Below are 144,179 nucleotides of genomic sequence, written 5' to 3' on the forward strand. Positions count from 1 at the left end.
GCATCATCAATGCATATGGCTGAAAGATGTATTTATGAGCATCGACCGATGGGTCTCTCTCTCACACACACACACACAAACACACACACACACACGCACAAGTGGGACCCGTTGAATTATTTCTTCGCTTGTGACAACTTTTAATTAGGTTCCACTGTACTCTAACTTTTTTCTTAAGTTATTAATTGAGCTCAGTGACTTCAAAAAGTTGTACAGAAGCCTTGTTTGGGCCTTTCCGGCGTCGCTGAATGTGGGCTGAGTAGCCATGTAAGGTTGTACTGTACTACACAGGCCTTTTTTCAACATCAGCAATGCACTGGGCCGACAGTTGTACATAATCCGGGTCAACTTGTTATTCCCCGCCCCGCTGGGCTGCAAATCTTTCCTAGGAGGGATGCATTAGGCTTAACAAGAAAATGGGCTTTAAGAAATAATAAATGGGATGTAATTATAAAAACTGGGCAGTAACTATAAAAAAAATGCACCAAACACGTAATTAGTTTATAAAATATTACTTTTGGATTTTGAAAATTTTAATTACATTAATTGTTGCGCGCGCAATGTTTCGTTGGATTTTTACGTAAAACTCCTTGTGTTCCTAAATATAGGGTGTATAATTTTTGGCACAGAAATTAAAGAACACACGTGGAGGGAAAATTTCACAAGTTTTGGGCGAGATTACACCTGACTAATTGACATGAGTAAATAGAGGAGCTTGCCTGGTATAAGAAAATGTAATCAAATCCCTAAAAAAATAATCCAAAGGAGTGGTCCAACGTAATACACCTTATATTTCGGATTTTTTCTCAAAAATATGTACACCTTATATCAAGGAACGGAGGGAGTACAAATTTATATTGAAATTGTATTTAATCTTACTAGAAATTTCGGGAAAAAAATATTTAGGATCCTATCAAAATGTGGGAAATTTTGTTGAATTCTGTTTTGAATGGTTGGTTGAAATTATTAATCGTTCTCCTAGCTAGAAAATGGGATGTACTTTTAACAAACTGTAGATGGGCTGTAGTAAATTCCATTAGAATTAAAAAATGGGTTGTACATTCTTACAAATCGCAAATGGGCTATAAGTTCTTTGCCACACACTTGTGGGCCTACTAAGTTGATGCGTATGCAAGGCTTTGTCAACTTATAGTCAACACACGGTTCTAGCAGCAGTGTCCGTTGGATGTCCGTCGTGCTTCTTCTTCAATCTCGGATATTCTAGCTTCAGCCGCCCAAAAAATGATTCCTCCCCCTGACATCTGGGGCGCACCATTTCTGAGGCTGACCTGTGGGCCTACTAAGTTGTCGCGTACCAAGGGCTTTGTTAACTTAGTCCATATAAACGATTCTAACTGCAGTGACCATACAATGTCCATCCAACGGCCGTCGTGATTCTTCAACCTCCGATCTTCTTGCTCCAGCCGCCCAAAGCAGCGCCGGTCCTGCCGCCTGCTCCTGCCTCTCGTGGCCGGCTGTGCTGCCATGGAGGCCTCACCGCCCCCTACCACTCCCACCACTGGCCAGGCCCTGCGGCGACGACATCCTCACACCGTAGCCGAACCAGTGAACCCTTGTACTCCTCTCCGCATAGGCATCCACTGCCACGTCTTCCCCGGTTCCGCGTCTTCCCCGTCTCCACGTCGTCCCCTTCCTAGGCCTCGCCATTGTCCACTGCCTTGGTGCTCTCGGCGCGGCGTGGTCAATGTGGTCAACGACCGACTTCCATCGGAAGAGTACTGTACGTGGAGAGGCTGACATCTGGGTCCACGGCCGCAGCAAGGAAGTGCCTCCTTATTACGCGGAAAATAATTATTCCTCCACCTGACAGCAGGGACCCACCAGACGGGCCACCGTATTTCACGAAAAAATGTTTCCCCCTGACTGATGGGACCCAGCAGCTACATCTTCGCACGCAAGGAAGTGCGTCCATATTACGGGCAAAAAAAATTGATTCGCCCCCTAACTGCTGGGACCCACCAGCTACATCTTCGCATGCAAGGAAGTGCCTGACAGTCGGGACCCACCCGGTCGAAGCATACGTAGCATTGTCATTCTGGTCGTGAACGTATACGTACATATGATCGGTCTGTCTGCAGGCTGCAGCGCTGAACCGTGGCCGTGTAAGGAAGGGCACGTGTCATAGTAGAGGCGCGCACGTAGCATGTACACATACGTACAGCGGCCAGGGTGCAAGAAAGTAAATACGGCCACGTACGTACATATGGGCGGGGTCTCGAACGTCTACTCGCGCATACGTACGGCCAGGGCTCGTGTACATGGCTGGGTCGGAATGGAGAAACTGCGTCGTCGTCGTGTTCATGGGGAGGCAACGGAATGCGTCGTGTTCATCGGGAGGCAACAGAACGCGTGCTATTCATCGGGAGCCAACCGGCTTGTACGGAACAGCCGATGGAAACGAGGCCTGGTGTACCGCAGAACGGAGGAAACGGCCTTGTGTTCGACCGACCACGGTGGAAACGGGATCCTGCTCATCAGGAGGGGTCTGGCGTACCGCAAAACGGAGGAAACAGACCACCTACGGTCGAAACGGGGTCCTGTTGATCGGAAGGGGTGTGGCGTACCACAAAACGGAGGAAACGGACTTGTGTTGGAGCGCTACGGTAGAAACGGGGGTCCTGTTCATCTCCACCATCGACTGCCTCCACGGGCTACTGTTCATCCACCGTCGACTGCCTCCACGGAATCCTGTTCATCCACCGTCGACCTCCTCCAGCCTCCACCTGCAAATGTTCATCCACGGGCTCCTGTTCATCCAGCCTCCACCGCTCCTCCACCGGCTACTATTCAACCAGCCCTCTCCACGGGGTCCTGTTCAACCACCCCTCCACGAGCTACTGTTCATCCAGCCCTCCACCGGCTACTGTTCAACCAGCCCTCCACCGGCTACTGTTCAACCAGCCTCCACGGGGTCCTTTTCATCCAGCCCTCCACGGGGTCCTGTTCATCCACCGACTCGATCGATCAGGACTGTTCATCCAGCGGCAACGGCCTCTACTACCACGGGGTCCTGTTCATCCAACCCCCCACCGGGAACTGTTCATCCGACCCCCCCCCAACAACGCTCACTGTTCATCCAGAGGCAGCATCGATCGGCTTCAGTTAGTAGCAGTTGCAAAGGAATCACTCCGGTTCAGTTAATAGCAAGGGATCGATCGGGGTTCAGTAACATAGCTAGTGCAATCGCTCGGGTTCAGTTAGAGCCCAACGCCTCGCTCGGGTTTAGTTAGAGCGCAACGCCTCACACACACGCGCGTACGTACGAGAGAAACGCGCATCGCTCAGCCCCGACCACCCATCGTAACTGGGAACTAACCGATATTTTCCTCGCCCTCCCTTCTACCATGGTTTTTTCCATCATGGACGGCCCAAAGAATGTCATGCAGCTGCGTCTCCGGCCAGCCCAAGACGAAAAGGCAAGTCCACATACTCAACCATCATATAGTATTCTATGATTGCTAACACTCACCACGTACACATGAGCAAAACGTTTCAACCGGACACATAGAAAGATAGGGGCTTATGGTTTCGCCTCCCAACATACTCACCTCAAGGGTGATGTCAACAATAATAACTCATGCTATCTATATTCAACTGGACATATGTGCCTAGATCTTTCCTCACCACATGATGCTTGCCATAGAAGAAAAATAAAAAGGACTAGAAGGAAAACTTTGACTCTTTGCATAACAGTAAATACATAAAATTAAAAGATAGGCCCTTCGCAGAGGGAAGCAGAGGTTGCCATGCGCTTATTTGTTTGTATGATCGACCCCTTAGTGCAAAAGAATGTCACGTTGCATTGCCCCTTGTGATAGTGACCTTTATTATGCAGTCTGTCGCTTTTATTCTTCACCATCACAAGTTCGTGCAACGCTCAATTTTATCTTACACTAAATGATCTCACATTTTTAGAAGCAATTTTTATTGCCTTTTTGCACCGATGACAACTTACTTGAGCGATCTTGCTCAATCCCTAGGTAGGTATGGTGGACACTTGAAAATAAGATTTGGATTTAAGGGTTTTTGGATGCACAAGTAGTATCTCTACTTAGTGCAGAATTTTTGGCTAGCAAAGATAGGGGCAAGCACCACATGTTGAAGGATCTATGACAATATGACTTCTATGTGAATATAAACAAACATAAACCATTAAGTTGTCTTCCTTGTCCAACGTCAACAATTTTGGCATATAATATTTTGATGAGCGCTCACAATCACAAAAGATTTCTAGGATAGTGTATTTATATGTGAATCTTCTCTTCCCTTATTATTTCTTTCATGAGTTGTATCATTGACTAATACTATGTTTGTCAATCTCTAATAAAATTTTCTACTTATACTTTTCCTTATGTGGTGCCATCACCTACCATAGGATTAGTATATGATCTTATTGATTTATTTCCTTTCTCTTTTTACTTCTTTATTTGCAACATGAAAGTAAAGAAAGCAAAAACTCAAACTAAACTTTATTATATAACTTGCACACGATTACAAGGATAGATCACTAAGCAAACTCTTAAAGAAGAAATGGTCGAACTAACTTTTATTCATCTAGTGCAAAAGATCGAACTTAAAATAAGTAAAGGCAAAAAAGGATAGTGGGATGATACGATACCGGGGCACCTCCCCCAAGCTTGGCGGAAGCCAAGGGGAGTGCCCATACCTGATACTCAGTTTTCCTTTGGTGGTGAAGAAGATGATGGTGGTGATGAAGAAGAGATCTTGTCCTCGGATTTCCATGGCAGTGGTCCACCATCATAAGATGAAGAGTGAGTCTCACGGGTCCTGCAACTAGCAGCCAAACTCATACCTTTAAACCTCGCCTCATATTCAAAGACTTGGTTTTGGAGATCGTAGATCTGGCTTTGGAGGAAGTTGATTTGCTCGTTGAGAGTGAAGACGATGTCCTTCATGGACTTGCCATCCACTTTGAGATCACGGGAAAGATCCGTTATCATGAGGTGATTGGCATTGAGCCCACGCTCCACCATCCCCTTGCACCGGAAGACTTCCTGCTCCATGGCTTCATGCCTAGCCTCCATGGTTCCCGTGCCCTTGGGACCTTGCTCATCGCGGATGTACAGCACCCCCTCATGCATCTGGATGGTTTGAGGGTCCTGCACCACCTCCCGCAGATATGGGTTGATGACGTTCTTGAAAAACTTATCTGTGGTGGAGCTTGAAGAGGCCATGGTAGATTGGATCTGACAGAAAACAGCAAGGAAAAAGAGAACAGAGGAGTTCTTCGTGATAGGTGATTCACAGGTTCGGGAAGTATATATAGATTTTCTTTATCTTGGAGGACAAGCATACAGAAGAAAAAAAGAGTACGGAAGGTGTCCCAGGTGGGCACAACCCACCTCGGCGCGCCAGGCAAGCCTAGCGTGCCCTGGTGTCTTGTGCCCACAACGGGACGCTTCCTGGAAGTTTCTTTATTTCCAAATTCTTAAATATTCCAAAACTGATAAAAAATATTTTTGCGGATTTTTCAGAGTCCGTTTACTTAACGTATCATGTACCTCCTTATTTTCATGATTCTGGAGTGTTCCGGAAGGACTCTTTTATGTGTTCTTCCAGTGTTAAAGTTTGGATAATATTACTTTCAATGTTAATGGGCGTACCTGAGATATATGTTTTATTCGCTTCCCATTGACAACCTTCGGGCTAGTACCTTCGGGATTATTTATTTTGATGGCTCCAGACCGATAAACCTCCTCGATGACATATGGGCCTTCCCATTTTGAGAGGAGTTTTCCTGCAAAGAATCTGAAACGAGAGTTGTACAAAAGAACATATTCTCCAACTTTAAACTCACGCTTTTGGATTCTTTTGTCATGCCATCTTTTAACTTTTTCTTTGAATAATTATGCATTTTCATAAGCTTGGGTTCTCTATTCGTCTAGAGAGCTAATATCAAACAACCTCTTTTCACCAGCAAGTTTGAAATCATAGTTGAGCTCTTTGACTAACCAATATGCTTTATGTTCTAACTCAAGAGGCAAATGACAAGCTTTTCCATAAATCATTTATATGGAGACATACCCATATGATTTTTTATATGTTGTTCTATATGCCCAAAGAGCATCATCTAATTTCTTAGACCAATTCTTCCTGGACCTATTAACAGTCTTTTGCAAAATGAATTTTATTTCTCTATTGCTAAGTTCAACTTGACCACTTGACCGAGGTTGGTAAGGTGATGCAATTCTATGGTTAACATCATACTTGGCAAGCATTTGAAAGAAAGCACCATGAATAAAATGTGAACCACCATCAGTCATTAAATATCTAGGGACTCCAAACCTTGGGAAAATAACTTCCTTAAGCATTTTAATAGAGGTGTTGTGATCAGCACTACTGGTTGGAATAGCTTCTACCCATTTAGTAACATAATCAACAGCAACGAAAATATGTGTATACCCATTGGAGGAAGGAAAAGGTCCCATGTAATCAAATTCCCAAACATCAAATGGTTCAACAGCAAGTGAATAATTCATAGGCATTTCTTGACGCTTACCGATATTACCTATTCTTTGACATTCATCACAAGATACGACGAACTTACGGGCATCCTTGAAGAGAGTAGGCCAATAAAATCCAGACTGCAATACCTTATGAGCAGTTCTATCTCCAGCATGATGCCCTCCATAAGCTTCGGAGTGACATTTCTGTAGGATTTGTCCCGGTTCATGCTCAGGTACACAAAGTCTAATAATACCATCTACTCCTTCTTTATAGAGATATGGGTCATCCCAAAAGTAATGTCTTAAATCATTGAAGAATCTTTTCTTTTGTTGGTATGTAAAGCTAGGTGGTAAATATTTAGCAACAATGTAATTAGAATAATCGGCATACCAAGGAGTACTATGAGAAACATTTATTGCAGCTAACTGCTCATAAGGAAAACTATCATCAATGGGTAGTGGGTCCCAAGCACATTTTCAAGCCTAGACAAATTATCAGCTACGGGGTTCTCAGCTCCTTTCTGTCAATGATATGTAAATCAAATTCTTGTAACAAGAGAACCCATCGAATAAGTCTAGGTTTGGAATCTTTCTTTTCCATAAGATATTTAATAACAACATGGTCTGTGTGAACAGTTACTTTGGAATCAACAATATAAGGTCTAAATTTATCACAACCAAACACCAATCCTAAGAATTCTTTTTCAGTAGTACCATAGTTTCTTTGAGCACTGTCTAGAGTTTTACTAGCATAATGAATAACATTCAGTTTCTTGTCAACTCTTTGTCCTAGAACAGCACCAACAACGTAATCACTAGCATCACACATAATTTCAAAAGGCAAGTTCCAATCAGGTGGTTGAACAATAGGTGTAGATATTAAGGCTTTCTTGAGTGTTTCAAAGGCTTCTAAACAATCATCATCAAAACCAAAAGGAATATCCTTTTGCAAGAGACTAGTGAGAGGCCTAGAAATTTTAGAGAAGTCTTTGATGAATCTCCTATAGAAACCAGCATGACCTAGGAAACTACGAATACCTTTTATATCTTTAGGACACGGCATTTTCTCAATTGCATCAACCTTACCTTGGTCCAGTTCAATACCTCTTTCAGAAATTTTATGACCCAAGACAATGCCTTCATTAACCATAAAGTGGCACTTCTCCCAATCCAATCCAATCCAATCCAAGATTTGTTTGTTCAGATCTCTGCAAAACTCGCTCAAGATTGCTTAAACAATCATCAAAAGACTTCCCATAAACAGAAAAGTCATCAATGAAAACCTCAACAATCTTTTCACAGAAGTCAGAGAATATAGCAGTCATACATCTTTGAAAGGTATCAGGTGCATTACGTAAACCAAAAGGCATACGTCTATAAGCATAGGTTCCAAAGGGACAAGTAAAAGTGGTCTTTTCTTGATCAGGTTGAGAAACAGGTATTTGTGAAAAGCCAGAATATCCATCAAGGAAGCAAAAGTGTGTGTGCTTAGACAATCTTTCAAGCATTTGATCGATAAAAGGCAAAGGGTAATTATCTTTTCTAGTTGCTTTGTTTAATTTTCTAAAATCAATTACCATTCTATAGCCTGTAACAATTCTTTGTGGAATAAGTTCATTCTTATCATTAGGAACAACAGTTATACCTCCTTTCTTAGGAACACAATGAACAGGACTTACCCATCTACTATCAGCTATACGATAGATTATACCTGTTTCCAGAAGTTTTAATATTTCCATTCTTACCACTTCTTTCATCTTCGGATTTAACCGACGTTCGTGATCAACAACGGGATTAGCATCAGGTTCCATATTAATTTTGTGCTGACATAGAGTGGGTCTAATGCCCTTTAAATCATCAAGAGTATATCCAATAGCAGCTCGGTGCTTCCTTAGAACTTTCAATAATCTTTCTTCTTCATGTTCTGAAAGGTTAGCACTAATAATAACAAGATATATCTCCTTTTCATCAAGATAAGCATATTTCAAAGTGTCTGGCAATTGTTTTATTTCAAACACAGGATCACCTTTATGTGGAGGAGGACCTCCTAGAGTTTCAATAGGAAAATTGTGTTTAAGTAGAGGACGTTGTTCAAAGAAAATCTTATCTATTTCATTTCTTTTCGTGCATATGTAAATCATTTTCATGGTCTAGCAAATATTGTTCTAAAGGATCAGTAGGTGGTATAGCAATAGAAGCAAGAACAATTAATTCATCCTTACTAGGCAATTCTTTTTCATGAAGCTTTCTACTAAACTTGGAAAAATTAAACTCATGAGACTCATCACCAAAACTAACACTGACAGTTTGTTTCTCTCAATCTATCTTAGTATTAACGGTGTTCAAGAAGGGTCTACCAAAGATAATGGGACAAAAGTCATCTTGTGGGGAACCAAGAACAAGGAAATCAGTAGGGTATTTTATTTTCCCACACAAGACTTCAACATCTCTAACAATCCCAATTGGAGATATGGTGTCTCTATTAGCAACTTTAATAGTAACAACTGTGTCTTCTATATCTGCATGTGCTATGTCATTCATAATTTCTTGATATCAGGTGTAAGGAATAGCACTCACACTAGCACCTATGTTACATAAACCATGATAACAGTGATCTCCTACACTACAAAAAAATACACTTCGGTGATGATACGTGTTTGTCATAGTAGGTCACGTCTTCTGTCATGCATGTACATCCATGATGATTTTACGACAGAATCAAGATAGTCATACCTTTGCTGTCGTAGAAGTGTTCCATGACATTACCAAAATTATCATCACGGAAGTGTCCACCTCCATGACGATAAATCGCGCGTCATAGAAGTGCTTTCGTCAAGGGTGACAGACATGTGGCATCCACCATAACGGGTCGCCGTTAAGCTCTCAGGTCTGGTTTTGGATCCGATAACCCGTTAACAGCCCGGGCCAATGGAGATTTTCCATGTGTAAAGTTCTCATTGGCCGAAGGAAACACGTGTCGGCTCATCGTTGGGACAGATGTCATCCACTCATTGGACACGAGGCGCCTACGATACGTCGACACCTGGCACGGCCCAACAGAGGCCCATTCCGCTGAAAAGGCCGACCCGTTTGACTTGGTCAAAAGATAGCAGGCCAGCCCACGGAAAGCATGTTAACGGCCTGTTCGCACATAGCCCATTTATAGCCCGCTAACCCAAGGCTCGGTACTGCCTATCAGAATTAGGCCCAGAGTGACATCTGGGCCGTCCAATATGATTCCAGCACGTTGTAACTTCTGGCCCATGTCTGGCCCATGATGTCTTTCGGCACATATGAGGCACTTTGTAACTCTTGGACCATTAACGACCCGTGGTGAAACTGCCCGTAATGAACAGTATATCACTTTATACCCATTAACGGCCCAATATTTCATTGGGCCCTTTCAAGCCCATGTTATCTTTCGGCCTTCTCAGGGCCCATTTCTTCTTGGGCTCATTTCCAGCATTCGGTTACTTACGGCCTGTTACTGACCTTTCCTGATTGTGGGCCAAATTCAGCCTGTGGTTACAGTCGGCCCGTTTGTGGCCCGTTAATCCATTAGGACATTTTCATAGCATCATCAAATACAGACGATTAACGACGGCCTGTTATGGTCGGCCCATGAACGGACGTTTCCAACTCTAGCCCGTTCAAGGCCCATAATGCGGTCCGTTGTTGGCCCATGTTTGGGCGATCGATCATATGACTCGTAGAAGGCACATTGATGCTACGGACCGTAGAAGGCCCATTGTTTCTACGGCCCTTGTAAGGCCCATTGTTTCTACGACCCGTAGGAGGCCCATGGTAAGGACAGTAAATATGTAGCCCATGGTTATTGTGGCCTAGTTTAAAAAAATAGGTTATTGCGGCCACTAGCAAACCGCGGAAAAAGAACTGCACTGGCTACAAGCAAACAAGTTAACAAGACAACAAGGAAATAAAGCAAGCAACTTACGCTAGGCTATCATGGCTATTACACATATTACATCCACTGGGCATCGAAGTTCACCACTAGTGCAAATATAGGGCACAAAGCAGCATAGCATATACACTGGTTGTCAAAGTTGGCGACCAGTGCAAAAAATGCCGCAGCAAAACAAGTCCAGAACTGAAACGACTCCAGAAGAGCTCAAGAAATAATATCCTGGGTACGCATAATGCTGGCAAGATGCTTAGCAAGCTTATTAACTTTCTCTTGTTTGGCGCTTAAATCCTCCAGCACTTGCTTTTGCACAAGAAAGTATGCATCTGAATTCTGCAGGGACTTTCTCACTCCTTCGGCTTCTTGCCGCAGCACAGATGACTGATGCCTTTCAGCTTGTAGCTGAGACTGAAGAAGCCGAAGTGATTCAGGCAGCGAGTTCGAAGAGCTTGTGCCAACAGTACTGGTCAGTAACTCGAACACTACATCAACGCAGGACTGTGGGGTTTTCTCACTGTCTACAAGATCGTTTTTATCACCTATCTTGGAGACCGACAGGGCTGTGTCACTATCTTGAACCTTATCTGCATTACTTTCTCTACAATTGCATAGTGGGGTGCTCTTCTCCAATATTATATTCGCATACTACAAGAGAAACAAGAAGACACATCACAGGTTTAGCATGTAGTATACGAGACTCATTTTGGTAAACCGGTTCAGTAGTAAGGTGGACAGGATAATAGCATGAAACAAACATATATCTATGTACAATGGTCACCGTATTATCCATATCATTCTAGTTTATGTTGCCAAATCAAGATAGAGACACAGTTCAACTCATATATTTTTAAGACACAGCAGGATAGACAGAATATAAGTGTGAGAAACTACACAGCATTGGCAACACTTGTAATGTGCAGCACATGAGAACATAACTGTTTATACAACTGAAACTGAAATCAACATAGAGCAAGAAGTTAGAACAACAATCCAGTTAAAGAAATAGGTTTAAAACATACCTGTTGCACCATTGGAGTTTCAATTGGATCCTTCAAATTCGGAAGTAGTTGGTATGAGTACATACAGTGATGCAACAACAAAGGAGTATGGACCATAGCTACGGAATCTGACCTGAGAACAATTTCTCTTCTTCTTTAAACGTGGATTTTGGGTTCGCTGTGGTGGTCTTCGTGCTTTGGGCACTGTAGTTGCATTACAAACTGCTCGTGTGGGGGTACTCTGTGGTGGACATGGTGCTTTGTCAACTAGAAGTGGGTTACTATCCGTTGGAATTGGGGTTAGATGGCTTGTAGCTGGTTCTCTGCCAACGGTGTAAGTGTGCAATCTGGAAGAGTCTCAATTATGTGTGGTGGGGCTAGTTTGTGGACCAGTACAACCATGGTTCTATCTGCATCGACGGGTAGCACTATCTTTTGTGATGAACGGGTTTTTGCTCCCTTAGATACTGCCATCACCCTCTCCAATTCAAATGGCTGATAAACAAGAAAAGAAATTGAACGTACAGACATTGTATGATAGACAGATGTGGTAATTCACATATATGGTGTCTAACCAAACATGACAACATGACACAATTTCACATATATGATGCCTAACTAAACAGGATAGCATGACACGGTTTCAGATATATGATGGATAACTTAACAGGATATAATGGCATAATTCAACATATGATGAGTATCTAAACAGGATGACATGACAAAACTATATGATGTCTTTCTAAAATAGGTTGGGATGAAATAATTCACATAAATGTTGTGTAAGTATACATGATGGCATGATATAATTGACATAATTGATTCGTATACTAAGCAGCTGGCACTCGCATGTATGATCTCTAAACTAAGCAGATGGAATTCAATATTGTGCATATGATGTCTAAACTAAGCAATGCAAGACACCATATGCATGATATGAGAAATATAAACATTGCAATTTGAGCATAGACCTCAGGTGGGATATAGGACTGGTCATCTGTCTTTGAATCCTCCTCTGAGGAGCTCCGTGTAACCATCGAGGTATATGCTTCAACAGGTACCATTGCCTGCTCTGAAGACCTTGTTTTCACTCCTGGTTTTTCCATAACCGGCTCAAATGGCTGATGCACATGAAGAGTAGTTCAATATACACAGATTGTCGACAAATGGAATACGTAATGAAAAAAAGATGGCATGAGATAATTCGCATATATGATGCCTGCCTACATGGCGGTGCATAATTCACATATATGATAATTGGCTGAAAAACATGACATTGCATAATTCACATGTCTGATATAGAAAGCAAACTGGAGGCATTCACACAAAGCATGTCTAATCTAAGCAGATGGCATGGCAATGCAAGACACCACATGCATGATATGAGCAATATAACCCTGCCAAGTTAGAGCATGCACCTCGGGGGGGGGGGGATACGACTGGTCATCTGTCTCTGAATCCTCCTCCTCTGAGGAGGTATCTGTAACCAACAAGAAATCTGCATCGACAGGTAGCACTGACTGCTCTGAAGACCTTGTTTTCACTCCAGATTTTCCCATGACCGACTCAAATGGCTGATGCACAGGAAGAGTAGATGAGTGTATAAACATTGTTGGCAAATGGAATGCATTATAAAAAAATATGGCATGATACAATTCACATATATGATAACTGACTAAACAGGATGACATTGCATGATTCACGTACATGATGCCTGGCTAAAGAAGATGGCATTGCATAATTTCCATATACTCCCTCCGTTCCTAAATGTTTGTCTTTTTAGAGGTTTCAAATGGACTACCACATACGGATGTATATAGACATATTTTAGAGTGTAGATTCACTCATTTTGCTTCGTATGTAGTCACTTGTTGAAATCTCAAAAAAGACAAATATTTAGGAACGGTGGGAGTATGATATAGAAACCAAACAGGTGGCATTCACACAAAGCAAATCTAAACTAAGCTGATGACATATAAGATGTATAATGTAAGCAATGCGAGGCGCCATATGCATGATATGAGGAACATCAGCATGCCAGGTTAGAGCAAACACCTCAGGTGGTAAATGGGAGTGGTCAGCTCCCTCTGAATCCCCATCTAAACAGTTATCTTCCTCTAAATACAATCTTGAATGGCGGGAGGGGAGGCTCACTTCGCGCACCATGGAGCGGCGTCTGCATGACATTATATTCCCACCCAACCATCTTCTCTTTTTCTCTACATGTTCAGTATGATTGTGTACAATAACTGACATGCATAATAAAAAAATTAGATAGATTTTGTAAGGCCTAAGGGGTGCATGCAGAAATCAAGACTGATGGTATTAAACGAGAGGATAGATCCAAAACTAATGATAACAGGTAGATTATAGCTTTAGTTTAAAAAGATAGACAATGGATCATCTACTGTTTGTTGCCGACCCTACATGAACCAGATAGAAGACCCCTGATGAACCAGATAGTAGACAGATACTATTCGTTGCTACCTCGATATGAGAACCACGGGCATTTTAAAACTCAAGTTTGAACGATAAAGTAGCAGGTAACAATAAATGATGTATAACGTAAGCAAACAAGAACAACGGCGACCTCTCTTCCGGAACTGTGTAGTCCTTAGGTTCATCTACTCAGTCGATGATGGTAATGCAGTTGGCGTGGCTACCGGCAACAGGGAAGATGATCTAAGGTGGCGAAAGAAAGTCTACAGGGGGAATATCTGCTATAGTGAATGCTTCTGTCGATAGTGCACCTTAGGTGGGGTGGATGACGGCACAACAGGAGCAGGACATAACACACAAAGTTTTCTTTGACACCTATCTGAAAATGAAGTAAATCTGTTAGGGCTCCTTAGAATTGGAGGATTCTATAAACGCAGGGACAGGAAAAACACAGGAATAGGATAGGAATGCACATGCAAAATAAAGCATTTGGAAACATAGGATTTCTGTGAACCTGGGTGTTTGGTTCACATGAATTGGAAGAACACAGGAATGGAGAAACATGGTCAAATTAAAGTCAAACCACGTGAAAATGAAAAAAATAAGAATCTTATTATGCCAGTAATGCAATTAGTCATGTTCTTCATGCACATTAATTTGAAAAGGACGTCCAACTGGATATTAAAATTCCTACGTTTTTTCTTTGAATGAGACACCAAAGGAAAACAAATCCTCCAGTTTTGCTTTGCTCCACTGCTAACCAAATGCACGAATAGTAGTACCATAGCAAAGGATCCCTGAGGGATCGCATGAATGCAGAGTAACAAAGTGATGCAACGAGTGTACAACCTCTTTGGCATAGCCTTGTCGACCTCAGCATCATTGGGTTGGACATGGAGGATGGTGATGCTGGTGTGACTATCGGAGGCGGCGAAGAAGATCTGAGGCCTCTGGAAACGGCACCGAGGGTACTGCTCCGCTGTGATGGATGGTTCCGTCGTTGGAGCAGCTCCGGTGAGGTGTACGGTGGCGAGGCTGAAGCAGGACAAGACAGACAACGTTAATCTGAAGTGGGACATTAATATCATCTGCAATAGATGATGTAAAATACATCACCACAAAGTGCTAGATGTAAAACGAATCAGCCACGCCATGGCCGCTCCCACAGATGCTGTATATACTGTTTACTCTGAACTTAACTGAAGAAACTGAACTTTATAGTGGAAACGGAATTTTACTGTCGAAATTGATTGAACTAGTAGAAGAGCATTGCAAAATATGTTTAGGGTGTTCGAGCACTAGTAGCAGAGAAGCAATGATCTAAATCGACAGATGCTCGAGCAGGGAACGCACTAGCAGAGAGCAAGTCGTGCAGTAGAACCGCGAGCGAGTGCTAAAGCAGCAACTCCTGCAGCTGCCGGAGGTCGTGCAGCAGCAACAGCGCGAGCAAGAGCAAGAGCAGAGCAGCAGCAGGAATGAGAGCAAGAGCGGAGCATCAACGTGACTGACAGTAATAGCAGAGCAGAGCAGCAGCACGAACGAAAGCAAGAGCAGTGCAGCAGCACGACCGACAGCAAGAATAGAGCCGCAGCGCGAGCGAGAACCGGAGCAGCAGCAGCAGAAGCGCAAGCGAGAGCCAGAGCAGCTGCTACTAGTGCCTGTGTAGAAGTCGTCGCCAAGGAAGCAACGACATGGGGGAGAGACACCATGGATGAAGTGGCCGGCGACGGCGCCATGGACGGAGACCCGCCATGGCTGCTCGGTATCAAGCACTAGCAGCCCCATGAGATCGAATAAAAGATAAAATGCAGTGGTGAGTGCAGAACCTCCTTGGTGGCAGCGAGTTGGCCTCAGCTTCATCGGAGGAATTGGTGAGGGTGCTGCAGTTCCGGTGGGGCAGGTCAAGACGACGCTGTGGGGATGGAGGTGGCGCGATAGACGAGGCAAACATCGGGGCAGCTCCTTGGAGGTGGAGGACGGGGCGGCTGATCCGGCGGGACGACGAGATCGACGACGGATCCTCATTCGGTGCGGAGGATGTGGGACGGCGAGCTGTTGCGGTAGACGACATCGTCGGGGAAGATTCTCCGGCTGGGCGGCGGTGGGAGGCCGACCGAGGAGCGTGGGGTTTCGTGGGTTTTCGCGGCCTCGGTGTACGAATGGGGGGATGAAGTGGAAGGTAGGGGGAGCCATGGCTTAGGGACACGCTTGTCCTAAATGTAGGGTAAGTTACCAGCGTACCCCCACCGGTTTTGACACCGCGAGGTCGAACCGGTATTTCCGGCTGAGGGGTAGAAGGGGGATTTCACGTGTCTGGGCTGCGGGACCGATTTTGGATGAAGAGGGAGTTTTTGCGCGCGCCAAAATTTCGGGATAACAAGGCGCAGCGCGGGTTGAAGAGGCAGGAGTTTCAAAGCATATGAGGCAAAAGATGCCCGAGCTTGAAAATTTCGGGTTAACAAGGCGTGGATTCCTTGTTCAGCAGAACAAACTTAACGTGTACAAAAAAACAATTCCTACAAGACACAAGCGAGTCATGTCCCCTTTTTTACTACCAAGCTATAAATGTCATTGATAAAACTACAAGAAAAATGAAAAAATCAGGAGAACAAGATTACCCTGTACAGTACCAAATCGACTTGCACTTCCCTCAACAACAACAAAAAACAAATCAATTCCCACCAAAATAAAGAGTCATGTCCCTTTTTATACGATTACAAATGCCAGGATCTCGAATTTCAATTTTTGAATCCCCGTTATGTTGAATTCAAATATATCGTTAGGTGACCTTGCGGTTTATAATGGATGTAGTCCTACATTTTGATCTTCCATCATATATGAACATTTTACTCCACCCTATGAACATATATATTGTCGTCTACCATATCGACTGAATTTGAATCAATTTTCCTTATTTGAATACGATTGTTGTCAAGTTATACAATCATTTAAATATTATCTTGATGACAAAAAACATGCATATAGCAGTAATCATATTTCACTATGAACTACATGTAACATACGATCTCCAATTCAAATATTTGTGTCCATTTTATGTTGAATTCAAATCAGAGTACATTGGTCTAGGTGGCGACATGTTCGGGATAATCTAAACCCTATTTTCATATGTATAATTTTTGGCTGAATTGGGACAAGTTTTGGTATAAGCTTCTTGTAAAACCGGAGATTCTCTTAACAAGCCTCGTGGTTCCGAGAGGGAACGTGTCACCTTTGTGTGCGGAACAATATACGCTGCCTCCCCCCTGATTTTCTTTACAGAGGAAACATAGAATTATATGAGTGCCCTGTTAAATTTTGGAATTATTCCGGGTTCGTTTGGCCTTTTTATACATTAATTGAGTTTCTGGTCATTTAATGTGCATAATTCAAATTTGAATTACAAGCACATGCTCCCGTGCACCAAAGTTGGTTGAAAAATCACTTGTGTGTCCTCGGGTGAATTTCTAGGTCCCATGCAAGAAATGGGAATGAAATTCAAACATCTGGGCATCATGGCTCGGCCGAGAACATTGAGAAACTTGGTTTTAAAATTCCTGTAAATCTAAAACAGGCCTGAAAATCAAGAAACTTGGCATGGTGTCATGTCATGGTACTACCATGCTGTGGTAAAAAACTTGGCCGAATAGGAACAAGTTTTGGTATAAGCTTCTTGCAAACCGGAGCTTCTCTCAAGAAGGCTCGTGGTTCTGAGAGGGAACATGTCACCTTTGAGTGTGAAACGATATACGCTGCCCCCTTGAGTTTCTTTAGAGAGGCAACATAGAACTACACGAGTGCCCTATTAAATTTTGCAATTATTCTGTGTTCGTTTAGCCTTCTTATATATTAATTGAGTTTCTGGTCATCTAATGTGCATAATTCAAACTTGAACTACAAGCACATGCTCCCGTGCACCAAAGTTGGTTGAAAAATCACATGTGTCATCGGGTGAATTTCTAGGTCCCATGCAAGAAATGGGAATGAAATTCAAACATCTAGGCATCGTGGCTCGGCTGAGAACATTGAGAAACTTGGTTTTAAAATTCTTGTAAATCCAAAACACGCCTGAAAATCATGAAACTTGGCATGGTGTCATGTCATGGTACTACCATGTTGTGGTAAAAAAACTGGCCGAATAGGAACAAGTTTTGGTATAAGTTTCTTGCAAACCGGAGCATCTCTCAAGAAGGCTCGTGGTTCTGAGAGGGAACGTGTCACCTTTGTGTGCATAATTCAAATTTGAAATACAAGCACATGCTCCAGTGCACCAAAGTTGGTTGAAAAATCACATGTGTGTGCTCGCGTAAGTTTCTAGGTCCCATGCAAGAAATGGGAATGAAATTCAAACATCTGGGCGTCGTGGCTCGGCTGGAAACATTGAGAAACTTGGTTTTTTAATTCCTGTATATCCAAAACACACATGAAAATCATGAAACTTGGCTTGGTGTCATGACATGGCACCAACATGCTGTGGTAATTTTGCTGTCCGATTTGCGAATGCGCACCCATAAACAATCAAAAGTCATTTTGGAACAAGTGATGTCACGTTACAATCGGAAACACAAGTATTATTGAAACCGTGGATGTTCTATTTACCATTTACTTGCCGCCACGTGTCCCCTTTTTTTATTAGCTAGGAGGCGCTGTGCAGGGTAGCTATTTGAGTACGGGAGGCGTGCGATCAGACCCCTGTGCGTGCTTATCAGGAGGAGAGCCCTTTGACCTCCACCTGCAATCCACCTCTCTCCCAAGGTATCCATTAATGGCGCCCGAGCCTCTGTTTAATCGTGTGGCTATGTCTCACTCGACTGAGATTTAAGAGAGAAAAAGAAACTCTATAAAGAAAATTTTGCACGGATCTTGATGTAAGATCCGACAGATCTATATAGCATCTACTGCGACTTATAGCAACACTGATGAATATATAAGTACGACGACAGTGGATAATAATTGTCTTACATAATTAGGAAGACAATTAAAAAATCCACATGCGGCTATGCCCTAAATACACAAGGGCAAAAGAAGAAGGAAGACAACGATCTGGCTCGCTGATCTCTCCTTTCTTGATGCGTTGCTGCAGGCCGCGGGAACTAGTCTTCGCGGCGAGCCGCGATGAGCTTAGTCGTGTCCTCAAGACGCTGCTTCAGAGCATCCACGGATTCCTCCACCAGCCTTTGGTGCTCGATGCGGAGCATGTCATTCTCGTCCATATGTTTCTTGACGATGACGCCAGTCCTCTTCAATAAGGCACTGGTCTCCTCCTGCTGCTCTGCACTTCAAACGATCTTCGCCCTCAGCAGGTCACGCTCGGCCCGGAGCCTCTCATTGCCCTCCCTTAGTTGCCGGATGACGCCGGTAGCCTGTTCAAACGAGGCTTTCATGTCGTCCTGCAACCTCGCCCAACCGGAGATCTGATCCATCAGGCTATGGATGATCGCATGCATACGCCTGTAAAATTCGACGCCTACCCACGAGACATTTTCCCAGGCCACCGCGATGCGGCGGGACATCTCTGTGGCATTCGCGGCGCGGCGGGACATCTCTGCTACTTCCGCGGCATGGCCGGACTAGTCTGCTGCATCGACGGCATGACGTGACCTCCGTGCTGATTCGGTGGCGCGGCAGGACCTCTGTGCTGCTACTTCCGGGCGACGGGACATGTCAACTGCTTTCGCGGCGAGGCGGAACATCTCTCGTGATTCCGCTTCCATGCTCGCCTCTCCCTGGTGGTAATCTCTCGACCCAGAACTCACACTGGGCATGGCAGACGCAAGGGAAGGATGCTGAATGACTTGTTTGTTTTTGTGGATGAGGTGTTGAGGAATGTGCAGTCATCTTGGCATAGTAGTATTTATAACCGAGTATTAATACGCTCCTAAGTGGGAAACCGTTTAGGTTGTGATCGGTGTGAATAGGTTTGCAACTAAATATAGCGTGGTAGTAGTAATTTGGAATGTGATGAGACGCAAGCTCAAAATTTATTGACGGTTCTAGTTTTGAACTGTTCCCGGATGACGTAACGTGGGCAGTGTTAACCCTCAGTGATGGCAAGCCGTACAGAAATTAGGATCGGAGGGAGTACTACTAGTACTACTTTGATGTGTCGCGTCAACTCGCACAAGTATGCAACACTTCGTGAACAAACAAGCATATAAGTTGTTATACTTCTTACCCAAAGGATCTTTATATCCAACAGACACAAAATATCCGTTCGACTATTGGAAATTACTTTCACTACTGATCTGATGTCGAAGAAATTGCTGCATCGCCACCAAAACCCACCATCTCTTAAGCTAAAGTAGACCAAGCTAACCCCTATATTAGCATATTACTAAGATAAACAGAAGGCAATGTACAATCATTTAGGACGCGAGCTTGTCAATCTGACTGTGGAGGGACACCAGCTTAGCCCCAGCCAGCAGCTTGGGCGGAACAGTGAAGAAGGTCAGCTCCTACACGGCGACGTCACCGGGATCCTTGCTTCTTGTCACCTCCATTTCCACCTTGACGGCGTCAGTCCTGCCTTTGGGCTCCCCCGGTGGGCCGTTTGCCCATAGCTTCGCCACGTAGTGCGGCAGTGGGGATGACCCCGCTCTGATGCAGACGACCGACACGGCGATAGGCGTGCCAATGTCGAGCACGCCACCAACCAAAAAAACGCGCGGCCGTCCTCCTCCGCGAACAACAAGAGTCATGGCTCCGATAGTGGCACTTGCAGCTGGAGCACCTTGCCGTACAGGATCCTGTGCACTTGCAGCTGGAGCACCTTACCGTCACATATTCATACTACTTCAAGGTGCATTAAATTAACACATGCAAGTATCAAAAGGAGAGTCACGACATCCATGCATTGAAATTAATGCATCGGTAAACGCAAATTATTGAAATATAATGACTGAAGTGTTTTGATGTGTCGCGTCAACTCCTACAAGACCGAGAAGTTTGATTACTACAAGGCCCTCTCCCTCACGGACTGTGCTCTGGTGCCTTAACCGCACCTGCCTTTGGCTACATGACAGGTGGGCCACCCACCTGTTGGGCCCACCTGTCATACACGCAAAGGCAGGAGCAGTCAGTCAATGAAGCTACGTCCCTCCCTCGCGCATGAGGGTGGTGGCTGGCAGGACTAGGAGAAGCTTTTGTTTGCTACACGCTCTCCCTCCCGCACGCAGTGGACATGCAGCAGTTCAATCGGTGTTAGATGGCCAGAAGCATACCGTAGTACTCCTCCACTGCAGTAGTACTACATCATTGTTCAACTTCCCGAAGAGGCGAAGAGCCAAGCGCAGCCCGGACGCTATGTTTAGAGTAGTCTAGGATAGCGTGTACCATGCCTATAAGGTTAGAATCGTTGGGGTCGGCTCCATGCTTTTTTTCTTGATTAAAATAGTCTTTTGCCCCTACCTGTCATCCTACTGATTGTAGTTTGCACGCTCATCTGGTCAAGGCAGGAATATATATTTTAATTTGTGGTGGGGTAAATGTTAGAGGTTGCAGCAAATACATTGTACACTGCGGGTCTTTCAGCCAAGTTTAGAGGCAACCATGTGGGGCCAGTGCTATGATGTGTCGCATCAACTCGTACAATGAGGAGAAGCTTGATTGTACTACTACACGCCTTCTCCCTCGCCCATGCGCGTGGTGGCTCGTAGATGAGGACAGGCTTTTGCTTATAGTACTACAACAAGCTATCCCTCCCGCTCCCGGTGGACGCACATGCAGTAGTGGATTCGATACTATAGAAGCAGTAGTAGTAACAACATTGTTCGTCTTCTCGAAGAGGCGAAGAGCCAAGCGCAACCCGAACGTGGCAGTTGCGAACCTTGGAGCACACATATAGCCAAGCTCTGGCATGAGAGAAAATTGCTATGTGAGCCCACTATTGTAGTACTTGCTAGTATAGCCCTGTAAACCAGAAAGGAGTATTTGCCTTTCTAGAGATTTCAACAAGTGACCAGACTACACCAGGCGGAGTACATATGGAGAAAAATGAGTGAATCTACTACCTCCGTCCTGGTTTATTGGTCCCCATTGTATATTGTGTCCAATTTTGACTATAGGTTGAACTATCAAAATGTTCATGCGTGTTACCAAAAATTATATCATTGAAAACTAAGTTGAAATACGAATCCAACGATATAATTTTTGTTGACATGCATTAACATTTTGTTAGCTAAATATTTGGTCAAAATTTGGCACGAACTACAAAGGTCACCTATAAACCAGGACGAAGGTAGTACACCGTAAATAAATATGTAGTTCTCTCATTCTCCTCTCCGCCTTGGTCGCGGAGCACAATATTGAGTATACTAGTACTGACTAGTCTCTTTTTGACACGCATTTACATTTTTTTAACACAGTACAGACACAAGCGCTCATATACATGCGCATACACTCACCCCTATGAACGCACACATGCACACCCCTACCCCTATGAGCACCACCGAAAGACTGAACCGGCATACTCCCTCCTTTCCAGTTTATAGGGCTTATCTAAAAATTTTAGTTTTCCCATTTCATAAGTCTCAATTTGGTTGTTCCTAGTCACATGTTAAAATTTCAAGGTGCAATAAATCATTGCATGCAAGTATTAAGAGAAAATTGACCAATGCATGTACTTTATGCATGCATGCATTGCAATTAATGCATTGGTAAACACAATTTTTGAGGAAAACAAGCGCATTAATTGAGTGGTTTTGCAAACTACAAAAATTGTTCCACCACTCACCATCTACCTTGGTTGGTGAGATTTTTGAATTGAGTCCTATAAACCGGAAAAGAGGTAGTACTATCATCTTGAAATTTACGAAGTCACCATAGGCACCTCGTCGTCGGAACGTCTCCTGACACGCGATAGACGCGAGCGGCAGTCGCCTCCATAGGTGCTTGAATGCCAAGTAGGGGAGAGGGTAGCGGTTCCCGAGACGTTGAATGGTCAATGATGCATCCTCAATTACATGCAGAGGGAATTAATTGGAGAAGCAGAATAGAGCCAGCACGATGTGAATGCAACAGAGTTTGGACTCTCATATAAAGGCGCCCCACCACTCCAATCCATCTACTCCTAGTCTCTGCGCAACACTGCTCACTCCAATCCAAGACCAAGTGACCAGAAGCCACAAGCACCTATGGAGGTGATGGACGCGAGCGGCGGTCGGCAGTGCCAAATCATCTAAGGCGCCGGCATGCGGCCCCGCACCGCGCAGTGTTTCAAGACGGTGCTGGCGACCACTGGCGTCGTAGGCCTCACCGACGCCGGCTTCGCCTCTCGCATGGACGACATGATGGTCAACTCCATCCGGGAAGTTCACTGCCATCAAGAAGCGCGCGGATGACCTTGCCGTACTGCCCCAGCCCGCGCGCCCAGGCTCCTCATTGCCTGCCACCTCATCGGCCTCCATTGTGACAAACTCTTTCAAGCCCTGGTGGCCCTTGTCGGTGTCAAAACCGGCGGATCTCGGGTAGGGGGTCCCGAACTGTGCGTCTAAGGCGGATGGTAACAGGAGGTGGGGGACACAATGTTTACCCAGGTTCGGGCCCTCTCGATGGTGGTAATACCCTACTTCCTGCTTGATTGATCTTGATGATATGAGTATTACAAGAGTTGATCTACCAGGAGATGGTAGAGGCTAAACCCTAGAAGCTAGCCTATGATTATGATTGTTGTTGTCTACGGACTAAACCCTCCGGTTTATATAGACACCGGAGGGGGCTAGGGTTACATAGAGTCGGTTACAAGGGAGGAGATCTACATATCCGAATTGCCAAGCTTGCTTTCCACGCAAAGGAGAGCCCCATCCGGACACGGAACGAAGTCTTCAATCTTGTATCTTCATAGTCCAACAGTCCGGCCAAAGGATATAGTCCAGCTGTCCGAGGACCCCCTAATGCAGGACTCCCTCAGTAGCCCCCAAACCAGGCTTCAATGACGATGAGTCCGACGCGCAGATTGTCTTCGGCATTGCAAGGCGGGTTCTTCTCCAAATTCTGAGTACCTGTCGAGTAGTGTCCGGCTTCCCATGAATGTTGCACTCCTCAGCTTCTGCGCCTAATAATGGCTATCCTCCATGTGTCAAGCGAATGCGAGAAGTCGGGGCATTTTTACACTTGCCACCCTAACCATCTAAGTAAATCGTCTATTTAAAGAGACGGGGATCCTCAGATCCAGATCACACCATCCTCCCACAGCGAGTATCCATCAGAGCGCGCCCGAAAAAGCCCATCGCATCTTGGCCGGTCACCGCAGCTCCTCCTCTCGCTCCCGTAGCCATAAGCCAAGCAATTGGAAGAAGTGTTCCATCCCCCATAGCTAATTGGTAGAGTTACAGACCCAGGGATTTCTCCCTCCAGCGTATATGGTCCTCGTTCGAGCCGAACTCGCCACCTACAACGGCGGGGAGCAGGCGGAGAGCTTTCCCAACCCTTCCATGGGGGAGCGGGTATGCCTTATCCCTTACTTATTGAGGGGGCTTGGATTTCCAACCCATCCGTTCCTCTGCGGGCTCCTGGAGTTCTACGGCCTCCTGCTGCATAACTTTACTTCCGCCTCCATATTACACATCGCTGGATATGTCGCCCTTTGCGAGCTGTTTTTGGGCTGCGAAGCTCATTTCAAGCTATGGAAGAGGCTATTCTGCCTTGTACCCCATACACAGGAGGGGCCAATATATCAAGTGGGCGGAGCCGAGATATGGCGCATCGCCGGGACCGGATACTTGTCCGGTACTCCAAAGAAGACATCCGAAGACTGGCCTTCGGAGTGATTTTATATGGAGGACGTCCCCCTTTCGGAACCTATTCGGATGGGCCTCCCTGAGTTCGACAACGCTCCCTTGAAGAAGCGCTGCAGCTCGCACCCTCGGAGCCCCCAGGAGGAAGATAACGGAGAAGTCCTTTACCTGATGGGCCGGATAAAGACGTTGGCCCAATCAGGATTGATGATAATCGAGGTTATGTCAATATGTATAATGCGGGGGGTGCAGCCACTTCAATATCTGGGACAACCCATGTGGCACTTCAATGGAGAAGACGATGCTACCCGCTGCGGTCGTAAGGGACCGGACTCCGTCGCTGCTCTAGCAAAAATACTATCCGATTTATATAAAGGAGAGGAAGAGGAGTTCATCCGCAGTAAGCCACGGGATGGATTCTCCATGTACAACCCCCCAAGCTGGGTGAGCTGCTACTTTTTACTCCAAACCTTCCCGCATTCTTCGTCATAAGTATTTACCTTGCTATTTCATAGCATGAACTGCAAAAAGCTGTGAGGGAGGTCGACAGCCTGCCTCCACAAACAGAGGACCCTGACCGGGCCCTCGACCCCGGACTCGAAGAAGATCCGGACACATTTGTGGAGCTCATTGACAGGACGTTCTATCAATTAAGCTGCGACGGTGCCCTGGTGGCCATCATAGCCGATTATCCTGGACTACTCCCTACATTGCATGTAAGTAAAACCGGAGTCCCAACTTCCGAGAAGGATCCTTTTTTCTCCACTTCACCTACCGCACACATATGGTGTCTTACAGGGAAGGCTCTCGGGACGCCATGCCGAACCCGCAGTGACTCCCCAACAAGGGGCATCGAAACCGGGTAGGCTTAAAAGGAAGGCGGTCAGGACTGAGACGCCGTCGCAGAGGTATGAAAAAGAACCCCGCTCCGTGGTTGTCATATTTTAAAATATAATAACGTCCATGTTTCCCAGTAGGAAAAACGCTTGCTGGACTATATCCGGAGAGGCTGTCGGCCACGCCTCCACCAGCCGGGCTCCAGAGACAGACTTAGAGGCAGACGCTAACATGGGGCCAACACCGGATGTTCCTCCTATAGAGGATGCGGATAGGCTGTCCGCTACGAATTCCGAAGTGGAGAGTGCCATAATCACAGGCGTCACCGGGCCGTACTCCGCGACGCTTGTTTCTCCCAAGAGGCGTTCGATGCCTTCAACTCAGGAGACGCGTACATCCGAGCTGCTCAAAATGGTCTTGCCAGAGCCACGGACCAGTACGTAAAGGATATACGGGTAAGAAAATCTGATAATTATGTATATCAGTAGCCCCTGAGACTTGAAACAATTGACACAACTGATTTAAGGATCATTATTTGTGCAGGTTCTTACGGAGAAGAATACGCAGTTGTCTCGAGAGCTGGAAGAGTGCAAAGCCCAGCTACGGGCCGCAGTTGCCGTAATGAAGGAGTCCGAGAAGGCCCCCTCTGGTAACACTTGTCTCTATCAAAAAGAATGACATGTACCAGTTAGTATGCGGCATGCATGCGAATCTAACAATAGATTCTACAGATGATCTCGGAATGAATCCGGAGGTCGTGCGAGGGGATGAGCAACATGCTCAAGGACAGTTAAAGGCTGGCGAGCGTGTGCTTAAACAGGTTAGGCGGGAGAAGAATGATCTCCAGGATGCCAATATCCGGCTGGGCGTTGAACTGAAAGATGTTCGGGCGTAGCTTGCTGACTCCATAAAGGAGAATAAGAGGCTTCGACGCGGCATTTTTACTAAGTGCTTGAACGAACCTTTATAGAGTTCGGCGAAGAAACCGGCTAACAGAGTTATATCTGTAGGTTTGCTGACGGGTTGTCCCGCAGAGGAGATGTCCGGGTCTGCAGGTGATCTTCTGCCAGAGCTCTCACAACTGCACTAACAAGTTCGGTAGGTGATGCAGGGCATTGCCCAAGCCTTGTGGCCATCCGCCTCCCTGCCAGGAGGCATGGGCGAGCTTGTAGAGGTGCTCAAGGGAGCGCGGCGGTGCTTCCGATTATGGAAGATATCTGCCTGCCGACAAGGTGCAAGGGAAGCCTAGGCCATGGTGAAGACTCGATATACCAAGGCTGACCTGAACCATATGGCCGAAGTTGGACCTGTGGGGTCTGACGGGAAAGAGATCCCCGTCAGTTTGGTGTATGACCAGGTTAAATTAGCCGCAAAGTATTCCCAACAGGAATGTAGGCTAGACAGCCTGTTGGATGGTATAGAAGAAGAATTTAGTTAGTCTAAGTGACTGTGTACTTCAAGTGACATATATTGTCTCTAGCCGGATTGTAAATCATTTATCATGGCGGACCTTTTCGCTTCGACCTCTCGACCCGACAGTCGGAGTGTATCCGAATACCCGCTCAGTTACGTAAAAACCGGGATATGCATGCAAACCAGGCGTAGGGGTCATAAGTGCTTGAACAGACAAGTACCCAACTAGCTATGTTATATTACATGGATAGTAAGAAACATCTTCCAGGGAGAATAGTTCCGTTAAGGGTTCCTTTCCCTGGGTACGCATGCATTAATGTGCATGTCCGAACTGCGAAAAGAGACGCAGGATATAAACATCTGGGGGCATGTATTACAATAAATAAAAGTCATCATTTGTTCACCGACCGAATATTCCCTTAAGAAAGCTAGCTTTCGGCTTCACCCAGTCTGAGGTACACATCCGGCTGACCCGGTGGTAACAATCGCAGAGGTGCTCCCCTTATGCCCTAGCCGAATTAACGGGAACGTAGGGCATAAACACAAGAGCCAGGCAACCCAGTTTGGCCAAAACTTAAGTCATATCGATGCATATAATGGCGAAAAAAGGTACATGTGGAAAAGTAACACATGTGTGGGGCATAGAGCCCGAAAAATAGTTATATTAAGCTTCTGTATAAGAAGCCCCCAGGTATATTGAGCACGGCTAGCGCATCAAGATTGTGTAGTCACGACACATTTTAATCTCTTAAGTTTGTGAAGAAAAAGGGGAAGAAAGAAAGAGAGAAAAGAAAGATAACGGATGTATAAAAAAATTGACGGAGGTTAGGAGACGAACAGATAGTACGACACTAGGCGTAGAACCTTCGGAGTCTGGCTGAGTTCCATGGGTTTGGCTCGAGTCGATTGTCCGATGCATCCCGCAGACGGTACGCTCCACCGGTCAGAACCTTGTCAATAACGAAGGGACCTTCCCATTTGGGCTTGAGCTTGTTCTTTTTCTTCTCCGGTAGGCGTAGAACAAGTTTGCCAACGTTATAAGTTTTGGCCCGTACTTCTCTGCTTTGATATCGTCCAGCCTGTTGTTGATAGAATGCGGAACGGGCTTTTGCCATGTCACGCTCCTCCTCCAGGGCGTCCAAACTGCCCTGCTGATCAAGCTCGGCTTCTTTCTCTTCGTACATGTGCACTCAAGGTGAGTCATGAATTATGTCGCAGGGCAGTACCGCCTCTGCGCCGTACACCATAAAGAACGGTGTGTATCCGGTAGTGCGATTCGGCGTGGTCCGCAACCCCCATAGTACGGAGTCGAGCTCCTCTACCCAGTGTGTATCTGATTCCTTCAAGGATCGCACTAATCTGGGTTTAATGCCGCTCATGATAAGACCATGTGCTCGCTCGACTTGACCGTTAGTTTGCGGGTGATAGACAGAAGCATAATCGAGCATAATGCCCATGTTGCTGCACCAACTTTTTACCTCTTCGGCTATAAAGTTTGAGCCGTTATCAGTGATGATGCTGTGGGGGACGCCGTAACGGTGTACAACCCCGGATATGAAGTCTATCACTAGTCTGGACTCGGCCGTTTTAACTGGTTTGGCTTCTATCCCTTTGGTGAATTTATCCACCATGACCAATAAGTATTTTTTCTTATGGCTTCCCCCTTTGAGGGGTCCGACCATATCAAGCCCCCAGACCACAAACGGCCAAGTAATGGGTATTTTTTGGAGAGCGGTAGGAGACATATGGCTTTGGTTTGCAAAAAGCTGGCAACCGACGCAACGTTGAACGAGGTCCAGTGCGTCTGCTCGGGCCGTCGGCCAGTAGAAACCTGTACGAAAGGCCTTGCTTACAAGGGTCCGAGCTGCAGCGTGGTGGCCGCCAAGTCCAGTATGAATTTCTGCCAAAAGTTGCCGTCCTTCCTCTTTGGAGATGCACCTTTGAAGGACTCTGGTAGCACTTTTCTTATAAAGCTCTCCCTCGTGGACCTTGTAGGCTTTAGACCGCCGCACAATGCAACGTGCCTCGTTTGGGTCCTTAGGGAGTTCTTGCCTAGTTAGGTAGGCCAAGAAGGGTTCTGTCCACGGGGCGATGACAGCCATAATCACGTGGCCCGAAGGCATTATTTCGGTGGCAGAGCCTCTGATAACGTCAGAGTGTTCGGTATCTGGTGTTGTGTCCGGGTCCGGACTGTTGTTGCCGGTCTCTCCTTCCCATACCACGGATGGCTTAAACAGCCTTTCCAAGAAGATATTAGGTGGGATAGGGTCGCGCTTAGTGTCGATGCGGGCGAGGATATCCGCCGCTTGATTGTTTTCCCGGATCACATGGTGGAATTCAAGCCCCTCGAACCTAGCTGACATTTTGAGGACGGCGTTGCGGTAAGCCGCCATTTTTTGGTCCTTGGCGTCAAAGTCTCCATTTATTTGAGACATTGCGAGGGTTCGAATCCCCACGCACCTCTACGCTTTGAATGCCCATGGAGACTGCTATCCGGAGACCATGCAACAGGGAATCACATTCTGCTGCATTGTTGGAGTCTGTGTATAATATTTGGAGTACGTATTGGACTGTATCTCCCATGGGGGATGTCAAGACGACGCCTGCCCCCAGACCAGCCAGCATCTTTGAACCGTCAAAGTGCATGATCCAATTGGAGTACGTGCCATACTCTTTAGGGAGTTTGGCTTCCGTCCATTCAGCGACGAAATCGGCCAGTACTTGCGACTTAATGGCTCACCGTGGTTTATATGTTATGTCGAACGGGAGGAGCTCGATAGCCCATTTAGCAATCTGGCCCGTGGGGTCGCGGTTATTTATTATGTCGTTGAGTGGTACTTCCGAGGCCACCATAATTGAACACTCTTAACAGTAGTGTCGTAATTTTCGGGATGCCATGAAGTCCGCGTATGCTATCTTTTGATAATGTGGGTACCGTGATTTGCATGGAGTGAGGACAGTGGATACATAGTATACCGGCTTTTGAAGCGGGAACTTATGTCTGTCTGTTTCTCGTTCGACGACGAGCACCGTGCTTACAACTTGGTGTGTTGCCGCCATAGATAACAGCATTGGTTCGCCGACATTTGGCGGCCAAGATTGGGTTGGTGGCCAAAACGGCTTTTATTTCTTCCAATCCGGCCGTGGCCGCATCCGTCCACTCGAAGTGTTTGGTGCGTCGAAGAAGGCGATAAAGGGGTAGTGCCTTTTCTCCTAATCGGGAGATAAAGCGGCTTAGGGCAGCCACACATCCAGTTAATTTCTGGATTTTCTTGAGGTCTGTTGGGATAGCCAACTGTGACAGGGCTCGGATTTTAGCTGGATTTGCTTCAATTCCTCTACTGGAGACGATGAAGCCCAAGAGCTTTCTGGCGGGCACGCCAAAAATGCATTTTTCCGGATTGAGCTTGATGTCATATGTTCGAAGATTGTCGAACGTGAGCCTCAAGTCGTCTATTAAGGATTTGACGTGTTTGGTTTTGATGACCAGGTCATCTATGTATGCCTCCTCTGTTTTGCCAATTTTTGTTTCCACGCATGTCTGAATCATGCGTTGATAGGTTGCACCGGCGTTTTTGAGCCCGAAAGGCATGGTGATGAAACAGAAGGGGCCGTATGGAGTGATAAATGCCGTTGCAACTTGATCGGACTCCGCCATCTTGATTTGATGGTATTCGGAGTATGCGTCGAGGAAACATAATGAGTCATGTCCTGCGGTAGCGTCGATAATTTGATCGATGCGAGGGAGGGGGAAGGGATCCTTGGGGCAAGCCTTGTTAAGGTCCTTGAAATCGACACATAGGCGCTAGGATTTGTCCTTCTTTGGTACCATCACCAGGTTTGCTAGCCAGTCCGGATGTTTTATTTCTCTAATGAATCCGGCCTCAGGTAACTTGGCTAGCTCCTCTCCCATGGCTTGTCGCTTAGGCTCCGAGAAACGCCGGAGAGTTTGCTTGACCGGCTTGAACCCCTTTAGAATCTTAAGGCTATGCTCGGCCAGCCTGCGTGGGATTCCTGGCATGTGTGAAGGATGCCAGGCGAAGATGTCCCAATTCTCGCGCAAGAACTCCCGTAGTGCGGCGTCTACTATGGGGTTTAACTGTGCCCCAATGGATGTTTTTTTTGGAGGGTTTGTTGGGTGGACTTGGAATTTGACTATTTCATCCGCTGGTTTAAAAGAGATGGACTTGGGTCTTTTGTCGAGTATCACGTCGTCCCTGTCCACTATGGAGCGCAGCGCGGTTAGTTCTTCGGCTGCAAGGGCATCGGATAACGCCTCGAGGGCCAGTGCGGCGGTTTTATTTTTGGTGCGGAGTGCTATGTCCGGATCACTAGCTAGAGTGATGATTCCATTAGGCCCGGGCATTTTGAGCTTCATGTACCCGTAATGGGGTATAGCTTGGAAGATCATGAATGCCTCCCGCCCTAGAAGGGCGTGGTATCTGCCACTGAACGGGGCCACTTGGAATGTGATTTCTTCGGACCTATAATTCTCCGGCATGCCGAATACCACATCTAGTGTGATTTTTCCTGCACATCGTGCCTCCCGACTAGGGATGATCCCTCTGAAGGTCGTGCTGCTTTGCTCAATGCAGCTCTTGTATATTTCCATTTTTCGAAGAGTCTCCCCATAGATGAGGTTTAATCTGCTGCCACCGTCCATGAGCACTTTGGTAAGCCGGAAGTCGTCCACAATTGGACTAAGGACCAAGGCGGCTGGTGCTCGGGCTATTCGGAATTTAGGTTCGTCACTGGCATTGAAGGTTATAGCTGTATTGCTCCATGGGTTTATTGCTGCCACGTGGCAGACTTCGGCAAGGCTGCGGAGTGCTCACTTACGCCTATTATTTGAGGCGAAGGTCTTGAAGACTGTCAATACTGTATTGTTATTTTCCACGGGATGGTGCTCTGTTGCACTGTTGATGAGGATATCCTCGCCGCTCTTGGCCACCTGCCGGAGTACCCAACATGCTCTAAGGCTATGTGTTCGCACGGTATCCGCTGTACTGTGAATTTTGCATGGCCCATTGAGCCATCCCTCCAATACGGCCTATGCCCTGTAGTGGGCTTTTGTTTCTTTGTAATTGGATCGGGTGACTTACGAGAGTACACCCTTTTAGTTCGGACGGGGGGTTTCGTGAGAGCCGGAGGATCCCAGAATTTTGTTTGGGTTTTCTAGGTGCTTTCCATCGCACAGTACTTCTGTACTATGGCCGCCAAGTCAGCGAAGTGTACTTTCGTGAGAGCCGGAGGACTCCCTTGTCCGTGCAATTTTTGCAAAAGAATGAAATTGCGTCTTCCTCGCGACAGTCCTTGACCTTGCTCATTACAAGGAGGAATCTGGCACAATATTGATCTACTGTCTCTTGGGGCTCTTGTCTAATGTGGGAAAGATCACTTATATCTGGGTAAATTTAAGTCCGAACCCTGACCCGATATGAGACCCAGGGGCGGAGGAGTTTCTGATCTTAGAAGTTCGTGCTCCAGGAAGTTGCCCAATAGGTCTGGCCCGTTGTCTGATTCTAGGTTCAAAGCTTGGGCCATGTCCTCCCGTAGACGGGTATCCGGCTCGGAGAGCTCGGGAATTCGGACATAGTTCGTCCTCAGGATAGAGGAAGAATCGCTGCGTTGTTCCACCACCACCGCTATCTGATGGGTGACCGGCGGAGAGTTAATCTCCCTTTGGTCGGGTTTAAGTGAAGGAAATATGCCCTAGAGGCAATAATAAAGTTATTATTTATTTTCCTTATATCATGATAGATGTTTATTATTTATGCTAGAATTGTATTAACCGGAAACATAATACATGTGTGAATACATAGACAAATGGAGTGTCACTAGTATGCCTTTACTTGACTAGCTCGTTGATCAAAGATGGTTATGTTTCCTAGCCATAGACATGAGTTGTCATTTGATTAACGGGATCACATCATTAGGAGAATGATGTGATTGACTTGACCCATTCCGTTAGCTTAGCACTCGATCGTTTAGTATGTTGCTATTGCTTTCTTCATGAGTTATACATGTTCCTATGACTATGAGATTATGCAACTCCCGTTTATCGGAGGAACACTTTGTGTGCTACCAAACGTCACAACGTAACTGGGTGATTATAAAGGTGCTCTACAGGTGTCTCCAAAGGTACTTGTTGGGTTGGCATATTTCAAGATTAGGATTTGTCACTCCGATTGTCGGAGAGGTATATCTAGACCCACTCAGTAATACACATCACTTTAAGCCTTGCAAGCATTGTGGCTAATGAGTTAGTTGCGGGATGATGTATTACGGAACGAGTAAAGAGACTTGCCGGTAACGAGATTGAACTAGGTATCGAGATACCGACGATCGAATCTCGGGCAAGTAACATACCGATGACAAAGGGAACAACGTATGTTGTTATGCGGTCTGACCGATAAAGATCTTCGTAGAATATGTGGGAACCAATATGAGCATCCAGGTTCCGCTATTGGTTATTGACCGGACAGGTGTCTCGGTCATGTCTAAATAGTTCTCGAACCCGTAGGGTCCGCATGCTTAAAGTTACGATGACAGTTTTATTATGAGTTTATATGTTTTGATGTACCGAAGGTTGTTCGGAGTTCCGGATATGATCACGGACATGAAGAGGAGTCTCGAAATGGTCGAGACATAAAGATTGATATATTGGACGACTAAATTCGGACACCGGAAGTGTTCTGGAGAACTTTCGGATAAAACCGGAGTGCCGGAGGGGTTACCGGAACCCCCCGGGGAAGTATTGGGCCTTAGTGGGCCTGAGGGGAGAGAGAGGGTAGCAGCCCAGGAGGTGGCGCGCCCCCTCCCATGGGGAGTCCGAATTGGACTAGGGGAGGGGGGCGCGGCCCCTCTTTCCCTCTCCCTATCCCTCTCTTTCCTTCCCCCTTCTCTCTTCCTAGTTGGACTAGGAAAGGGGAGTCCTACTCCTACTAGGAGGAGGACTCCCCCCCTTCCTTGGCGCGCCCCAAGGGCCAGCCGGCCTCCCCCCTTGCTCCTTTATATACGGGGGCAGGGGGGCACCTCTGAACACACAATTGTTATATGATATTTTAGCCGTGTGCGGTGCCCCCCTCCACCATAATACACCTCGATAATATCGTTGCGGAGCTTAGGCGAAGCCCTGCATCGGTAGAACATCATCATCGTCACCACGCCTTCGTGCTGACGAAACTCTCCCTCAACACTCGGCTGGATCGGAGTTCGAGGCACGTCATCGAGCTGAACGTGTGCTGAACTCGGAGGTGCCGTGCGTTCGGTACTTGATCGGTCGGATCGTGAAGACGTACGACTAGATCAACCGCGTTGTGTTAACGCTTCCGCTTTCGGTCTACGAGGGTACGTGGACAACACTCTCCCCTCTCGTTGCTATGCATCACCATGATCTTGCGTGTGCGTAGGAAATTTTTTGAAATTACTACGTTCCCCAACAGTGGTATCAGAGCCTGGTTTTATGCGTTGATGCTATGCACGAGTAGAACACAAGTGAGTTGTGGGAGATATAAGTCATACTGCTTACCAGCATGTCATACTTTGGTTCAGCGGTATTGTGAGATGAAGCGGTCCGGACCGAGATTACGCATACGCTTACGCGAGACTGGTTTCACCATTGCGAGCACTTGTTGCTTAAAGGTGACTGGCGGGTGTCTGTCTCTCTCACTTTAGTTGAACCGAGTGTGGCTACGCCCGGTCCTTGCGAAGGTTAAAAGAGCACCAACTTGACAAACTATCGTTGTGGTTTTGATGCGTAGGTAAGAACGGTTCTTGCTAAGCCCGTAGCAGCCACGTAAAACTTGCAACAACAAAGTAGAGGACGTCTAACTTGTTTTTGCAGGGCATGTTGTGATGTGATATGGTCAAGACATGATGCTATATTTTATTGTATGAGATAATCATGTTTTGTAACCGAGTTATCGGCAACTGGCAGGAGCCATATGGTTGTCGCTTTATTGTATGCAATGCAATCGCCATGTAATTGTTTTACTTTATCACTAAGCTGTAGCGATAGTCGTAAAAGCAATAGTTCGCGAGACGACAACGATGCTATGATGGAGATCAAGGTGTCGCGCCGGTGACGATGGTGATCATGACGGTGCTTCGGAGATGGAGATCACAAGCACAAGATGATGATGGCCATATCATATCACTTATAATGATTGCATGTGATGTTTATCTTTTATGCATCTTATCTTTCTTTGATTGACGGTAGCATTATAAGATGATCTCTCACTAAAATTTCAAGATAAAAGTGTTCTCCCTGAGTATGCACCGTTGCCAAAGTTCGTCGTGCCCAGACACCACGTGATGATCGGGTGTGATAAGCTCTACGTCCATCTACAACGGGTGCAAGCCAGTTTTGCACACGCAGAATACTCAGGTTAAACTTGACGAGCCTAGCATATGCAGATATGGCCTCGGAACACTGAGACCGAAAGGTCGAGCGTGAATCATATAGTAGATATGATCAACATAGTGATGTTCACCATTGAAAACTACTCCATTTCACGTGATGATCGGTTATGGTTTAGTTGATTTGGATCACGTGATCACTTAGAGGATTAGAGGGATGTCTATCTAAGTGGGAGTTCTTAAGTAATATGATTAATTGAACTTAAATTTATCATGAACTTAGTCCTGATACTATTTTGCAAATTATGTTGTAGATCAATAGCTCGCGTTGTTGCTTCCCTGTGTTTATTTTTTATATGTTCCTAGAGAAAAATTATGTTGAAAGATGTTAGTAGCAAAGATGCGGATTGGATCCGTGATCTGAGGATTATCCTCATTGCTGCACAGAAGAATTATGTCCTTGATGCACCGCTAGGTGACAGACCTATTGCAGGAGCAGATGCAGACGTTATGAACGTTTGGCTAGCTCAATATGATGACTACTTGATAGTTTAGTGCACCATGCTTAACGACTTAGAATCGGGACTTCAAAGAGGTTTTGAACGTCATGGACCATATGAGATGTTCCAGGAGTTGAAATTTCAAGCAAATACCCGAGTTGAGAGATATGAAGTCTCCAACAAGTTCTATAGCTAAAAGATGGAGGAGAATAGCTCAAGCAGTGAGCATGTGCTCAGATTGTCTGGGTACTACAATCGCTTGAATCAAGTGGGAGTTAATCTTCCAGATAAAATAGTAATTGACAGAATTCTCTAGTCACCATCACCAAGTTAGTAGAACTTCGTGATGAACTATAGTATGCAAGGGATAACGAAAGTAATTCCCGAGCTCTTCGTGATTCTGAAATCGACGAAGGTAGAAATCAAGAAAAACATCAAGTGTTGATGGTTGACGAGACCACTAGTTTCAAGAAAAGGGCAAAGGGAAGAAGGGGAACTTCAAGAAGAACGGCAAGCAAGTTGCTGCTCAAGTGAAGAAGCCTAAGTCTGGTCCTAAGCCTGAGACTAAGTGCTTCTACTGCAAAGGGACTGGTCACTGGAAGCGGAACTACCCCAAATATTTGGTCGATAAGAAGGATGGCAAAGTGAACAAAGGTATATTGGATATACATGTTATTGATGTGTATTTTACTAGTGTTTATAGCAACCCCTCGGTATTTGATACTGGTTCAGTTGCTAAGAGTAGTAACTCGAAACGGGAGTTGCAGAATAAACAGAGACTAGTAAAAGGTGAGGTGACGATGTGTGTTGGAAGTAGTTCCAAGATTGATATGATCATCATCGCACACTCCCTATACTTTCAGGATTAGTGTTGAAACTAAATAAGTGTTATTTGGTGTTTGTGTTGAGCATGAATATGATTTGATCATGTTTGTTGCAATACGGTTATTCATTTAAATTAGAGAATAATTGTTGTTCTGTTTACATGAATAAAACCTTCTATGGTCATACACCCAATAAAATGGTTTGTTGGATCTCGATCGTAGTGATACACATATTCATAATAATGAAGCCAAAAGATGCAAAGTTAATAATGATAGTGCAACTTATTTGTGGCACTGCCGTTTAGGTCATATTGGTGTAAAGCGCATGAAGAAACTCCATCCTGATGGACTTCTGGAATCATTTGATTATGAATCACTTGGTACTTGTGAACCGTGTCTCATGGGCAAGATGACTAAAACACCGTTCTCCGGAACTATGGAGAGAGCAACTGATTTGTTGGAAATCATACATACAGATGTATGTGGTCCGATGAATATTGAGGCTCGTGGCGGATATCGTTATTTTCTCACCTTCACAGATGATTTGAGCAGATATGGGTATATCTACTTAATGAAACAGAAGTCTGAAACATTTGAAAAGTTCATATAATTTCAGAGTGAAGCGGAAAATCATCGTAACAAGAAAATAAAGTTTCTACGATCTGATCGTGGAGAAGAGTATTTGAGTTACGAGTTTGGCCTTCAGTAAAAACAATGTGAAATAGTTTCACTACTCACGCCACCTGGAACACCATAGTGTAATGGTGTGTCCGAACATTGTAACCGTACTTTATTAGATATGGTGCAATATATGATGTCTCTTACCGATCTACCACTATCGTTTTGGGGTTATGCATTAGAGACAACTGCATTCACGTTAAATAGGGTACCATCTAAATCCGTTGAGACGACATCTTATGAACCGTGGTTTGGCAAGAAACCAAAGTTGTCGTTTCTTAAAATTTGGGGTTGCGATGCTTATGTGAAGAAACTTCAACCTGATAAGCTCGAACCCAAATCGGAGAAATGTGTCTTCATAGGATACCCAAAGGAGACAGTTGGGTACACCTTCTATCACATATCCGAAGGCAAGACATTCGTTGCTAAGAATGGATCCTTTCTAGAGGAGGAGTTTCTCTCGAAAGAAGTGAGTGGGAGGAAAGTAGAACTTGATGAGGTAACTGTACCTCATCACCTATTGGAAAGTAGTTCATCACAGAAACCGGTTCCTGTGACACCTACACCAATTAGTGAGGAAGTTAATGATGATGATCATGAAACTTCAGATCAAGTTGTTACTGAACCTCATAGGTCAACCAGAGTAAGATCCGCACCAGAGTGGTACGGTAATCCTGTTCTGGAGGTTATGTTACTAGACCATGACGAACCTACGAACTATGAAGAAGCGATGGTGAGCCCACATTCCGCAAAATGGCTTGAGGCAATGAAATCCGAGATGGGATCCATGCATGAGAACAAAGTATGGACTTTGGTTGACTTGCCCGATGATCGCCAAGCCATTGAAAATAAATGGATCTTCAAGAGGAAGACAGACGCTGATAGTAGTGTTACTATCTACAAATCTAGACTTGTCGGAAAAAGGTTTTTGACAAAGTTCAAAGTGTTGAATACGATGAGATTTTCTCACTCGCAGCGATGCTTAAGTCTGTCCGAATCATGTTAGAAATTGCCGCATTTTATGAAATCTGGCAAATGGATAAACAAAACTGCATTCCTTAATGGATTCATTAAAGAAGAATTGTATGTGATGCAACCAGAAGGTTTGTCAATCCTAAAGGTGCTAACAAAATATGCAAGCTCCAGCGATCCATCTGTGGACTGGTGCAAGCATCTCGGAGTTGGAATATACGCTTTGATAAGTTGATCAAAGGATATAGTTATATACAGACTTGCGGTGAAGCCTGTATTTGCAAGAAAGTGAGTGGGAGCACTACATCATTTCTGATAAGTATATGTGAATGACATATTGTTGATCGGAAATAATGTAGAATTATTCTGCAAAGCATAAAGGAGTGTTTGAAAGGAGTTTTTCAAAGAAAGACCTCGGTGAAGCTGCTTACATATTAAGCATCAAGATCTATAGAGATAGATCAAGACGCTTGATAAGTTTTTTCAATGAGTACATACCTTAACAAGATTTTGAAGTGGTTCAAAATGGAACAGTCAAAGAAAGAGTTTCTTGCCTGTGTTACAAGGTGTGAAATTGAGTAAGACTCAAAAGCCGACCACGGCAGAAGATAGAAAGAGAATGAAAGTCATTCCCTATGCCTCAGCCATAGGTTCTATAAAGTATGCCATGCTGTGTACCAGATCTATTGTATACCCTACACTGATTTTGGCAAGGGAGTACAATAGTGATCTAGGAGTAGATCACTGGACAGCGGTCAAAATTATCCTTAGTGGAATAAGGATATGTTTCTCGATTATGGAAGTGACAAAAGGTTCGTCGTAAAGGGTTACGTCGATGCAAGTTTTGACACTAATCTAGATCACTCTAAGTCTCGTTGGACGGCGGCAAGTAGGACGCGTGGCTGACGGTGCTCCCATCGTTGGCCGCCAGCATGACCACCGCTTGTGCGGTCGCGTCCGCGTCCGGCTAAGCCGCTATTGCGTCGCGAGAGGCGACTTGAGCGAGGGCGGCGACCTCGAGCTTCATCCCCGAAGACAAGCTCTCCCGCAGAGCGTTCGCACTTGCGGTCATGGCGGATGTGGTGCCAGGTAGGAGAACGATGCGCTATGGTGTGGAGGTTAGCTGGGCGTTGCCGCTTTAAGTAGTGCATTCCGGTGAGGCCAAGCGTCCGGGTGCGTCATTAAGTCGCCAGAGTTGGTTCCTCGGGCACCGAGCCTCTTAACGACGACATACGAACAGACGGCATGAATGCGGGCAGCTGGGAACGCACCGCGCGATGGCGCGAGGGACGAGGGTTTTGGTGCGCTAGGGTAGTCAGCTGTGGTCGTGGCAACGTTGGAGATGCCCTTTGCTCACATGCGATCCCCGCATGTCATTGAAAAAGCAAGACGACCCGGCATGGTCTCAGGTCCAGAGGATGCAGTTGGCCGTGCTACACCAATCCGCGGACGCGTCGCGGCGCCCCGTGGATCCTCGACGAGCCGGGTGTTGGGGTGTGTTTGGATTGTGGCCAAAGTGCACCTTACCAAAAATTTTGTCATGACCCAAAGATTGGTCTTTGTTTGGATGGTTGCCATTTTTTTGGCATGCCAATGAACTCTAGCCAACTCTAGTTCATTTTTCTTGCCAATGTCGGCCAAATCATGGGCAACCAATACCTCTACCAAAATTTTGGTCATGACCCAAAGATTGGTCTTTGTTTGGATGGTTGCCATTTCTTTGGCATGCCAATGAACTCTAGCCAACTCTAGTTCATTTTTCTTGCCAATGTCGGCCAAATCATGGGCAACCAATACCTCAACCAAAATTTTGGTTACCCAATGCTTTGATGGGCAACCTTGGGCACAAACCAAACATACCGTTGGTCGTGCCACAGCACTAACGCCACCCTCGGCACACTGAAACCCACCGTGTCACTCACCGCGGCCGCCATGTCCAGAGGCGGTGCTGGAGCTGCGCCCCGTTGTTGGCCCCAACGACCCACATGAACGGTTGTCGGTGGCGAGGAGGTCGTGGGCCAGCTCCTCCAGTGGACTAGTCTGCGCTACGTCGTCCCGACGGGTGTGCCCCACATGCCGGTTTCCCTGTTTTCCTGGCCATATTCGAGCGTCAGTGCTCCGCGTTGCGCATTAGGCCTTTCACTATGTAGGCCAAGCGAGACAACTTATTGTTTATTTGAGCCGTGCAAGTATAGTCATGTGGCGTTTTCTTGTTTCTCATTCCTCTCCCACCCTCTTCTGCATAGATCATGTCGCCCTCCAGTCAAGTCCATCCTCCCGCATGCCTCATTTGAACATTCCGCCGAGTATCATTCGCATGTACCCACCCTAGTCCTCTTTCAATAGATCTCCAGACCCCGAGATGAAATCGAGTGGGGGCACGTGATACCTAAGGCGGATTCAAAATTTTGAACCGGTGATCATAGCATCCGCAAATCATATATAAAGGGTATTCAATGTTCGTTTCGTTTTTGAACGTACAATATACTCCCCTATCCTTTCTAGTTTACATATAAGTTTTATGTGTAGTCAAAGTGCCTCTACTTTGATCAAAAAGGTATCAACATTCAACAACACCCAATCAATATTGTTAGATTCGTACGTACTCCTAGATTTGTACTCGAGATGGTTTCCAATTTGACTATTGACAAGATTAATAGTACATGAGATGTATAATGTGAAAATTATATCATTGGAAACTCCTTTCACATACGAATTTGACCGTATGCTTTGTGTAAGTTGCATGTCATAAATTATTACTCTAACATTTGGTCAAAGTTAGCCTCGAAAAACGCATTAGACCCTGTATGCTTTGTGTAAGTTGCATGTCATATATTATTACTCTAACATTTGTGTAAGTTGCATGTCATATACTATTACTCTAACATTTGGTCAAAGTAGTATAGTGGAAGTGGATCCTCTGACGTAGGTATCCCTGCCTTACCCTCCCTTTCGGTCACTTACTGGCGGACCCCATGCTTGCTAGGCCCCGCATGTCAGTTACTCAATGGGTTCGGCCACGTCAGGGGATCCTCATCCGTAGTATACTCCCTCTATTTTTTATTTACTCCGCATAAAACGGAGGGAGTGGTGGTATAATAAATGACGCGGGCGGGGGAGGGGGAGGGACGTCGGTTTGCTCCCAACTACGGTCCCACAAGCAAGCGAAAACGCAAGACGAAGCGCGTTCCATTCGGTGAGCGACGTGGAGGGTCCAGCGTGCCGGGCTGCAACGCGAACGCGACAAGAGCGATGTACAGTCAAAACCGATTGACCGGTCGTCACCGGAACCACTATTCACACCAGAACCTTCGCTGCTCGGCCTACGCCAGCCACTGCCCTAAAACCACACCAAATCTCCAGCCCATTCCCCCACCTTTCGATCCCCTAGCCCGCATCAAGCGTCCCCTAGTTCGCCGGAAAGCCATGGTGCGCCGCAAGATCACTTACTACAAGATGCTGACGCCGGAGCGGCCCGCAGAAATCGCGGCGGTGGTCGGCGCCACAGACCTTCGTTCCCAAGCTCGCTTTGCGGCGGGCCAATCCCCGAGTTCTCTGGAGCCAAGCTACGAGGATGAGGAAGCCGATCCAATGTTCATGGCGGAGGTCACGGCGCAGAAAGCCCCCGATGGGTATGAGACGATGGACGTTGACTTTGTGCCGGCGTCCGAGTCCACCATGGTGCAGGCGGACCAGCGGTTCAACATGGCGGTACTAAAGGAAGACTGGGAGGCAGAGGCTCAACTCGATGCGGAGCGCGCGCATGCCGCTGCCATCGAGGCTCTCCTGCAGGCGGAACCGTATGTCGTGGATGTGAACCGGGCGGCGGAGGCTCAACTTTAGGCGGGGCGCACGGATGCCGTTGCCATCGAGGCCCTCCTCCAGGCGAAAACGGACGTCCTGGATTTGAACCGGGCGGTAGAGGCTCGACTCGACGCAGAGCACGCGGATGCCGCTCTCATCGACGCCCTCCTGCAGGCAGAACCGGACGTCCTGGACTTGATCCGGGCGGCGGAGGCTCGACTCGACGCGGAGCGCGCAGATGCCGCTGCCATCGAGGCCCTCCTGCAGGCGGAACCGGACATCCTCGACTTGAACCGGGCTGTGCTCTCGTCCGTGCAGAGCGCCCGCACGCTCCGCTTGAACGAGTAGCTGGAGGCCGAGGACAACCACGGTGCGGACACACACGTCGGCAGCGACGGCTGGTTCGCACCGGTAGCCAAAGACGATGAGGCTGTCTCTTTCCGCGAGCAGTGATAGTTTTCTTTATGTTGTTGTTTTTATGGATCTTTTGCTGTGTAAAAACATATATTTGTTATGCAAGTCGCCTGACTTGGGTCAGTCTACCATTTCAGGCGGTTGGACGAATATCCTACGTCTCCTAACCTTTCTTTCCTTCTTCCTCACCTCTTCTTCTTCCCCAACAGACCACCGCATGGGCCGTACAGATACTCCCCAACATGCGGTTGGATAAACATAATCTATGAACAAAAATTATGTGTCAGCGATAGGATGGCTGAGTTTGGTTTTTTCACATGCGACAGCACGTGTCAGTGAGAGTGTGTTCCCTTGGTTGGGTTTGCGGCGTGCAGGAGCGACTGTGTGAGGGTGCGGTGCGACCGCGGCGTGCAGGAGCGACCGTGTGAGGGTGCGGTGCGACCGCGACAGCCGTGCGCAAGTGTACCTCCTTCTCATTTTGAAAACTTTAGGCAAGCTTGGCAAAAATGTGCGGCGAAGTTTGGCAATGCAAGGCCTAGACCCAAACAGGATAAGTACGTACGTACTAGGAGTACTGGTGTTAAAAAAGAAAGGCGGGGTTTTCCTTCGTGGGATTTAATCGACACAAATCCTCGTTTCACGTGTCAATTAATGCGTATTTTTTTCTCCAAAGACCAAAGAGCTAACCATCTCACTCCTCATCGCTTGATTAATGCAGCGCCATGCAAACCAACCTTCTCACTACCGCATGCATGCAGGGGATATTAATGTCCTTGGTTGCTAACCCCATCAATTTTGCCTCGATTAGTGTTAGTGGCCCTTTGCAAATTGTAATTTTGATATATTGGCCTTGTGTACAAAAAAAATGGAGGTAGTAACTATATTAGACTTCCTTCCCCATTGCGGTGATGTCGACGATATCTTTTTTTTGGTGGTTTGGCGAAGTGCGTTCGACGGAGAACACCATTGAGGGAGACCACGGTAAGTCGTTCGCAAGTGCCTCCTGCAAGCCGAGACAACCGCCTTATTTGCATCCGGGAAGTCCTTTACTAGTACTACTAGGAGTACTAGTGTGGTGAGATGGTTTCTCGAAGAAGACGATGGAGAAGTGGAGTCAGCGAAGAGTGAAATGATGGTTGCTTCGTCCGTGCTTTTGTGATTTGACGCCTCACTGCTTTGTGATTTGTGATAGAAGGGACAGGGGAGTAGACTCTGTGCTCTATACTGTACTACATGCGTCCAAGCATGGGAGAAAGAGGAGAGACGTTGCATTTTTCTATTCCTTCAATCAATCAATCAATCAATCAGGGAGCTTCGATTCCATCTTTTGGCTTTGGCAACACCGTCCACAATGGTTCCCATGATGCCAAAAGCTATTTTCACATTTGGCTACACATTGTGGATGCCCTTAACCGTACCACTTGGTTTTTCTCGTGTGTGCTATCTATACAAATCTCAGTTATATTGATCTACAAAATTATAGAATCAAGATTAGTAAAAAGGAGGTGATTTTGCCGCGCGGATGGCAGGGGAGGTTTCTTATTTGAGCAATGCTACATCCACGTAATGGTTTACGTAAAGTTACGAACTGATGTGATGTGGGACTATTTGATTGGATTAAAGGAGAGGATTAGGCCCACCCCACTTGAAAATCAGGGGGGCATATATAGATTAGATGGAAGTATACGTAGCAGCTACGTAGCCCTTTGTAAGTCTAGGATTAGGCTTCTTATTTTCGGAGGACATTGTCCTGGCGGTTTTCTAACATGCGGTCCCACGTGTCAGTGCTTTACCAAGCCGATCCGCATCCCACATGAGGCAGAACAACGGCAGAAGCAACACGTGGTTAAGTTGAAGAAGATGAGGGAGAAGCGGGTTCAGCAGCGAGTGAAATGATGGTTGCTTCGTCCCTCCAACTTAACTGCGGGAAAGGTGCAGCTTGTGATTTGACGCCTCATTCCTCATTACTACGCCGGCGCCATGACTGGGGTGCTTCACCCCGGCTGCTCTGCACTGTATTCCGGTATGGCATGTGGACCCGGTAGCTTGATGTCCCACATGTCGACGAAAGGGACTAGAAGATTTATGAAAGCGAGTGCTCCACTCTTACGACAGAGGAGTAGACGACACGACGGCCCAGTGAACTGTCACTTGTAGTACTGTATAGTACTATAGTTTTGCTGTTTCGCACGATCCATCGATACAAACCCGATTAAACAGGAAAGGGCGGGATTTTCCCCGCGCGGTAGATGATACTGGCCATACATTTCTAAGGCAATTTTAATGTATGCAAATTGAATAATTATAAGTAACAATATGATATCTAGTAAAACTGAACACTCATATGATTTATTGTGTTAGAGTGTAGTAGTAGTGTTGTATTGCATAGTTGTTAGATGTAACATGCGAGAACGTGTAGAGATGTAGTTTTGGAGGGCCTACTGAGAGAAAAGCGTAATACGGTCACCAAACTTCAGAATAAGCTGATTACGGTCACTATATACGTTTTGCGATGATTATACGATCACTTGCTCACAGTTCAGCATCAGATTGCACTCCGTTGACCGGCCAAATAGTCTGCGTGGCGCCATGTTGACTAGTTAAATTGACCATGTTCCTTGTGGGTCCCACCTGTTAGTTCGCATAGGCAAAAGGTCAGATAAACACAAATTTACGCAGGCGCGACAAGGCTCCAACCCGTGCGCGGGAATCACCTGGTTGTGTATGTGTCTGTCAGGGCCTGATGTGTGCGCATGCACGTGTAGGTGGAGCACTTGAGCGTGAGAGTGTGTGTTAGTCATGTGGTGTACTGGTGTGTGCATGCATGCGTGCGTGTATGCGTGTGAGTGTTGCGTGTGTGCGTGTGAGTGTTGCATGCGTGCGTGGCTGCGTGCGTACGTGTGAGTGTTGCGTGCGTGCGTGGGTGCATGTGTTTGTGTGAGTGTTGCGTGATGCAGTTCGTGTGCATGCGTACGTGTGTGTATAATCACCACACCAGCTCCTGTGTGTTAAAACAGACGGCTCAGCATACCAATACAAGGCCACCTTGTCCGCTGTGCCCGCGGTCATGACTTCGAACCACCGTCCAAATATTTTTTTGTCGTTTGTTTTCATTCTTACTAGCAAGATGCCCGTGCGTTGCATGTAACATCAAGATGCATTTGTATGACTTGTTTATCTTGTGAGAGAAAAGGATGAACGAGGGAAGGCCTTATTTGCAAAATTGCCATAGTTTCTTTCCTATCCGTCAGATATAAATCGGACGGCCTATATTGCAGGATGGCAGGCACACCATCATCACCAACTCTGTTTTTTATAAGAGTGTATTTTATGTATTTTATAAGAGTGTAGATGTAGAGTAGATACAAGTCGACAGGTGGGCACGATGGTAGTGAGATAATGTGATGCAACACTAGAGGTGCCACGTGGAGTGTTTAACTGGTCAACTAGTCATGTCATGAGCAAATACAGAGTTGTACGGTGAGCCCGTGACTGTCTAATAACAACTAAACGTAAATGGTGACTGTAATGAGTGGATTCTGAAGTCCAATGTATGTATCGTGCTTTCGCTTCAAATACAATGATCGTCATTGCATATATCGCGAGAGAAAGATGAAACATGCGTGAATTTTCTGGGGGCTTACTTTTAGAGGACCTGGAGATAGTTTTGTGTGCATACGTGAAAGGGGCGTACATGGGGGTATGCGATGGAGAGAGAGATGCTCTTCGTTTCTCTTTATTATGACTAACTTTGTATATAGTATAAAAATATACAAATTCACAGTGCGGAATAAATATCATTGTGGGCACCATGCAATGCAAATTAGCGTTCGTACTCCTCCAAATAACATTGTAATGTTGTATATATGTAGAAACTCTAAAATAATGTTTTGGCCACACTTTATTCAAAAGTAATGTTGTATGCGAAATAAACATGAAGAGAGGGCTTTTTAGATCAATGGGGTACGTGATGTAACATGTGTGAATGTGTAGTTGATGCATTTGGCGGGGCCTAGAGAGGTATGTGTGTGTATTACGTATTCGAGAGAGGCATGGATAGAGGGGCCGACGGGGGGGCGTGGGAGAGATAGCACGAGAAATGAGAGTGGTCTAGAGAGAGAGGGACGAATATGACGTCACGACAAGAGATTCGATTCCCTTGAGTGTGTATATGCAAGGGGGAGGGAATAGAGGCACCAGGAGAAATTTTCTGTGTGTGTGGTGTTTGTGTTGGTATGTGTGGGTGTGAGAAGATAATGAGACGTGGGGGCAGAGGGTGTGTCACCGCGTGAGATCCGGTGGGTTGAGGTGAGGCCCTTCGTTCGGTTCCGACCTGCGCCACATTGGTCGGCCCGTGACGCATTTAGGAAGACCCATGGATGACTAGTCATACAAGACAAAGATAGCAGTGTGAAGGACTCTATGTCCACTGACAAAGCCGACTAGGATTTGTATCCCTAGGTTCTCGGACTATGGTAACCCCTTTATCTCTGATATTACTATTCATCCAACCTAACTTTAAGGGGCATCCTACAGAATGCTCTGCTAGAATCATACTCGTCGATTAGGAAGAGAGGTGTGAGACAATGCGTGAGAGACAGGCGTAAAGATAATGTGCGTACATGAGACACGTAGGCAGGTCCATGTATATAGAAAGGGTCGATAAGGATTGTGCGTGTGTATGTTTGCGAGAGGAAGAGTGCTTGTGATAAAGGTTAGTGAAAACAGTTGTAAATGGTTACGAGAGGGAGGGAGGGTTATATCTAGAGCATGTGTGCGAGAAAGACACCTCGGGAGAGAGTGTGTGAGAATGTGTGAGAGACCACCGATGGAGAGTGAAACTACACGTAAAAGACTGCTCTACACATTCATTAAAGATATAAATTGTATCCAAATATTAGGATGGGATCATGATATTTGCAATTCGCGTAAGGAGCGGTCATTGATCCATCAGACATCTAGATTCTATCGAATTTGAGCATGTCTATGTTATTATTCGACACAATTGATCCACAAAGTTAGTATTTTGAACTCCAGACAATGCATCTCTTTAGCAATCGAATATAAACGTGAGTATAGTTCATGTTGTGTGTGTAAAGCACATTATACATACGAAAGTTACACAATGGACATTATAAATAGCTACCTATGAACTACCATACATTTGAATTCAACTTAAGGTGGTTTATAAAAATCGAATTCAACATGAAGTCCATTCAATTATTTGAATTTGATATCATGGCATTTGTAAACCATACCTAAATTATGGGGGCACCAATCTTTGCTCTGATTTTGTACATAATAGCATATGTAGTCATGTACAAAATAGATTCAAATTTAGCTCCTCCATTCCAAAATAATCGTAGTTATAGGATTTTCAAGTGTCAAAATTTCAAAAAGAAGCGGATAATTTAATGAGGTTTTCAAACATACAAGGTCAAATATAACATTGTCTATTTAGGTCAATCCTCATAGTTCAAGAGTACTCTAAACGTGAATGCTTGTGTTTCAAAATTTCGAACGAAGCGCCAAAAGAGCCTCTACTCGCCCGAAACCGCGTGAGACCAATGTTTGGTAGTACAAGGAAATTACTTTTCTAATAACTCCGACACGTGAAACCTACCGGCCCGACATCCAAAGGTCTAAACCGGGGTAGGTTTGTAGCTTCATCTAGACGCCATGCAACCGCATCCGAAAAACATTCATACACAATGGCGGCATAAGCACACATGCGCGCGGCCGAAATCGCTCCCGCCCACTATTTGGGACACCTGGGATTACCATCCTACCCCCGACCCGCAGTAGGTCCGAAATTTAAGAGGGGGCAAAGTTTGTACTTTCCCCAAATTTCAAGCAAGCGCGTCCCATCTTCTGTTCAAAAAAGCCAAAAACAAGCGCGTCCCAGACAGAAACATGGTTCCCCCCACCCGTCCGATTCCCCATTCGTACTCCGTGGGCGCCAAAACTACCTCTCCACCAGCCGTGAAACCCCGGCGTCCTCCGTCCGCCACCCCATCCCACCCATCAACCGCCGCCCTCCTCCATCACGTCGGAGCCAATACCCCGACGTCGTCGTCCACCGCAACCTCAACCGCAACGCCCTCCACGGCTAGTAGTTGAAGCCGAGGCCGAGTCGTCCATACCCGAGCCAGTTCAACCACGCCGTCCTGCGCCTCACCGCTGCCGCTCCAACTTTTCACCTCCACCGCACCGGAGCTGTTCCTGCTACGCCGTCCTTCGCCGCCTCGGATCTGCTTCCCCTCCGCTGACATACGGCCACGGCAACACAGTCAACAATTTGCCCGTGGGTTTGTCCAAGCCTGCACCCTCCTGAACATCGGTTTCCTCGGTAAAAAGAAGAAGATCGGCGCGACATGTGGAGGTGACCACACCGGCAACCGAAAAAGGCACTCCTCTTCCCTTATTCGTGCAAATCTTACATCTCTGCTTGCCCGGTATTCATCCCACAGAAGACACTAGTTGACCGCTTCTTCTTGATACTAGATGTTCCTAGTAACTCGCGATGCACAAGGTTTCTCCTCATATACTATTTCACCTTAGCTAGAGGTCCGTCGCCCCCCTGAATTTTAATTTCTGGCAAGTTGATTCCCAATTAACGGAAGCATTCCCCGGCGTAATAGGCGCTAGTACGCCTATTACGCCGGGGAAGCAGCGCCTTGGTGTTTATCTTAGGGGCGTGTGCGGCCTAGAGCTACTGGCGCCCGATCTGGAGGTCGGTTGGGATTAAAGGGATGGCCTGGGGGCGCTGCCAAGCACGGCGGTGGTGTGAGGTCGATGGGAGGGCGGGGCGGCGGAGGCAGGGGTCTGGGCCGGTAGTCGCTGGCGGTTCGAAAAAGTCGTCAACAGTGACTGGCGGGAGGTAGACGAAGGCCATCTGCCCGTTCCTTATAGATCGGACGGTTCATTAAAAAAATCGACTGACCTATCTATTTTCAGTCGACTGTTATCTTAGATATGACCACATGTGGTGGTGTGCTAGAGGAGTACCTGCATTTCCTGTGCTCATATATTACAAAATCATACGGAGTAGAATCTAATTTTGTTTGCCATGCAATGTTGTAGAGCTATCATATGTCTCCTGTCAGTTATTTTTCAGCCACCTGCTATCTGCTACTTTTACAGTGCACTAGTTCTGCACACACTTCACCCTTACTCTCACTATTGTGTTTTTATGCAAGGGTATTTCAGACTCTGCTGCCATGAGAGAAGCCAAAAAGAAAAGAGAGAAGTCGCTCCAGCTTGGTGTGCGGGTAGGCAAGACACGTTACAGCGCTATAAAGGGTGCAGTGTCAGCAGATGGAGACGGTAAATGTAGCTCTGGAGTTGATGACCTCGCTCGCAATGAACCACCATCCCAGGTGCTTGCTTTAACTTCGCGGTGTCATATGTGGTTGCATGTTCCATATGGTGTCTAGCTTGTGTTTGAAAGGCCGAAGTCGGTAAGATAAGGAAAGATATTTTTTTACATGTACCACCATCCCGTGAGCACCAGAAGACAAATAGCTAGTCAGGGCACTGGCCGAGCCTGGAAGCCAACTAAAAAGCTGCGATGGTGGCGAAGCAGCCCGCCTCCCACCAGGCTCTCAGGTCCTAGATGATCATACTCACCACTCCAGCCGGATGTCTAGCTTGTATTGCTTCCAATTTGGTTAAATTGTATATGCTTAGCTTACACATTATACCTTTGAATATGACATGCCTTTCTGTTTTTGGTACATACTAGTACATCTCTGTATTAACCATGTTCTTACATCAAACTAATATTCTTGTGTATCCCTCATCAATCACTTATGATGAGGCAGGCAGGCAAGGGGACTACTCCTCATTTAAAGAATGCAGCGTCAGCCTCCCGACATGATCCTCAAGAAACAGAAATGCTAGATGAAGATAGTGAACGTAGCTTTGTAGTTGATTACAGCATTTCCCCTACACTAGCATCGCAGGTGCTTGCTCTAACTTGGCAGCGTGATATGTGGTTGCATGTTGAATATGGTGTCTAGATTGTAATTCTTCCAATCTGGTTAAACTGCATGTGCTAGTCTGCTTAGCTTATACATTATACCTGTTAATGTGACATGCCTTCCAGTATTTAGTACATAGTACATCTGTGTATTAAGCATGTCCTTACATAAAACTATTGTTTTTTTGTGTCCCGCATCAATCAACATGACGACACACCTTTAGTATATGCAGTGCGATATTAGTTGCATCTTTCATATGATTTATAGCATGCGCTGCTTCTAATTTGTTGAAATTCCATTTATGATGGGACGCTTTTAACTTGGCAGAGTCATATTGGTTGCATCTTTCATGTGGTGTCTAGCTTGCATTGCTTCTTATTTGCTGGAATGGTTTCTGCTTAGTTTACACAAACAGTTGTGAACATGCCATGCCGTCCTGTTTTTCGTACATATTCCATCCTGGTATCATGTGTTTGCCTTACATCAAAGTAGTGATTGTCAGTATCATGCATGAATGAGTTCTGAAGAGAGAATTCTATTGCTTTTTCTTGTCGTTTTTACTTGACAATTCAAAAGCAATAAAGCGGAAGGAAGTTAGCAAGGCAGCGTATAAAGGTGCTCCTTCCGAACGGAGGGCCTCTACAGTTTCTACTCCTCCACACCCCCTAGATGATTTCCAAGACAACACATGCATAGACACTCAACAAAGCTGTGTTTATGATGAGCACGTCTCCCCTAGTGCAGCATCACCGGTCCTCCCTCTAACTTGGCACTGTTATATGTGGTTGCATGTTATGTGTGATGTCTAGCTTGTATTGCTTCTAATTTTGTTGAATTCCATCTGCTTACTTTACACATTATACTTGAATAAGACACGTGTTCCTGTTTTTAGAACATACAATATCTGTCTATCACACCATGTTCTTACATAAAATTACTACTTTTGTGTAACCTGCAACAATCACTTATCATAAGACATGTTTGACTTCGGAGTGTGATATAGGTTACATCTCACATTCTTTTCTACCTTGTACTACTAATTTGTTGAAATGGCTCTTATGACGAGACAGTTTTAACTTGGTGGAGTGATATTCGTTGCATCTTTCATATGGTGTCTAGCTTTCATTGCTTCTAATTTGTTGAAATGCCTTCTCCTTAGTTTACACATCATAAGCTGTGACTATGCAATGCTGTGAATATGCAATGGCACTAATGACGAGAGACCTCTAACATGGTAGTGTGATGTTGTTTGCATCTTGCATATGATTTATTTCTTGTACTGCTTCACATTTGTTTAAACGCCATTTATGATGAGACACTGTTAACTTGGCAGAGCGATATTTGTAGCATCTTTCATATGGTGTCTACCTTCCATTGCATTGCTTCTAATTTGGTGAAATGTCTTCTTCTCAGTTTACACATCATATTACATCCTCCTATCATGTGGTTGTCTAACATCAAAGTTCAGTTCGTCTGCATCACGCATCAATTTCTTCTGAAGAACTAAATTGTTATTCGTTTTTCTTGTCAGCTTGACTTAACATGGCACAGAGAAAGAGGAAGAAACACAGAATGGCCGGGAATGAGAAGCGGATGAATCCTGCAGATTCTGCTGGTACTAATGGTGCAATAGAAGGTCAAAGTCCAGCGGAAAATTCTACAAACACGACATCCCATGCTACACGAGTTGCAAAAAAGCCAAACAGAAACAAATAGCTTCCACCAAACAATTAGAGACAGCCCTAGTTCTTGCAACACCTACCACAGTACTACCAGCTGCACGACTTACTTGTGCATCAACTGAGCTAGCAGCACGTTCCCAAGATTCCTTGCCACCTGACACTACTTCCCAAGCACTCTTGACACAAGACGAGTTGGCAATATCAGATGAACCTTGTGAGCTTCAACAGCAAGAAGGTAGTTGTTGGAGTCAAGTTAAAGTTGCATGCTTCTTTATATGTAGTCTCATAGTTTGATGTACACTAACACTTCCTATGTTCGTTGTTGGACTAGCACCTAGGCGCAAGAGGAAACAAACATCAGGGATAATGCTCGATAGGTTAACTAAATCTAGAGGAGGAAGAATGGAGATCCGTTTTGAGGCAGGTTTAAAAAGGCCACGTGATGCTACAGAGTTAGCCAAGTTAGTATCAGAGGCAGCGGTTGCCGTTAGGTGTCATGTACGTATCCTCCCAACATGGATTCAGTACAGGAATGACAAAGACCAAACCCAGTTCAACACCTTCCTCGACCATTTATCTGTAAGTATGGTTATGTATGGAAACTAGTAATATCGTCTTGCTCTGTCCCATACTTTCTAGGTTGCTGATAATGAGACTCCCATAATTTTCAACAGATGAGGTTCAAGTTGGATAGCCAAGATGATGCAACCAGAAAAGCTTGCACCCATGTTTTCAAGTCTGCTCTGCGACAATATCGGTATAACTTGAGGAAAACTCACTTTGAAGGCAAGGCTGACAGTGAACTTTCCCAAACATCTCCAGTGGAAAATATATCGGATGAAGACTGGAGGGGCCTTGTTAAACACTGGTCTGATCTGAAGTATCAGGTACATTATATATATGTGATAAGATCACATGTTGAAGTCCTATTTACGCATGTGCCACACAAATCTATCTTCTTGTAGGTGAACTGTTCAAAGAACAAGGCCAACCGTACGAAAGTGAAATTCCAACAGACGACAGGATCTCGTAGCTATATTTCACACTGCGAGGCTCTTGTAATTAGCTGATGTTTCACTCTTTTCGCTGTAACATATTATCAGATCTATATTGACTTGTTCAAAATGCAGAGGAAAGCCCGCAAGGACCAAAAAGTACCTGAACCAAATGCTGTGGAAATCTTCAAGGACTGTCACACCAGCAAGAAGAAGGGCATGACTACACCAGTCAAAGTCGCTATTGTAGTCCTTAATCCTCATGCCTTTTAACTACTACTTACTCTAACTTGTGGCTTGAACTGCATGGTTTGCAGCCAATGTCTATTACTCTTTTCAATTTTATACACAATTGTCTTAGCGTATCATTGCACCTTACATGGTTTAAAAGAGAGGAGTGATGTTCCTTTGATCTTGACCCGTAATCTAGTTCCGTGCTGGACTTGCCCACACAACATTACAATTTCCTGTTTGTCTATTCTCAGTTGTTTTGTGATATGAATGATGTCATACTATGCTTACCGTATTATAAACTTCGTCTCTTTATCCTTAGCCCTCAATACAATGTGAAGAAATAGACAATACATTAGCGATGGTACATGGTCATATGTTTGGAACCTGGTTTTATTATGTACTTTGCAATAAAATACAACTAATATTTTACATGGGTTCACAAGAATAAGTTCTGTATATAGAGCAAAGCTATTTTGTTTGGTTTTGCTGCCTCCTTAACATCTTCTGTTCTGGTACTACTAATGTAAAACCTCAACTTTTCAGCAAGCTATGGAAAAAATGGTGGAACCACCACCTTCTGAAGGTGGCGAGGCAACTATAACCGCAATGTCAGCTCTTGCTGCAGTGGGTCAGTACCTGTCCACTAACAGTGCCAAAAGCACGTTCCTGCGTAATAATGGGTTGGTTGAGAAGGCAATATCGTCCAAACTGCCTCATGATCAAGATATGCAAGCTCAAAGCAATGTTGTATCTGTGCTCCAGACACAAGTCCATTCCCTAACAGAGACCCTTTGTGAAACAAGGAGAAACATTGCTCAATGTCGTCAAGATATGGATGGTTTTGAAACCAGACTATCAGACATTTGCTATGTTGTTCAGGAGCCTAGGGGAAATGAAGGCGAGGGTTATGGTGCTCCATCGGACAATACAACATGAAAACGAAACAGTCAGGTCAAATGAACTGAGCTTCTGAACTTCTGGTGGTGCATTTATCTGTTAGACTGTTAAGTTTTATGCCAACCTTCCTTTTCTTATATAGTTGTAATTTGTTTTGGTGCGATACAAAATTTATTCTTAACGTGCAGCCACCGGCTGAAGAAAACAGCAAGCCATTTTTGTATAGTGTAGGGTGTTCCCTATATTTGCACTGGTGGCGATCTTTGATGCCGAGTGGATGTAATCTGTGCAATCTCCTTAATAGCCTAGCGTTAGTGTCGGCCTTATGTATTTCCTAGTCTTCTTTTTCCCTGGTTTGCTAGTGGCCACAACTACCATGGGCCATATACGGGCCATAGGATCCATGGGTCTCCTACGGGCCGTCGATAAATGGGCCTGTAATCGGTGGGCCTCGGGCCGTCGGATAAATGGGTCTACATGGGCCGTAATCGGGCGTAACTGGTATCGGCCCAGCACGGTAACATGCCGTAGGACAGCAAAGGCTTAATTCTGTCACAGGCATAACGGGTCGTTAATGGGCCAGAATATAGGACGGGCTGGAAATGGCGCAACAGGTTAACATGCCAGAAACGGGCCGACTCTTGCCATGGGCCGAATTTGGCCCATTAGGGTAACAGGCCAGTAACGGGTCGACTCTTGACATGGGCCGAATTTGGCCCATTAGGGGAACAGGCCAGTAACGGGCCGACTCTTGCCATGGGCCGAATTTGGCCCATTAGGGGAACAGGCCACTAACGGGCCGGAAGTAATCGAGGGCCGGAAAGGAGCCCAAGAACGTATGGGCCGTCAATAGGCCGAAAGCTAACACGGGTTGGAAACGGCCCATGTAAATCACGGGCCGTTAACGGGTATAAAGAAAATTAGTGTTCATTATGGGCTAGAGTCACTGTGGGCCTCTAAAGGGCTGAAAGATACGAAGGCCTCATATGGGCCGAAAGACGTCGTGGGCCATACATGGGCCGAAAGTGAAATGGGCTGGTGTTAGATTCGACGGCCCACATGACGTTGTTGGGCCGATTTCCTTTAGGGCCTAACGGGCCGTGAGTTAACGGGCCGTAAAATGGGCTATTTGCGAAGAGACCGTTAACAGGCTTTTCATGGGCCAGCCCGTTAGCTTTTGACCAAGTCAAACGGGCCGGCTTTGTAAGCTAAATGGGCCAGTGGTGGGCCGTGGCACGTGTCGACATATCATAGGCGCCTATCTGACCCACTGACGAGCTGACACGTGTTTCGTCCGGCCAATAAGAATTTTACACGTGGAAATTTCACATTGGTCGGGGCTGTTACCGAGTTATCGGATCCAAAACCCGACCCGATAGCTTAACGACGTTCCGTTACGGTGGATACCACGTGTGGGTCACCCTTGACGAAAGCACTTCTGTGACGCGCGATTTATCGTCATGGAAGTGGACACTTCCGTGATGATAATTTTGGTAATGCCATGGAACACTTCTACGACAGCACAGGTATGACTATCTTGATTCTGTCATAAAATCGTCATGGATGTACATGCATGACAAAAAACGCAACCTACTATGACAAACACGTATCATCACGGAAGTGTATTTTTTTTGTAGTGTGTCAGATGGGACTCGTGTTGATAGAATAGGAGTACTGAGCACTCGTACCTCTTTTTTTTGAGGGAAAAAGTAGTCGTATGTCTAGTACTACCACTAGTTGGGTGTGTGCGACCTATACCTATCATCACTTTAGGTCTCCTTTTCGAACCGCAGCTACGCTTCACCGTACATATTTTTTCACGCATTTATCCTCCTACATGTACTCCTAGGCTATTTCCACGTGCTCCCTTTCGACAACATGTGGGACATAGAGCATCTGGGTCATAGTGCATGCACGACTCGGAGCATATGCCGGGGTACTTTACATTTCAGACCTCACGAATTACATGCAAACCCCCCGTAGAAGAATAAATAAATCAATCAATTACTACATGAAACCGGATTATTTTCATAGAAACCAGAGCACGTTCATTAAATTTTGGACATAACACGTTTATAAAAAACGACCGGACTGTCGGTGTCAAAATCGGCAGATCTCGGGTAGGGGGTCCCTTAGCTGTGTGTCATGGATCGGTGGGTAACAGGAGATAGGGGACACGATGTTTACCCAGGTTTGGGCGCTCTTAATGGAGGTAATACCCTACTTCCTGCTTGATTGATCTTGATGAATATAGAGATTACAAGAGTTGATCTACCTCGAGATCATAAGTTGTGGTGTAAAACCTAGGGGTATGATGAATAATGTGATAATCACCTTTCGACTAGCCTGGTGTCAGCTTATATAATGTACCAGAGGCCTAGGATAACAAGAGTCGTAGTCGAATACGTCGGTGGAGACGAGTCCTTATCTTGATCACCAAGTCTTGTGGAATCTTCCTCATGTATGTCATCGGCTGTCCGAACTGGCCCATGAGTAAACAGCCATGGGGGTCCTCGGCCCAGTCCAACTGATCCGGTTTTCAAGTTGGGGACGCTCCTCGGTTCTTCCGAACTGTTCTTCGTCTTTGGTCTTCGGTCCTGAAAACTGGAACAACAAATCTTCACATCTTCTGTCTTGAGCATTGCCGAGCTAGATCTGAAGAGTTTATACGCCGAGTATCCAAGGAGCCCCTTTAAGTTCTCGGCCTTTATCAATGCCTTATTATTTTTCACGCCACACCTCGGGTTTGAGTTGTTCCCGTGCGGTGGCATCCTCTTGCATCCGAGCTCCAATGCCGGACTGCATTCGAAGTATCTTTTGTAGCCGAGCACCAACGCCAGACTGTATCCGAGCTCCAACGCCCGACTGTATCCAAGCTCCAACACCGGACTATATCCAAGCTCCAACGCCGAACTATATCCGAGGTGTCATTGATCACCTTGGCTTGAAATTTTTTGAAGGAGGTTATCCGAGCTTAATGCTGAAAAGTTCTCTATGGAGCCATCCGCTCGCAGCCGAGCTTTATGCTGGAATTCTTCCGAGGTGATGCACCACCTCAGGATCGTGCTAATTGTTTGCGGATTTTATTTCCGATTGATGCAATTTATTTACTAATGAGATATATAGCCAGTAGACCTCAAGGTGTGTGTCGGCCTAAAATCCGAGATGCACATTAGAGGAGATAATGATCGGCGGATGGGCCCTTGAGAGAGGGTTTTGAGAAGTCACCGTAATATATAAGCTTGATGCTGGATAAGTCCCAGTTGGTACCTATTGTTGTCCGAAGATGCGTTGGCCCATAGTTCGGTCAAGCCGAACACTGAGCACTTTGAATTTTCTGCATTGAATAGGCAATGCAGTAGCCCCCGAGAAACTGGTCGGGTGGCAACACCAGATCAGGGGATCGATGTGCCTCTTTAATATTAGTAAATGATAAGCCCGAAGCCCAGTAGCCCCCGAGCCTTAATGTGGGCACGGGTGTCCGAATTAAGGATCGATATTTGAAGTAAAATCACAAATTATGTGTAATGATTGTATGTATCCAAGTACTCTACATCATTAATGCTCGGATCCGCATTGTACAAAACTTTGTTGACTGACCATCGGCTTCAACCTCCTCGGCCAGTAGCAAAGATTTATGGAAAACAAGGCAATCCAGCCATACGGTTGTATAAACAAAGGTACGCAAAGAGATATAAAACATATTCCAAAGAAAATAACCCCGCTATCGGTTCCTTTCTTTGGGTTGTCATGCTGATCATGATCATGGAACCTCACCTCCGATCAATGTGGGAGGAAAATATTGAGGATTTAGTCCAGGGAAAGTTCCCAAACTCTATGGTCTAATGAACCAAGATTTTCACTTCCGTCGTTGCTGACCAATTATATCCATTAAGATGGCTAGCTTTCGGCTTCACCCAGTCTGAGGGTACTAACCCGGATGACCCGGTAGTAACAATCACAGAGGTGCTCCCTTTACCGCCAAGCCGAACAATTGGGAACGTAGGGGTAAGCTCAGGAGCCAGGCAACCCAGCTTGGCCAAAATCTTAAGTCAAATTGATGCATATTTATTTCTTTATAACGATAATTACGGAAGGTGGCGCTTGTTTACTGAATACAAACACTGATGATGTATGTTTATTTTGACTCTGTTGCGACCTTTTATCAGTTGAAAGTGGCTCATCGTTGGCTTCTACCCCTTTGTAGATACTACGCAGGGTATTTCCGCAATAACAAGACAACCCTTAGCCAACGTCTCGGTGCCGGAGGCGGTTGTGTTAGCAGAAACGAAGCAATCAGATATGTGGGCTTTATAACTTTCACTTAGTCATAGGGGCTTAAAGTTGGGAGGCCAGCTACTAGCCCCTGTTAGTGTTCGGCGACACTCGAGGTCAAGCCGTAAACACTTCGGCCAATGTTATGAACGGCCAGTCATTTAACACGGGGTGACCTCTATTGATCTTATAGTTTAATACAATCATCGGATTGCTGACCAGTTTACGCTTGTTGTGACAGTCAGTTTTCGGCTTTCTCCACTGAGGCGCTTAACCATGCGAGCTGGAAGCACAATCCCAGTGGTTCTCCCTTTGCACACCTAGCCGAACAAAGCGGAACGTAGGAGGCAAGCACAGGAGCCGGGCAACCCAACTATTGACCGAAGACACAATTCGAAACCGATGCATATATAGCAATATCCAAGAACATTTTTGCCGAATCTCTAAAGGTGTCCGGCGTTTGCAGTACGAGATTTATGCTAGAAACACACAAATAGTTTAAAGGTGCCATAGGCTCGAAAAATCCAAAAGACTTACCCAAAAGTTTAACGTCCGAACTAAATCAAGTCATTTACTGCCAATTCCAAAATTGGTCCTTAAATTTTTTGTGTTTCTGTCGCGCATTAATATGACACATCCGATCTCAAGACTTCAAGCGGGTCAGCCTGTGGCTGCAACCTCCTATCTCGAAGGCGGAGTATTTCTCATTAGGCCAGTTTAGCGAACTAAACTTGAGCGGCTTTAAGAGAGAAACTAGGTTCCCCGACTATTAACCACACACTCGCGTCGAAAAAGGAGTGATAGAAAAAGACCTTGCAACGACTAGGCAGAAAACCATTTACTATAAAACGGCTCATGTAAATTTATGAGCCCCCAGTTAACATGGGTAATGGGAGTTTCTTTTAACCAACAACGTATGTGAGCATGGTCGAACCGAACACAAATTAAATTTTGTAAAACTTTGAGCATGAAAGCGACTTAGCTGGTTAATGTGTTCGGCATTGATGACGCGGTCTGAGCTTGATGCAGGACAAGGTTCCAGCCACCAGGCTTGTCCCGAGGTGGCCGAGCGGAGAGCTCGGCACTCCGAAGTGGCGACACAGCACAACAGCCGTGGAGAGGTGAAGCTCCCAGTTCGGCCGAGGTGACGAAGCAGGTCAGCAGGTGATGCCGGAGCCCCCACGTCAGCCAACGCGTCGAAACAGGTCGGTGTCGATTTACCTGTGTACATGAAACAGTGCAAGCCAAAAGTAATAACATAATAGTAATTCTAATTAATTAATTTAAGTGAAGTAAATAATAAAAATAAAAATATGGCCTGAGCGCCATGGTCGGTCCAGTGGAGTGGCAGCGCGGAAAAGCCGACACTGGGACGCGCGTCGAGGCGATGCCATGACTTGGCGGACGCAGGCGGGACGACGACATTGACTTGCCGAAGTGTTAGCGCGGCCTAGCCTAAATAGATTGCCTGCGCACATACAAAGTAGTGCAAGCCAGGGATAATAGTAATAATAAATTAAAAAATCATAGTATAATAAATAATTTATGCAAAATGAGTAATAAGAGAAATATGGCCCATGTGCCGAACACTCGATGAGGTAGAGCTCTCTCAGCGATGCCGAAGTCCCTGAGGTAACCGAACATGTCGGTATAGCAATTCGACCAACAAGGTGATCACACGAGCCAATTTACACTGATTGGGACGACGACGTCGGCTTGCCGAAGTGACCGCGTGACTTAGTCGAAGTCGATTACCTACACATGTAAAATAGTGCAGGCCAACAATAATAATATAAATATATAAAAATACTCGCGTAATTAATTTACGCAAAATAATTTTTTTAAAGATATGTTGCCTGACGCTGAAGTCAATGTCAATGCAGGGTGTCGGTGTGATGCGGTAAAGGCATGGCAAAGCCTGAATTCATAGGTCAGTCCGAGTTCTGGATGCGGCATTCGCCGAACTATGTATGGAAACTGACCGAACCACCACGCGACCGTCGTTAATGCGGCAACCATTTGATAGACCTGTGTACAGATGATGGAACAAACCAGAGTAATAATTCCTCGGGAAAAATAAATCCAAACAAGCAAAATTTACTAGGATTAATGGCACCTGGTTTATTTGTCGTAGCAATCCGAAGAAAGGTGACGCCCAAAATTGAGACTCGATCCGCACACCCATTGCCTGATGGGCGAGGAAGCGACGGCATGGCGATGCTGGCAAAGGTTGGCTCGCCGAGGCAAAGCCCCAGATCTAGCTAACGTGACGAAGCCGGTCAGCTGGTGACGCCGAAGTCTCCGGAGTATGTTGATGAAGAGATGGCGAAGCCCCCGGTCCAGACGAGGTGACAGAGTAGGTCGGTAAGGTGACGTTGCAGCCATCATGCCAGTCGATGTGTCAAAGCTGGTCGGCCGGTGACGCCGAAGTCACCGGAGCATGTTGATGAAGAAATAGCGGAGCCCCCGGTCCAACCGAGGTGTCGAAGCCTCGATGTCAGCCGATGATTCGAAGTAGGTCGGCGTGATGGACATCGGCTTGAAGAAGCAACAGTGTGGCCATGCCGATGCAGGTCGTAACTCGTGACGTGGTCAATGCCGGCTTGTTGAAGTGACCGTGCAGCGATCCCGTTGTGCCCGCTCCATGTAATCGGTGGGGCGGCGATGTTGGTGATGATTTATCCTTCGCTATGTCGAACTCTTGTTCCGCTTGCCGAGATGATGATCCGAAGGAGCTGAGCTCGGCTCAACAAAGCGATGACGTGTCTAGCGCAGGTCGACAGCCGTGGAGAATTGTTACCGGACTGGTTTGACACCAGCGTGATGGTGAAGAGTACCTCAGAGAAGGCTTAAAATTTTTTGGGCACGTGTTAAGAACAACGCACAATACCCTAGAAGAAAATTCCTTTAAAAAGGTTGTCCAATATCATGTTCATAAAGAAACATGAATTCGGGTTGGATTCGTATTCGCGCAGAGAACAGTTCCGAAAATTGGTCCAATCATCGGAAGGTTCCCGGAGTTTGAGCTGTCAGATCGAGCTGAAATTTTGATGGGTGGTAGATGCGGGAATTCCGCAGCAAATGAATGGTTGGATCTTCCAAAGGACCTCCGAGCTGGGATCCGGAGACCACGCCCTAAAATAATCCAGATTCCCGTCCAGATTTGACAGGGTTCCAGTATATAGTAGATTGCCGGATATTCCTCCATCGGAACTCGACAAAATTTTACAGGATTGTTGTGGACTCAATTCCGCACATTTCCACTGAAGGAATCGTCAAAGCAATGCTCGAGGAGGTGGTGGCAGCAGATACAAGTTCGCTGTTCGAAAAAACAGCATGGTCGCCCGAGGGCATTGTTGACTTTGAGCCCCCGAGCTCCATCGACGATTCCTCCATGATCATGATAGAGATAAGAGTTTGATGTTTGATGAAGGCCCTTGTCCGAACATGACGATAGGATGCAGGGCACCGTCCTTGGTCAAGCCGAGGTGACCAGTCGAGCCGGCGACAAAGACGGCGACGTCGCAGTTAATCTGCAGACAAGCCATCGATCCTTCGTTGATCTCACAGCGGAACTCTCAATGAAAGCACCATTGTCGGTGTCAAAACTGGCAGATCTCGGGTAGGGGGTCCCAAGCTGTGTGTCATGGATCGGTGGGTAACAGGAGACAGGGGACACGATGTTTACCCAGGTTCGGGCCCTCTTAATTGAGGTAATACCCTACTTCCTGCTTGATTGATCTTGATGAATATAGAGATTACAAGAGTTGATGTACCTCGAGATCATATGTTGTGGTCTAAAACCTAGGGGGCATGATGAATAATGTCAAGATCACCTATCGACTAGCCTGGTCTCAGCTTATATAATGTACCAGAGGCCTAGGATAACAAGAGTCCTAGTCGAATACGTCGGTGGAGAGGAGTCCTTGTCTTGATCACCAAGTCTTGTGGAATCTTCCTCATGTATGTCATCGGCTGTCCGAACTGGCCCATGAGTAAACGGCCATGGAGGTACTCGGCCTAGTCCAACTAATTGGGAGACGACGTGGTGAGTACCCCCTAGTCCAGGACACCGTGACGGACCTAAACCAGTCTAAGGGCCTCTTTGATTCACAGGATACTGAAAACACAGGAATGGGGAAAGTATGATGGCGATGAACTGAGACGAGGAGAACTTTAAACCAAAGAGGTGTATGAATGGAAAGGTTAGATTGACAATAAATGTTCTTTCTCAATCATTTGACTACTTTGGACCCTATTTCCTGCTGGATTTGTTGTGGCCGGCTCTTGTGTGGCCTCCTCCCGCTCACAATTGACGTAAACGAACCATCTTTACAAATCAAGCATGCGAAACATGATAAATTTTACTTTGTCCATACAAATGAGATATCCCACTTGAAGATACAAGTCGTCAATCCAGCTTCTCGAAAAAATACACTCCATCAAACAAAGCATGGGCTAACTCATCACGGAAGTCATTCATGATAGGGAGGGTGCCCGAAGCCCCTCACGCACCCAGGGAGGAGCTCGTCATCATCGCTCTGGAGGAAGGCTCTGTAGAGCCCAAGCCTCGGGAACCCCTCCGACGCTGGCGCTTGCGAGTTGAGGTCGACATCGGCATGGGTAGCAGGGCCACTTGCCGACGACTGCGAACCGAATCTTTGGGTCACTAGAAATAATGCAAGCCTGAAACCGAAATACCTAAAAAGGTGAACTGAATCTTTGGGCCACTAGAAATAATGCAAGTCCGAAACTGAAATACTAGAAAGGTGAACTGAATCATTGGGTCTCCAGAAATATTGCAAGCCTGAAACTGAAATACCTAGAAAGGTGAACTCATTCTTTGGGCCTCTAGAACTAATACAAGCCTGAAACTTTGGGCCTCTAGATAGATTTATTACCTCCTCAAGCAGCATCAAACAATTCCATGCATAAACAAATCTATACCAAGTTTAATCAGGATCTACTTTTCCATATTAGAATTAGCGCTAGAGCGAGAAAGATCAATGATATGGCTGTGAGACAGAGAAGGAACGAACAAACTCACCCCTGTCGCGACCTCCGTGGTAGATGCGCCGCCACCGCGCACGATAGAGGAAGGAAAACGACCGGTGAAAGGGGAGCGGGGCAAGCTTCAAAGGCCGGAGGGAGAGGGCGGCCGGAAGAGGGCAGCGGAGGCCGGAGGAGAGAGAGGGCGAGCGGTTGAGCGGCGCTTGGGCAAGCGGCCCGATGTGGAACAGAGAGGAGTCGTGCGAGGGGGGGTGGAGGGAGCGATCTGGTGCGGGCAGGGGAGTTTTTTTGTAGTTCTCATTTACTCGGCCCGAGGACAACTAACCCAATTAGAACCTCTCCACCGGGCTAGTTTTTTTAGCTGGGTTAGAGCAAACTAGCTCAAACTAACCCCACCTGTTTGGAGAATTTGAGGCTATTTCAACCCAAACTAGCTCTAACTCAGGGATCCAAACAAAGAGGAGTAGTACCGTACATGGTACAGTCTGGACCGTAGCACATTGTTTTTTATGGCCATATCACCACATTGTTTTCTACTACTGGTTCGCTGGGATGTCGTTGTTCGCACTACTGGTTCACTAGGTTGCTGTGGTTCGCACTCCTCCGACGTCAGTAGTAGTACTACTAGTATATACCGCATGATTCTTTGCTCCTTCTTACTACTACTACGTACTTCGCCGACATGTGGGAGAGCCAGCATCTGGGCCGACGTGTCATGCACCAGATTAGAGTGCAGAACGGAAGGGGGCATCACCCCGGTCGTACCGCCAGTAATTCATGACTATAGTGAGTAGTCATATCATAACTATTTCTAGCAGTAACGCGCCAACAAATTGCACAGCCCGATCTTTCCAGCAGTAAGTAAGTTGAATCCGTTACTCCCTCTCCCTCCTCGCCTCTCTTTGAAACCGCCTATGCGAAAACTGTCGCGCGTACTGCCTGGGAAAAGCCCCGCCCTCAACTTTTAACTACGCGAAAATAGTTCGAGCTTGTTCGTTCTATATAAAAACTAGTACTGTATGTTTATTCACCCGTGGGGTTGTTCAATGAATGGAGGGCCGAGAAGCACAAGTGAATAATACTACTACTAGTAGTAAGTAGGAGTCGTACATTTAGTCACCTTAAATGGAGAGTTTCTTTTCATTAGTGCCACGTACACAAATTGAAACACTTGTTGTGGAGAGAAAAAGATAACCACTCCACTATATATGTATGCAGGGGCCTGAGCACTTGCTTTACTAGTGTTGCAGTCTTCATTCTCTCATCCTCTCCAGATCTAAATAAGACAGCGGTAGCGACATTTTCTCTCTGCTCACCGCTGGTCACAGATCCGGTCGGATCCCTTCGGCCGGTGTGTGTAGAGGACTAGGTGCATCGTTCACGCGGTCATCACCGGCGAGGGAGGAAACCCACAGCTGCCGGAAGGGCCCGATCCTCTGCCCGTGCCGTTCTCTGCGGCAAAGCGCCGGCTTGGGAGGTCCTCCGACCCTTCTGCCTCCCTGCCGTATTGTGCGCAGATCCGACCTGCCGCCGCCAACATCCCGACGACCCTCAGGTATAAGTTCTTCGAAAGCGGCCTTGCTCTACTGCACCAACTCCCCACGTGTCTGCATGTTCATCTTTTTCCACTCCCATCAGCTCTTCCAAACCCACCTAAATTTTTAGTATTATTAGAGGTAAAGCTACTTCATGCATTCGAATCTAGGACTTGGTTCAAACAACTAAGAAAGGGGGGAAAGTTGTAGCATGAATCTAGGACTTGATTCAAAGAGGAAATAATAGGGTGAAAGTAGTATAGACCGGATACCCAACCGGTCTCTTGGTTGAAAAGGGAAATAATAGGAAAACACTGTACAAACCGGATAAGGAACATATCTATTATTGGTTGAAAAAAGGATAGAAAGTGGCAGCTGGTGGACAAGTCAACAGAGTATGTCCAGGATTAGATTTGCTGCCCTCACATAGTAAAAGGTCTCCAAGATTATATTTGCTGCCCTCGCATAGTATAAGGTCTCTAGGATTAGATTTGCCGCCCTCACATAGTAAAAGGTCTCCAGGATTAGATTTGCTACCCTCACATAGTAAAAGGTCTCCAGGATTAGATTTGCTGCCCTCTCATAGTAAAAGGTCTCCAGGATTAGATTTGCTGCCCTCACATAGTAAAAGGTCTCCAGGATTAGATTTGCTGCCCCCACAGAGCATGAACAAACTTGACATCACTAGTTTATGCCTCCTTGTAGGTACATTGTGCTGATGCGTCCACTATCGCATGTCCTTATACCAACCTTTTGTTATTGTTAATGTAAGGGCGCATGTAAAATGAAGCGATCACACTATTACCTTAAGGACATGTCTAAGCAGTGTTATTTTTAATCTAATGCTTCCAGTGATATGATGCAATTAAGCTATGTTACAAATGGTACTCCTGCTGTTTTCCCCAGTACGATAAGTAAGTTGCTCCTTTACGCTGCTGAGTGTCCTAGTGTCCCCACGGTCCCATGCCCTTAAACCAACTCTTTAGCTGCTGTTGATTTACTTTATCTGGTAAACAAGAAATGCTACCATCATTGTTGATCGTAATGCTTACGGTAACATGAAGCATTGCCGACGTTTAAAATTTCTACTGTCCTGGCTTGATTGCCATGAACATAATTTAGATGCTTCTTTTCATTTCGTGTATGTTTCGAATATTCTTATTGACCAGCAACTGTTTACTTTCTATATTTTTGTGGAGATAGGGATATCCATTTCACCTTGTTGCTATTGTGACCTTTTGGTGAACTGCACAAAATACATTTTTTACGGAATGAGTGTCTTGTGCAGTTCAACTAAAATTTCACGTGGGCAACATCTCTCAATTTTGGTGGAACTACACAAAATGGTGATTGGAGTTTCCAAAATCTCCGTCAAATTCTACTGGTAATCTCGTGCAACATTGATGGTGGGAAACGACACCTATGGGATCACTGGAATCCCTTCTATGGTTGGCGGGCGCGAGGTTGTGGGAAGAGCAGGTCTGACAGGAAGCACACGGATCGTTTACCCAGGTTCGGGCCGTGAATATGCGTAATACCCTAGTCCTGCTTTGGTGGATGTATTGATTGTTCTTGTGTTCTTGAGCTAGCTACGGGGTGTAACTTGCCCAAAAGAGCCAAATCCCTCTCCTGGTCGCCTCGAGCCTCCTTTTATAGGCAAAAGGGGTTGCCACAGTGGCACACAGGAGGTGGAAAGGTGTACAATGCGCAAGCTTATAGCCCGGTGTTACGGGACAAAGCGCATTAAATACGCTACTTGTGTGTCCATTAGCTTTATCGGGGACGGGAATGAGGCCCGTCCCGTCCGTCGCCGCCCCGCCTTGCTTCGACACACGCCCGGGCCAGCGATGCGTGTTGTGCCATGTAGGCAGGCAGGCTGCTGAGGTGGCGCGGTGGTAGGGTCTTCACGAAGATCTGCATGCCACCACGCAGGTGCCTACCCAGCTGGTTGAGCTAGCAGCTGCTTGGGGACGGCGGTGGCATCTTGGCAGACGCGGGCCTGGCTGCGGCCCCGCTGGTGTCCTCGGCAACGGCCTTGCCGGGGGGCCCGACAAGGGTCTTGCGGTGGTGTTGCGGTCATCCCCGGCAAGGCGCTTGCCGGGAGTCTTGTGGATTTCCTCGGCTAGGATCCCGCCGAGGGTCGTCATCTTCTGGTTCTCATCTGATATCATGTATTCATGATCTTGACAAAGATCTGCATGCCACCACGGAGGTGCCTCCCGAGCCCTGGTTCCAACGTAGCTGTTGACGGCGTCCGGAACCCTTGGGCTCAAGGGTGGCTCGCTCCGCTGGTGTTAGGCGAGCTACCCCGACAAGGGTTTTGCCGGGGCTGTTGAGGCTGCCCCGGCAAGGGTCTTGCTGGGGGAACCTGCTTCGTCCCTCTGCTCTTTGTGTTCTTTGTCTTGGCGTTGTCTTGTTTGTCTTGGGCTTCGGCTTCTCTCCCGCTTCCCTCCTCTGCCCTCCTAAGTGTGGCCGTGGCGCGCGGCTCTGACTGCCCGTGCACAAGTAAAGGGGTCAAAAGAAGAGCCCCTACTTTTGTACACCGACAGGAGCCCCCGGGCCTGGGCCACACGTAAGCGCGACGCGTTGTTGGGCCAGGCCTATAACGGTGCGTGGGCAGGTGGGGCGGATTTTTACCGCAGTAACTGTTTCGTCCGCTGCGCTTCCCCACGACCCGCATTGAACGCACGACGTGGAGGATCGTGCATGACGTGGGGTTCATGCATGGGGCGGTTCCCGCACGCATGCGTCACATTGCAGTTAATGGGAAAAGAGGCGGCCCGCGCCTTCCCCGTAAAAATGAATAACCACGGGCACGCTGCTCATTTACCCTTCGTGCTTTCCCCAATCTCAGAACCGCCATCCCCTTCTTCCTCCTTCTCAGGCTCTTTCCTTCACTCGCCGCTGCCGAGCCTTTGCCATCCTCCATTCCTTGCTTCCCGCAGCCGCCATGGAACCCAAGACCAGCAGAGGCAAGGGAGTGGCCAAGGACGCCGGGGAGAAGGAGCGGCCGGAGAGCGGGTTGGCGGTGCGGCGGATGCAGCACGCCTACTTCCCGTCGACGGTCGACGCGGTCGAACTCCGGGACTACTTCAAGCACCTGTGGGGGTGAAAGACAGGAAGCGAGACGACGGGGCATCCGGCCACGTGCGTCATCCTCGCCGCCTTCGCCGAAGCCGGCCCGAATCGGTACCCATTCTTCGTCGACTACTTTTCTTGTGGCCTCTACCCCCCCTTCTCTTATTTCTTCAGTGACATCATGCATACCTACGGCTTCCACCTTTTGGATTTTACTCCAAATGCCGTGGCGTGCGTGGCTCTTTTTTGCGCACCTTTGCGAGGGTTTTGCTGGGGTGCATCCCAACACGGCGCTCTTCCGCCACTATTTCTTCCCTCGCATCCAAAAGGGGGGGGAATTTCCGGTTGCGTCGCCTGGATCCCTAGGACCCAGGAGAAAGAGACATATCCGGATGGCGCCCAGAAGGAGAGGTGGGAGGAGTGGCAAGGCCGGTGGTGCTGGATTGAGGAGATGGACCCACCAGCATTCTGCAAGGTTCGCCAGGCGCCACCGGTTCGCAGAAAAGACTGGAGCAATGTCGATGTTAATGACAAGAAGCTCACGGTCGCCACCACTAGGATTTTTCGTCTCACCGAGGCCGGGCTCACCCTTGAGATGATCGGGGCGGATTTCATCCGCCGCCGAATCGCTCCGCTGCACAACAAGGGTAGGCTGGTCTGGCTCTTACAGCTCCGCCCCGGCTTGGACCACAACTTCACGGTGATGGGGCACACCCACTTCTGCCAGCGGCTCTTCCAGCTTGACATGAACTGGGATGACGAGGTCGAGCGGTCCAGCAAGGCCGCGAAGGCCGGCAAGGCCGCCAAGGGGCCCTAGTTTAAGTTGCCGGCGGGGGTGGTCCCGCTGAGTAACAACTCGCGCCGAACCGACATCATTGCCATGATGCCGGAGTTCAACACGCACGGCCTCGTCCCAAGTTGGGCCGAGCCGCCGGAAGATCAGGTGCAGGAGTTTTTTGACACCTTGGAGGAGAAGTACGTCTGCGACGAACCGCGGCTCGTCCAGGACACCACTCGGGCGGAGCTGGACTACATCGCCGCCAGGGCGGTGGAGGCAAAGCTCGCCAAGGAGGCAGGCAGCACTGGTGGCGTGGAGGGCAAGGCCGCGGCAGCCGCGGAGGAAAAGGAGCTTGCCCAGTGGGCGGAGTCCGCTGGGGAGGCCAGCAGCGCCCGCACCGGGGCTCCCCTCATCAAGGATGTGGTCGACGAGTCATCGCTGTCGAAGGAGGCCGGGGCTGGCGACCCTCCGGTCACGGGGAGAGGGCAAGTCCTGCGGCGGGCCACCTCCGGTGATCCGGTCTGGCCCGGCAGGGCCGTGCAACCGCAGCAAGCCTAGGAGGGGTCCGCGTGCCAGACAAGGGCCGCGGCGGCAAAGAAGTTGGTGAAGGCTGCGGTGGCGAAGAAGAAAGCATCTGCCTCTTCTTCGTCCAAGCGTCCATGGACCCCATCTGCTTCCCCTCCTCCCGCAGATGACGACGCGGAGGTTGTCTTCGATTTCGGGTCCCTCAGCCCAAGGAGGAAGAGGAAGGCGGCAGAAGAGGAGGTGGAGGATGAGTAAGCATCTTGCTCCTTTTTGTCATCTCCGTCCCCCCAATCCGTGCCACTTGTCTTGATCTATTCTTCTTCTTTGTAGTGATGCGGAGACACTGGCCCAGAGGGTGAAGAGGGCTAGGGCTTCGGCAAGCGGCCAGCCCCCGGCAGGTACTTCCGGTACATTGCTGGTGGTGTTGAGCAGCCCGGACGGCAGCCCCTGATACAGCCCCCAGCATAAGTTCATCACTCACCCCTCTTCGACGTGCGTTGGGGGTACGATCCCCTGATCTTGCCGTGATTGCAGGAGGAGGACAGCAGCAGGAGGGGCCACATTGGGCTACCCCCAACACGCCGCCCCCATCGACCACGTCGCCTTGAGGGGCGTCCCCGGCAAGGGCACCAAGCACCGAGCCCATGCACACGCAGGAGGAGGAGGAGAACTCGGGCGCAGGTGGCTTCGCCTCGGCGCCAAATGTTGGCGGGGAGGGGACCTCTGCTTCACAGCCCGACACTGGCAAGTCACTTGCCTTCCGTCCCTGTTCTTTTTCTGTTCTTTCTGAATCTTGGTTTTGGCTGCGTCTCATCCCTTTCTCGGTATCCAGATCCTCCCTCGGCGGATCCGGAGGATATAGACACCGTCATCGAGGATGTCGCCAAGTATGCCGCGGCGGAGGCCGAGAAGATCGCCACCGAGGAGGCCGCCAAGGGTGCCCCTGAGGACACCGCCAAGGGGCCTGCCGAGGAGCTCGGCAAGGCAGCTGCCGAGGAGGCCGGCAAGGGGCCTGCCGGGGAGGCCGGCAAGGCCGCTGCCAGGGAGGAGGTGGTTGATGACCAACCTTCCTCCTCCGCTGCCTCTGGCTCAGGTAGGTACCTGAGGGTGAGCGACGACCTGTTCGTCCACCTCCCGGGGACGGCGAGCACCGGGGCGCCCGTCGAGGGGGAGTTGTTCGATGACAAGGTGCTCGCCGCCAACGGGCTTGAGGTTGTTGATGAGCCGAGCGCCAGTGGCGGCGGTTCCCAGGAAGAGCGGCTCCTCCAGGCCATGGGCGCCAACTTCCGGAGGCTCCGGGCGCATCACCGTGCTTGCCTGGACAAGGCCAAGTCCAGGATGGCGGTGGTGGACAAGGCGGAGGCGGACCTCGAGAAACGCATCACCGAGGCACAGGCTTGGTTCTGCCAGGGCCACAAGGACCTGAAGGCCACCCAGGTAGCGCTGGCTGAGCGCGACCTGGCGCTCGTCATGAAGCAGGCCGACATCAAGAAGGCCCAGGAGACGGCGAAGAACCTGGCCGCCAAAGCCGAGGCCGCTCGAACCCAGCACCAGGTCGCGCTGAACTCCCAGGAGGAGGATCTTGCCGCGCGTGAGGAGAAGCTTGCCGCAATGCTCCGTGGCAAGGATGAGGAGGTGGAGAAGTTCGTCGTGTAGCGGACCCAAGAGCTGGAGCAGAGGCACGAGGAGGCACTCAATGCCCAGGCTCTGGTTCACGCCGGTAAGGTGAAGGAGCTGGAGGTGGAGTGGGACGGGCTGAAGGATCAGGCCCTGATGCTGGCCAAGGAGAAGGACACGCTCAACGGTGCCCTGGCGGAGGCACAAGGCGCAGTCCTTGGCAAGGCTGAGCAGCTCTCCAAGGCCAACGACTCCATCAAAGACCTGAAGCTGAAGTTGGAGGGTCTTGAGAAGATGCTTTCGGAGGCCAAGGCCCGGGAGGGGACCCTGGCCAAGGACCTGGAGGCCGAGAAGCTGCAGCGGAAGAACGAAGCCGCCAACCACAAGGATTTTGTGGAGGGCGAGAATCGCTGGATCAGCCGCCTCGAGGACGTCACCGGTAGGATCACCATGCAGTTGGCCACCATGGGTATGTGAAATGTGAGGTACGCCCCAAATCGTAGCACAACCTCCAACGCCAGGCTGACCCTATTCTTCGAGGGTGTCCTTGGAGCCCTGGAGCATTTCTGCTCCACCAGGGCTACTTTCCTGGCCAATGAGGCCCGGAGGCTTTGCCGGGGTGCCATGACCAAGGTTCTCACCAAGGTGGCATACTGGAATCTCAACCTCGACTTCGACGCTGTGCTGGAGAGCTTCCCGGAGGATGTGGACCTCGTGCCGCTCAGGGAGCGTATCGAGCCCGTCATCAGCGGCATCGATGGAATCCCGAGGGTAGAGGGCTAGCGCCGGGACTAGGCACCCTGTTTCTTTTTGTTGCAGCAGGTTCGCAAGCAAGACAATTTTTATCTTTAGTTAGAGCTGCGGCAACTAGTGATGTAATATTACTCTGCAGCACTTTTGATATTATGCATGTTACTTTCCTGTTCAATCCCCCCTTTGTATGTTCACCCTACGCTAATCGGGTAGGCTTGTCGGCGCGTAAACCCAGGGTGGCACCTTGGGGACGGATCCCCAATGGCCTGCCGGGTGTGCTTGCTGCCAGGCGAACCACCTTACCGCTCTCAAAGCGGCCGCTCGAGCTGTCGAGCTTGACTCGAGTCAGAATCGAGAGTGTTGCCAATTGCGGAAGGCCACCGTGCCGTTCTCGACGCGGCCGCTTAAGTTGTTGAGCAGACTCGAAACAGAGTAATGGCGTTGCCAATATCGGAATGGCCCCATTGCGTGCTGGTTTTCCATACAAAGGACGAGATCTCCGAGGGGAATAACCTTATATAAAAGGAATATTTAAAGTTCGACATGACTTAGCTTTTCTATCATCGCACGGGCGTCCACCACGTCTGCAGACAGCACCGTCAGGCTTGGTCGTCTCCCTCCTTGGGATGACTGCCACGATGGAGCCGCTACTCCAATCAGACCAGACTTCCACATCTGCGCACCCCCTACCTGGCGCGCGAAAGATGTCGATGGGAAACGACACCTATGGGATCACAGGAATCCCTTCTACGGTTGGCGGGCGCGAGGTTGTGAGAAGAGCAGGTCTGACAGGAAGCACACGGATCGTTTACCCAGGTTCGGGCCACGAAGATGCATAATACCCTAGTCCTGCTTTGGTGGACGTATTGAGTGTTCTTGTGTTCTTGAGCTAGCTACAGGGTGTAACTTGCCCAGAAGAGCCGAATCCCCCTGCTGGTTGCCTCGGGCCTCCTTTTATAGGCAAAAGGGGTTGCCACAGTGGCACACAGGAGGTGGAAAGGTGTACAGTGCGCGAGCTTATCGCCCGGCGTTACGGGACAAAGCGCATTTAAAGCGCTACTTAGGTGTCCATTAGCTTTATCGGGGACGGGAATGAGGCCCGTCCCGTCGGTCGCCGCCCCGCCTCGCTTCGACACGCGCCCAGGCCAGCGATGTGTGCGGTGCCAGGTAGGCAGGCAGGCTGCTGAGGTGGCGCAGTGGTAGGGTCTTCACGAAGATTTGCATGCCACCACGAAGGTGCTTGCTGATTCAGTGTAGAGGCCGCTCGTCACCACGCAGGTGCATGCCCAGCTGGTTGAGCTAGCAGCTGTGTGGGGATGGCGGTGGCATCTTGGCAGACGCGGGCCCGGCTGCGGCCCTGCTGGTGTCCTCGGCAAGGGTCTGCCGTGGTGTTGTGGTCATCCCCGGCAAGGCGCTTGCCGGGGGTCTTGTGGATTTCCTCGACTAGGATCCCGCCGAGGGTCGTCGTCTTCTAGTTCTCATCTGATCTCATGTATTCATGATCTTGACAAAGATCTGCATGCCACCACAGAGGTGCCTCCCGAGCCCTGGTTCCAACGTAGCTGTTGACGGCGTCCGGAACCCTTGGGCTCAAGGGTGGCTCGCTCCGCTGGTGTTAGGCGAGCTGCCCCGGCAAGGCTCTTGCCGGGGCTACTGAGGCTGCCCCAGCAAGGGTCTTGCCGGGGGAACCTGCTTCGCCCCTCTACTCTTTGTGTTCTTGGTCTTGGCGTTGTCTTGTTTGTCTTGGGCTTCAGCTTCTCTCCGGCTTCCCTCCTCTGCCCTGCTAAGTGTGGCCGTGGCGCGCGGCTCTGACTGCCTGTGCACAAGTAAAGGGGTCAAAAGAAGAGCCCCTACTTTTGTACACCGACAAACATTTTATTAGCCTTTGCAAGATGAGCCGTCACTGTCACCACAATGGCACTTTATTTTAGTGGAACTGCACAAAAGGATAAGCAAATTCTAGTTGCACCTTACATGAGCCGGACAACCAACCTTAATGTTCCTCAATTTTAGTGCACCTACTAAAGAAGAACCTGCCAGCTCACGAGAGCAAGTACTTCTTGCTAGCTGAATGATGCAATCTTTGCTTCATTTCAGGTTAACTGCAGAAAGAGGCGCATGAATTGAATCATGGAACTCTAGGATGGCCTCATCCGAGTGGAGCTGCAGGTTGAGTTCAAGGAATGCCATTATTATAGGAATCATGCTCTTCTTATTTGTGCTGTGCAAACAGGAATACTCCACTACAGATGTTGTGACGGTCAAGGGCATTCGCCAAGTTCTTTGTTTGTATGACACGGCTAGACAAGATGGATTTAATCCCGATATTCACTTTATCAAAAGGCTCTAATGGGTTGGTTCTGAATCTTGCAAGCTGGGAATCGATGAGATGTGTAGGCATCTTTGTCGTACTTAATATTTGAATCTTATTCTTTGGTTTTGAATCTTGCAAGATGGGAATCAACGAGATGTGTAGGCATCTTTGTTGTACTTATTATTTGGATCATATTTGTTGGTTCTGAATCTTGCAAGCTGGGAAACACGGCATGATGATGCAGAGGACAACAACCATAACAAATAGTTCAAACTTGGTAGTATTATCTGTGTGAAAGTGCGACAAATGTGCTGATCATGTGCATCCTGAGAATAATAATTCTAATTGTTGTGCATGTTGATCTTGTGGCACTGATAGAACGAGCTAATGCATTGCTTGTTTTAAGAATAAATCTCTATTAAAGCTAATTAAATTTAAGTAAAGTGACCACTAACACTTGTTATTACAGTACCAACACAAACCCGCTCGTGAACTGACGTGTAGCCGAAGTAGGTTTCTTAATGGAGGCGTTTGAATGCGCCGAGGGTGCATCTTCTGCCGGGCGTGCAGCGGGCAAGGGAGGGGTAGTAACTGTTGTCGCCTGTACACACTCAGTTTACTGTTGAATCTAGTTCCCCAAGAGCTGAAAAACGAACTATTGCCGCCGCCTACCCACTCGTTCACTTGAAGAGACTCCAATGGCGATCCGAGGGGTGATCCTGCTGGATATGGACTTCAGCAAGGAGTTCACCTTTGAGTTTACCGTTTGGTCCCATGGCTGCACCAAGTTGAATGTGATGTACACCAACGATCCAGACCTGGTGAAGCTCTGCCTCGCCGAGTTCAAGCAGTACCTACAGGACGATAAAGCACAAGGTCGCAGGACTAGACCTTCTGCCCATCCATTCATCTCCTGACAGGGACCCGCGGATCGCCGTCACCCAAGTATGTGTGCGGGACGAGGTTCTCGTCTACCACTGCTGTAGGGCCATCAGAGGTTCTGGAGCATTCGCCCATTTCATCAGCAGCGCCGACTTCACCTTCCCTACGATGGACAGAAGGAAGAACGCGATGATTCGGCCATCTGGTGCAACAAGCTTGTCGACATGCATCCAGAAGCAATACAAGATCATCGGCAACGGGCAGGAGAAGGACTCCGTGGTTGACCTCGCCGAGACAATCATCGACCCCTGATACACCAACATGAAAAAAGACAATGATACCAAGGACCTGAACATGTGGGAGGTACCTCTGAATCTAGCCTACATAACCTACGTGGCCAAGGATGCATACGCATGCTACGACATGTACAGGCGGATCTTGGACATGAGAGCGTGTCTGCTTCCCATAACCGACGGGTACATGGACAGCCGTAGCGTCATGATCAAGCGTGCCAGGAAGGTCTAGATGTTGTATTTTATCTGTTTAAGCACCTTTATCACCTATGTGTCGTAATTATCTGTTTTATCCGAAATATTTCTTTTAAGAACCCATTAACATGTTTGCCTTTTTTAGTGGCTATTTGCTTATGTATGTAACTAGTTCACTCGTCCGTTTCAGAAAAAACTAGTTCATTCGTCCGTTTCAGAAAAAACTAGTTCACTCGGCTACCGTGCTTTGAATCTCCTTCCTCCCAACATCTTCCCCTTCTCAGGTGGACCCAGCAAGTCTAGTACATAGACATATGGGACCAACCACCTATCCATTTGTATTTCTTTATTTTGTTCAATATTTCGTCCTCTTCCTATACAGCGGCTGGCCATCATAGCCTATGGCGTTGGCCAGGCCATCCCTCTACTCCCGCACATTGTCCGGCGGCGGCAGCTCCACCGGCCCACCCTGCACCCGAACAAGTCAACCCTCGTACTCCCCTCTGCCTGCGTCTTCCCGCGCTCCGTTTCATTAGGTGTGAGGTCTCGATGTCGTCCTCCGCCTTGGTGCTCTCGCCGCGGCGCTGCCGTCTGTCGTTCCAAACATGGTCAGCCAAACAAGAGGAATCAGGAGACAACAGTTCGTCGAGAGGCTGACAGTCCCAGGCCCACCAAGTCCATGGCCTAGGTTTTCTTTTTTAACATGGGCAGCCCACGACATGTTTCAACAGTTTTTGGATCTAGCAGGTATGAAGCCGCCTCTGGGCCTCCCAACCTAGCTTGTCTTTAACGTCAGCAACCCAAGTTATGTTTGTTTTTTCAAGACGACGCACAACTCAGTTCTATTTTTTTGTAAGAATGCAAAACTGAACCTATATTTATATCTTATTTTATTACATATATATATAATAGAAACAACATAAGGTTCCGTTAAACCTGTCGTTCGTCCAACCATTTTATAGACCTTCCCACTTCCTTTATTTTTCGTTTTCATTAATCTTATATCTGAATTTTCTCCCAACTTTCTTTTCTGATGTAAACTGAGTTTTCTCCCAGTACTTTTCCCTAGAACCAACTCAACTGTCCCACGTCTAGCCTAAAAAATAATACTACCCCACGTCCTATTAACTCATCAAATTAAAATGATATTTTATTTCGTATATTGAAAGTTCTTACAAAATAATAATAATAATTGTTTATATATAACTTGGCAAGTTAACTCCTAGTGATTTCGTACATAAGCTTGCAAAGGTTTTACCGACCAATGCAGTAATAGACGTGCAATCATGTGTTTATGTTTTTATAACATTTCTCCGTCCAGACCAACATGATATTTTCACCCAGCCCAGCAAGTCCGCGCATTTCGAGAAAAATGCAAATGGGCTTTAAATTCTACCATATATATAAATGGGCTCAATAGATGCTACATCATTGTTTCACCCAGCCCACCAAATGGACTAAAAAACAAATGGATGGCTGACATGTGGGCCAGTCGGTCGAAGCCTAAGCAAGGCGTTGGATTTACATCCAACGGCAGGCATTCTTCTTCAATCTCTCGTGTTATTCCCCCAGCGCTACCGGGACCGCCTGCTCCAGCCTCCGGCGTCCAGCGGCGTTGTTTTGCGCACCTTGCAGCGAAACGCTACCCCGCCGATGGCCAGGCCATCCCTCCACCCCGCACCTCATGTTATTCTCTGCCGAGTGTAGGCCCACCCCGCAACCGAACCAGTCAAGCTTCCCACTCCTCTCCATCTGCGACTCCACTGGCACGTCTTCCCATCTCCGTGTTGTTCCAGTCTGGGGCCTCGCCGTAGTCCATTGCCTTGCTGCGCTCGGCACGGCATCGTCAACAAACGAGAGTCATCAGAAGAGGACTGTACGTGGAGAGCCTGACGGCTGGGACCCTCGAGGTCCATGGTCGCAGGAAAGGAAAGTTCCTCCTTATTAAGCTGTTTCCTCCCCCTAACAGCTGGCACCCACCGGCTGTATCTTCGCACGGAAGGAAGTGCCTCCTTGTTATGCGAAAAAACCATTCCTCCCGATGACAGCTGGGACCCGGCAGATTTGGTGGCTGACTTGTGGGCCTACCGGGACCCATGGGCGGTAGTGTTGCTGTGCACCCGAACCAGTCAAGTTTCCCATTCCTATCCATCTGCGACTCCACTGCCGCGTCTTCCCCATCTTCGGGTCGTTCCAGTCTGGGGCCTCGCCGTCATCCCCCGACCTTTGTGTGCTCGGCACGGTGTGGTCAACGTGGTAAACAAATGAGAGTCATCGGAAGATGACTGTACGTGAGAGGCTTACAGTGGGGACGCACCACGCCCATGTTCGCGTGCATGCAACTGCATCCTTTTTACCCTGAAAAACAATGTTTCCCCCCTGACTGCTGGGACCCACTAGCTACATCTTCGCACGCAAGGAAGTGCGTCCTTATTACGGGCAAAAAAATATCCCCCCTGACAGCTGGGACCCAGCAGCTATATCTTCGCACGCAAGGAAGTGCGTCCTTATCCTCCCTGATAGCTGGGACCCACCCGGTCGAAGCGTAGGTAGCGTTGTCTGTCTTGTCAGAACGTGTACGTACATACTATTCGATTGGTCGCTCTCCAACGATGAACTGTGGCCGAGTAAGTAGCGGCACATGTCATAGTATAGCCCCCCACGTAGCAGTTCAGGCTGTCCCGTATAAACTGTGTAGATGTACATACAGCCACACGCCAAAAAATACGGCCACGTACGTACATACGGGCGGGGTCTCGAAGGCCTACTCGCGCATACGTACGGTCAGGGCTCATGTACATGGCTGGGTCGGAACCGAGAAACTGCGTCGGCATCATGTTCATGGGGAGGCAACGGAATGCGTCGTGTTCATCGGGAGGCAACAGAACACGTGATGTTCATCGGGAGCCAACCGGCTTGGACGGAATAGCTGATGGAAATGAGGCATGGCATACCGAAGAACGGAGGAAACGACCTTGTGTTCGACCGGCCACGGTCGAAACGGGATCCTGTTCATCGGGAGGGGTCTGGTGTATCGCAAAACAGAGGAAACAGACTTCTCTTGGACCTCCTACGGTCGAAATGGGGTCCTGTTGATCGGGAGGGGTGTGGCATACCGCAAAACGGAGGAAACAGACTTGTGTTGGAGCGCTACGGTCGAAACGGGGGTCCTGTTCATCGGGAGGGGTGTGGCGTACCGCAAAACGGGACTCCACAGGATACTGTTCATCTCCACCGTTGACCTCCTCTAGCCTCCACGGGCTACTGTTCATTCACCGTCGACCTCCTCCAGCCTCCACATGCGACTGTTCATCCACGGGCTCCTGTTCATCCAGCCTCCACCGCATGCTCCTCCACCGGCTACTGTTCAACCAGCCCTCTCCACGGGGTCCTGTTCAACCACCTCTCCACGGGCTACTGTTCATCCAACCCTCCAGCGGCTACTTTTCAACCAGCCCTCCACGGGGTCATCTTGTTCATCCAGCCCTCCACGGGGTCCTGTTCATCCACCCCTCCCCCGGCTCGATCGATTGGGGTACTATTCATCCAGCGGCAACGACCTCTACTACAATGGGGTCTTGTTGATCCAACCCCCCACCGGGAACTGTTCATCCAAACCGCCCCAACAACGCTCATTGTTCATCCAGGGAAGGAGGCAGCAGGGTTCGATTGGCTTTAGTTAGCAGCAGTAGCAAAGGAATCGCTTGATCAGGTTTAGTTAATAGCCATCGATCGATCGCTCGGGTTCAGTAACGCGTAGCCAGCAGTGCAATCGCTCGGGTTCAGTTAGAGTCCAATGCCTCGCTCGGGTTCAGTTAGAGCCCAATGCCTCGCACACACACGCCTACGTATGAGAGAAACGTGCATCGCTCGGCCCCCGACCACCCACCGTAACCGGGAACTCCCCCGATATTTTCCTCGCCCTCGCATCTACCACGGTGTTTTCTGTCATGGACGGACCTAAGAATGTCATGCAGCTGCGCCTCTGGCCCGCCCAGGACGAAAAGCCCATTTTTTGTCATGATTTTTTGTCCTAGAAGTAGGAGCCCACCACATCTATGATGATACCGGGTTTTGTCACAATTAGCGTCATAGAAGTGTCATAAGCATGACAGAAAAAAATTTGTTTGGTCCAAAATGTCACGGATGTGTCTTTTTTGTGTAGTGCTATTTTAACTGAGATGACAGGCGTGCCCACAACAGGTCTATGTTTATCCTTTTTATCAGGTTAGGCAATCCTAGCAGCTTCTTCACAGAAGTAAATAACATGCGCATCTATATCTTCTTCCAATAGATCTTTAACCATAGCAATGCCAGGTTCTACTTCAATTTGTTCATCAGGTTAAGGTGTTCTAATATAGCTTTTGTTAACCACAGTTGAAACTTTAGCATGTTCCTTTATCCTAACAGGGAAAGGTGGTTTCTCTATATATGCAGAAGGAACAACTGGATCAACATTATAAAGTATAGTTTCTTATTTAACTGGTACTGGTTCTTTAATTTCTTCTCTAATAGGTGGGTGATCTTTAAACCACTTCTCTTTAGGGAGTTCGACATGAGTAGCAAATTATTCACAAAAGGAGGCTGCTATCTCAGAGTCAAGTCCATATTTAGTGCTAAACTTTTGAAAAGCATCGGTATCCATAAAAGATTTAACATAATCATACTTATGTTTAATACCTGACTCTCTACCTTCGCCGAGTTCCCAATCTTTAGAGTTGCGTTTAATTCTTTCCAAAAGATCCCACCGGAATTCAATAGTCTGCTTCATAAAATAACCAGCACAAGAAGTATCAAGCATGGTTTGATCATTATGAGAAAGCCGAGCATAAAAATTCTGGATAATAATTTCTCTTGAGAGCTCATGACTGCGGCATGAATATAACATTGACTTAAGCCTCCCCCAAGCTAGAGTGATACTTTCTCCTTCATGAGGCCAAATATATATATATATATATATATATATATATATAATTCGGACCACGATGAACTAGATGCATAGGATAATTTTTTTGGTGGAACTCCAATTTCAAACGATTCCAATTCCATGATCCAATATCACCCCATAGCCTATACCATGCTAATGCTTTTCCCTTCAAAGATAAAGGGAACACCTTTTTCATAACTTCATCTCCGGGTAAACCTGCAAGGTTAAACAATCCACAAATTTGTTCCACATATATCAAGTGCATATCAGGATGTTCGGTTCCATCTCCTGCATAAGGATTAGCTAGCAGTTGTTCTATCATACTCGAAGGAATTTCATATTCAATATTTTCAGTAGGTACAGTAGGTTGACGGGTAGCTAATTGTGGTTCCGGACGAGGTGAAGATACCCCGAACAAACCCTCAAAGGATCGTTTTCCAAAGTAACAAGTAACAATAAATTTCAGCACACTGTATAAATGTTTCCTTACCAAAGGCGCTTCCCTCCCCGGCAACGGCGCCAGAAAATAGCCTTGATGACCCACAAGTATAGGGGATCAATTGTAGCTCTTTTCGATAAGTAAGAGTGTCGAACCCAACAAGGAGCAGAAGGAAATGACAAGTAGTTTTTAGTAAGGTAATGTCTGCAAGTGCTGAAATTGTAAGTAGAGGAGTAGTTTGATAGCAAGATAATTTTTAACAAGCAAGTAACAATAGTAGTAACAAAAGTGCAGCAAGGTAGCCCAATCCTTTTGAGGCAAAGGACAGGCCAAACGGTCTCTTATGATAAGCAAAGCGTTCTTGAGGGTACACGGGATTTTCATCTAGTCACTTTAATCATGTTGGTTCGATTTGTGTTCGCTACTTTGATAATTTGATATGTGGGTGGGCAGGTGCTTAGGTGCTATTCTTACTTGAACAAACCTCCTACTTATAATTAACGCTCCCACAAGCATCCGCAACTACGAGAAAAGTATTCACAATAAATTCTAACCAGAGCATTAAACTTTTGGATCCAGTCGGTCCCTTACGGAATAGCGCATAAACTGGGGTTTAAGCTTCTATCACTCTCGCAACCCATCATCTAATTGCTACTCCACAATTCATTCCCTTAGGACCAAATATGGTGAAGTGTCATGTAGTCGATGTTCACATGACGTCACTAAGGGAATCACAACATACATACTATCAAAATATCGAACACATATCAAGTTCACATGATTACTTTCATCATGATTTCTCCCGTGACCTCAAGAACAAAAGTAAATACTCACAAATGATAACCATGCTCATGATTAGAGGAGTATTAAATAACATATTAGATCTGAACATATAATCTTCCACCAAGTAAACCATATAGTAATCAACTACAAGATGTAATCAACACTACTAGTCACCCACAAGCACCAATCGATAGTCCCGGTTACAAGATTGAACACAAGAGATGAACTAGGGTTTGAGATGAGATGGTGTTGTTGAAGATGTTGATGGAGATTGCCCTCCCCAAGATGGAGAGTTGATGGTGATGATGAGGACGACGATTTCCCCCTCCGGGAGGGAAGTTCCCCCGGCGGAATCGCTCCATCCCCTAAGTCCTCTCTTTATTTTTTCTAGGTCAAAATGACCTACATAGCAGAAGATGGGCACCGGAAGTGGGCCTGGGTGAGCACAACCCACTAGGGCGCGCCTGGGCTACCTGGCGCGCCCAGGTAGGTTGTGGCCACCTGGTGGGCCCCCTCTGGTAGTTATTTGCTTCAGTAATTCTTAAATATTCCATAAAAAATCTCGATGAAGTTTCATCTTGTTTGGAGTTGTGCAGAATAGGTAGCCTGACGTAGCTTTTCCAGGTCCAGATTTCCAGCTGCCGAAATTCTCCCTCTTGGTGTGTACCTTGCAAATTATGAGAGAAAAAGGCATTAGAATTACTCCAAAAAGCATTAGTATGGATAAAAAAATCATAAATAACAGTAAGAAAACATGATGCAAAATGGACGTATCAACAGCTTCCCTTGGAAGCCAAGAGAAAATGTGCCGAGCAGGATTTCTGCAGCTCTTGATTGCAAACATTTTATATAGAACACTCGTATGCAAAGTGAGAGCTATGGTCTTCCCCCTTAAGTCGAGGGAAAATTCGAAGCGTAGGATTTGTGCATCCCTTCAATGCAAACAGTTGTTTTGGATGACCCGTGTGCAACCACGTACAAACAATTTGCATCTGTCATATTGGGTATGTTGCCATTTGTCAAACTGGAAATATTGACATTTGTTGATCTAGTAACATTGCCATTTGTCAATCCTTGTAACACTGCGATTTGTCAAAATATGCAGCTAGAAATCATTAGCACTATCTAATTTTTGCAACTAAAATTCAGTAATTAAGCATAGATTTTATTCATAGATTAAGTAGTCGCTCTTAATTTATACAAACAGTTCAACTCGACAGCTGAACCGACCAAACTTTTCCCCAATTGTTGCCAACCATGTACTGAAATAGCTAGTTCAACTATATATACTAGCTGATTTTAAGTATGTTGTACAGTTCCGCCACATCTATAGTCTGATGAACTGAACAAAATAGCCCCTAAATACTACTACTACTACGGAGGGGCTTTGTGCTACTTTCGGCAGCCTCTCCTCTGCCGAGCATGCTCAATAAGAGGCAGAGGAGGAGGAGCCTACCGACGAGATGGGCAACTGCAATACGATGCCTGCCGCTGCTGCACGTTCAACGACGCTCGCTAGCTCGAACGCCCACTGCTGCTCCAAACGACCCCTCTCGAAGCGGCCAGACTACTCGTATATCTCCTGATTCCTCGCCTCTGCATCGGCGTGTGCTGCGGCCACGGCTGCAGTAAGGCTCTTTGCGCGCTCGACAAGGCGCTCCTCCTCCTCCCGCAGGAACTCGATGTAGCGCGCAAGGTTCCTGATGCACGTGCGGGCCTCCACCTCTGCCTCCCTCCTTCGGGCGGCGATGGCGGAGCGGGTGATGATCCCGGCGGTCGACGGTGGGCTGGCGGCCATGGCGGCCAACGATGGGGTGGCGGCCACAACGGCCACCTCCCGCCTTCGGGCCGCGGTGGCGGAGCGGGTGATGGCCGACAGTGGGGTGGTGGCCACGACGGCCATATCCCGCCTACGGGCCGCGGCGGCGGAGCGGGCGATGGCCCTAGCTTTCGATAGTGGTGTGGCGGCAACGGCGACCGGCAATAGCTGCCGATGGGTAGCGGCGGCGGAGCATGTGGTGGGTGTTCCGCGCACACCCAACAGGGACGCCACGCGCACTACACTATGCCGGGGACCGAGCCGCCGCCGCGGTGTAGCCTCCCAGCTGGAGCTGTCCTCTGATGACAGCGAAGTGGCTGATCGACGACGACAGACCGGTGCCATTGGCAATTGTGGGAGAAGTAGATGAGATAAGCTACAGGGAGGAGGGGAAAATGCGATGCATGACTCTCCGGCCATGAGGGTTTATATAGCAGGCCGGTAAGCATTGGGATTTTGGCAGATTTCACTGAGTCGAGCGGGAAGCTTGTGCGGGAACCTGCAAGGTTGCGCGGGAATGGGCTCACCGACGATTCATTTGTGCCACTTCGAGCCACCGTTTGGCCAAAAGAACGCCCCCGCACGCTGCGCAAGCTTGCGCTGTAAGCCGTCTGCGGTAGCGGGGTGACAAGACGTGTGAGAGGAGGACGAAAGGAGACGTACACATACGGTTAATACAAAAAACATTTGCGATTTAATTACCTACCATACCCCCGTGCTGGTTTATAAGTAGGATTTAACTAATAAAATATCAATGCATGTCGCCAAAGATAATATCGTTGGATTGGTATTTGAACATAGTTTCCAGTTATACAATTTTTGTGACAAGCATTAACACTATTTTGGTTAAATTTAAGGTTATATACCAAGAAGCGTTTGCCCGCAACACACACGGCTTATTCCATCACAAACAGCTCGGATGGATCAACTGTATGCCACGTATCGCACACGCAACTCTAATCTGATTCGTGCTTGATGTCTCCGACATCGCTCACATAGTTTGTCTTATTTGCCATGTATCACTGTGCCGGCCTCTGCTCGCGTCGCTCGGCAAGCTCTGCTCACCGTTAGGCGCCGAAACACGCTCTGCTCGCGTCCGTCCACGCACTCGCCTTGTGGACAACTTTTCCTTGCGTGTTCAAGTGCTATATGCATATATATATATATATATATATATATATATATTGTTGCTCGCCGTTGAGGCGACCGCGGAGCGCTCTGCTCGCGTCCCTCCATGTGCACTCTGCCAGCGGTTGGGCGTGCGCACGATCACGTCGGGGGCCCCATATGAATGCGGCTGCGCCCGCCTTTTACAACTCCGGCTCGGGCCACGAGAAGCTCACGGGCTCCCGCCTTCTCTTCGTCTGGCTCAGGTTGAAGAGGCTGAAGGATCTCGGTGTGACTGCGCACATGGTGGTGAAGGAGTTCCTTCGACGCCGCGTCGCGCCACTCCAGCGCCATTCCCAGCCGATGTGGGCCCTGTCCGGCGGCCAGGATCACATGAAGCTTCAGGAGTCGGGGCTCCCGCCCAAAGCACGTAGAAGGATGCTCGAGGTCCTGACGGGTGACCCCTCGCCAGCCGATATGCCGCAGGATGGCTGTCTTTTGTACTGCTGCTCAAACAGGGTGGAGTTCGCGGGGTAGCTGCCCGCCTTTGATGAATGGGGGCTATCTCCAGTTGGCCTTGAAGGGCCCCGCGAGAACCCTATTTTCGTGGTCCCCCTCCTCGCCACCAGTGCCGAACTCACCCCGAGAGTGGATGCAGGGGGCGAGCACAGCTAGAGGCCGCGGCACCGATGCTGACGCGTCGACGCTGCGCGAGGCTCCCGAGGTGCCATCACTGGGAGCCCGTGACTCTTGTCCTGGGGTGACAGCTGAGGGGGCGACGCAATCCGTAGCTCCTGAGGCCGAGGCTTCCGTGGTCTCAGCAGGTCACCATGAGGCGGAGCCCGAGGGCTCCCCTAAGCCCAGCACTCATCAATTCCGCCTCATCGGGCGCCTTGCCAGCCGCGCCCTGTGCTGGTTGCCGCATCCAACGCTTCAGTCGGATCCGTCTGGACTTTGACACGCTCCGCAAGAGGAAAGTGTCTCCAAGCTGCAGTAGTGGTGTTGCCCGCCCGTTGATGCATAGGAAGTATATCGCTATAGACGAGTGAGTACCTTATCTTTGTAATTTCTCGAGTGCTGCTTCCCCTCCTTACAGTGGCTCCTCAGGGTCCCTCCTGCTAAGGCCGCGAAGTCTCCTGAGAAGCGACTTCCTCCTGCCTCGACTCCTTCGCTAGCCTTGAGCGCCCCAAGCCGGCGTGCCGCCCCTGGCGCAATGTCGGCCAAAGAGGCAGACTCGCCTGCCTGGCGCCTCGAGCCCGCGTCTTTGCCGTCCCTCCTTCATGGGCTCGCCTGGGGTATGGAAAGCGTGCCAAGGTCTCCTCCTTTGGTCATGGACGGCGGCTAGATGGCTTCGATCTTGGCTTCTACTTTGAGCAGTGGGCCTTCACCCATCCAGGCCCCCGCTGTGGCCTAGACGGTGATCGGGGAAGCGCCAGCCCCCAGCTGGGAGGGAGCGAGCCGCTTCGGGCCACTTCGGCGACCCCTGCTACGGGAGATGGGCCTGATCGCGCACTCAAGCTTGCGCGTGAGTGGAGTGCCGTCCGCCACGAGCTCTTTCAGGAGGCAATGGGCGCGATGAGCCGGCTTGGCGGAGAACTCACGGACGTTGACACGCGCCTTGAAGATGTGGGTCTCCGGCTGGCGGAGGAGTGGCATCAACTGAAGGTGGCCATCAACTTCGGGCGCCTCCAGCGTGAGCATGCCAACACGGAGGCCGAGGCATCCCTGGCAACCTCCCGCGAGGCCAGCGCCCGAGCCTTGGAGGAGGCCAGGGAGGCCGACCGTCGCCGTGCGATCGGCGAGGAGCGCAGGCGGGAGCTCCTGGCCTTGAACGCCTCTTTGGAACAGCAGGTGGAGGCACGCAGGGCCACCCTCGCGTCGATGAAAGGGACGCCTGCCGAGGAGGAAGAGATCCAGAAGCGCGAGAAGGCGCTGGCGCTGGAAGCCACGGAGCACAGCCTTGAGCTTGAGAGGTTGGAGACGAGGGAGCGCCAGGTTCCCCAAGCGGAGGATGCCGATAACGCGCGCGAGGCGAGGATCCAGAAGGAGGTCGACTGCAGGGTGGCGGAGGCTTGCGCTGACCTCGAAAACAGGTATGGTATGAAGCCGGAGCTTGTGGGAGCTGAAGTTGATGGCCGGGGTTCTGCCTTGAGGTCGAGGTTGGCAGAGGTGGAGCAGCACGAGCAAGCTGCCGCTGCAGCCCTGATCTCTACGCAGGCCGAGCTGGCCTCCGCCCATGCTGAACTGCTCCCACTCCAGCAGCGGGTCACCACTGCCGAGTCCCTCACGCAACAGAGCAGGGAGGAAGCGCTTTGGCGGCAGACGTTGGAGCGCGAGCACGCCCCCATGCTCCAAGGCCTCATGATCAGAGCCAACACGGCGCTGGGCAACATCTGCGATGAACATGCCCCTCATCCCCACGCGAACGACTATCCCAGCCACCTCCGCTTTTTCGCTGATGTGGTGACGCGCCTGGAGAACCGATCCAAGAGGGCTCGTGAGCTTGTTGAAGAGAGGAGCCGCGGCCTGCTCGGGCGCGCGTTCTCCCGCATCTTGAGCCACCTCCAGAACACCTACCCAAACTTCGATTTTGACGCCGCAATTGCCCCTGTACCCGAGGCCTCTTCGTCTGGCTCAGGTTGAAGAGGCTGAAGGATCTCGGTGTGACTGCGCCCATGGTGGTGAAGGAGTTCCTTCGACGCCGCGTCGCGCCACTCCAGCGCCATTCCCAGCCGATGTGGGCCCTGTCCGGCGGCCAGGATCACATGAAGCTTCAGGAGTCGGGGCTCCCGCCCAAAGCACGTAGAACGATGCTCGAGGTCCTGACGGGTGACCCCTCGCCAGCCGATATGCCACAGGATGGCTGTCTTTTGTACTGCTGCTCAAACAGGGTGGAGTTCGCGGGGCAGCTGCCCGCCTTTGATGAATGGGGGCTATCTCCAGTTGGCCTTGAAGGGCCCCGCGAGAACCCTATTTTCGTGGTCCCCCTCCTCGCCACCAGTGCCGAACTCACCCCGAGAGTGGATGCAGGGGGCGAGCACAGCTAGAGGCCGCGGCACCGATGCTGACGCGTCGACGCTGCGCGAGGCTCCCGAGGTGCCATCACCGGGAGCCCGTGACTCTTGTCCTGGGGTGACAGCTGAGGGGGCGACGCAATCCGTAGCTCCTGAGGCCGAGGCTTCCGTGGTCTCAGCAGGTCACCATGAGGCGGAGCCCGAGGGCTCCCCTAAGCCCGGCACTCATCAATTCCGCCTCATCGGGCGCCTTGCCAACCGCGCCCTGTGCTGGTTGCCGCATCCAACGCTTCAGTCGGATCCGTCTGGACTTCGACACGCTCCGCAAGAGGAAAGTGTCTCCAAGCTGCAGCAGTGGTGTTGCCCGCCCGTTGATGCATAGGAAGTATATCGCTATAGACGAGTGAGTACCTTATCTTTGTAATTTCTCGAGTGCTGCTTCCCCTCCTGACAGTGGCTCCTCAGGGTCCCTCCTGCTAAGGCCGCGAAGTCTCCTGAGAAGCGACTTCCTCCTGCCTCGACTCCTTCGCTAGCCTTGAGCGCCCCAAGCCGGCGTGCCGCCCCTGGCGCAATGTCGGCCGAAGAGGCAGACTCGCCTGCCTGGCGCCTCGAGCCCGCGTCTTTGCCGTCCCTCCATCATGGCCTCGCCTGGGGTATGGAGACTTCGGGGCATGTATAGCCCCAATCATTATTACGTGAGAGTGTCACGAGCGGAGACCTTCAGAGGCGTGAGCCTTGCTTCATATCGCCAGATGAGGGCACCGCCTTGCGCCACCCTCAACCACTGTTGGGGCGTCCGGAAACCATGATGATGCAAAGGGGAAAAAGGGACGCTAGCAGCACCCTCAGCGACCACGGGTCCTCTGCCGGGGAAAGGCTCACCAGCGCCTCCCCGGCAGAGGGCCTACCTCCAAGCGACGCCCTGCTCCGTGCGACGCGGGGGAGGGGCCTTGCTCCTGTTCCTCCTACGCAGCCCTCAGTGCGCCTCCCCTGGTGGGAGGGGGGCTTCCGTGCTGGGGCCGTCATCTAGTGCTGTCACCTGATTCACTTGCGACCCATGGTTAGCGTAAGCCTGCTCCTGAGAGATTAGTGTTACCCTGCAGCTATTGTCGCCGGCATGGTCGCCGAGGTTCCCGGGTGGCTCCTGGAAGGCCTCAACTTCCAGCGTCTCCTCTTCCCAACTCGGCTCGAAGAAAGTGTCGGGGTCATCTTCTGGCGTGTACTCCTGGTCCATCATGTGGGGCACATAGGCCTCCGGTGTCATCGCCCCGGAACCCTCGCTGAAGTGCCCCGCGCTCCACGCCGCCCGGCCCGGCGTGCCGCTCTGAGGGTGGTAGGGCGGCATCCTGCCGGGGCCATGGGCGGCGATGCTCACGCCTACGCCCATTGGAGAAGGCACGAGTGCAGTTGGGTGGCCAGCACCGTTGGCAGTGTCGATGCTGACGAAACCTCCTAGTGCGCCCGGGTGCACGCAGGCGCATCGAGGCCCACCGTGCGATCCGGCCGCAGTCTGAGGTGTAAGCAAGGAGCAGAAAGGCGGCGTACCCCTAGCTGCGGCATTCAATAGCTCGGCGACGCGCTCCAGCAACGTGTCTCGGTCGCTCTCCATCAGTCGGCATCGCAGCAGCTCCCGAGCCACCGTGAGCGCGGCCCTCGTGTTTGCTTGTTCCCGTCGGGTGTGCGGTGACGTGGCCGCGATGTAGCTTGATGCCCTTGCAGCTGCCCGCACTTGCTATGGAGTAAGGGTGGATGGCATTTGACCATGCTGCCCGTGCCCCGGAGCGTTTGGCGGTGCGCGTGCCGCCTGGAGCGTGGGGTCGAGGTCTTCTTGGGCGGACGACGTTGCCCAGTGGTCGGCATTGGTCCTCGGGTCGCCCGACATCGGAACCGCGGAGTGTCGGCAGATCAACTGGCGGAAGAGAGGCTCCGGCGCACCCCTACCTAGCGCTCCAAATGTCGGATTTCGGGTTCCGGCAAAACCCTTGAGGTTCGAACACTGGGGTGCGCATGAAGATCTCTCCCTCCCCCTAGCTCGCTCTCGCCACGATCGCCAGGCCTAGCGCCACGAACCCAAAGAACAAAGGGACACAAGATTTATACTGGTTCGGGCCACCAATGTGGTGTAATACCCTACTGTAGTGTGGTGTGGTGGATTGCCTCTTGGGATGAGGATGAACAGTTACAAGGGAAGAACAACCTCCTGAGGAGAGGTGCTCTTGTGCTTGGTGAGCTGGTGTGGTGTCTCTCCAGCTGATCTAGATCTGTCTATCCCCCGTCTATGGTGGTGGCTAGTCCTATTTATAGAGGCCCTGGTCCTCTTCCCAAATATTGAGCGAGAAGGGACCCCACAACGGCCAAATTTGAAGGGAGACAACTAGTACAAGTTATCCTGACTAAAGGTGGTCTTTGCCTCCCAAAGGCTCTGGTGGTGACGCCGTCTTGGGCTCCATGGTGACCTCCGTCCTGTCGTCCTGCCGGTCTTGGTCTCGTTGCACCAATATGGAAACCTTTGCCTGATGCCTCGGGACTCCTCGCCTGCGCTTGCCTCTTTAGCACCAAAGAGGAAACGAGGACACTGCGCACGCTGGAGCCCGCCTGGCGCTCGCTTGGTCATGGTCGTCATGGCTTTTGTCACGGGAACCACGTGAGGTGCCCCTTGCCTTGATCTCTCCGCCCCTCGCGAGCCAGCCTAGTGAGGTCGCCCCAGAGGAGGTCTTGCGTCGTCCCCCTCACGAGGGCCTTCAGTGTTTGCTGGTGAAGATGGGTCGTACAGGGCCGCTGGAGGAGCCACGCCGTGGGCCGCAGGCAGGCAAGTCTGGGGACCCCCGTTCCCAGAACGCTGACATTACGGGCTTGGCCTGCAAGAACCTTGTTGAAATCCATGACCACTATAGGGTCTGGGTAGCACGAAGAAGGACTCCCTGGTCGAACTCGCCTCTACCATCATCGACCCCTACTACGAAAAGATGAAGCAGGATGCCCAGAGAACAAGTCCCTTATCCTGGCACAGGGCCTGGATGCGGCAACTGGATGAACCTCACCTCAGGTTCACGGCCAAGAGCGTGTACACATAATGTTCAAAAGAAAGAGCATGTACACATGCTACGAGATGCACAGGCGGATCGTTGAGATGAGGAAGTGCCTCGTTACCCAAATCGACGAGACCGAATCGAGCCACAAGTACAACAAGTGTCACAAGAAGTAGACGAGGATCAGATGATCGTTTATGCTAGTTAATCATGCATGTAATCTATAGTTTACTTTATTGGTGTGTGGAAATGTAATGTGTGTAGTAGCCACCTATGTAATTATGCATGTAATAGTTTACTTTGGTGTGTGCAAATGCCATGGTTATAGAAGCCACCTATGTAAGTGGATGTTTAATTTGCTTATGCAACCACGTCCTTATAAGTGTGTGTATATATGTTGTTGTTCTGTGTGAAATCCCATCGCACAACACACACGTCTTATTATCAGCAATCGTCTGTGTTATTATCGGTCTTCACACACATTTCTGATTACAGACCTTTTTGCCGCGTATCACACACATCTTGTTGTATTTAACCGTTTCTGTTCTCTTGTCTCAACACAAACAGTTCATCCGAGTGAACCGCATGTCGTATATCGCACACACCTTGATCTGGCTGACCGTTTCTTTTGTGTTGGCTAATCACAAACAGTTCATCAGAGTGAACCGTATGCTGTATATCGCACACACCTCCATCTGGCTGCCCGTTTCTTTTGTTCCTCCTCATCGCAAACAGTTAATTGAACTGAACCATATGCCCTGCATCGCACACGCAACTAAAATCTGAACCGTGTTTGATGCATCCTCCATCGCAAACGTTTTGCACCTTTTTTGACGGTTTTTTACACCATCGTTTGCGATTATTGCATCACACACAGTTTCGTCGAATGGTCCCTGATCGTAGTGTCGCGTTAGCAGCATCCTGCAGTAGTGGTACCACAAATCATGACATGGCAAAACGTTGTCCTAGGGGTGACTTAACGCAGTTCTACGCGTTGCAAACGGAGTGGGAAAATATTCGGAATATTTTTCCCGGCTCCAGGCATTTATCGGACCGACGAACCAGAGGGGAAGGTTCCATGTTTGCTGTGATGGGGGCACGTGACATGTATGTGGACGGCATAAACATGTTCGTCCTATTTTTCTGATCATTTTTCATATAAAAATTATTTTCATCTGAGTTACATTTCAATTTATATGAACTTGCAAAGTTTAAATGATTTCCTAGAATTCTAGAATTATTATTAATTCGAAATTAAACTGGAAATATCCTTTTATACACAGCAGCAACTAGCCACTATGTATGACATGTGGGTCCAGTGGGGCTAAGTCGGCCTAGGCAACTGTTGACCAGTTGACTGGTCAACGTAATCAAAGGGGCCCAGGGGGTCCCACCTATCACTAACTGGAACTGCCTAGTCAGGAGGTTGACTAGTCAACGGGTCGAGTGGGACCCGCGTGTCAGTGAGATAATAAACAAACTTTTTTTATTAGTTATAACTAATCCATACGGGGCTCGACGTCAGTTGGGATTAGCAGGGTTAATGGCTAAATAAGCTGGCTGATGATCCTTTTTTGTATTTGTATCTGCGTCAGTATTTTCCCCAAGGAGGAACGGATGATACAGTACAACGAAGGTAGGTATTTCCCTTAGTTATGAAACCAAGGTTATCAAACCAGTAGGAGAACCAAGCAGCACTATGTAAATGGTACATCACACAAAGAACAAATACTTGTATCCCGATGCAAAAGAGGGGTTGTCAATCCCTCTCGGGTAAAAGATTGGTAAAGTGATAGATTGGTAGATGCAAATAGAATAAAAGCAAATAAAATTCAGCAAGGTATTTTTGGGTTTTTGATAATATAGATATGAAAATAAAAGATGCAAATGAATAAAAAGGCAAATAGCAATATAGATCTAAACATATATGATGAGAAAATAGACCCCGGGGCCGTAGATTTCACTAGTGGCTTCTCTCGAAAAAATAGCATATGTCGTGTAAAAAAATTACTGTTGGGCAATTGATAGAACTTCAAATAATTATGACGATATCCAGGCAATGATCATTATACAGGCATCACGTCCAATATTAGTAGACCGACTCCTGCCTGCATCTACTATTATTACTCCACACATCGACCGCTATCCAGCATGCATGTAGTGTATTAAATTCATGGAGAAACGGACTAATGCAATAAGAACGATGACATGATGTAGACAAGATTTATTCATGTAGGAATAGACCCCATCTTGTTATCCTTAATAGCAATGATCAATACGTGTCTTGCTGCCCCTTCTGTCACTTGGAAAGAACACCGTACGATCGAACCCATCACAAAGGACCTCTTCCCGTGGCAAGAAAAATTGATCTAGTCGGCCTAACTAAACCAAAGATTCGAAGAAGAAATACGAGGCTATAAGTAATCATGCATATAAGAGATCAAAGAAACTGAAATAACTTTCATGGATAAAAAGATCTAATCATAAACTCAAAGTTCATCGGATCCCAACAAACACACCTCAAAACAGAGTTACATCAAATAGATCTACAAGAGACTATTGTATTGAGAATCAAAAGAGAGAGAGGAAGCCATCTAGCTACTAACTATGGACCCGTAGGTCTACAATGAACTACTCACGCATCATTCGAGAGGCACCAATGAGGATGATGACCCCCCCCCCCCCGTGATGGTGTCTAGATTGGATCTGGTGTTTCTGAACTTGCGTCGGCTGGAATTGTGTTTCGTCGACTCCCCGAGGGTTTTTGGATTTTTGGGGTATTTATAGAGCAAAGAGCCGGTGCGGGAGGTAGTCGAGGTGGTCACAACCCACCAGGCGCGCGTGGGCCCCCATGCGCGCCCTGGTGGGTTGTGCTCCCCTCGGAGCCCCCCTCTGGTACTTTTTTGGCCCAACAGGTGTGTTCTGGTCTAGAAAAATTCTCCAAAAAGTTTTGCTGCGTTTGGACTCCGTTTGGTACTGATATTCTGCAAAGTAAAAAACAAGCAAAAAATAACAACTAGCACTGGGCACTATGTCAATAGGTTAGTCCCAAAAAATGATATAAAGTTGCTATAAAATGACTGTAAAACATCCAAGAATGATAATATAACAACATGGAACAATCAAAAATTATAGATACGTTGGAGACGTATCAACATCCCCAAGCTTAATTCTAGCTCGTCCTTGAGTAGGTAAATGATTAAAATAGAATTTTTGATGTGGAATGCTGCCTATCATGTTCATCACATTCTTTTCTTTTGTAGCATGGACATATGGACTTTTATATGGTTCAAGGCAATAGTGTAGTTTTGACATGAAGATTTCAATACTCAAGCATATCAGCAAGCAACCATGTCTTTCAAAATATCAACACTAAAGCAAGTTATCCCTAGCCCATCATGCTCAATCATTGATCCATTAATGAAACACACTCGCATATTAGCTATATCCAATGCTCAAGTACGATCTTAGTGCCGCTTAGTTGGTTCTTTATAAGAGAATATGGAGACTCAAAATAAAAATAAAAATTGCATAAAGTAAATAGAAAGTCCCTTCGCAGAGGGAAGTAGGGATTTGTAGAGGTGCCAGAGCTCAAAGCGAAAAAGAGAGATAAAAACATTTTGGGTGGCATACTTTTCCCGTTAACAAAAATGACTGAGTAATTCCCAACACTCTCCATGCTAGATATATCATAGGCGGTTCCCAAACAGAAATATATAGTTTATTCCTTTTTCCACCATTCTTTCACAATACACGGCGAGCCGTTTCCACGGGTGCCCTCCATACCAACACTTTCCAAGGAATTTATTATTTGACAACATAAAGTAAATTCATTTTTCATTTCGGGACAGGGCATCCCTAATACCTTTGCCATACTCTCGTGCAATGACAAGTGAATAAACACTCATCTTGAGAATAACACATCTAGCATGGAAAATATTGGCCACCCCCTGCCGCTTCATGAGCGGTACGAGCACACAAAAAGGAAATTCATTTTGAAAATTAGAGATGGCACATACAAATTTGCTTAGAATGGCACGGAAATACCACATATAGGTAGGTATGGTAGACTGATATGGCAAAACTGGGTTTAAGGATTTTGGATGCACAAGTAGTATTCCTACTTAGTACAAGTGAAGGCTAGCAAAAAGATTGAGAAGCATCCAACCAAGAAACAAAAAATCACATAAGCGAGCATTGAGCATAACTAACACCGAATAATGCACCAAAAGTACGATGTAATTTCATTGCATAACTATTGACTTCCATGCTTGCAAACGGAATCACAAACCTTAACACCAATATTCTTACTAAAGCATAATTACTCATCAACATGACTCACATATCACTATCATCATATCGCAAAACTATTACAAAGAAGGGAAAATGGGTTTATACCCTTAGTTGGGTACCACTCGTCTGGATTTCCCCTACTTTTGGAAAACACCCGGTCTTGCCCAACTCAGTTTGCTTGTCTTGTGCTTTTGCCCTTCTAGCACGGCTCCGTCCAGTCAGCACCGTTTGACCGTAAGCGGCGCTAGATTTTGGAAATTTTTGCCCCTATCGGTGGTACACTTAGTACTCTTTAATCCTCAGTGAGCTCGTGCTGAACAAAACAGAGGAGCTAAGCTGCCGACGCGAGGCCTGACGAGGAAGAGGATGGAGCGGTGTAGCACGGCGAGCTTGGGCTCGTCCAACTACTCGTATGCGGCCGGTTAGGTAAGTGAATATCAGATTGTGCGCCTCCTCCACCCCCAATTCGTTCTAGGGTTTGTGAGATTTGGGGGAAATTTTGACCTTCCTTCCCTTCCATTTGGTTTAGGTTGATGGGGTTGGGATTGTGTAGCTCATCTCCGAGTTCTATCTTCCTGATGACACCTATTGTGGATTGGAGTATCGTTCAAAGCATCGTTGCCCTGGTCATGGCCTTGTTCCAGCCCGCCGTGTTTCCTGGGGAGGGGCAAGCACTGGCCGCCGGTTTTTAGGGTGTCCTTTAGATGTAAGAGTTTGTGAATTTGAGCATGTTTAGTTCTTGTTTATGAAAAATCTAATTTTTGGTTAATGTGATGTGCAATCAGTTACCATAGGAGTGTGAGAGGGTGGTTTGGGTTGATCCGCCTCCTCCATTGCGTGTTGCCCTGGCTTTTGAAGACCTGCACAGAGCTGGATCAAAAGTCACAAGTTGAAGAAGGAAAACCTTGAGCTGTCAAGAAAGAATCTTGTTTTGAAGAAGAAGCTGAGAGCAAGAGATGAGATGATGCTTCTTTTAGCATTGTTGTTTATAGGAATTTGTGTTGTAGTTGTATCAGTTTTTCCTTGTTGACCGATTGGTACAACCTTGTACGATGTATTTGAAGATGATGATGCACTGTTGTGGTCAAGATGAACATGCTATTTTGTTTTAAGTAGATGTCGGTTTAGATGTCCTAAGTAGACAGAAGATGTTGGTTCAGATGTCCTAAGTAGACTCAAGTGTGCCAAAGTAGATGTAGTTTTGTCGTCGATGACGTCGATGACAAAACTATGCCAAAGTAGATGTAGTTTTTGTTGTCGACGACATCGATGACAAAACTATGCCAAAGTAGATGTAGTTTTTGTCATCGACGACGTCGATGACAAAACTATGCCAAAGTAGATCTACAAAAAACTTATTAAATGCCACAGTGAGCACAAAGCATTAAGAAGAAGAAGTTGATCATCACACATGTACCAAACACTGGGCATAACTAGTGCATAAAGCATTAAGAAGTATATCATCACAGTGCACACACAACAACATCAAGTGCATAAAGCACTAAGAACATAAAAGTACTGGCTATCACAATGCACACACAACAACATCAAGTGCATAGCAGTTTTATCTAGTAACAGTACTAAAACTGAAGTTTCTTGCTCCGGGTGTTCTTGGCTGGGTTTGGAGCCAGCTTTGCCTTGCTTCTAGTGTTCTTTGTAAGATTGGGGCAGTGGTTGGAGCTTCAACTGCTGTTGCTGCTTTTTTGGCTGGAGAGACACCCTTGCTGTCAACACTGCTTCCAGTATCTGAGCAAAATGTAGTTGTTGGTACATTTTTCTTATGCTTGCAACACCTTGGAGAAGCTCCCATCTCTACTCCTCTTTTATAATTCTTTCTAGGACTAATTTTTTTTCGAACATAACACAATTTTTAAGATATGAACTAACGACAACTGAAACAAGTTGAATATAAAACTGAAACAAGTTGCTGGCACATACCTGACTAGACTAGCTTGTGTAGATGCCTCATGTGAGGTTTCCTTTGGTGGTGGCATCTGCTGCTAAAGAACATCAACTACTAGCTCTTCATCCTCCTCCTCATATTCTACTTCTGCTTCTGCTGGCTCATTAGCTGTTGGATGATCATCTGCATTATCTGCTCCCCAATGTTCTTCTTCTCCAAAGGCTAGATCAACAGATTCCTTGCAGCCTTTGGTTTTGTGTCCACATCTTCCACATCTCTTGCACTTATACTTCCTAGGAACAAGGCCCTTCACTTCACTGGTAGATCTTATCATCTGCTTTCTTGGTCTGCCGGGTGGTCTGTTCTGAACAGTAGCACACAGCTTGAATCTTGGATCTACACAGTCCCACTGTTGTTTGCCTTCTAGAGCTGGTAGATTGTCAGCATAAGTTGCTCTAAACATCTCAACTGAGTAATATTTGTGGACATAATGATCTATTCCACTTGCTTCACCTCTTAGAGCGGTGATGAAAAAAAGGGCATGGATGCAGGGTTTACCAGTGATCTGCCACTGCCTACAACTACAAGACCACTTCTCTAAGTCTACAGGGTACCTCCATTTTCTTTTCTCTCTGTCAATAGCAGTCACCTCAGCCTCTGTTGGGCTTCTCCTAACTATACTCATCTCCAAATCTTTTGTCTTCTCCATCAAAAGCTTCATTACTACTGGTATGATGTAGTGCCCAATGAAATGGTCAGTGGCAATTCTGTTTCTTAAGTCAAATTTCTCCATGATGTATTGCCTAATCTTGTCTAGCAGGTCAACTATGTGAAGACTCTTGTATTTCCTAATTCTTGAGTTGAATGATTCAGAAAGGTTGTTGTTCACATAGTCAACCTTGCACATCTCATTGAAATCAGCTCTTGCCTAGATTTTTGTGTGGTGCTCCTCGAGAAAATCCTTCACTTTGGGTTTGCTTTTGAGCTCGTTCAGATGATAATTATGCTTCTTGATACTGTAGGTTAGTGAACAAGGCCATAAGTTATCATCATAGAACTTCCCCTTAAATTTCTTACTGAAATTCTAAGCCAAGTGTCTCATACACTCTCTATGTTCCACTCCAGGGTACACATCATCAATAGCAGTTTCCAATCCCTTGCAAGCATCAGTATGTATCACTAAACCTTCTGGATGACCTAGCATTTTCTTCAGGTTTGTGAAAAACCATGTCCAACTCTCAGTAGACTCCACTTCTAGAACACCATAAGCAACTGGAAACAACCAGTTGTGTCCATCCAGTGCACAAGCTACTACAAGCTGCCCTCTAAACCTACCATTCAGTGATGTAGCATCTATAGCTAGGCATGGCCTACACCCCTCCAGAAAACCCTTCTGATCACAAGCTTTGAAGCAAACAAACACTCTTCTAAAACACTCATTTTAATACTTCTTGCCTTTAATCTCATACTCAACTGTGTGCCAGTCAATTTCTACAAGACTGCCTGGTGATGCCCTCTCCACTTTAGCTTTGAAAAATAAAGAAGTTGGAAACTATCACTGTACTTGCCATATATTTTGTCAAGTGCCATCTCTTTACCATTGTAGCACCTGTCATATGGCACCTCCACACCGTACTTCTCTAACAACTTCATCTGAATTTCCTTAGGACCAATAGATGGATTTTGTCTGAAGCATCTGTAATCCACCTTCTTTTTGCAGCTCTCAATCTCTGAGATCTTTTGACACTAGGACAAGTATGCTGGTGTTGGTTCACTTTAATCGGAAACAAGACATCACAACAAACAATAAGACAAACAGTAAGTACGTATAACATCAGTGAGTGCAGAAAATATAACAAACATTTAAGAGATCACAACATTTAATACCTGAAACAGTGTGCTCCTCCTCATTAAAGAGGCATGTAGCCTCCATTTACACCTGTCATAAGAACATTTGACAGTAAACCTAGTTGGGTCACTTTTCAGAATAGAGAACTCAGTTTCAGCTTTGATTGAGTAGGTTGCAACTGCATTTCTGTAATCAACTTTAGAAGGGAAGACCACACCTTCCTCAATAGATGGATTTTCCCTATCATACATCATGACAGGTCTGTCCTCATTTGCATCTTCAAAAGCTCCTATTTCATGATCCTCTTGCCTCTCATCGGCATCTGTATCTGAAAATTCTGCAGGGATATAGTCTTTGTCTGCTTTTTCTTCTTCATTATTGTGTTGAACATATCCAGGATAAAGTATCTCATCCTCCAAACCCGGTGCATCAGGCAATGCCTCCTCCACAACTGGATCACCCATTTTTTTGGTTGTTCTTGACTTTCATTAACACTTGGAGTTCCAGGAGCAGTAGAGGTGTCACTTGCTGCCCTACTTATACTGCTAGGCCTAGTTCTAGCCCTTGTCCCTATGCTCTAGTTCCCTGTATCACTGTGATTTCCATGTTACATGACATTGTTTGTGCATTTCTTGCAAACATCACACCTAACTCTGAATCACACTATACAGGGACCCAACAAAGGTTGCTACTATCCCAATATCTCATCTCAAGAGCATCAAACAAACCCCATGCATACTTAGCACAAATGGCAGCCCTAAAATCCTGGTACGAGTAGTGTTGTCCACAAACAATGGAAAAGTGAAGCCAGAATATTTTCCTTTATTACCCGCAGAAACTAGAACAGTGGTCTCCATTCTAATAAAAAGATAGAACGCGGTCGCTGGATTCATCCTACGATAAAAAAACATGCCTTCTCCCGTGAAAAAACGAACAAAACCGAGCCTAAAGCATCGTTGAATCAATCCTACGGCAGTAAACACGAGCAGATCTAGGGCTGATACTTACCCTGCAGGAATTTCCCGTGCAGATCCATTGCCCTTGTCACCGTGGGCGCCGCCGGCGTCGCCTTGTCCGCGCTCCCGTGCAGATCCGCTGCCCTTGTCGCCGTGAGCACCGCCAGCGTCACCTTGTCCGCGCTCCCGTGCAGATCCGCTGCCCCTGTCGCCGTGGGCGCTGCCTTGTCTGCGCTCCCGTGCAGATCCGCTGCCCTTGTCTCCATTGGCTCCACCAGCACCGCCGCCTCCGCGCTCAAGTGAAGATATGGTGCCCCTACGGTGACGGCCGCGGCCGCCGATGCTTTCTCCGGTCCCCCCATCACCTGGCAATGGATCTGGCGGTGCGGGTTTCACCGCCTCCGAGCGAGCTTGGGTTGGTGAGAAAGAAAGAGAGACAGTGGGGAACGAGAGAGTGTGAGCTGGTTAGGTCGACCGGGGGGCAAGAAATGTCCAAAATCTAGCGCTTATGGTCAAACAACGCTGACTGGACGGAGTGCCGGAAGGGCACAAGCACAAGGCAAGCTAACTGAGTTGGGCAAGACCGCGTGTTTTACAAAACTAGGGGTATTCCTCGAGGGTGACACAACTAAGGATACAAATACAATTACCCCTTCTTGCAAATAGGGTCTTTTATCACTTCAACAAAATTGGGGTGAATACTAATCATCTTAAGATCTTCTTTGTTATTATTAGAAGTTGCACCCTCGTTTTTAGTGACTTGAGTAATCTTGCCAAATTTTACGGGTGTTTTTTCAATAGTTTTAGCGGAAGAAAAAGCCATGCTTAGATTACTAAAAATTTCTTCCAACTTATTAATTCTAGCGGGGCTCTCCTATATCCTCTCGTTGAATGCAGGTTCCTTTTCTTTTAGTACTTTAAGAGCATCTCCCGCTTTTGACCCAATTCTATTAGCAAGATTATGCATCCTTTTATCTAATTTTTCATTATTTTCTTTAGTGAGCATTTTCTTTTCAATAGCGTCTAGCCTTTCCATAACATGCTCGAGAGTTAAAGTTGTTTCATTAATCATAAGAGGTGGTGAACCCACTAGATTCCCCATAGCATTAAAATCATCTAGAGAAGCATACATCAATAAATTCCCACCGTAATTGTATCCAGAACGAATCTATACCAAGTAGTGATGCTCTCATAAAAATAACAATGAAGAACAATGGTAGACTGTTTACGAACAGATCTAATATGAGCATTACGAATCCTATAACAAGCATCTTTTAGATTCTCCCTCTCCTTTGTTTGAAATTAAGAACCTCATTCTCGGGGGTGCACACAATAGATGAAGAACTATCCATAACGTCAAAAAGTGGAAAACAAAATTGCACACAAAAACAGATATGACAAGAAAATGGCGAACGAAAAAGAGGGCCAACAAAACGGCAAATTTTTGTGAAGTGGGGGAGATGAAAATGAGAGGCAAATGGCAAATAATGTAAATTGCAAGGAGATGAGATTTTTGATTAGGAACCTGATAGATGTTGATGATGTCTCCCAGGCAAAGGCGCCAGAAAATTCCCTTTGATGATCCTTTCTTGTATTGTATTTGCGTCTGTATTTTCCCCATGGAGGAAGGGCTGATGTAGTAAAGCGAAGGTAGGTATTTCCCTCAGTTATGAAACCAAGGTTATCGAACCAGTAGGAGAATCAAGCAACACTATGTAAATGGTACTTGCACACAAAGAACAAATACTTGCAACGCGACGCAAAAAAGGGGTTGTCAATCCCTCTCGGGTAAAAGATTGGTAAAGTGATAGATTGGTAGATGCAAATAGAATAAAAGCAAATAAAATTCAGTGGGGTATTTTTGGGTTTTTAATAATATAGATCTAAAAATAAAAGATGCCGTAGATTTCACTAGTGGCTTCTCTCGAGAAAATAGCGTACGGTGGTAAACAAATTACTGTTGGGCAATTGATAGAACTTCAAATAATTATGATGATATCCAGACAATGATCATTATATAGGCATCACGTCCAAGATTAGTAGAGAAAAAAACTACTTCATGCATCTACTACTATTAATCCACACATCGACCGCTATCCAGCATGCATCTAGTGTATTAAGTTCATGGAGAAACAGAGTAATGCAATAAGAACGATGATGTAGACAAGATCTATTCATGTAGGAATAGATCCCATCTTGTTATCCTTAATAGCAATGATTAATACATGTCCTGCTGCCCCTTCTGTCACTGGGATAGAACACCGTGTGATCGAACCCATCACAAAGCACCTCTTCCCATGGGAAGCAAACCGATCTAGTCGGCCTAACTAAACCAAATATTCGAAGAAGAAATACGAGGCTATAAGTAATCATGCATATAAGAGATCAAAGAAACTCAAATAACTTTCATGGATAAAAATATCCGATGATAAACTCAAAGTTCATCGGATCCCAACAAACACACCGCAAAAAAGAGTTATATCAAATAGATCTCCAAGAGACCATTGTAATGAGAATCAAACAAGAGATAGGAAGCCATCTAGCTACTAACTACGGACCCTGATGACCCACAATTATAGGGGATCAATTGTAGATCTTTTCGATAAGTAAGAGTGTCGAACCCAACGTGGAGCAAAAGGAAATGACAAGTGGTTTTCAGCAAGGTAACGTCTGCAAGTGCTGAAATTGTAAGTAACAGAGTAGTTTGATAGCAAGATAATTTGTAACGAGCAAGTAATGATATTAGTAAGAAAAGTGCATCAAGGTAGCCCAATCCTATTGAGGCAAAGGACAGGCCAAAACGGTCTCTTATAGTAGGCAAAGCGTTCTTGAGGGTACACGTGAATTCCATCTAGTCACTTTCATCATGTTGGTTCGATTTGTGTTTGCTACTTTGATAATTTGATATGTGGGTGGATCGGTGCTTAGGTGCTGTTCTTACTTGAACAATCCTCCTACTTAGGATTAATCCCCTCGCAAGCATCCACAACTACAAGAAAAGTATTAAGAATTAATTCTAACCATAGCATTAAACTTTTGGATCCATTCGGTCCCTTACGAAATAGCGCATAAACTAGGGTTTAAGCTTCTATCACTCTCGCAACCCATCATCTAATAACTACTCCGCAATGCATTCCCGTAGGCCCAAATATGGTGAAGTGTCATGTATTCGATGTTCACATGACAACACTAAGGGAATCACAACATACATACTATCAAAATATCGAACACATAACAGGTTCACATGATTACTTGCAACATGATTTCTCCCGTGACCTCAAGAACAAAAGTAACTACTCACAAGTGATAAACATGCTCAATAACAGAGGAGTATTAAATAGCATATTGGATTTGAACATATAATCTTCCACCAAATAAACCATATAGTAATGAAATACAAGATGTAATCAACACTACTAGTCACCCACAAGCACCAATCCATAGTCCCGGTACAAAGATTAAACACAAGAGATGAAATAGGGTTTGAGAGGAGATGGTGTTGTTGAACATGTTGATGGAGATTGCCCTCCCCAAGATGGGAGAGTTGTTGGTGATGATCATGTCGATGATTTCCCCCTCCGAGAGGGAAGTTCCCCGGGCGGAATCGCTCCACGGGAGGGCAAAAGTGCTCCTGCCCAAGTTCCGCCTCGAGACGGCGGCACTCCATCCCTAAAGTCCTCTCCTTATTTTTTTTCTAGGTCAAAATGACTTATATACCAGAAGATGGGCACCGGAGGTGGGCCTGGGTGAGTACAACCCACCAGGGCGTGCCTGGGCTCCCTAGCGTGCCCAGGTGGGTTGTGCCCACCTGGTGGGCCCCCTCTGGTTCTTATTGGCTCCAATATTCCTCAAATATTCCATAAAAATTCTCCATAAAGTTTCAGCTTGTTTGGAGTTGTGCAGAATAGGTGGCCTGACGTAGCTTTTCCAGGTCCAGATTTCCAGCTGCCGGAATTCTCCCTCTTTATGTGTACCTTGCATATTATGAGAGAAAAGGCATTAGAATTACTCCCAAAAGCATTATTATGCATAGAAACATCATAAATAACAGTAGGAAAACATGATGCAAAATGGACGTATCAACTCCCCCAAGCTTAGACCACGCTTGTCCTCAAGCGAAAACCAAAATCGAAAAACATGTCCACATGCTTAGTGAGAGAGGTGTCGATAAAAACAAAATACGGACATAGAAGCATCATGTAGATTATTATTACAGCAACAAATTTAAACGTAAGACTTTTATCATAGAAATTTTATCATAGACTTCCCATGAATAAGTGAGAATTCATCACATAATTTAAGTATAAAGCATAAACTCTATTAGAAACAAACAAACTATGTTCTCAGTCAACTTTGCAACTACAATTCATCATCTTCTCAGGAAGGGTCACGTATCGGAGCCTTTTGGCAAGTCCACATACTCAACCATCATATAATCTTCTATAATTGCTAAAACTCACCGAATACACATGAGCAAAACGTTTCAACCAGACACATAGAAAGATAGGGGCTTATAGTTTCGCCTCCCAACGTACTCACCTCAAGGGTGATGTCAACAATAATAACTCATGCCACCCATATTCAACTGGACATATGTGCCTAGATCTTTATTCAACACATGATACTTGCCAAAGGAGAAAAATAAAAAGGAGTAGAGAGAAGAAAATTTGATTCTTTCATAAAAGTAAACACATAAAAGTTAAAGATAGGCCCTTCGTAGAGGGAAGTAGAGGTTGCCATGCGCTTATTTGTTTGTATGCTCAACCCCTTAGTGCAAAAGAAAGTCACGTTGTATTGCCCCTTGTGATGGCAACCTTTATTATGCAGTCTGTCGCTTTTATTCTTCACCATCACTAGTTCGTACAACGATCAATTTTCTCTTACACTAAATGATCTCACACTTTTAGAAGCAATTTTTATTGCCTTATTGCACCGATGACAACTTACCTGAGGGATCTTGCTCAATCCCTAGGTAGGTAATGGTGGACTCTTGAAAATAAGATTTGGGTTTGAGGGATTTTGGATGCACAAGTAGTATCTCTACTTAGTGCGGAATTTTTGGCTAGCAAAGATAGGGGCAAGCACCACATGTTGAAGGATCTATGACAATATAACTTCTAAGTGAATATGAACGACCATAAATCATTACGTTGTCTTCCTTGTCCAATGTCAACAATTTTGGCATATAATATTTTGATGGGGGCTCACAATCACAAAAGATTTATAGGATATTGTATTTATTTGTGAATCTTCTCTTCCCTTATTAATGATTGCATGAGTTGCATCATTGAACAATGCTATGGTTGTCAATCTCTAATAAAATTTTCTACTTATACTTTTCCCTATGTGGTGTCATCACTTACCATAAGATTAGCATATGATCTTTTCAATTTATTTCTTTTCTTTTTATTGCAACATGAAAGTAAAGAAAGCAAAAACTCAAACTAAACTTTATTATATATCTTGCACACGATTACAAGGATAGATCACTAAGAAAGCTCTCGAAAAGAAATGGTCGAACTAAACTTTTATTCATCTAAAGCAAAAGATCGAACTAAATTAAGTAAAGGCAAAAGATAGAGGGGTGATACGATACCGGGGAATCACCCCCAAGCTTGGCGGAAGCCAAGGGGAGTGCCCATTCCCGATACTCAATTTTCTTTTGGTGATGAAGAAGAAGGTGGTGATGAAGTAGATGCGATCTTGTCCTCGGGTTTCCATGGAAGAAGTCCACCATCGTAAGAGGAAGAATGAGTCTCACAGGTCCTACAGCTGGCAGCCAAACTCATACCTTTAAACCTCGCCACATATGCAAAGACTTGGTTTTGAAGATCATAGATCTGGCTTTGGAGGAAGTTGATTTGCTCGTTGAGGGTGAAGATGATGTCCTTCATGGACTTTCCATCCACCTTGAGATCACGGGTATGGTCCATAATCATGAGTTGATTGGCATTGAGTCCATCCTCCACCATCCCCTTGCACCGGAAGACTTCTTGCTCCTTATCTTCAAGCCTGGCCTCCATGGTCCCCGTCCCCTTGGGTCCTTGCACATCACCGATGTGAAGCACCCCCTCATGCATCTGGATGGCCAGAGGGTGCTGCACCACCTCCCGCAAATATGGGTTGATGACGTTCTTGAAGAGCTTGTCCTTGGAGGAGCTTGAAGCCAGCCATGGTAGATGAGATCTGACAGAAAACGGCAAGGAAAAGAAAACATAAGATTTCTCCTTGATACGGTGGTCAATATGTTCGGGGGGTATATAAAGATTTTTTATCTTGGGAAACAAGCAAACGGTAGAAAAACGGAGTCCGGAAGGTGCCCCAGGTGGGCACAACCCACCTGGGCGTGCGTGGCAAGCCAGGTGCGCCCTGGTGTCTTGTGCCCACCAGGGTCACTTTCCCGGTAGTTTCTTATTTTTCTAATTTTCTAAATATTGCAAAACCGACAAAAACTATTGTTGCGGATTTTTCGGAGACCGTTTACTTACCGTATCATGTACCGCCTCTTTTTTCACGATTCTGGAGTGTTCCAGAAGGACTCTTTTATGTGTTCTTCTGCTGTCAATGTTTGGATAATATTACTTTCAACATTACTTGAGATATAATGTTTTATTTTTTGCCCATTAACAACCTTCGGGTTAGTATCTTCGGCATTATTTATTTTGATAGCTCCAGACCGATAAACCTCCTCGATAACCTAGGGTCCTTCCCATTTGGAGAGGAGTTTTCCTGCAAAGAACCTGAAACAAGAGTTGTACAGAAGAACATATTCTCCGACTTTGAACTCACGCTTTTGGATTCTTTTATCATGCCATCTTTTAACCTTTTCTTTAAATAATTTGGCATTTTCATAAGCTTGGGTTCTCCATTCATCTAATGAGCTAATATCAAATAACCTCTTTTCACCGGCAAGTTTGAAATCACAATTGAGTTCTTCGACCGCCCAATATGCTTTATGTTCTAACTCAAGAGGCAAATGACAAGCTTTTCCAGAAACCATTCTATAAGGAGACGTACCCGTAGGATTTTTATATGTTGTTCTATAAGCCCAAAGTGCATCATCTAATTTCTTAGACCAATTCTTCCTGGACCTATTAACAGTCTTTTGCAAAATTAATTTTATTTCTCTATTGCTAAGTTCAACTTGACCACTAGACTGAGGATGATAAGGTGATGCAATTCTATGGTTAACATCATACTTGGCAAGCATTTTACGAAAAGCACCATGAATTAAGTGTGAACCACCATCAGCCATTAAATATCTAGGGACTCCAAACCTTGGTAAAATAACTTCCAGAAGCATTTTAATAGAGGTGTTGTGACCAGCACTACTGGTTGGAATAACTTCTACCCATTTAGTAACATAATCAACAGCAACCAAAATATGTGTATATCCATTAGAGTAAGTGTTGATGTCAAAACCGGCGGATCTCGGGTAGGGGGTCCCGAACTGTGCGTCTAAGGCGTATGGTAACAGGAGGCGGGGGACACTATGTTTACCCAGGTTCGGGCCCTCTCGATGGAGGTAATACCCTACTTCCTGCTTGATTGATCTTGATGATATGAGTATTACAAGAGTTGATCTACCACGAGATCGTAGAGGCTAAACCCTAGAAGCTAGCCTATGGTATGATTGTTGTTGTCCTACGGACTAAACCCTCCGGTTTATATAGACACCGGAGGGGGCTAGGGTTACACAGAGTCGGTTACAAGGGAGGAGATCTACATATCCGTATTGCCAAGCTCTTTAATCTTGTATCTTCATAGTCCAACAGTCCGGCTAAAGTATATAGTCCGGTCGTCCGAAGACCCCCTAATCCGGGACTCCCTCAGTAGCCCCTGAACCAGGCTTCAATGACGACGAGTCCGGCGCGCAGATTGTCTTCGGCATTGCAAGGCGGGTTCTTCATCCGAATACTTCATAGAAGATTTTGAACTCATGGATAGTGTCCGGCTCTACAAAACAAATTCCACATACCTCCGTAGAGAGAATAATATTTCCACAAATCTAATCTGCTGACATGTTCGGCAGCATGGCATCATACCACGGCCCGGTCATTATTCGAACCGTTTTTCTCAACCAGCTACTGCACATATTGTGAGGCGGTTTTCTTGGCATGTTTTGTCGAAGCAGAGATCGTGTCCCCTTATCATGGGATTCTCATCAATACGGGTGTGGATAACCCAACCGCGCCATCAATTACGGCGCTTGGGGAATAAATGGTTTTACTAGGCAAGTGGGGAGGCGCAGAAGCCCTTATGCCTTTATAAGGGGATAAGGACTCCCTTTCACACCCACGCTTTCTCCTTCCCGATCCATTCCACTTCGCTCAAGCTCCAGCACCCAAGCGTTCGTCTTCTCCGCCCACAAAGGCATTCCGAAAATGTCTGGATCCACAGCAGGAGGCAAATGGATGGCCTCTACCGTCCGGGAGAAGGATATTAAAAAGCTTCGGGAGGCCGGGTATCTGGCCAAGAAGATTAGCCATCGTCTCCCAACGGCGGGACAGATCGTCCCTACCCTAGAACACCACGAGAGGGTTGTATTCCTCCCTCACTTTGTCCGCGGGCTAGGGTTTCCCCTCCACCAGTTTGTCCACGGCATCATGTATTATTATGGGATCGATCTGCATGATCTGTCCCGAAATTCCTTCCTCAATATCTCGACATTCATTGTCGTGTGCGAGGCCTTTCTCCGCATCTCGCCACATTTTGGATTCTGGCTGAAGATTTTCAATGTGAAGCCCAAGGTAGTGGATGGCGAGCATGCCGAGTGCGGGGCCGCTATGGTGAGCAAGATGCCCAACATTATATCACCGAGCCATCAGGGAGTGGCAACAACAGTGGTTTTACATCACCGAGCCGCGTGGCATAGAATGGGCTGCTACTCCCGAGTTTCGATCCGGTCCCCCCTGCGGCTCACATCCTGGGTCAAGAAGGGCCTGAACTGGTCCTCGTCCGACGAATTGTCGATGCTGCAGATGCGTGCTAGAGATATGGAAGACAAGAACATTGAACTTGTCAACGTGGTCCAGGTGATGTTAGCTCGCCGATCCTGCCTTGTCAACACCGGACTTGTAATCTATGGGAGTTCGATCCGGCCAAGCACCAAACCTTGCGGCAGCTTTTCGGCTCCTCGCACAAGGACATCTAGAAGGTGCTTTTCAAGTCCAGCAAATCATGGCCGGACTCCTCCGAAGACCGTGGGTACCAACTGTCCCGCCCTGCAAGTTCGGTGAGTAATCGTACTTTTTGCCCACATAACACAAGGGGAGAGCTTAATGTGCTTTCCATAATTCACCTAGGGCTGGACGAAGAAGGCGGAGCGGATCCATTGTCCGGCCCCGCTACCCGAAGAACCGGCCGTCCCTCTTCTGACGAAGATGCTGGTCCCGGCGCCTTACAAGGTGCCGAAGAAGACGGCCGACAAGGAGGCCAAAAAGACCCGGGGCAGCCTTCGTCGCTGCGGCACTTCGGACACAACATCCGAAGGCTCGGATGCCCGTTCCGCCTCCAGAGAGAACGAGGAGGAGGAGGAAGATGAATCCCCTGCGGGGGAAAGAAATAAAAGGACGGCCTCCACACACTTGGAGGCCGAGTCCCCAAAACGGGAAAAGCTCCTTTGCCGGAGGAGTTCGCTGCCGCCACCGCCAGTGGCCCGGCATGGGACCCCAGGGTCCAGCCCCTGGTGAATCCGTGAGTATATATAGTCCGAACATGCTTATGCGTCCAGACTTATCATGGCGTAATTTATCTGAGCCATATGTTTTTAGCCCGGCGAGGCCCCGTACCGAACAATCCTCATCGGAGGATTCGCTGAGCTTGGATGCTATCGAAGGCGGGACGGCCCCGAAGGCCCCTTCCTCCAAACAGGTGGATACCACCGAGGCTTCTTCCCGGAGGGACCTCGACCCAGGAGGAGAGGGAAAGACCGTGAAGGCAGCGCCTGGAGGTCAAACTTCGGGGGCCGAACACATGGGGGAGCAGATTCCCATGGGAGCTGACGGCGGGGGCCATCTTGAATTCGGCTCCTAGTCGGATGTCGTTCCAGAGACCAATATGGCTCCAGAATCAAGCAGGCAGCCTCTCTCAGCTGGAGGAGGTATACCGGTGACGTCTGTCCAACCAGAGGCGTCGGATGCTTTGTTGGTGGCGCTGAAGGGTGCCTCCATCATTGATGAACAGCGTGCCCTTATGGGTGCGGTGATTGAGAAGGTTCAGTCTGCTGAGAGTGGACTGAACGGAGCTTGTATCAGCCTTATAAAAGGCTTTGATGTATGTTTTATGAGTTTTCGAAGAGTGTCATAGTATAGATAGTAGCCCCTGATACACTGTTCGGTGAAAGAAAGAACCGGACAGAGGATCGAATTTATGTTCGCAGGAAGACTCATTGAATGACATCTATTTCTCTTCTGTTATAAGCATGCGTCTATGGCGGCTGCTGCTTCTCATACTGCGGAGATCTCCGGACTGAAATCAAAGTCTGGAGCAAGCCCAAGAAGAACTTGGCCAATTGAAAGTGCAGTTGAGAGATAAACAAGGTAAGCACAAGTTTTGTTCACGTTTATTACGAATGAATTTTCAGTGTGAAATAAGCTTCATAATTTGTGCTAGGGATTGTGACCGAAGTCGAAGCCCTTAAGAAGGCTATGGCCGAGGCCGAGAAAAAGGCAGCCATAGAGTAGGCTCTTCGTGAGAAGCACGGGGCGATGGTTATTAAAGCGGAGCAGGAGCTGCAAGAGGTCGTGAGGAAGTGCGAGACCTTGGAGCAGAGTTTAACGGAGAAAAAATCCGAACTCACCAAGGCGCATCTGGCCACGAGCGATGCCCGGGGGAAACCCAAAGCGCCCTGCAGGGGATCCAAGAGGCGAGAAAGATCGCGGCGGGTAAGGCTTTTTCCATGTAAAGCATTTGAGGGGAAAACCATGTTTCTAATTTTGAACCCGGATTTCTCAGGGGTATTTGCCGAGCTACCCCGCAGCATATCATATGCCGCCCAATTCTACCAAGCTGAAGAAAGGAACACTTCAGATAAGCTCTTCTGGTCGTAGTATTTGGCACCGAATTATCCGGTGCCTTTTGCCGATCAACTGAAACAGCTGATCGAACTGCATAAGGCGGCGGAACTAGCCATGAAAGATTTGGTTATCCGGCTATGGCCTACCGAGCCGATTCCAAGCAGCTACTTCGGGCTCGTGAAGCGGCTTGTAAGCGCTTGCCCTCGACTTGACATCATCAAGCGGTCGGTCTGTATAGAAGGTGCACGAATGGCCTTCGCCCGCGCAAAGGTGCACTGGGGGAAGATGGATGCGGAAAAGCTGATAACCGAAGGGCCGCCAAAGGGGAAGGAGCACCGCAATCCCGAATTGTATTATGGCAGTGTCCTAAAGGGATCCTACCTTGCAGCGGAGCTATGCACCAAGGACATTGTATTTCCATGAATGACAATCATGTTGTCCTTTGTAATATTTAAACAAGGTCATTTTTTGTTACTTGTTATATAAAAGTTTACCCTCCTGTGCGGCCGTTTTATATGCTAAACCTGAGAGTTGGCCAGTCTTCGACTTCTGCCCCCACGTAAGAAGTACGGGGGTGTTCGGGGTAAACCTGAGTACTCTTTATCCCTGTTTTGGGTCCTTCGAAGGAGGTGCTCAGCACAACGAACCAGGCAATCAGACTATAGGGCTTTATCACTCTCACTTAGCCATAGGAGCTTTAGTATGGTAGGCGCAGCCCCTGGTGTTCGGAAGACCGTACTAGGGGCTCTATAAGCACCTGATCGGAGAAAAAATGATCCATCGCACGCTGCATTGGTTATGGCATTATGCGGGAGAAATCCTTAAAGATTTTGTGACCTCTCGAACAGCTGACCAGCTCTCGCCGTATCATGACAGTGAGTTTTCGGCTTTCTCTACCGAGGTGCTCGTCCGGAAGAACCGGGACACAATCGCAGTAGTTCTCCCAGTGCTACCTTAGCCGATATAGCGGAACGTAAGGTACCAAAACATGGGAGTCGGGCAAACCCAACTATTGACCCAAGACATGATTTGGAGCTGATGCATATAATGCTATAGGTTTGGGGTGCCGAACTTCCATGAAGGTGCTCAGACTTTATTGCCGTGTTATGGGTAAAACGAAGCCCCTGGCATATTTAGGGCATATCGCGGTGTACGGATGCCACTTGACAAAAGAATTTCGATAAGAAATAACAGCAGGTAAACGTCATATAAATTCACATGTTGTATTTGAATAATACGTCTATGCGTATGAGTACAAGTAATGTGATAAAAAAAGGAATATGATTGCGGAACCTGCTGAGACCAGGGGGAAGAAGCTGAGTGCGGATCCGTAATATAGCCGGATGGTCATGGCGGGGAATGTCTAAGGATTCCCCTGCGCGTTCAAGCTGCCTCCGTATAGCCCGTCCTGGTCGGTGCAAAGGTGAACCTGTGAAGGAAATGAAAGAAATATTTGCGTGCCGGAGAGCGGTTGAGCCGCTGAGTTCGGCCTGTCCTGGCCTTCGCCGGAGTGTTTAATTGAGCTCTGGACGAGCCAGGCTATCCTTTCGCGGAGTAGCTCGGGGTCCCTTGACGGTGTCCAGGAGCCTGGACGTCGACCCGAGGTTCGGCTGCAAGGTGCTGCTCGTTGCTTCTGCTGCTAAAGCAGTAGTGTATTTCTTGGTGCCGCAGGAAGGTTCGGTCTTGCCATTAACCGTGATGACGCCGCGTGGACCGGGCATCTTGAGCTTACGGTAGGCATAATGTGGCACCGCGTTGAATCGAGCGAACGCTGTTCGTCCGAGCAGTGCCTGATAATCACTGCGGAAAGGGACGATGTCGAAGATTAACTCTTCGGTACGGTAATTTTCTGGTGATCCGAAGACTACCTCAAGGGCAATGGAGCCTGTATAGCTGGCTTCCACACCTGGTATAATGCCTCTGAAGGTGGCTTTAGTCGGTTTGATCAACGAATGACCGATGCCCATCTTGCGCACTGTGTCCTGGTAAAGCAGATTTAGACTGCTGCCTCCGTCCATAAGGACTCGAGTGAGTTGGAACCCGTCTATTATTGGGTCGAGGACTAGTGCGGTTGGATTGCCCTCATTGGCGTTAACCGGACGATCCATGAGATTGAAGGTGACCGGCCCTAGTTTATATTGTGGGACGACTAGTTCCGTTAAGTCGGCGTCCCTAAGGGTGCGTATCCGGTCCGAGTTGGTAATTTGGGTGGTATTTACCACATTCACCGATTGAATATGCGGGGGAAATTTATTTTGCCCTCCTGTGTTCAGTGATCTGGGCTCTTCGTCGCCATCATCGCTTTGAGGCCCCCTTCCCTGTCTTCTGCGCCTGCCCTGCGGCTTGTTTGAAGACCCAGCATTCTCTGTTGGTAGGGGTGGCTGGCGTTCCTGGGGTGCCGTGAATTTTGCATTGGCGATCAAGTATGCGGTCCAGACTGGATGGACCTGGATTGTTATTTTCGGGTGGCCCTTTCCGCTGACCGGATTTTGAGCCCCTGAACCCGGCATTAACTGCCGTATTTTTGGCGTTTTAACCATATTTGCGGCGCTTGTGTTTGTTGCGTCGTGGTTTGCTGTTGCTATCCCTGCTATCTGAAGTGCCAGGATTCCTTGATGTGTTGTTGCTGCGAGCCAGCCAGCTATCTTCGCCCGCGCAAAAGCGGGTCATGAGTGTCGTGAGGGCTGCCATAGACTTCGGCTTCTCCTGGCTGAGGTGCCGGGCAAGCCATTCGTCACGGATGTTATGCTTGAATACCGCTAAGGCCTCTGCATCCGGACAGTCGACAATTTGGTTTTTCTTAGTTAGGAACCTGGTCCAGAATTTCCTGGCCGATTCCCCTGGCTGCTGAATTATATGGCTCAAGTCATCAGCATCTGGTGGCCGCAAATAAGTGCCCTAGAAGTTGTCAAGGAATGCATCTTCCAAGTCCTCCCAACTGCCAATGGAGTCTGCTGGCAAGCTATTCATCCAATGCCGAGCTGGTCCTTTGAGTTTTAGTGGGAGGTACTTGATGGCATGTAGATCATCACCGCAAGCCATGTGGATGTGGAGGAGGAAATCCTCGATCCATACCACGGGGTCGGTTGTACCATCATATGATTCAATATTTACGGGTTTAAAACCCTCTGGGAATTCGTGATCCATTACTTCATCAGTGAAGCATAGGGGGTGTGCGGCGCCTTTGTGCCGGGCTATATCACGACGCAGTTCATACGAGTCTTGTCTACGGTATTCGGCCCGGCCGAATTTTCTTTTGGTATATCCGGCGTGACGATCATCGTCCCGCGTTGGGGCGTGACCCCGTGATCCGTAGATCGATCTTGTATGCCCTGCTTTGTTTTCCAATACGTCTCGCAGGTCCCGCGTGTTGCCCCGGGCCTTGGTGTTTGTGGTTGAACGACAGCAGGGTGCAGTCTGGACTTCGGGCTGATATGCCTCTCTGTCTCGGCCACGAGGTGGCCGATCCGCCGCATCATACGCTAGTGATGTCGGTTTTAATGCTTCCTCCTCGAGTCGGGGTAGCAACCTGTGCTTTGGGTAACTCTTGGAGGGGCGTTCGAGTTCGTATTCCTCGGCCGCAAGGACTTCGGTCCATCTATCCGCTAGCAGATTTTGATCAGCTCGAAGCTGTTGTTGCTTTTTCTTCAGGCTATTTGCTGTGGCTATAAGCCGGTGCTTGAAGCGCTCCTGCTCGACGGGACCCTCAGGCATGATAAATTCTTCGTCGCCGAGGCTCACCTCGTCTTCGGAGAGAGGCATGTAATTGTCATCCTCCGTTTCTCCGTCTGCTCCCTGTTCTGGAGGGCTAGCTTGTTCATCCTCCCGCTCTAAATCTGGCTGGAGGGGATTGTCGTCATCTTCGGCACTATCCGGAGTGTTATTGTCTCTTGTGCCGGTATCGCTACTTTTGCTATGGCGGGACTTAGAGCGGCGCTGCTGACGTCGGTGCTTGGGTTGCTTCTTGGAGGGGTCATCCTCCGCTGTCTTATCGCCATCGCCTTCTTTGGGGGTATCCACCATGTATATATCATATGATGAGGTGGCGGTCCAGCACCCTGTGGGCGGTGGTTCCTGTTCGTCTCCTGCATCGTCGTCCATACCGTCGATGTCTTCGGAGTCGAAGTCGAGCATGTCGGTTAAATCGTCGACAGTGGCTATTAAGTGGGTGGTGGGTGGGGAGCGAATTTCTTCATCGTCCGCATCCCATTCTAGCCGGACATAGTTCGGCCAAGGTTCTCCTGACAAGGAGAGAGACCTTAATGAGTTTAGCACGTCGCCAAAAGGCGAGTGTTGAAAGATATCCCCGGAGGTAAACTCCATGATCGGTGCCCAATCGGATTCGATAGGCATGGATGCCAGCAGCTCAGAGCCCGTGGCCAGGGACGAATCCAATGGTTCGGCAACACGACTCTTGTAGGAGGTAAGGTCAGTATTTGGCTCTATCGCCACTGAGAGTGCGGCCTCCGTGGCGGGGTCTATCCACCTGTCCTCAGATGGTGCAACTTGTTCCGGATTGAGGGCCAGAGTAGTTGCAGGTGTGATCTCCCGAACACTGTCCGACGACAGAGTTAAGTCATGCTCGTCGTGATTGTGCGGTGCACCTGACATGGGCTCGAATCCGTCGAAGATCAAGTCTCCGCGGATGTTGGCAGTGTAGTTCAAGTTTCCGAACCTGACCTGATGGCTAGGGGCGTAGCTCTCGATCTGCTCCAGATGGCCAAGCGAGTTGGCCCGCAGTACGAAGCCGCTGAATACGAAGATCTGTCCGGGGAGGAAAACCTCACCCTGGGTCGCATCGTTGCCGATGATCGATGGAGCCATCAAGCCTTACGGGGACGGCACAGTGGAACTCTCAATGAAAGCACCAATGTCGGTGTCAAAACTGGTGGATCTCCGGTAGGGCGTCCCGAACTGTGCGTCTAAGGCGGATGGTAACAGGAGGCGGGGGACACGATGTTTACCCAGGTTCGGGCCCTCTCGATGGAGGTAATACAATACTTCCTGCTTGATTGATCTTGATGATATGAGTATACAAGATTTGATCTACCACGAGTTCGTAGAGGCTAAACCCTAGAAGCTAGCCTATGGTATGATTGTTGTTGTCCTACGGACTAAACCCTCCGGTTTATATAGACACCGGAGGGGGCTAGGTTTACACAGAGTCGGTTACAAGGGAGGAGATCTACATATCCATATTGCCAAGCTTGCCTTCCACGCCAACGAGAGTCTCATCCGGACACGGGACGAAGTCTTCAATCTTGTATCTTCATAGTCCAACAGTCCGGCTAAAGTATATAGTCCGGCCGTCCGAGGACCCCCTACCCGAGACCCACCGGTTTTGACACCGACAGTAAGGAAAAGGTCCCATGTAATCAAATCCCCAAACATCAAATGGTTCAACAACAAGTGAATAATTCATAGGCATTTCTTGACGCTTACCGATATTACCTATTCTTTGACATTCATCACAAGATAAGACGAACTTACGGGCATCCTTGAAGCGAGTAGGCCAATAAAATCTAGATTGCAATACCTTGTGAGCAGTTCTGTCTCCAGCATGATGCCCTCCATAAGCTTCGGAGTGACGTTTCCATAGGATTTGTCCCTGTTCATGCTCAGGTACACAATCTCTAATAATACCATCTACTCCTTCTTTATAAAGATGTGGGTCATCCCAAAAGTAATGTCTTAAATCATAGAAGCATTTTTTCTTTTGTTGGTAAGAAAAGCTAGGTGGTAAATATTTAGCAACAATGTAATTAGCATAATCATCATACCTAGGAGTGTTATTAGAAACATTTATTGCAGCTAACTGCTCATCAGGAAAACTATCATCAATAGGTAGTGGGTCATCAAGCACATTTTCAAGCCTAGACAAGTTATCAGCTACTGGGTACTCAGCTCCTTTCCTATCAGTAATATGTAAATCAAATTCTTGTAGCAAGAGAACCCATCGAATAAGTCTATGTTTAGCATCTTTCTTTTCCATAAGATATTTAATAGCAGCATGGTCGGTGTGAATGATAACTTTAGAGTCAACAATGTAAGATCTAAATTTATCACAAACAAACACCACCGCTAGAAATGCTTTTTCGGTAGTTGCATAATTTCGTTGTGCACTGTCTAGAGTTTTAGTAGCATAATGAACAACATTCAGTTTCTTCTCAGCTCTTTGTCCTAGAACAGCACCAACAGCATAATCACTAGCATAACACATAATTCCAAAAGGCAAGTTCCAACCAGGTGGTTGAACAATAGGTGCAGAAATTAAGGCTTTCTTAAGTGTTTCGAAGGCTTCTAAACAATCATCATCAAAAAAAAAGAAACATCCTTTTGCAAAAGATTTGTAAGAGGCCTAGAAATTTTAGAAAAGTCTTTGATAAATCTCCTATAGAAACAAACATGACCTAGGAAACTACGAATACCTTTGATGTCCACTTCAGTGCCTCTTTCAGAAATATTATGGCCCAAAACAATACCTTCATTAACCATAATATCGCACTTCTCCCAATTCAAGACAAGATTTGTTTGCTTGCATCTCTTCAAAACTCAATCAAGATTGCTTAAACAATCATCGAAAGATTTTCCATAAACAGAAAACTCATCCATGAAAACTTCAACAATCTTTTCACAGAAGTCAGAGAATATAGACGTCATACATATTTGAAAGGTAGTAGGTGCATTGCATGAACCAAAAGGCATACATCTATAAGCATAAGTTCCAAAGGGCCAAGTGAAAGTGGACTTTTCTTGATCAGGTTGAGAAACAGGTATTTGTGAAAAACTAGAATATCCATCAAGGAAACAAAAGTGTGTGTGCTTAGATAATCTTTCTGGAATTTGATCAATAAAAGGCAGAGGGTAATGATCTTTTCTAGTTGCTTTTTTTAATTTTCTAAAATCAATTACCATTCTATAGCCTGTAACAATTCTTTGTGGAATAAGTTCATTCTTATCATTAGGAACAATAGTAATACCTCCTTTCTTAGGAACACAATGAATATGACTTCGCCCATCTACTATCAGCTATAGGATAGATTATACCTGCTTCCAGAAGTTTTAATATCTCCGTTCTAACCACTTCCTTCATCTTCGGATTTAACCGACGTTGGTGATCAACAACTGGTTTAGCATCAGGTTCCATATTAATCTTGTGCTGACATAGAGTGGGACTAATGCCCTTTAAATCATCAAGAGTATATCCAATAGCAGCTCGGTGCTTCCTTACAACTTTCAATAATCTTTCTTCTTCATGTTCTGAAAGGTTAACACTAATAATAACAGGATATATCTTCTTTTCATCAAGATAAGCATATTTCAAAGTCTCTGGCAATTGTTTTTATTCAAACACAGGATCACCTTTAGGTGGAGGAGGACCTCCTAGAGTTTCAATAGGCAAATTGTGTTTAAGCAGAGGACGTTGTTCAAAAAATCCCATCTATTTCATTTCTTTCATGCATATGTAAATCATTTTCATGGTCTAGAAAATATTGTTCTAAAGGATCAGTAGGAGGCACAACAATAGAAGCAAGGCCAATTATTTCATCCTTACTGGGCAATTCTTTTTAATGAAGCTTTCTACTAAACTTGGGAAAATTAAACTCATGAGACTCATCACCAAAACTGGCACCGATAATTTGTTTCTTACAATCTATTTGATCATTAACGGTGTTCAAGAAAGGTCTACCAAAGATAATGGGACAAAAGTCATCTTGTGGGGAACCAAGAACAAGAAAATCAGTAGGGTATTTTATTTTCCCACACAAGACATCAACATCTCTAACAATCCCAATTGGTGAAATAGTATCTCTATTAGCAAGTTTAATAGTAACATCTATGTCTTCTATCTCTGCGGGTGCTATGTCATTCATAATTTCCTGATATAAGGTGTAAGGAATAGCACTTACGCTAGAACCTATGTCGCATAAACCATGATAACAGTAATCTCCTATTTTAACTGACACAACGGGCATGCCAACAGCGGGTCTATGATTATCTGTTTTATCGGGTTTGACAATTCTAGTAGCTTCATTACACAAGTAAATAACATGCCCATCTATATTTTCTTCCAAGAGATCTTTAACCATAGAAACACTAGGCTCTACTTTAATTTGTTCATCAGGTTTAGGTGTTCTGATATAACTTTTGTTGACCACAGTTGATACTTTAGCATGTTCCTTTATCCTAACAGGGAAATGTGGTTTCTCAATATAAGAAGTAGGAACAACTGGATCAACATTATAAAGTATAGTTTCCTCTTTAACTGGTACCGGTTCTTTAATTTCTTATTTAATAGGTGGGTGATATTTAAACCACTTCTCTTTAGGGAGATCAACATGAGTAGCAAATGATTCAAAAAAGTAGGCTACTATCTCAGAGTCAAATCCATATTTAGTGCTAAACTTTTGGAAAGCATCGGTATTCATACAGGATTAAACGCAGTCATACTTAAACTTAATATCTGACTATTTACCTTCGTCGAGTTCCCAATCTTCAGAGTTGCGTTTAATTCTTTCCAAAAGATCCCACCGGAATTCAATAGCCTTCTTCATAAAAGAACCAGCACAAGAAGTATCAAGCATGGATCGATCATTATGAGAAAGCGAGCATAAAAATTCTGGATAATGATTTCTCTTGAGAGCTCATGATTGGGGCATGAATATAACATTGACTTAAGACTCCCCCAAGCTATAGCAATACTTTATCCTTCACGCGGCCAAAAATTATATATGTAATTCCGATCACGATGAACTAGATACATGGGATATTTTTTGGTCAAACTCCAATTTCAATCGATTCCAATTCCAGGATCCAATACCATCACATAGCCTATACCATGCCAATGCTTTTACCTTCAAAGATAAATGGAAAACCTTCTTCTTAACTGCATCTCTAGATAAACCTACAAGCTTAAACAATCCGCAAATTTGTTCCACATATATCAAGTGCATATCAGGATGTTCAGTTCCGTCTCCCGCATAAGGATTAGCTAGCAGTTGTTCTATCATACTCGAAGGAATTTCATATTCAATATTTTTAGTAGGTGCAGTAGGTTGAGGGGTAGCTAATTGTGGTTCCGGTCGAGGTGAAGATAGCCCAAACAAACCCCTCAAAGGATTGTTTTCCATAGTAACAAGTGACAGTAAATTTCAGCACACTATATAAATGTTTCCTTAGCAAATTCCACTTACCAAAGGCGCTTCACTCCCCGGCAACGGCGCCAGAAAATAGCCTTGATGACCCACCAGTATAGGGGATCAATTGTAGCTCTTTTCGATTAGTAAGAGTGTCGAACCCAACGAGGAGCAGAAGGAAATGACAAGTGGTTTTCAGCAAGGTGTAATGTCTGCAAGTGCTGAAATTGTAAGTAACAGAGTAGTTTGATAGCAAGATAATTTGTAACGAGCAAGTAATGATTGTAGTAACAAAAGTGCAGCAAGGTAGCCCAATTCTTTTGAGGCAAACGACAAGCCAAAACTGTCTCTTATAGTAAGCAAGGCGTTCTTGAGGGTACACGGGAATTCCATCTAGTCACTTTCATCATGTTGGTTTGATTTGTGTTCGCTACTTTGATAATTTGATATGTGGGTGGATCGGTGCTTAGGTGTAGTTCTTACTTTAGCAAACCTCCTACCTATGAACATATAATCTTCCACCAAATAAACCATATAGTAATCAACTACAAGATGTAATCAACACTACTAGTCACCCACAAGCACCAATCTAAAGTTCCAGTACAAAGATTGAACACAAGAGATGATCTTGGGTTTGAGAGGAGATGGTGCTGTTGAAGATGTTGATGGAGATTGCCCTCCCCAAGATAGGAGAGTTGTTGGTGATGATGATGACGATGATTTCCCCCTCCGGGAGGGAAGTTCCCCCGGTGAAATCGCTCCGCCGGAGGGCAAAAGTGCTCCTGACCCAGTTTCGCCTCGAGATAGCGGCGCTCCGTCCCGAAAGTCCTATCCTTATTTTTCAAGGTCAAAATGTCTTATATACCAGAAGATGGGCACCGGAGGTGGGCCTGGCTGAGCACAACCCACCAGGGCGCGCTTGGGCTCCCTGGCGCGCCCAGGTGGGTTGTGCCCACCTGTTGGGCCCCCTCTGGTACTTATTGGCTCCAATATTCCTCAAATAATCCATAAAAAATCTCCGTAAAGTTTCAGCTTGTTTGGAGTTGTGCAGAATAGGTGGCCTGAATAGGTGGCCTGACGTAGCTTTTCCAGGTCCAGATTTCCAGCTGCCGGAATTCTCCCTCTTTGTGTGTAGCTTGCATATTAAGAGAGAAAAGGCATTAGAATTACTCCAAAAAGCATTATTATGCATAGAAACATCATAAATAACAGTAGGAAAACATGATGCAAAATGGACGTATCTGACCCGTAGGTCTACAATGAACTACTCACGCATCATCGGAGAGGCACCAATGAGGATGATGAACCCCTCCATGATGGTGTATAGATTGGATCTGGTGTTTCTGGAACTTGCGGCCGCTGGAATTGTGTTTCGTCGACTCCCCTAGGGTTTTTGAATTTTCGGGGTATTTAGAAAGCAAAGAGGCAGTGCGGGAGGCGGTCGAGGTGGGCACAACCCACCAGGGCACGCCTGGGCCCCCAGGCGCTCCCAGGTGCGTTGTGCTCCCCTCGGAGCTCCCTCTGGTACTTCTTTGGCCCAAAAGGTGTCTTCTGGTCCATAAAAATTCTCCAAAAAGTTTCGCTGCGTTTGGACTCCGTTTGGTACTGATATTCTGCGAAGTAAAAAACAAGCAAAAAACAGCAACTGGCACTGGGCACTATGTCAATAGGTCAGTGCCAAAAAATGATATAAAGTTGCTATAAAATGATTGTAAAACATCCAAGAATGATAATATAATAGCATGGAACAATCAAAAATTATAGATACATTGGAGACGTATCACTGGCCACGTCGGCGGCTAACTCCGATGTTACACTGGCGCGGGGGGAGGGGGGCTCCAGCCGGCCGATTCCGACAGCCATTCAGGGCGCGTGCGGGCGCGTTGGAGAGCACGTAATCCGGCGCTTTGGATAGAATTGGCGGATGGTGCAGGGGCGGCCTGTAGTGGCGCCAGCGTCGAGCGGAGGGACGCCGGGGCTCGGCCTGTCAGCGAGCGCGGCGACGGTGAGTGCGGGAGCAGTGAGGCGCAGGGGCGGCCGCGGCAGAGCAGTAGCAAGGTGCGGGCGTGCCTAGAGCGAGACATCATTGAGCTCAAATTGTTGAAGCTCTTCTTGCATAGGTTGAATCCATTCTGGTTCCCTGAAGGCTTCATCATCTTTCTGGATATGGAGACGAATGTGAAGTGCCCACAGAAGTTGGCTAGTTGTGTAGGTCTTTATCGAGTGAGCGGACCAGGTGCATTGATTCTATCAATTATCTTCTCAATCTGAGCTTCATTAGCAACATCAGGATGAACAAGGTGAAGACTTTGCTGTTTATGATCATTATCTTCATCTTCAGCATTACCTTCAAGCTCAGTATTTGATACGTCTCCGACTTATCTATAACTTTTGATTGTTCCATGCTATTATATTATCCATCTTGGATGTTTCATATGAATTTCTATGCTACTTTATAAGATTTTTGGGACTAACCTATTAACCTAGAGCCTAGTGCCAGTTTCTGTTTTTGCTTGTTTTTGAGTTCTACAGAAAAGGAATATCAAACGGACTCCAATTTACCTGAAAATTTACGTGATTTTTTATGGACCAGAAGAAGCCCCCGAAGCAAAAGACTTGGGCCAGAAGAGCCACGAGGCCTCCACAAGGGTGGAGGGCGCTCCCTACCCCCTGGGGGCGCTCTCCGGTCTTGTCGGCTCCTCGTGGACCCCTGACTTATTCCCGACGCCAAAAATTCTTATAAATATAGAAACCCCCAGAAATAAACCTAGATCCGGAGTTCCACCGCCGCAAGCCTCTGTAGCGACCAGAAACCAATTGGGACCCTGTTCTAGCACCCTGCCGGAGGGTGGAATCACCACCGACAGCCATCTTCATCATCCCGACGCTCTCCATGACGAGGAGGGAGTAGTTCACCCTCGGGGCTGAGGGTATGTACCAGTAGCTATGTGTTTGATCTTTCTCCCTCGTGTTCTTGATTTGGCACGATCTTGATGTATCGCGAGCTTTGTTACTATAGTTGGATCATATGGTGTTTCTCCCCCTCTATCTCCTTGTGAGGAATTGAGTCTTTTCCTTTGAGGTTTTGTTATGTTGGATTGAATCTTTGGATGTGAGAGCACTTGATGTATATCTTGCGATGGGATATCCGTGGTGACAATGGGATGTTCTATTGATCCACTTGATGTATGTTTTGGTTATCAACTTGCGGATTCCCATGGTGACATTGGGGTAATCTATGCATAAGGGTTGATGCATGTTTTCATATTCCTTTCTCCGGTAGAAATCTCGGGATGCTCTTGAAGTTCTTTTTGTTGGATCGAATATTATGAATCTGAAGTTGTTTGATGAATATTGTATAATTGACCCACGGATACTTTTGGTGACATTGGAGTGTCTAGGGGACATTAGGGTTGATTGATGTGTGTCATATGGTGTTATTTTACTATGAACTCTAGGGTTGTTTGTGACACTTATAGGAATAGCTCAATGGATTGAACGGAAAGAATAATTTTGAGGTGGTTTCATACCCTATAAGCAATTTCATCTTATGTTCTCCGCGATAGGAACTTTGGAGTGATTCTTTGTTGCATGTTGAGGAATTATTATATGATCCAATTATGCTATCATTGTTGAGAGAAGTTGCACTAGTGAAAGTATGAACCCTAGGCCTTGTTTCCAAGCATTGCAATATTGTTTTCGCTCACTTTTATCGCTTGCCACCTTGCAGTTTTTATATTTTTAGATTACAAAAACCTATATCTACCATCCATATTACGCTTGTATCACCATCTCTTCGCCGAACTAGTGCACCTGTACAATTTACCATTGTATTGGGTGTGTTGGGGACACAAGAGACTCTTTGTTATTTGGTTGCAGAGTTATTTGAGAGAGACCATCTTCATCCTACGCCTCCCACAGATTGAAAAACCTTAGGTCATCCACTTGAAGGAAATTTGCTACAGTCCTACAAAACTCCGCGCTTGGAGGCCCAACACGAGTCTACAAGAAGAAGTTTGCGTAGTAGACATTAGTATTGTCTTCACGCTGAGTAGGAGCAGGAATGACAACTTACTCTTCTACGTGTTCCTCGATGGGTATGATTTCTCCTGTACCCATTTGCTTGATAGACTCACTTGAGAAGCTTCATCTAGCACATTTGGCAGGTGCTCTATTTGCGAGTCGTTATTCTCATTGGACCGCACATCTACACTTTCAACCACTTTATAGTGAAAGAGGTTGAAGACTCAGTAGGTGTGCGAATCCTTTCCGTAAACAAGCATAAAACCTTCATGTGCTTCCGGTGCAAATTTGGAAATGTGATGTGGATCCTTGATCCAACACCTAGAACCGAAGACTTTGAAATAACTGACGTTTGGTTTCTTACAAGTGAGTAGTTCATAAGATGTCTTCTTGAAGAACTTGTGAAGATATGCTCTATTGATGATGTGGCATGCTGTATCAGGCCAGAACTTTCGTGGAGTCTTATACTCATCAAGCATAGTACAAGCCATCTCAATAAGAGTCCTATTTTTGCGCTCCATGACGCCATTGTGCTGAGGGGTATATGGTGCAGATAGCTCATGCATGATGCCGAGAGTATCAAGATAAGTGTCTAGGCCAGTGTTCTTGAATTTAGTGCCATTGTCACTCCTGATGTGCTTGATCTTGATGCTATAGTTGGTCATGGAACGATTTGCGAATCATCTGAAGACATCTTGCACCTCAGTCTTATAGAGTATTATGTGCACCCAGGTATATCTAGAGTAATCATCAACAAACACAAAACCATAGAGATGTGTAGTAGTAGTTAGGGTAGAGTAGTGAGTAGGACCAAATAAGTCCATGTGTAGCAGCTCGAAGGGACGAGTGGTCGTCATGATGGTCTTCGAGGGATGTTTTGCCCTAGTCATCTTCCCAGCTTCGCAAGCGCCACATAGATGTTCCTTCTCAAACTTGATGCCCTCGATGCCAATGATATGCTTCTTCTTCACGGGAGTGTGCAAGTTCCTCATTCCTGCATGTCCTAGCCTTCGACGCCAAAGCCATCACTCTGAAGCTTTTGCTAGAAGACATACATCAAGCTGTGCTCCTGCGGAGAAATCTACAATATACAGATCACCTCTTCGATAACCTTCGAAGACTTTAGATTTGTCAGTAGACATTAACACAAGACATCGATATTTTCCAAACATCACAATCATGTCAAGATCACAAAGCATTGAGACAACATGAGGTTGTATCCAAGGGATTCAACAAGCATCACTTTGTCCATGTGTTGATCCTTTGAGATAGCAACCCTACCTAGACCCAATACCTTGCTTTTACCAGTGTCAGCAAATGTGATATGGCTTTTTGTCGATGGTCGAAGAGTAGAATCCATGAGAAGACTTCGATCACTAGTCATGTGGTTAGGGCCTCCACTATCCATGATCCATTCAGTAGCTTTCGGAGTTGTACCCTACAGTGCAGTTAGTAGGACAGGCTTCACCAAGAGTATTGTGAAGAACAAACATGTATTGATAGAGTTGTTCATCATAGGTAAGCATAGTTGAGGATATGGTAGGAAGATCATCAAGAAAACCATGGGCAAACTAAATGGTAAGACCATTTTCACGTTTTATCTTGCACTTTACAAGATTTTTCAGGCCCCCAACATCATCTTCAGAAGTCAATGATTTTGGGCCGGAGACACGACCCTGCATGAGAAGTTAATTCTTCTTAACCACCCACATCTTAAGGGGTGGCTTAGAAGCAATGAGCCTAAGTGCAGCATCAGAGAATTTTGGCTTTGAAGCCCTAGCATATAGTTTTGCTGGAGGAGAAGAGTACTCAAATCAATAAGCAGAAAAGTTCTTCGATTTGTGAACATAGCGGTTCGAAGAGACATGCTCATATTCCTGAGTCTGATAACAATTTCCCTGCAAAACATTGGCGTTAGGGTGACCATGTCAGGTCATTGGTCTGTATGAAGCCTTTGGGCCATTTGAAGCCTTTTGTCTGGGGTTTGTTTTCTTCCCTCGTGGTCCCATGATGACATTCATGGGAAGCTCCTCAAGACAACTTTTAGGAACCCAGATCTTCTTCATAGGAGACCCATTCCTATAGTTAGTTCCAATAAACCTGGCAAACACTTCATCGTTCTAGTTTTTTAACATTTTATAGTTCGATTCAAAGGACTCATCAATGACGATAGGATTATCACAAGTGAAACCAGACAGTGTGGATGGATCCACTGAAGGACCCTTCACAACAACCCTTATGGTTTGGGAATACTGCTCAGGCTTCTAGTAAGACCCATCAACATTCATCACCGGTGGCCATCTTCATCATCCCGACGCTCCCCATGACGAGGAGGGAGTAGGTCACCCTCGAGGCTGACGGTATGTACCAGTAGCTATGTGTTTGATCTCTCTCCCTCAATTCTTGATTTGGCACGATCTTGATGTATCATGAGCTTTGTTACTATAGTTGGATCATATGGTGTTTCTCCCCCTCTATCTCCTTGTGATGAATTGAGTCTTTTCCTTTGAGGTTTGTTATGTCGGATTGAATCTTTGGATGTGAGAGCACTTGATGTATGTCTTGCGATGGGATATCCATGGTGACAATGGGATGTTCTATTGATCCACTTGATGTATGTTTTGGTTATCGACTTGCGGATTCCCGTGGTGACATTGGGGTAATCTATGCATAGGGGTTGATGCACGTTTTCATATTCCTTTCTCTGATAGAAATCTCGGGATGCTCTTGAAGTTCTTTGTGTTGGATTGAATATTATGAATCTGAAGTTGTTTGATGCATATCGTATAATTGACCCACGGATACTTGTGGTGACATTGGAGTATCTAGGTGACATTAGGGTTGATTGATGTGTGTCATATGGTGTTCTTTTACTACGAACTCTAGGGAGGAATAGCTCAATGGATTGATCGGAAAGAATAACTTTGAGGTGGTTTCGTACCCTACAAGCAATTTCATCTTATGTTCTCCGCGATAGGAACTTTGAAGTGATTCTTTGTTGCATGTTGAGGGATTGTTATATGATCCAATTATGTTATCATTATAGAGAGAACTTGCTCTAGTGAAAGTATGAACCCTGGGCCTTGTTTCCATGCATTGCAATACCGTTTTCGCTCACTTTTATTGCTTGCTACCATGCTGTTTTTATATTTTCAGATTACAAAAACCTATATCTACCATCCATATTACGCTTGTATCACCATCTCTTCGCCGAACTAGTGCACCTATACAATTTACCATTGTATTGGGCGTGTTGGGGACACAAGACCATCTTCATCCTACGCCTCCCACGGATTGATAAACCTTAGGTCATCCACTTGAGGGTAATTTGCTACTGTCCTACAAAACTTTGCGCTTGGAGGCCCAACACGAGTCTACAATAAGATGGTTGCATAGTAGACAAGAAGCTCTTTTCTAGCGCCGTTGCCGGGGAGGCTAGGTAAGCGGCACTCACATCCTGTCAATGAAGCTCTTTTCTGACGCCTTTGCCGGGGAGGTGAGTGCTTGAAGGTATATCTTTAGATCTTGGAATTGAATCTTTTAGTTTCTTGTTTTATCACTAGTTTAGTCTATAAAAGAAAACTACAAAAAATGGAATTGACGTTGCCTCATATGCTTCGTCTTTTTAATGTCTTTCGTGAAAATGATGGAAAGGAAAATTGTGCTCAAGTATTAGAAGAAGAAGTCAATAAATTGTTTGGCACTAAATATTTGAATGATGAGCATGATTGCGATGTTGTTAGTATGACTTCTTTGCATATCCATAGTACTAATGATGATTGCACTAGTCATGATAAAAATGTTTCTTATAAGCATGTCAATTTTTGTGGAGTGCATAGAGTTTGCAGTTACAAACCAAAAAGGGAAGATATATTTTGCAAGAGGCATAAGTATTTAGAAACTAAATGGTTGCAAGAGAGGCTAGATGTTTGTGCTAAAAAATTTAATTTTTCTCGCCATCCTTGTGAACTTGTAATGAACATGGTCATTTAAATCTCCAATGCAAATTGTTTCACAATCGAATCATGTCCAAAAATTGTGATAGCTCTATTTCCCTTGCACATCATAATGACCTTAGTTTGCTTATGGGATATGAAGAAATGAAACATATAACTAGGGATATTCCAGAATATAACCTTAAGAAATTTCTTGATTTTGATCTAGAAGAAATTTATATGTATTGTGCGGTAAATTGCATTCAGAATCCTTATATTGCCAATTACTTAAAGACAAGAAAACAAATAGAAGATGAAGAGAATAATAATGAAGGGGAAGAGGTTTCCCAATATGCTCCTATTTTTTCTTATGGTGAATTAGGTAACAAGGAGGAGCTTTTTATTCAACCAATATCATCAATAAGGAGTTCCAAAAAGGTGATTAAACCCATACATGATGCAAAGAAGAAAAAGAAAAGATGGAGAAGCAAAGGTAAAAAGGTATCCCTCCCAAATGATGTTGCTCCTATTATTGTTATACCTATTACTCATTGTGATGATTATGATTTGGAATGTAATGATACTTGTTATAATCTTGAAAATCATTTTGGCACCAATTTAGAAAGTGGTAATGATAATGATTGCTATACTATTGGTGCTATCCATACTATTAATGGTGAAAGTGATCATGCTTATGATATACAAAGGCACAAGCTTGGGGATGATATGTTTAGTGAAGATGATATTTTTAGTCCCCCAAGTTTTGACGTGCAAATTTATCATGATGATATCATGCCTCCTATTTATGATGATTATATTGATGAAAGTGGTTTTGGAAGAGTGTCAACTTTAGGAAGTAATGATCCCACTATTTTGGAGGGTGTTTAATCTTATTATAATGGTAAAAGTGGATTTGGAGAGGTCATGACTTTATTTAGTAATGATTCCATTATTTCGGAAGAGGTTTCAATTGAATATGATGAGAACAAAGTTGCTACTTATGATGATTATTGTGAGGATACTTATGTTATAAAAAGAAGTGATAATTATTGTCATAATTTTGAATATCCTTTTACTGAACATTACTCTTTTAATGTGGAAACAATTTATAGTATTCAAGTTTCATATGATGCTCCCACTATTCCGTTTGAGAAGAATTTTGCTTATGTGGAGAGTAGTAAAATTTCTATGCCTATGGATCATGAAAAAAATGCTTTGTGTGATAGCTATATTGTTGAATTCATTCATGATGCTAATGAAAATTATTATGAGGGAGGAATATATGCTTCTACATATTGCAATGATACCAAGTTTCCTCTCTACGTTTTGAAAACCTTGAAGTTATGTCTGTTTTACCTTCCTATGCTAGTTGATTCCTGTTACCATAAGTTGTTTGCTCACAAAATCCCTATTCATAGGAAGTGGGTTAGACTTAAATGTGTTAGTCATATGCTTCATGATGCTCCCATTATGTTTCAATTCTTATCTTTTATGTGAGCATCACTGAAATCATCATGCCTAGCTAGAAAGGCATTAAAGAAAAGCGCCTGTCGGGAGACACCCCAACATTTACCCCTACTGTTTTTGTGTGTTTACATGATTAGGGTACTGTAGTAATCATGTTTTATAGCTTTTGTTCAATAAAATCCCAAGTAAAGCCTTTGGGATAGTGTGGATGATAGTTAACTTGATTCTGTGCAAAAACAGAAAATTTTGCTCCCAGTCCAGGAATTTTAAAAATTCACTGGAACGTGATTTTGATATGGATTATTTACACATGATTGATATACAAATTTCCTACGTTTTCCTAATTTTTCAGAATGTTTGGAGTTACAGAAGTATACGAAGTTTCCAGATTGCTACACACTGTTCTGTTTTAAACAGATTTTGTTTTCTATGTGTTGTTTGCTTATTTTGATGAATATATGATTAGTATCGGAGGTTATTAACCATACAAAAATTGGAATACAGTATATATAACACCAATATGAATTTAGAATGAGTTCACAATAGTACATAAGTGGTGATTTGCTTTCTTATACTAACGGATCTCATAAGATTTTCTGTTGTTTTGTGTTGTGAAGTTTTCAAGTTTTTCATGAAGTTTCGTGGACTAAGGAATGAGGAGTAGCAAGAGCCCAAGCTTGGGGATGCCCAAGGCATCCCAAGGTAATATTCAAGGACAACCAAGAGCCTAAGCTTGGGGATGCCACGGATGCCATCCCCTCTTTCGTCTTCGTTCATCGGTAACCTTACTTAAGGCTATATTTTTATTCACCACATGATATGTGTTTTGCTTGGAGCGTCATTTTATTTTGTTTATATTTGCTTGCTGTTATTCAGAGACATGTTTTATATCCTTTAGTTCAATAAAAAGGTCAAGTATAGGCTTTACCATGCTTATTTTACAAGTCTTTATGTTGCTGTTTGAAAACAGAAAGTTTGTTGTTATGTTTTGAATATTGCTGAATAGTCAGAACATGATAAAATCTTAAATTTTTTACAAATTACAACAGATTTTCTAAATTGTGGTAATTTTTCAAAAAAATTGGAGTTAGGGAAGTATGATTCTTCTTGCATTCTTACAGACTGTTCTGTTTAGACACATTGATGTTATGTTTGCATTGTTTGCATATGTTTGCCTATTTAATGATTCTATTTGAGGATAGGAGTATTAAATATGCAGAGGCATTTAGTAGGAAATAACAAATAATAATTTTAGTGATTTGCTATAGTAGAGAATGATAAGGTTTTGCATTGATTTATACTAACTTATCTCACGAGTTCTTGTTGAGTTTTGTGTGGATGAAGTTTTCAAGATTTAGGGAAACTGTGATATGGGAGGAATTAAGGAGACACAAAAGCTCAAGCTTGGGGATGCTCAAGGCATCCCTAATTAATATTTCAAGAAGTCTCAAGCATCTAAGCTTGGGGATGCCTTGGTTGGCATCCCACCTTTCTTCTTCAACAACTATCGGTCCGTTTTGGTTGAGCCTAAGGTTTTGCTTCTTCACATGATATGTGCTATCCTTGCAATGACATTTTATTTTGTTTTGCTTGCTGTTTGAATAAAATACATTTGATATGAAATTTTTAAATGAGAGAGAGTCTTCACATAGCTAAATAATTATTTGACTACTCATTGATCTTCACTTATATCTTTTGGAGTAGTTTGTCATTTGCTCTAGTGCTTCACTTATATCCTTTTAGAGCACGGCGGTGGTTTTATTTTGAAGAAATTGATGAACCCTCATGCTTCGCTTATATTATTTTGAGAGTCTCGAAACAGCATGGTAATTTTCTTAGGTTATGAATTTAGTCCTAATATGATGGGCATTCAAGAGGGATATAGTAAAAACTTTCATATAAAGAGCATTGAATACTATGAGAAGTTTGATTCCTTGCATATTGTTTTGAGATACAAAGATGGTGATATTAGAGTCATGCTAGTGAGTAATCGTGGATTGTAGAAATACTTGTGTTGAGGTTTGTGATTCCCGTAGCATGCACGTATGGTGAACCGTTATGTGATGAAGTCGGAGCATGATTTATTTATTGATTGTCTTCCTTATGAGTGGCGGTCGGGGACGAGCGATGGTCTTTTCCTTCCAATCTATCCCCCTAGGAGCATGCGCGTAGTACTTTGTTTCGATGACTAATAGACTTTTGCAATAAGTATGTGAGTTCTTTATGACTAATGTTGAGTCCATGGATTATACGCACTCTCACCATTCCACCATTGCTAGCTGTACCGTGCAACTTTCCCTGGTACCTTACACCCACCATATGTTGGGGAACGTAGTAATTTCAAAAAAATTCCTATGCACACACAGGATCATGGTGATGCATAGCAACGAGAGGGGAGAGTGTTCTCCACGTACCCTCGTAGACCGAAAGCGGAAGCGTAAGCACAACACGGTTGATGTAGTCGTACGTCTTCACGATCCGACCGATCAAGTACCGAACATACGGCACCTCCGAGTTCTGCACACGTTCAACTCGATGACGTCCCTCGAACTCCGATCCAGCCGAGCTTTGAGGGAGAGTTCCGTTAGCACGGCGGCGTGGTGACGATGCTGATGTTCTACCGACGCAGGGCTTTGCCTAAGCACCGCTACGATATTATCGAGGTGGATTATGGTGGAGGGGGGCACCGCACACGGCTAAGAGATCAAGAGATCAATTGTTGTGTCTATGGGGTGCCCCCTCCTCCGTATATAAAGGGGGGAGGAGGAGAGGTCCGGCCAAGGGGAGAGGCGCACCCAAGGGGGGGCAATCCTACTCCAAGTAGGTTTGCCCCCCCCCCTTTCCTATTCCAACTAGGAGAAGGGGGAAGGAGGAGGTGGAGAGAAGGAAGGAGAAGGGGGGCCGCTGCCCCCTTCCCTTTCCCAATTCGGATTGGGGCAAGGGGGGATGCGCGCCACCTCTTGGCCTCCCTCTCTCCTTTCCACTAAGGCCCATAAGGCCCAATAGCTTCCCGGGGGGTTCCGGTAACCCCCGGTACTCCGATAAATATCCGATAACCCCCGGTACTCCGATAAATATCCGATAACCCCCGGAACCATTTCGGTGTCCGAATATAGTCGTCCAATATATCAATCTTCATGTCTCGACCATTTCGAGACTCCTTGTTATGTCCATGATCACATCCGGGACTCCGAACAACCTTCGGTACATCAAAACTCATAAAATCATAATATAACCGTCATCGAACTTTAAGCGTGCGGACCCTACGGGTTCGAGAACTATGTAGACATGGCCGAGACACGTCTCCGGTCAATAACAAATAGCGGAACCTAGATGCTCATATTGGCACCCACATATTCTACGAAGATCTTTATCGGTCAAACCGGATAACAACATACGTTGTTCCCTTTGTCATCGGTATGTTACGTGCCCGAGATTCGATCGTCGGTATCTCAATACCTAGTTCAATCTCGTTACCGGCAAGTCTCTTTACTCGTTCCGTAATACATCATCCCGCAACTAACACATTAGTTGCAATGCTTGCAAGGCTTATAGTGATGTGCATTACCGAGTGGGCCCAGAGATACCTCTCCGACAATCAGAGTGACAAATCCTAATCTCAAAATACGCCAACCAAACAAGTACCTTCAGAGACACCTGTAGAGCACCTTTATAATCACCCAGTTACGTTGTGATGTTTGGTAGCACACAAAGTGTTCCTCTGGTAAACGGGAGTTGCATAATCTCATAGTCATAGGAACATGTATAAGTCATGAGGAAAGCAATAGCAGAATACTAAACGATCGTGTGCTAAGCTAACGGAATGGGTCAAGTCAATCACATCATTCTCCTAATGATGTGATCCCATTAATCAAATGACAACTCATGTCAATGGCTAGGAAACATAACCATCTTTGATCAACGAGCTAGTCAACTAGAGGCATACTAGTGACACTCTGGTTGTTTATGTATTCACACAAGTATTATGTTTCCGGTTAATACAATTCTAGCATGAATAATAAACATTTATCATGATATAAGGAAATAAATAATAACTTTATTATTGCCTCTAGGGCATATTTCCTTCACTCTCCCACTTGCACTAGAGTCAATAATCTAGATTACACTGTAATGATTCTAACACCCATGGAGCCTTGGTGCTGATCATGTTTTGCTCGTGGAAGAGGCTTAGTCAACGGGTATGCAACATTCAGATCCATATGTATCTTGCAAATTTCTATGTCTCCCACCTGGACTTGATCCCGGATGGAGTTGAAGCGTCTCTTGATGTGCTTGGTTCTCTTGTGAAATCTGGATTCCTTTGCCAAGGCAATTGCACTAGTATTGTCACAAAAGATTTTCATTGGACCCGATGCACTAGGTATGACACCTAGATCGGATATGAACTCCTTCATCCAGACTCCTTCATTTGCTGCTTCTGAAGCAGCTATGTACTCTACTTCACATGTAGATCCCGCCACAACGCTTTGTTTAGAACTGCACCAACTGACAGCTCCACTGTTCAATATAAACACGAATCCGGTTTGCGATTTAGAATCGTCCGGATGAGTGTCAAAGCTTGCATCGACGTAACAGTTTACGACTAGCTCTTTGTCACCTCCATAAACGAGAAACATATCCTTAGTCCTTTTCAGGTATTTCAGGATGTTCTTGACCGCTGTCCAGTGATCCACTCCTGGATTACTTTGGTACCTCCCTGCTAAACTTATAACAAGGCACACATCAGGTCTGGTACACAGCATTGCATACATGATAGAGCCTATGGCTGAAGCATAGGGAACATCTTTCATCTTCTCTCTATCTTCTGTAGTGGTCGGGCATTGAGTCTTACTCAACTTCACACCTTGTAACACAGGCAAGAACCCTTTCTTTGCTTGATCCATTTTGAACTTCTTCAAAACTTTGTCAAGGTACGTGCTTTGTGAAAGTCCAATTAAGCGTCTTGATCTATCTCTATAGATCTTGATGCCCAATATATAAGAAGCTTCACCGAGGTCCTTCATTGAAAAACTCTTATTCAAGTATCCCTTTATGCTATCCAGAAATTCTATATCATTTCCAATCAACAATATGTCATGCACATATAATATCAGAAATGCTACAGAGCTCCCACTCACTTTCTTGTAAATACAGGCTTCTCCAAAAGGCTGTATAAAACCATATGATTTGATCACATTATCAAAGCGTTTATTCCAACTCCGAGAGGCTTGCACCAGTCCATAAATGGATCGCTGGAGCTTGCACACTTTGTTAGCTCCCTTTGGATCGACAAAACCTTCTAGTTGCATCATATACAACTCTTCTTCCAGAAATCCATTCAGGAAGGCAGTTTTGACATCCATTTGCCAAATTTCATAATCATAAAATGCGGCAATTGCTAACATGATTCGGACAGACTTAAGCATCGCTACGGGTGAGAAAGTCTCATCGTAGTCAATCCCTTGAACTTGTCAAAAACCTTTTGCAACAAGTCGAGCTTTATAGACAGTAACATTACCGTCAGCGTCAGTCTTCTTCTTGAAGATCCATTTATTCTCAATGGCTTGCCTATCATCGGGCAAGTCAACCAAAGTCCACACTTTGTTCTCATACATGGATCCCATCTCAGATTTCATGGCCTCAAGCCATTTTGCGGAATCTGGGCTCACCATTGCTTCTTCATAGTTTGTAGGTTCGTCATGGTCTAGTAACATAACCTCCAGAACAGGATTACCGTACCACTCTGGTGCGGATCTTACTCTGGTTGATCTACGAGGTTCAGCAACAACTTGATCTGATGTTTTATGATCATCATCATTAACTTCCTCAGTAATTGGTGTAGGTGTCATAGGAACCGGTTTCTGTGATGAACTACTTTCCAATAAGGGAGCAGGTACAGTTACCTCATCAAGTTCTACTTTCCTCCCACTCACTTCTTTCGAGAGAAACTCCTTCTCTAGAAAGGATCCAAATTTAGCAACAAAAGTCTTGCCTTCAGATCTGTGATAGAAGGTGTACCCAACAATTTCTTTTGGGTATCCTATGAAGACACATTTCTCCGATTTGGGTTTGAGCTTATCAGGTTGAAGCTTTTTCACATACGCATCGCAGCCCCAAACTTTAAGAAACGACAAATTTGGTTTCTTGCCAAACCACGGTTCATAAGGCGTCGTCTCAACGGATTTTGATGGTGCCCTATTTAACGTGAATGCAGCCGTCTCTAAAGCATAACCCCAAAATGATAGCGGTAAATCAGTAAGAGACATCATAGATCGCACCATATATCTAGTAAAGTATGATTACGACGTTCGGACACACCATTACGCTGTGGTGTTCCGGGTGGCGTGAGTTGCGAAACTATTCCGCATTGTTTCAGATGAAGACCAAACTCGTAACTCAAATATTCTCCTCCACGATCAGATCGTAGAAACTTTATTTTCTTGTTACGATGATTTTCAACTTCACTCTGAAATTCTTTGAACTTTTCAAATGTTTCAGACTTATGTTTCATTAAGTAGATATACCCATACCTGCTTAAATCATCTGTGAAGGTGAGAAAATAACGGTACTCGCCGCGAGCCTCAACATTCATCAGACCACATACATCTGTATGTATGATTTCCAACAAATCTGTTGCTCGCTCCATTGTTCCGGAGAACGGCATTTTAGTCATCTTTCCCATGAGGCACGGTTCGCAAGTACCAAGTGATTCATAATCAAGTGGTTCCAAAAGTTCATCAGTATGGAGTTTCTTCATGCGCTTTACACCAATATGACCTAAACGGCAGTGCCACAAATAAGTTGCACTATCATTATCAACTCTGCATCTTTTGGCTTCAATAATATGAATATGTGTATCACTACTATCAAGATTTAACAAAAATAGACCACTCTTCAAGGGTGCATGACCATAAAAGATATTACTCATATAAATAGAACAACCATTACTCTCTGATTTAAATGAATAACCGTCTCGCATCAAACAAGATCCAGATATAATGTTCATGCTCAACGCTGGCACCAAATAACAATTATTCAGGTCTAAAACTAATCCCGAAGGTAGATGTAGAGGTAGCGTGCCGACCGCGATCACATCGACTTTGGAACCATTTCCCATGCGCATCGTCACCTCGTCCTTAGCCAATCTTCGCTTAATCCGCAGTCCCTGTTTCGAGTTACAAATATTAGCAACAGAACCAGTATCAAATACCCAGGTGCTACTGCGAGCATTAGTAAGGTACACATCAATAACATGTATATCACATATACCTTTGTTCACCTTGCCATCCTTCTTATCCGCCAAATACTTGGGACAGTTCCGCTTCCAGTGACCAGTCTGTTTGCAGTAGAAGCACTCAGTCTCAGGCTTAGGTCCAGACTTGGGTTTCTTCTCCTGAGCAGCAGCTTGTTTCCTATTCTTCTTGAAGTCCGCCTTCTTCTTCCCTTTGCCCTTTTTCTTGAAACTGGTGGTCTTGTTGACCATCAACACTTGATGCTCCTTTTTCATTTCTACCTCCGCAGCCTTTAGCATTGCGAAGAGCTCGGGAATTGTCTTATCCATCCCTTGCATGTTATAGTTCATCACGAAGCTCTTGTAGCTTGGTGGTTGTAGCTTGGTGGCAGTGATTGAAGAATTCTGTCAATGACGATATCATCTAGAAGATTAACTCCCAGTTGAATCAAGTGATTGTTATACCCAGACATTCTGAGTATATGCTCACTGACAGAACTATTCTCCTCCATCTTACAGGTGTAGAACTTATTAGAGACTTCATATCTCTCAATCTGGGCATTTGCTTGAAATATTAACTTCAACTCCTGGAACATCTCATATGCTCCATGACGTTCAAAACGTCGTTGAAGTCCTGGTTCTAAACCGTAAAGCATGGCACACTGAACTATCAAGTAGTCATCAGCTTTGCTCTACCAGACATTCATAACGTCTGGTGTTGCTCCTGCATCAGGTCTGGCACCTAGCGGTGCTTCCAGGACATAATTCTTCTGTGTAGCAATGAGGATAATCGTCAAGTTACAGACCCAGTCCGTGTAATTGCTACCATCATCTTTCAACTTTGTTTTCTCAAGGAACGCATTAAAATTCAACGGAACAACAGCACGGGCCATCTATCTACAATCAACATAGACAAGCAAAATACTATCAGGTACTAAGTTCATGATAAATTTAAGTTCAATTAATGATATTACTTAAGAACTCCCATTTAGATAGACATCCCTCTAATCCTCTAAGTGATCACGTGATCCAAATCAACTAAACCATGTCCGATCATAACGTGAGATGGAGTAGTTTCAATGGTGAACATCACTATGTTGATCATATCTACTATATGATTCACGCTCGACCTTTCGGTCTCAGTGTTCCGAGGCCATATCTGCATATGCTAGGCTCGTCAAGTTTAACCTGAGTATTTCGCGTGTGCAACTGTTTTGCACCCGTTGTGTTTGAACGTAGAGTCTATCACACCCGATCATCATGTGGTGTCTCAGCACGAAGAACTTCCGCAACAGTGCATACTCAGGGAGAACACTTATACCTTGATAATTTGTGAGAGAACATCTTATAATGCTACCGTCAATCAAATCAAGATAAGATGCATAAAAGATAAACATCACATGCAATCAATATAAGTGATATGATATGGCCATCATCATCTTGTGCTTGTGATCTCCATCTCCGAAGCACCGTCATGATAACCATCGTCACCAGCGCGACACCTTGATCTCCATCGTAGCATCGTTGTCGTCTCGCCAACTTATGCTTCTACGACTATCGCTACCGCTTAGTGATAAACTAAAGCATTACAGGGCGATTGCATTGCATACAATAAAGCAACAACCATATGGCTCCTGCCAGTTGCCGATAACTCAGTTACAAAACATGATCATCTCATACAATAAAATATAGCATCATGGCTTGACCATATCACATTACAACATGCCCTGCAAAAACAAGTTAGACGTCCTCTACTTTGTTGTTGCAAGTTTTACGTGGCTGGTACGGGCTGAGCAAGAACCGTTCTTACCTACGCATCAAAACCACAACGATAGTTTGTCAAGTTAGTGTTGTTTTAACCTTCTCAAGGACCGGGCGTAGCCACACTCGGTTCAACTAAAGTTGGAGAAACTGACACCCGCCAGCCACCTGTGTGCAAAGCACGTCGGTAGAACCAGTCTCGCGTAAGCGTACACGTAATGTTAGTCCGGGCCACTTCATCCAACAATACCGCCAAACCAAAGTATGACATGCTGGTAAGCAGTATGACTTGTATCGCCCACAACTCACTTGTGTTCTACTCGTGCATATAACATCTACGCATAAAACCTAGCTCGGATGCCACTGTTGGGGAACGTAGTAATTTCAAAAAAATTCTTACGCACACACAGGATCATGGTGATGCATAGCAACGAGTGGGGAGAGTGTTGTCCACGTACCCTCGTAGACCGAAAGCGGAAGCGTTAGCACAACGCGGTTGATGTAGTCGTACGTCTTCACGATCCGACCGATCAAGTACCGAACATACGGCACCTCCGAGTTCTGCACATGTTCAACTCGATGACGTCCCTCGAACTCCGATCCAGCCGAGCTTTGAGGGAGAGTTCCAGTAGCACGACAGTGTGGTGACGATGATGATGTTCTACCGATGCAGGGCTTCGCCTAAGCACCGCTACGATATTATCGAGGTGGATTATGGTGGAGGGCGGCACCGCACACGGCTAAGAGATCAAGAGATCAATTGTTTTATCTATGGGGTGCCCCCCTCCTCCGTATATAAAGGGGGGAGGAGGAGAGGGCCGGCCAAGGGGAGAGGCGCGCCTAAGGGGGGGCAATCCTACTCCAAGTAGGTTTGCCCTCCCCCTTTCCTATTCCAACTAGGAGAAGGGGGAAGGAGGAGGTGGAGAGAAGGAAGGAGAAGGGGGGCCGCCGCCCCCTTCCCTCCCAATTCGGATTGGGGCAAGGGGGGCCGCGCGCCATGTCTTGGCCTCCCTCTCTCCATTCCACTAAGGCCCATAAGGCCCAATAGCTTCCCGGGGGGGTTCCGGTAACCCCCGGTACTCCGATAAATATCCGATATCCCCCGAAACCATTCCGGTGTCCGAATATAGTCATCCAATATATCAATCTTCATGTCTCGACCATTTCGAGAATCCTCGTTATGTCCGTGATCACATCTGGGACTCCGAACAACCTTCGGTACATCAAAACTCATAAACTCATAATATAACCGTCATCGAACTTTAAGCGTGCGGACCCTACGGGTTCGAGAACTATGTAGACATGACCGAGACACGTCTCCAGTCAATAACCAATAGCGAAACCTCGATGCCCATATTTGCTCCCACATATTCTACGAAGATCTTTATCTGTCAAACCGCATAACAACATACGTTGTTCCCTTTGTCATCGGTATGTTTCTGGCCCGAGATTTGATCGTCGGTATCTCAATACCTAGTTCAATCTCGTTACCGGCAAGTCTCTTAACTCGTTCCGTAATACATCATACCACAACTAACTCATTAGTTGCAATGCTTGCAAGGCTTATCGTGATGTGCATTACCGAGTGGGCCCAGAGATACCTCTCCGACAATCGGAGTGACAAATCCTATTCTTGAAATACGCCAACCCAACAAGTACCTTCGGAGAGACCTGTAGAGCACCTTTATAATCACCCAGTTACGTTGGGACGTTTGGTAGCACACAAAGTGTGCCTCTGGTAAACGGGAGTTGCATAATCTCATAGTCATAGGAACATGTATAAGTCATGAAGAAAGCAATAGCAGAATACTAAACGATCGTGTACTAAGCTAACGGAATGGGTCAAGTCAATCACATCATTCTCCTCATGATGTGATCCCATTAATCAAATGACAACTCATGTCAATGGCTAGGAAACATAACCATGTTTGATCAATGAGCTAGTCAAGTAGAGGCATACTAGTGACACTTTGGTTGTCTATGTATTCACACAAGTATTATGTTTCCGGTTAATACAATTCTTGCATGAATAATAAACATTTATCATGATATATGGAAATAAATAATAACTTTATTATTGCCTCTAGGGCATATTTCCTTCACCATGTACCTTCCTCAGAACAGCCACCATACCTACCTATTATGGCATTTCCATAGCCATTTCGAGATATATTGCCTTGTTACTTTCCACCGTTCCGTTTATTATAACACGCTTCATCATTGTCATATTGCTTTGCATGATCATGTAGTTAACATAGTATTTGTGGCAAAGCCACCATTCATAATTTTCATACATGTTACTCTTGAGTCATTGCACATCCCGGTACACTGCCGCAGGCATTCATATAGAGTCATATTTTTGTTCTAAGTATCAAGTTGTAATTCTTGAGTTGTAAGTAAATAAAAGTGTGTTGATCATCAGTATTAAAACATTGTCCCATGTGAGGAAATCAAAAAAAAAGAGAGGCCAAGAAGACAATCCAAATAAAATGAGAGGAAAGAGAGAAGGGGCAATGTTACTATTCTTTTACCACACTTTTGCTTCAAAGTATCACCATGATCTTCATGATAGAGAGTCTCCTATGTTGTCACTTTCATATACTAGTGGGAATTTTTCATTATAGTACTTGGCTTGTATATTCCAATGATGGGCTTCCTCAAATTGCCCTAGGTCTTCGTGAGCAAGCGAGTTGGATGCACACCCACTTAGTTTCTTTTTGAGCTTTCATAAACTTATAGCTCTAGTGCATCCATTGCATGGCAATCCCTACTCACTCACATTGATATCTATTGATGGGCATCTCCATAGCCCGTTGATACACCTAGTTGATGTGAGACTATCTCCTTCTTTTTGTCTTCTCCACAACCACCATATTCTATTCCACCTATAGTGCTATGACCATGGCTCACGCTCATGTATTGCGTGAAAGTTGAAAATGTTTGAGAACATCAAAAGTATGAAACAATTGCTTGGCTTGTCATCGGGTTGTGCATGATTTGAATATTTTGTGTGATGAAGATGCAGCATAGCCAGACTATATCATTTTGTAGGGATAACTTTCTTTGGCCATGTTATTTTGAGAAGACATGATTGCTTTATTAGTATGCTTAATGTATTATTGTTTTTATGTCAATATTAAACTTTTGTTTGAATCTTATGGATCTGAATATTCTTGCCACAATAAAGAAAAATTACATGGATAAATATGTTAGGTAGCATTCCACATAAAAAATTCTGTTTTTATCATTTACCTACTCCAGGACGAGCAGGAATTAAGCTTGGAGTTCCGCCGCCGCAAGCCTCTGTAACCACTGGAAACCAATCGGGGCCCTGTTCCGGCACCCTGCGGGAGGGGGGAATCACCACCCGTGGCCATCTTCATCATCCCGACGCTCTCCATGACGAGGAGGGAGTAGTTCACCCTCGGGGTTGAGGGTATGTACAGTAGCTATGTGTTTGATCTCTCTCCCCCGTGTTCTTGATTTTGCACGATCTTGATGTATCGCGAGCTTTCTTACTATAGTTGATCATATGGTGTTTCTCCCCCTCTATCTCCTTGTGATGAATTGAGTCTTTTCCTTTGAGGTTTTGTTATGTTGGATTGAATCTTTGGATGTGAGAGCACTTGATGTGTATCTTGCGATGGGATATCCGTGGTGACAATGGGATGTTCTATTGATCCACTTGATATATGTTTTGGTTATCAACTGGCGGATTCCCGTGGTGACATTGGGGTAATCTATGCATAAGGGTTGACGCACGTTTTCATATTCCTTTCTCCGGTACAAATCTCGGGATGCTCTTGAAGTTCTTTTTGTTCGATTGAATATTATGAATCTGAAGTTGTTTGATGAATATCATATAATTGACCAATGGATACTTGTGGTGACATTGGAGTATCTAGGGGACATTAGGGTTGATTTATGTGTGTCATATGGTGTTTGTCGGTGTGGAACGACACCTATGGGATCACAAGAATCCCTACTACGGTTGCCGGCGCGCGGGGTTGCGAGAAGAGCAGGGCTAGTAGACAGCAAAAGGATCGTTTACCCAGGTTCGAGCCGCGAGGATGTGTAAAACCCTAGTCCTGCTTTGGTGGGTGTATTTCAGAGAGTTCTTGAGCTCTCGAACTAGCTGTGGTCAGTGCGTGGTTCGAAAGAGCCGAATCCTTCCCCAGTATGCCATGGGCCTCCTTTAATAGTCGAAAGGGGCTTCCATAGTGGCACACAGGAGGTGGAAAGGCATACAGTGCTCTAAGCTTATCGCTCGTATTACAGGACAAGACGCATTTAATGCGTAGCTTAGGTGTCCCCTTGCTTTATTGGGGATGGGGGGAGGCCCGTTCCATCCGTCGCCGCTCCTCCTCGCTTTGAAACGCGCCCTGGCCAGCGATGCATGTGGCGCCACGAAGGCAGGCAGGCAGCTGAGGTGGCGCGGTGGTGGAGCCTCCACGAAGATCTACATGCTGCCACGCAGGCGCTTGATGAGTTGGCCTGGGAGCTGCATGTTGCCACGCAGGTGCCCGCCCAGCTGGTTGGGCTGGCAGCTGCATGTGAACAGTGGCGGAAGCTCGGTTGGCGTGGGCCTGGCGGTGGCCCTGCTGGCGTCCTTGGTGAGGGCCTTGCTGGGTGGCCCGGTAAGGTTCTTGCCGTGGCACGCTGTCGTCCCCGGCAAGGGCCTTGCCGGGGGTCTGGTGGCCTTCCTCGGCAAGGATCTTGCCGAGGATCGTAGTCTTCTAATCCTCATCTGGTCTTGAGTGTGTCTTCACAAAGATCTGCATGCCACCACAGAGGTGCCTCCCGAGCCCTGGCCCCACATGGATGATGGCGTTGGGGACTGTGGGCTCAAGGGTGGCTCGCTTTGTTGGTGTGGGGTGAGCTGCCTCGGCAAGGGTCTTGACGGGGCTGCTGAGGTTGCCCCGGCAAGGGTCTTGCCGGGGGAACCTGCTTCGTCCCTCTGCTTTTTGTGGTCTTGGCCTTGGCGTTGCTCTAGTTGTCTTGGGCTTCGGTCTTACCTTGGCTCACCTCCCCTGTTCTGCTTGGTGTGACCGTGGGCGCGGCTCTGGCTGCCCGTGTACAGGTAAAGGGGTACAAAAGTGCGCCCCTCCTTCTGTACACCGACAGGAGCCCCCGGGCCTGGGCCACACATAAGCGCAACACGTTGGTGGGCCAAGCCCAAAACGGTGCGCGGGCAGGCGGGGCGGTTTTTACCGTGGTAAGACTTTTCGCGCGCTGTGCTTCCCCCGACCCGCGCACGGCACGGCGTGGAGGGGTGTGCGTGACGTGGGCGACATGCGTGGGGCGGTTCCCGCATGCATGCGTCACGTCGCAGTAAATGGGCAGCGCGACCCGCACCTTCCCCATAAAAAGGGATAACCGCGGGCGCACTGTTCCTTTTACCCTTCGCGCAACCCCAATCTCAGAAGCCTCCGCTCGTCGCCCTCTTCTTCTCCAAGCTTCGTTCCTCCTTGCCGCCATTGCGCTTCCGCCACCCTCTGTCTTGCCCTCCTTCCCCAGCCGCCATGGCGCCAAAATCCACCAAGGGCAAGGGAGTGGCCAAGGATGCCGGAGCCGCGGAGCCGCCGGAGAGTGCGCTGGCGGTGCAGCGGAAGCAGTCCGCCTTCTTCCCCTCGACAGTTGACGTGTTCGAGCTTCGGGACTCCTTCAGGCCCCTGTGGGGAGTGAAGACAGGGGGGAGAGAATTCGGGGCATCCAGTCACGCGTGTCATCCCCGCTGACTGCACCGAGGCTACCCCAAATCGGTACCCCTTCTTTGTCGATTATTTTTCTTGCGGGCTCTGTCCTCCCTTCTCCGATTTCTTTAGCGACATCATGCGCACCTTCGGCTTCCGCCTCTTGGATTTTAACCCGGATGCGGTGGCGTGCATGGCCCTTTTCGCGCATCTCTGCGAAGGCTTCGCCGGGGTGCATCCCAACACGGCGCTCTTCCGCCATTACTTCTTCCCTCGGATCCAGACGGGAGGCGCCATTTCGGGTTGCATCACCTGGATCCCAAGATCCAAGGGAGCGTACCCGGATGGCGCCATCAAGGAGAGGTGGGAA

This window comes from Triticum aestivum, chromosome 7D, assembly GCF_018294505.1.
Source record: "Triticum aestivum cultivar Chinese Spring chromosome 7D, IWGSC CS RefSeq v2.1, whole genome shotgun sequence".
Lineage (NCBI taxonomy): Eukaryota > Viridiplantae > Streptophyta > Magnoliopsida > Poales > Poaceae > Triticum > Triticum aestivum.